This window comes from Ornithodoros turicata, chromosome 1, assembly GCF_037126465.1.
Source record: "Ornithodoros turicata isolate Travis chromosome 1, ASM3712646v1, whole genome shotgun sequence".
Taxonomy (NCBI): domain Eukaryota; kingdom Metazoa; phylum Arthropoda; class Arachnida; order Ixodida; family Argasidae; genus Ornithodoros; species Ornithodoros turicata.
In genome coordinates, this window is record NC_088201.1 from 210,011,918 (window position 1) to 210,148,118 (window position 136,201).

Consider the following 136,201-nt stretch of genomic DNA (forward strand, 5'->3'; position numbering starts at 1 on the left):
TTCGTCGTCGTCCGTCTATAAAGAGGCCGGGAGTCCGCTCCTCTTCGCGAATTAAAATCTGGAGGGTACTGACCATCTGTTTCTTCTCTTGCTTGGTCCTAGAACTCAATAGTTTGCCAGCCTTAATCGCAGCTGCCTTAAGGCGGCACTTGAGAAACTCCCAGGAAACGGCGTCAACTTTCTTTTGTGCGACATATTCGTTCAGCATATTGGCGATCTGCATGCGAAACTCTTCTGTATCCAAAAGGGCTTCATTGAATCTCCAGGGTGTATCTCTCTTAAAGACTTGTTGTTTCCAGCTGTCCAGGCACACGTAAAGATCACCAGAGCGTGGTCCGAGAAGCTACTTGGCGCGACCACATATCGGCCCCTTGAGGTGTCGATCTCAGCAGAAACATACAGGGTGTCCCAGAAAACGTGTCATTGAATTATAATAAAAAAACTACATCACCTAGGGTCATGCGGCCAATGGTATTTGTTCTTACTGGGTTTTTGCCACCTCGTCATGTGAATGTCGTGTAACGTAAGTTTAATTATGTAAATTTTTGCGAGCTTAAGTCGGAAATTTGCCTAGTAAAGGTCGCTTTTTTACCCCATCAATGTGAAGAGCGTGTCTAATTTAGTCAAATTAATGATAATTGACAGGGATATTCAGGAGCTATCCCATCGGAAAAAATAGCCGAACATCATGCTCTACGGAGGTCGCACAGAATAGCGCACGATGAATTTTTCAGCGCAATCTTTGTCAGTCCGACGAAAGGAGGTTGAAAACCCAGCCCACCCCGGCATCGCAGAAAGAGATAACGCAGGCATGGCTTATCACGTCCGACTTTCGCTGGGATAACGCGTTCCCTCTCCCAATTTTAGGAACTGTTACTTTTTCCACTATCAATCTGTGGGCTGGCTTCGGAACCTCCCTTCGTCGGACTGCGAGCGATTGCGCTCAAAAAGACATCGCGCGTTATGGTCCGGTGCTCCGAAAAGCATGATATTCGGCTATTTTTTCGATGGGATAGCTCGTGAATATCACTGTCAATTATCATGAATTTGAGTGAATTCGGCACGCTCTTCATATTGGTGGGGTAAAAAAGTGACCTTCCCTGGGCAAATTTCTTAGTTCAGTTCGCAAATATTTGCATAATTAAACTTGGGGTACATGACATTAACGTTACAAGGTGGCAAAAACCTAATAAGAACAAATGCCGTTGACCGTATGATTCTAGGTGGCGTAGTTTTTTTATTATAATTCAATGACACGTTTTCTGGGACACCCTGTATATACGATCTAGCCGAGCATGAGTGCTACTGCCGTGCTACTGCTACTGCCGAGCATGAGTGCATGTTTGCTCTCTCTAAAGAACCCAAGTCTCGTAACTAGTTGCTTAATAAACAAGTGGCGCAAACTCAATCCTCCATCTTCAACTCGACGAAACAAGTTTTCTCTGCGCATAGATTCGAACGTCGAGTTCCATACAAAGACAGCGAATATTCTATGGAAAACCTGAATATTCTTGCGTGAGCATTGCAGCACATGTAGCATGTATATCAGTTTTGCGGCGAGAAAGGTGTTGCACACAGCCGCCCTGTGAAAAATTGACATTCTTGCCTCCTTCATAATATTCGCATGCCGTTTTACTTTTGTTGCCTGTTGCCGCCACACACTATTTGTGTTTTTGCTGCAGTCTAGAGGAATACCGAAGTATGTGGCCGGTGTACTTTGCCATGTTATACCCTCGAATTCAGCTGGCATTGTACCCCACATTCCAGACCATACACCTAAGGGTTTTTACTTATTTATCTCTGCCCCCGACACTTTACAATATTCGTCGATCTCATACATCACGGCGCTAACGCTCCTCTTATCTTCCGTTAAGAATACTAGATCATCAGCGTATGCTAAGACTTTCACTTCAATATCAGATAGTTTGTACCCTGTTATACAGGGTGTTACCCTATAAAAGTCTACCCGTGCCGCCATGCCGTATTCGCCAATTACTCAATGCAGGTGGCACATTGTGCGATCTTTATATAAAGCTCATAAGGACAATTAATCTTGGTAAATTTCAAAGTGATTGAGTGCCGCAGCACGAAGTTATAACTCAAAACGTGCAATTCCCATAGTCAAAACAAACAAGATGGCGGCGTTGAGAAGAGCACTTGACATGCTGCTCCCCACACGACAACGTGTCGCATATCCTGCCAGCCGGATGGAACTGCAGTTTTCATTTCGCTTTCGTGTAACTGTCGTATTTTGCTCAGAACTAAGCAACGTGAGGAACGAAAAATGCCGACGCTTACTCAGCAGACGACACCCAAAAGGGATGTCGTCTGCTAACTGAGAGGCGCCATCTTGGCTGTTTTCAGTACGGGAACCTCACGTTTGGCGCTATAACTTTCCTTTACGGTGCTCAATCACTTCGATATTTACCATGATGGAATGTCCTTATGAGTTTTATACGTAGGCAACACATTGTACCGCCTGCATTGAGTAATTGGCGAGCACGGCATGCCGGCGCGGGTAGACTTTTATAGGGTAACACCCTGTACAATCATTCAATATCACACTCCGGCACAAGGGTTCTAAATAAATGTCAAACAATAGCGGGGATAAGGGGCATCCTTGGCGAACTGAAGAGTGTAGCTGCACTGGTTTGCTGCACTGATTGTTCACAATGAGTCTGGTCGCTACACTTGTGTAACACAGTCTGATGCGTTGTATAAAAATTGGTCCGAAATTCATCGCTTTCAATACTGTAAACAAAAAGGAATGACAGACCCTATCGAAAGTCTTTTTCAAGTCCGCCTGCACCACAGCTACCTGATGTCCTTCCAATCGACTAATGTCAAATATAGTCCGTAGCACGTGGATGTTTGTTTGTATTGTTCTCCCTTTAATTGCACAGGTTTGATGATCTCCAATTAGATTTGCCACACAGCCCTGTAATCTCGCTGCTAACACCTTTGAATACACCTTGTAGTCCACATCACAGAGTGTTATTGGTCTATAGTCGGTCACTTTTGGCACTGTTCCATCCGGCACTTTCTTTGGTATTAGCACTGTATGTGATCTTCTAAAGGATGGTGGGAGCATCTCTTCTTCTTCAGCTTCACGAAACACTTGTAGTAGTATCCATGCGATGTGATCCGCATACTTTATGTAGAGATCGGCACCAATGCCATCCGGTCCAGGTGCTCGGTTTTTCTTTAGTGTCCGTATTGCTTCTTTTACCTCGGAAAGGCTTATCGGCTTTTCCAGGTTATCCTGTTCTTCTTTAGACAGTCTCGATAAGATATTTTCTAATTTTCCCTTCAATGCTGGGTTTGTTGTGCTTCTTGATTGGCCTATCAGGTTATTGTAGTATGTTTCGAAGCCAGCTCGTATCTGATCCGGGTCGTATATTATTCTTCCTTGTTCTTCAATTTCAGTGATTTGTTTCTTGGCGGTATACACTTTTTCTTTGCACACGTACCTCTTACTAGGCGTTTCATCGGGCAAGTAATATTGCGTCCTTGATCTGATTTTTGCGCCTTCATATATGTGCTCTGCTATCAGGTTCATCTCTAGCTTTATCCTGGCCATGTCTTCCGAAAATTCTCCTGGCTGTCTTGCTTCCATATGCATTACATTCACTAGTGCCTTTTCAAGCTCTTTCTGACAGTGGTTCCTTTGGAAGGCCAAAATGTTGCTCCGCTGTATTGCAAATGCTCGCAATTTCAGTTTAAACTCTTCCCACGCCACTATCCAGCTGCCTTTTCCTGTGATTATTTCGATGATCCCGTTCTTCACGAAGTCGTCAAATTCCTGATCGTCGAGCAAAGCCGTGTTAAGTTTCCACAGCTGCCACCCAGTACGATCCCATTTTTCTGCAAGAGCCTGGCCCAACGATGCCATAACCAGACAATGATCACTGAAATACGTTGGATGTACCTTATATTGCGTGACTCTTGGTGAGCTTGTAGTTGCACAGTAAATTCTATCCAGTCTAGCGTGTGCAGTACCTTGAAAATGTGTATAAAGGACACGTCTTTGAGGTATTTCTTCCGCTACATCAAACATCCCGTATTCTTCGAGTATCCCCTTAAATACTTCAATACTCAGGTCGTTGCCTATTTGTTGGTTACTTCGGTCGCATTTGTTTAGCGTACAGTTGAAATCTCCCAATAGCACCGTTTTATATACATCACTCATGTAGCTTCTTAGACTTAAAAAGAACGCTGTTCTCTCTTGCGGTTCATTGTGGACATAGACGTTTATAAATCGCCAAATTTCGTTGTTAATCAGAACATCTAGCATTGCAATTCGGCCTTTGTCATCCACCGCATGTGATATTGGTACAAACAGTCTAGCTTTCTCAGCATCAGCAGACAACCCGCTGATAATCCCTCGGCGTGACTTACGACAACATCGTAAGACTTGATAAAGCAGCTAGATACGAGAGAATCTGCTTCTTTCTGTGTGCTGATCTTCGTTTCTTGCACTGCAAGTACGTCTATTTAAGGAAAATTTTCAAGATAGCGTTTCAACTGATATTGTTTCTTCCGTGAGTTCAGTCCCCTTATATTTAGTGTTGCGACAGTTATGGCTCTCTCCATGGTGTTGTTACGGCGCCGTTGAGAGACTTTACGCTATGTTGACTATGTTGCTAGAAAGCCCATATCGTCTAGTTGCGATGAGTCCACTTGTGTTGGCAGTGGCCTGAACATGTCGTTAGCAGTGGAATTTCCTTTTTTTTCCTTTTCACCGTCTTCCACTGCCGCTCTGTGTTCGTTGCGTCTGTTACAGGCGATTCTTTATTTTCGCCTTTCCTTTTAAATGCTATGTCCCCTTCATACATTTCTTCATCCCTTTCTGTTTCCTCGTTTCTGTCAAGCTGTTGTTCTACTTGACTCTCTTTTTCTACTTCACAGTCCTCCCGGCTTTGATCTTCTGCTCTATTTGTTTCGCTGACTTCTTCACCTTCCACAATATACAGTTCTGCCCCAACTTCGTTCGCTTTCCTTGCCCGCGACGCATATGTTTTGACACATTCCTCCTCCTGATGTCCAAATGCACGACAGGTTCTACACCATGGAGTGTGGCACTGTTTTCTGATATGCCCGATTTGCTTACACCTCAAGCACATTGGCGGTCTTCCTGGTACAGCTACGAGGACCCGGCACCCTGCGATGTACATTTGATGCGGTAGGTTATCGGCTGATGAATCATCTTTTAGGCAGATAGTTGCTTGCCGCGTAGTTGAATCAACGCCTTCAAAAAACGAAGCTTTCCACTTCTCTCGTCGTATATCGGTAACCTTTCCATATGTCTCGAAGGCTTTATGCACTTCCTCGTCTGGCACGTTACCAGGAAGCCAATGTATTTTCACGTCAATTTTTTTCCGGTTAGGGTCTATGATAACACACCGTTGTCCCTTTACAGTCAGTTCTTTTCGAGCAAACAGTTTTTCTTTCTCAGCAACGCTATGAAACGTGATTGCCCACACGTGATTGTACTGAAATACGCCGAATGTAGCAACGTCTTCTCTTTTCACTAAGCCTTGCAGCGTTTGGCCAAAATGATTAACGTTGTACGGTCTTCCTTCGGGTTTCGCGTGCAAAAAAAGCGTATTGCGTGAAACGGTACCTGTAGGCACAGCTGGCATGATGATCCTGTATTCCATGTTGTCTTTCAAAACACGTTTTCCTTCTTCAACCCGGCTAGGCTTAGCCATACTGCCTACTACGGCGGAGGCCGGAACACCTGCGTCCGCACTCATCGACAGCCGGATGTAGACTGATTAGGCCACGCGGAGATATGTCACTTTGAACGGACCCAATATTTACCCTCTGTATACATGACATATGTTCTTTAGCGGGCACATGTGCATCTGGAGGGATATATACCAGTATAAGGCAGATGTGAGGAAAAAGGATTCTGGCAGCGGTCGTCCGCGACAGGACTCGAACCCGCAGTCTTCTGATCCGAAGTCAGACGCCTTATCCATTAGGCCACGCGGACATTTGTCACTCTAAACGGACCCAATATTTACCCTCTGTATACATAACATATGTTATTTAGCGACCACATGTGCATCTGAAGGGATATATACCCAGGCAGAAATCTGGAATGGGACCATTTCAAAATGGTTTAACGAACTGGTCCCACTCTGGTAATGGTCCCACTCTGGTCCCACCCTAGTAATGGTCCCACTCTGGTCCCACTTGCCAAGTGGTCCCATGGGGGACCAGTTCGTTAAACCACTTCAGAATGGGACCACTCTGGAGTGGGACCACTTCAAAGTGGTTTATTGGACAGGTCCCACTTTGAGTGTGTCCCACTTACTGACTGGGACCAGTTGAAAGTGGAACCAGCTTCACGATGGTCCCACTTGAACTGGAACCAGTGGAATTGATCCAGTGGTCCCCTCTGCCAAGTGGTCCGGGATCCGACCACTTAGCAGCTGGGGCCACTGAATGCATGACTGAAAATAATGCGTAGAAATGTACATATTGCTCAATTAAATACCGTTTATTCTGCTAAAAGCATACACTGAGCAGAAAGAAATAATCAATACATCTCTACATGTACATACCGCGTAGTATAAGTCTGATCACTCACTGTGTCTTGACAAAGCATATGCCTGACTGTGCGATGCACTCACGGACCACAGGGAGCTTTCGTTCGTTGGCCACCTCACATCTTGTATTTTCTTAGAGAAGATGACACATGACACTCCTGTTTTCCATGCAGGTCGCGACACCCCCTTCCTCTTCACCGTGCGTTCGGAATCTTCTTATCCTGTTTCTCTTCCAAGTTCCACCTAAGTTTCTAAAATGAAACATGTATTTAATAGCAATCAAAACATCACGGTCATCACTCATACCTGCAAACATTCGCGACGTGCAGTCCGATTGGCGTTTCACAGTGCGTTTTGCCCCTACGCCGTTTAGGTCTTCTTGGCGTCAAAACTCTTCCGGGAAATCGACAATGTGTTGCACACGAACCATTGTCATCGCATTGTCTTACAAAGCCCACTAAAACACACGTAAATACTGCACAGGAGATACACCATCCTTGCGACGGCAACTGAAGACCAAACCAACTTGCTGCGACGCGTTCAAGCGTTCAAGCTCTCCAACTGCCATGCCTGGCCATGCCACCTGCCACTCTCGCCTCTCTCGCCCTCTCCTCTCCCTCTCGGCTCTCGCTGTTTGAAGTTTGAATTTGTAGCCGCCGTAGCGTCTCCACATTGCATCAGCCTCTGCAGTTACCTTTTCTTTTTTTTTCGTTGTCTTTCTTCTAGTTATTTAGCTTAATTTTTGTTGTTGTTGAGATGTATTTTTTACCTTTTTCTGGTACTTAATGTGTTATGATATGCACCTTCAGATGAGAATATGTGCTCGAATTGGAGTTACAGGGATACAGCATATATTTGATCGCAGAAGCACGCACCTGGATAAACAGCAATAAAAAGAGATCATGCATGTGCTAAAATAGATCAGAGTAATAGACCAAACAAAACCAGAAGGATATATGGCGAGTGTGGACAAGATGAAATCTCAAAGGGGAAAGCTGGGAAGCTGCCCAACTTGGAGTCTCAAGTGACCATTCTGGGAACAAAATGGTACCTGTGAGGCTCCAGCTGGAAGTGCTGGAACCATCTGAGCCCAAAATGGAACCCGCTTAAAGCCAGAGTGGGAACCACACACCACTTTGGCACCCATCTGGGCCCAGATGGAACCCGCTTAAAGCCAGAGTGGGAACACTGCACCACTTTGGGACCCATCTGGGCCCAGAATGGAACCCGGTTAAAGCCAGAATGGGACCACTAACACCACTTGGGGACCCATCTGGGACCAGAATGGAACCCGCTTAAAGCCAGAGTGGGACCATTAATACCACTTGGGGACCTATCTGGGACCATTCAACTGCAAATGGAACCACTTGGGGACCATTTGGGAACCAGTCCTGATTTCTGCCTGGGTACCAGTATAAGGCAGACTTGAGGAAAAGGATTCTGGCAGCGGTCGTCCGCGACAAGACTCGAACCTGCAGTCTTCTGATCCGAAGTCAGACGCCTTATGCATTAGGCCACTTTTTTTCCTTTTTTTTTTTTTTTGCGGGCAAGGGGGTAAGCCTTGAGTCTGGCGCCTTAGACCACTCGGCCTTTTTTTTTATTATTATTTCAGCTTTTTTTATTATTATTGTGTTAAAAGTTGATTATTTACAGATCACGTCACGACAACGCTTTGCTGGCGCCTACTTTGGCACCAAGTCATCCTTGAGTGTAAACCTTCACGAGATGTACCAAAGCAAGGTGTCACCGGCACAGACTGGGTGTATGGAGAAGTATACAGGATGTACGGCAACTTCAGCAGGACATGCAGGGCACATGTAACATCTACAAAAGTCACACGGCTTGTGACTAAAACAAGGAAGAATAACAAACATATACGATAAACTGTCACGTCTGACACTGGATGTGGGCCCACATCAGAAAATCGTTACTAGCTGTTGAAGCAATCTAAACTGAACACAAAGACAGCATGATTTCACTCCTCGCATCACCTTGATCTAGGTGTCCTCGTACAGAGACCAAGTTAGACCGCGTAGTTGACTATGCAAGAGCCATCACTACCTCAGGAAGGATTGTTGCATGCACTCTCAAAGAACATTGTCCAAAACACCTCTTACGGTACTGGCAGCATGTTGTGCAGCGCATACGAAGCACTTTGGTGAAACGACACTGGCTCTAGATATTTTTCTAGCTCCTTGGGGAAAGCGTTTCTCAATGTATCCTGCGTATTCGTTGTTCTTCGCAACAGCTCACCGTCTGGCGCGCCTTGCTCTTTGAGGGCACTGACCGACCAATCCAATTTCGCAGGAAGTAAGACTAGAGGAATCCGTGGTGGTGTCTTGCAGTCGGCAACATCCATCCTGTGTTGCCACAGAGCATGTAGCCCACAGATATAGAGGAGCCTCAAGGAAGGACCCTTGTCCTCACGGACGTCCAAGAACTTCAAGCGGATCCAAGTTATGTCTTCTTCGATGTCAAACACTGCCCTGAGAAATCCCCAAAACTGTATTGCATTTCTGCATCCGATGAAGGTGTGAATCAAGGTTTCTTGCCCTGCGAAGCACATGTCACAGGTACTGCCGCGTGGTACCGGGAAGCCTTTACCTGCGAGCCAGGTTTTCACTGGTAGTGTCTCCGTATGAAACAACGTGAAGAACCTTTGCGTACCAGTAGGAACAGGTAGTGTCTTCATCACTTTCAGAACCTTGTCATTCCCTCGTCCTGGGTATAGACTTCGATATAATGGCACCGGAAATAAGATGCTGATAAGGTCCCGGTACAGTGTGCGCCTCTTAACTGTGATTAGGTAGTCCCAGGAGAACCTGCTCGTCAGGAATGTCACGGATTCAGCCACTTCCTTGTAGAATGTAAGGGTCCTCTTGCGCATAGGTGACATCCCTGTCGTTACTGTGAAGGCTGGCATGAAAACGGGACCCAGCACTTGTAGGGCCCATTCCAAGACATTGTGCTTTCTCTGGCGAAAGTAGAAAAAACGGTGAACGACTACTTTGACTGCCACGTTGATCAGTCCGAATTCACCGTTCTCAACACTATGAAAGATGTTCGTTCTTCTCATTCTTTCCAATGGCGAGTTCCAGATAAAAGTAGCAAAAATCCTATGTACTCGGTGCGCGCTGGAAGCAAGGGGTAACCTGTGCACGGTAGAAGAAAATGGGGTACACAGAAGTATTACAAACGTATGCTCTCGTTAAGTAAGATATGTTCCTGCCGGACCACTTGAAGATCGGGCCTCGAAGATGATCCACATGAAGGCGCCACTGCTCGGTGATTGGCTTATCTGACGCGAAGGCAATGCCGAGGTATCTGCTCACCATCTTGTCCCACTTGATCCCGAGAAACCACTCTGGCGTGACATCCCAAGGCCCCAACCAGGAACCAGACGTCTTATCTAAGTTAATGGAGGCACCAGATTCTTTGCAGAACATTTCGACGTGTTTCAGTATGACAGGCACTTGCTCTATTGCAGAGAAGATGATCGCAATATCGTCCGCGTAGGCCAGTACACCCAGATTCCCGTTAGGCGTTTCGAGCCCTGTTAGCCGTCCATCAGCGATGAGGTTCTTGCACAGAGGTTCCAAATACAATGCAAAAAGTATAGGAGAGAGAGGACACCCTTGCCTGACTGAGCTTAGCACGGGAATAGGTTCACTTGGGCTACCATTTACCAGAAGCGTAGCTGTTAAGTCCCGGTAGCATAGCCTAACCCAGCCTTCCAGGTAATCGCCGACATCACACCAATGTAGAAGTGCAAACAGGAAGTCGTGTCGAACCTTGTCAAAAGCGCGCCTTAGGTCTATTTGAAGTACTCCCAAATGTTTCTGCAAAGCCTCAGCCACTTCGTACACGGTACGCATCAGGTGTAGGTTGTTTACAAGCGATCGGCCCTTGAATCCGTAAGGCTGATGCACACCGACTACCGAACTTAGAGCCAGCTCAAGTATTCGCGCCAATATCTTTGCAAGGATCTTATAGTCGGTGCACAAAAGACTAATCGGTCGGAAATCGCCGATTTCGTAAACGCCGCCGTTCTTTGCCTTTTTCCTGATGAAGATCACGTGTGCTCGTCTCATCGAAGGAGGAAGGAGCTCCCTTTCATGGATGTCCTTGAAGACAAGTTGTAGAATGGGCGCGAGGCGTTCAGAGAAAACCTTGTAAAAGGCGGTGCCGAAGCCATCTGGCCCCGGAGACTTCCTCGGTTGCAGCTTTTTAATGGCTCAAGCCACTTCTTCTACAGTGATTTCTTCTTGCATCATCTCCTTTAACTGCACAGGAACTTTGGGTATATGTTCGAACACAGTTGTAGACGAGACGCTCATCGATCGCCCAGATGGCGCAAAAAGCGCCTTATACTCTTGTACAAAAGACTCGTCTGTCCTTTTCCTACTACGTATTATGCTGTCTCCAATGTTTATAACAGTGATGGCATTATCCGCAACGTGCTTCCTTTCCAGTGCAGCAAACACTTTTGCTGGACGTTCTTCTGTCTGGATAACTTTTACTCTACTCCGTATCATAGCACCAGCGTATTCTCTGTTCAACAAGGCTTGCAGTTGTTCCTTGCATCGTCGAATATCGTCTATATATATATATAAAGAAAATTTATTACATTAACCTGATGATATGTACAGTGCAAGCAGTAAATAACAGTGGTATATACAGTCAAGCCGGTTAATAACATGCAACGGATGACAGTGGTATATACAGAGAAACCAGTTGATAACATAGAATGAATAACAGCAGTATATACAGAGTAACCAGTTAATAACATACAATGAATAAACAGTGGTCGATAAAAAGAGACAGCGAAGAACAGCGCATACAATGAACCAGTGAAGAACATTACATTACATTACATACATTATATACATTACATTACATTACATGCAATGAACCACTGAAACTATGAGGAAGAAATCCTATACAGTGCTAAATTAGTGAAGAGAGAGGACTAAGAAGGAAAGATAAGACCAGCTTTCATTTGATGTTTTAACACTGTATGAAGGAGAGTGGTAAGACGACTCAACAGTGCGTGAAAAATATTAAGGAATTTTTCACGGTGAAAACGTTCGTGGCTAGCCACGTCAATGAGAAAGCAGAGAGGTCCAAGTGGTGCAACTCATGGGTCAGAAAGTTTCGCACCTCACCACGAAGGGATGCTACAGCTGCCAGGACCGGAAGGAACCTCGCACGTCTCACCACCGCCCTGTTACGGGCCCTCCAGAGAACATGAAACCCTAAAAAAGTAACCAAGCGGCATAGCCGATGCGTTACCGATCGTGGTGCAACACGGAGGGCACCCCACTCTAACGGGCACCGCAACGAGAAACAACGCGCAGTTCGCGACCAGAAACACCTTGAAACCCGGCATTCGTAAAATATGTGGTGTAAGGTTTCTTCTTCATTACAGAAGCAACAAGAGGAGTTTCTTGTTACACCCATCCGAGAGAGGCGCCCGAGGGTAGGCAGAGCATCCCACCAGGCTTGCCACATGAAGTCACGTGACGCACCGGAAGGGAAGACGTAGGTTACGAAGGCGGGCACGAGCCTCGTCCGCCGTCAGTGCCAGGCGCTCAGAAATCCGGACAGTAGGCACTTCCAAGACATCCCTGTCCCGCAAGTGGTGCTGTATCCGACAGAAGAAATCCACCAACGAGCCATGCAGCTGAAGAGGTGCTTCAGCGCTTACTAGACTGTCCAGTGGAGGAAGACCTGGCAGAAAGCGCGTCTGTTCAGAACAAAAGTACACTGCCAGTGGGCGCGCTGCACACGTGACATCACGAAGTACCCTTAACAGAACCTTAAGCGCCAGACATTGACAGATAACCGAGATGTTTGGTATACTCCAGCCGCCCAAAGAAACTGAAAGCATCAACGTTGGGCGGTTAACCACTGCTTGTCTTCTAGACCAAAAGAACGAAAACAAGATGGCATTCAAGCGAATGACAGTTCGAGGAGGAGGAGGCAAAATCTGCCCCAAGTGCCACAAACGAGCGCCAAAGGACAGAGCGAATAAAATAACTCCGCTCAGCGAAGCTGAAAGAGAAGCATTGCGCCGATCGCACTTTCGCACTGACAGCGGTAATGGCGGAGTCCCAGTTTGCAGTTTGGATCCCTCGCCTGTCAAAAAGGATCCCCAGGACCCGCAGCACCGTACACTGAGCGAACGGAACCACGGCTCGCACAGAGAATGAACCCAATACCATGATCTTGCTCTTAGATGAGTTCAGCTGAGCGCCTGAAAGGAGAGCGTACCGGTGAAAAACGTTACAGACGTTATGTATAGACTCCAAATCCCGCAGAAAGAGGGTGACATCGTCTGCATACGCAGATACCCTAATGACCCCACCGCCCGGTATTGGGAGACCCCGAATGCCTGGATGGGCGAGAACGTGTCGGACAAAAATGTCCAACGTGAGAACAAAAAGCAACGGTGACATAGGGCACCCTTGTCGGACGCCGCAGGCTACTCTGAAAGGAGGGCCTTCTCGTCCATTGAAGAACAGGCTGCTGGTGTGGGACTCGTAAATACTTTGTATTACAGAGCAAAACTCACGGGGAAAACCATATTTGTGAAGGACGCAAAATAGGAATGAATGCAGAACCCTGTCGAAGGCCTTACTCTGGTCTAACGAGAGAACACAACCGCTGCCATTGCTCCGACCAGTATACTCCAGCAAATCGCGAGTGCCTGACAAGGCTGGATACATTCCCCGGCCTGGGACTGCACAGCCTTGAGCTTCATGAATAATGCTCGTGGAAACGGCACAAAGGCGCCGGTTCAACACCGACATGAAGAGCTTGTAGTCGGTGTTCAGCAAGGTGATCGGACGCCACGAGCCCGGGTTCGACAAATCAACACCTTTCTTGGGAACAAGGATAATACGACCGAACGTGAAGAACGTCGGAATTCTCGTACTAGTCATCATGGAAGAGAATAACTCATAGAGAAAAGGTCGCAAATCTCTCCAGAAGGTTCGATAAAACTCGACTGGCAAACCGTCAGGACCTGGGGCTGTACCGCGACGCATATGGTTTAGAGTTTCGTCAAGTTCCTCTGCTGATAGAGGAGCGCGAAGAATCTCCTGGTCCACGCTGTCTAAACGAGGAAGGATGTCAAAAAAGGGATCGTTACTATTGAATTGAGGACAGCCTGCAGAAAGGTCACGTGAGTAGAACTCGTTAAATGTCTGGAAGACCGTTGAAGGGTTAGTGGTAACAGAACCGTTCGGTAACAGGCAAGAGGTAAGAACACTCGTCTTATGCATTTTCCGTTCCTGCAGGAAGCGGTACATTTGAACTCCTGACACTGAGCGGCTGCGTACCCGTTCCAACTGAGCAGCAGTCGAGGTGGATCTCAACAGAAGATCGCGTTTAGCAATCAGGCGATCGAGATAATCCTGAGACTGCATGGTGAGAGGAACACCCCTCCGAACGACCAGTATTTTGTTGCACACTCGGTTAAACTCCCGCGTTCGCTCTCTTGCACGACGCTTTCCCCGCTCAGCAAAAAGGGTACGCAGATCGCGTTTACGTCTTTGCCAGTGACGCAAAAGGGGTGAGACGGGAACAGACAGTAATGTGCGGGCCGCACTCACTACATCATTATCAGACAGCAGTGTTCTATCTAAACGCCAAAAGGGACGATGCAGAGCGGGCGGATGGTCCAGGTCAAGGGCCAGGAGGACTGCCGAGTGGTCAAACTTGTATCTAGCAGTCGAAGGAATGCTATGATGGTCACAAGATATTATCTTGTCGCGTAAACTATCAGGAATATAAATGCGGTCTAAGCGCGAGCCAGACATGCCACGCCGCCAAGTGGCGCTCACAAGTTGTGGCCCATGAACCACTCTCCAGGTGTCAACAAGTTGAAACTGTTCCACAAGCCGAACTAATTCCCGAGCATTCCATACAGGTCGCCCCTGACCTTGGCCTATGACATCTACCTGCGAGTCGATAACACAATTAAAGTCGCCCGCAAGAATGACGTTTCTTGTGGACAAGAAGGTCGCGTCGAGCGAAGAAAAAAACTGTTAGTATGAGTAGCCCGCGCAGGGGCATACAGGTTAACAATCCGATACTTTACATCTCCTACATAAAAATCAAAACACAATAGCCGACCTTCGCCATCGTACGTACAGAAAAACCGATTCAACAAAACCCTATCCAAGATCACCACAGCAACACCGCACGCGTTTGCCGACCCTAAGCTGGCATAAACAGGAACACTGAATCGAGTTTTAAATTGCGTGACGTCTCGCGTAGAATAGAAATGAGTTTCTTGCAACAGCAAAATATGCGCTCTTAAACGTCGTCCAAAGCTAACAACGTCCGCTTGTTTGTCGACATTGCGTAGACCGTTAACATTTAGAGTGACAACTTTGACGCGCATGATAGGAATGGAATACAGGAAAAGAGCTACCAGAGCAACACTAACACTAAGGAATTCCATCATACAAGAGTAAGTGCAGAACCTACGAACTTTCTGATTCCGAGTCAAACAGCTCGCGAACGAGTGGTGGCTGCGTTTTCCGTTTCTTCCTCCGATGGGCTACTCCATTGTTGACTGTTTTCATACTGCTTTCACCTGAAGTTGAGTTGTCGGACATGGACTGGTCACCCACGTCGCCTCTCGGTGCCGTTGATTCCGGGGCAACGGAAACAATGGTGGCCTCACTGTCCGAACTACCTCTGATGTCTGGGACAACACCACCCAGAATGAGGGACGAGACGGATGGAGCAGCTTCAGTAACAAGCGGGTCAACAGGAGATGCCAAAGTCGGCGCCATCAGCTGCGCCTCAGCTTCATTTCGATCCCCTGGGATTGTCGCTGGCTCCTCATGCTTGTTCCCAATCCCCGTTGCAGAAACAACCGCCGTCACCGGAGTAGGGTTGGCCCGCCGCTGCACAGGAGGTAGCTGCGGAAAATCTGTGTTGGCCATGGTGGCGTAAGAAGCCGGAGCAGGGCAAGGGCCCTGGGAGTGCCTACTGCGGCACCGACGGCAACGGGACCCACACTCATCCGTCGTATGACCAAAGCTGGAACACCGCTCACAGAAGGGCACCTTACAGGCGGACCGAAAGTGGCCCTCTTGCTTGCACCGACGGCACACACGCTTAACACCCGGGTAATCGCAGCGGACTCTTCTGACTCATTTCCATTAGGACCTTCTTATTGCCCGTACGCAGAGTTCCTCTTCCCTTCCTGTCCTGGAAGGTCACATCTTCCATCTTCAGGACCTTACCGTACTTGTTCTAGACCCGGATCAGGTTTTCATCCCGCATGTACAACGGGACCATCTTACACACCACGCTCACCAAGCGTGGACCGAAGAGATCAATGGAGCACGGCTGCTCCGCGACAATCAGGCCGCATTCCAGGACACGGTCCAAAGCAGACCGCGTTGCGAGACCCACCTCATACAGGTTTCCACCACGGTGGGAGATCCCGTAAAAGTTGCCGGGACCAACGGCATCGAAGACTGCGTCGACGAGGTCGTCCATCATCGCGACGTCCGGGATCCGAACGCCGAAACACCACTCACGGAGAGGCGGGTTGCTGTCCATCGTGAAAAGTTGGGAAAACCGCGATTAACGCGGCTCCCACGCAAAAAAGCACCAGAAATTCGAAGAGCACTCGAAATTACACCTCTACTTAGTAGCTTCGTCGTCGTCCGTCTATAAAGAGGCCGGGAGTCCGCTCCTCTTCGCGAATTAAAATCTGGAGGGTACTGACCATCTGTTTCTTCTCTTGCTTGGTCCTAGAACTCAATAGTTTGCCAGCCTTAATCGCAGCTGCCTTAAGGCGGCACTTGAGAAACTCCCAGGAAACGGCGTCAACTTTCTTTTGTGCGACATATTCGTTCAGCATATTGGCGATCTGCATGCGAAACTCTTCTGTATCCAAAAGGGCTTCATTGAATCTCCAGGGTGTATCTCTACTTGTTGTTTCCAGCTGTCCAGGCACACGTAAAGATCACCAGAGCGTGGTCCGAGAAGCTACTTGGCGCGACCACATATCGGCCCCTTGAGGTGTCGATCTCAGCAGAAACATACAGGGTGTCCCAGAAAACGTGTCATTGAATTATAATAAAAAAACTACATCACCTAGGGTCATGCGGCCAATGGTATTTGTTCTTACTGGGTTTTTGCCACCTCGTCATGTGAATGTCGTGTAACGTAAGTTTAATTATGTAAATTTTTGCGAGCTTAAGTCGGAAATTTGCCTAGTAAAGGTCGCTTTTTTACCCCATCAATGTGAAGAGCGTGTCTAATTTAGTCAAATTAATGATAATTGACAGGGATATTCAGGAGCTATCCCATCGGAAAAAATAGCCGAACATCATGCTCTACGGAGGTCGCACAGAATAGCGCACGATGAATTTTTCAGCGCAATCTTTGTCAGTCCGACGAAAGGAGGTTGAAAACCCAGCCCACCCCGGCATCGCAGAAAGAGATAACGCAGGCATGGCTTATCACGTCCGACTTTCGCTGGGATAACGCGTTCCCTCTCCCAATTTTAGGAACTGTTACTTTTTCCACTATCAATCTGTGGGCTGGCTTCGGAACCTCCCTTCGTCGGACTGCGAGCGATTGCGCTCAAAAAGACATCGCGCGTTATGGTCCGGTGCTCCGAAAAGCATGATATTCGGCTATTTTTTCCGATGGGATAGCTCGTGAATATCACTGTCAATTATCATGAATTTGAGTGAATTCGGCACGCTCTTCATATTGGTGGGGTAAAAAAGTGACCTTCCCTGGGCAAATTTCTTAGTTCAGTTCGCAAATATTTGCATAATTAAACTTGGGGTACATGACATTAACGTTACAAGGTGGCAAAAACCTAATAAGAACAAATGCCGTTGACCGTATGATTCTAGGTGGCGTAGTTTTTTTATTATAATTCAATGACACGTTTTCTGGGACACCCTGTATATACGATCTAGCCGAGCATGAGTGCTACCCTGCCAGTGCGTATATCGAAAACTCTCATATTGCGCTCCGTGGGTCACGTCGACCAAGTTGTTTTCGTATAGCAATTTGCACAACTCTGTTGTGCTTGCATCGTTCCAACTTGTACACGACGATTTATCAGTTGGAGACAGCACACAGTTAAAATCTCCTGCTAACACAATATTGTACCCGGCACTTGTAGAAATTCACGCATGCACTTAAAAAAGTCTTTTCTTTCGGTCGGTCCATTCGGAGCATAAACCGAGATTGCGCGTAGCAACTTTCCTTCTATTAAGCAATCCACGATGCTGCCGCGTCCTTCGCGATCGTGTCCGATATCAGGGATTATCTTGATCCTGTTGCAGCGTTTAATAAATACTGCGGTTCCTGCACTGCCTTGAACGGCTTGTGAGTGGAAAACTTGATACTGGTTCTTAAAAAACAGAAACAACTCCTTTTCCTGCTCAGGATTATCAATTTTCGTTTCCTGCACGAATAAGATGTCGATGTTCTTGACCAGCAATATGTCAAGTAACCATTGTTTTCTCTTCCTGCTAACTAAGCTTCGGGCGTTGAAAGTTGCTATTGTAATTGCCATTATCAAGTGGTTTTGGGTTCTTTCAGAAAGTGACAACCTTTATCACGGGGGTCATACGGGATATTAGGGGTTGCCCACTTTCTACGTTTCATAGTGAGTCCAGGACGATGGGACTTCTAGGAGTCTGATAGCATCTTGCTAGTCTCACCATCCGCGTCACACATCTCTTGCTCTGTAATATCCGTTGCCACGACTGATGACTGCTCCCGCACCTCGTCACGTGTCTCTGTTTCTTGATGCTGTGGTACCATGAATTTATCATCAGCCTGCTGTCTAAAATCCGTTGCTAGTGTTGCTGAGCTTTGTTGCACGGGGAGAATCGCTGCTCAGTCGGAATCGTGAGACAGAACTCCGTCATTCTCGATGGCTTGTTCCGGTACGTTAGTTATAGCAACGTCTGTCTCATGTTGGTCCATGACATTCTCGTATTCCTCCCTGACTGGACGCGTCAATTGAGCATAGGACCTGATACATTCCTCTGCTGGGTGCCCGAAACGACGACAAGTTGTACACCTCGGTGTTTTGCAGTGCTGCCTTATGTGCCCCACTTCTCGACAACGGAGACACAATCGAGGCCTGCCGGGAACCGATACCAATACTTGACTTCCTCCTACCTTCATGAGGTGCGGAATACTTTCTGCCGTCACGTCCTCGTGTAATGTAAGCTTGACGACCCTGGTTGTGGTCTCTACATGTTCGAAAAAATCATCTCTCCACTTCTCTCGTTCTACGTGCTTTACTTTACCAAACCCTCCCAACGCGAGCTGAACTTGCTGGTTGCTGACATTATGCGGCAACCAAAACACTTTCAGTGTCACCTCTCTTTGTGAAGCATCGAGCACCAGGCATTTTTTCCCTTTTACAATGCATTCCTTCTGACTGAGTAATTTTTCCTTCGCTTCCTGCGTGCAAGTTGTTATCAGCCATACATGATTCATCTGATATGCCCCAAATTGGGCGATGTCTTCTGGGTTCACCATCAACTTCAAGGCAGGTTTAAAATCTTGAATTCGGTAAGGCCTACCCGTTATGTCGGCGTGAAGAATAACTGCATTGCAGCCCAGAGATTCCTTGGGTAGCAGGGGAAGCACAATTCTGTAGTCCTGTTTCAAATTGACATCCGCTGTATCGTCCTTATCCAGGCTAGGGTTAGCCTTGTTTACCGCTCCGTGAGAGCTCATGATGCCACGTCCGCACTCTTTGACAGCCGGAAGTAGAATCCGCCGCATGCATTAGGCCACGCGGACATTTGTCACTCTGAACGGACCCAATATTTACCCTCTGTATACATAACATATGTTCTTTAGCGGGCACATGTGCATCTGAAGGGATATATACCAGTATAAGGCAGACGTGAGGTTAAAAGGAGTCTCGTAGCGGTCGTCCGCGACAGGACTCGAACCTGCAGTCTTCTGATCCGAAGTCAGACGCCTTATGCATTATGCCACGCCGACATTTCTCACATTGAGCGGACCCAATATTTACCCTCTGTATACATAACATATGTTCTTTAGCGGGCACATGTGCATCTGAAGGGATATATACCAGTATAAGGCAGACGTGAGGCTAAAAGGAGTCTCGCAGCGGTCGTCCGCGACAGGACTCGAACCTGCAGTCTTCTGATCCGAAGTCAGACGCCTTATGCATTATACCACGCGGACATTTCTCACATTGAACGGACCCAATATTTACCCTCTGTATACATAACATATGTTCTTTAGCGGGCACATGTGCATCTGGAGGGATATATACCAGTATAAGGCAGACGTGAGGTTAAAAGGAGTCTCGCAGCGGTCGTCCGCGACAGGACTCGAACCTGCAGTCTTCTGAGCCGAAGTCAGACGCCTTATGCATTAGGCCACGCGGACATTTGTCACTCTGAACGGACCCCATATTTACCCTCTGTATACATAGCATATGTTCTTTAGCGACCACATGCGCATCTGAAGGGATATATACCAGTATAAGGCAGACGTGAGGAAAAAGGATACTGGCAGCGGTCGTCCGCGACAGGACTCGAACCTGCAGTCTTCTGATCCGAAGTCAGACGCCTTATCCATTAGGCCACGCAGACGTTTGTCACTCTGAACGGACCCAATATTTACCCTCTGTATACATAACATATGTTCTTTAGCGACCACATGTGCATCTGAAGGGATATATACCAGTATAAGGTACACGTGAGGAAAAAGGATTCTCGCAGCGGTCGTCCGCGACAGGACTCGAACCCGCAGTCTTCTGATCCGAAGTCAGGCGCCTTATGCATTAGGCCACGCGGACATTTGTCACTCTGAACGGACCCAATATTTACCCTCTGTATACATAATATATGTTCTTTAGCGACCACATGTGCATCTGAAGGGATATATACCAGTCTAAGGCAGACGTGAGGAACAAGGATTCTGGCAGCGGTCGTCCGCGACAGGACTCGAACCTGCAGTCTTCTGATCCGAAGTCAGACGCCTTATCCATTAGGCCACGCGGACATTTGTCACGCTGAACGGACGCAATATTTACCCTCTGTATACATAACATATGTTCTTTAGCGACCACATGTGCATCTGAAGGGATATATACCAGTATAAGGTAGACGTGAGGAAAAAGGATTCTGGCAGCGGTCGTCCGCGACAGGACTCGAACCTGCAGTCTTCTGATCCGAAGTCAGACGCCTCATCCATTAGGCCACGCGGACATTTGTAACTCTGAACGGATCCAATATTTACCCTCTGTATACATAACATATGTTCTTTTGCGGGCACATGTGCATCTGAAGGGATATATACCAGTATAAGGCAGACGTGAGGAAAAAGGATTCTGGCAGCGGTCGTCCGCGACAGGACTCGAACCTGCAGTCTTCTGATCCGAAGTCAGACGCCTTATCCATTAGGCCACGCGGACATTTGTCACTCTGAACGGACCCAATATTTACCCTCTGTATACATAATATATGTTCTTTAGCGACCACATGTGCATCTGAAGGGATATATACCAGTCTAAGGCAGACGTGAGGAAAAAGGATTCTGGCAGCGGTCGTCCGCGGCAGGACTCGAACCTGCAGTCTTCTGATCCGAAGTCAGACGCCTTATCCATTAGGCCACGCGGACATTTGTCACTCTGAACGGACGCAATATTTACCCTCTGTATACATAATATATGTTCTTTAGCGACCACATGTGCATCTGAAGGGATATATACCAGTCTAAGGCAGACGTGAGGAAAAATGATTCTGGCAGCGGTCGCCCGCGACAGGACTCGAACCTGCAGTCTTCTGATCCGAAGTCAGACGCCTTATCCATTAGGCCACGCGGACATTTGTCACTCTGAACGGACCCAATATTTACCCTCTGTATACATAATATATGTTCTTTAGCGACCACATGTGCATCTGAAGGGATATATACCAGTCTAAGGCAGACGTGAGGAAAAAGGATTCTGGCAGCGGTCGTCCGCGGCAGGACTCGAACCTGCAGTCTTCTGATCCGAAGTCAGACGCCTTATCCATTAGGCCACGCGGACATTTGTCACTCTGAACGGACCCAATATTTACCCTCTGTATACATAATATATGTTCTTTAGCGACCACATGTGCATCTGAAGGGATATATACCAGTCTAAGGCAGACGTGAGGAAAAATGATTCTGGCAGCGGTCGCCCGCGACAGGACTCGAACCTGCAGTCTTCTGATCCGAAGTCAGACGCCTTATGCATTATGCCACGCGGACATTTCTCACATTGAACGAACCCAATATTTACCCTCTGTATACATAACATATGTTCTTTAGCGACCACATGTGCATCTGAAGGGATATATACCAGTATAAGGCAGACGTGAGGAAAAAGGATTCTGGCAGCGGTCGCCCGCGACAGGACTCGAACCTGCAGTCTTCTGATCCGAAGTCAAACGCCTTATGCATTATGCCACGCGGACATTTCTCACATTGAACGAACCCAATATTTACCCTCCGTATACATAACATATGTTCTTTAGCGACCACATGTGCATCTGAAGGGATATATACCAGTATAAGGCAGACGTGAGGTTAAAAGGAGTCTCGCAGCGGTCGTCCGCGACAGGACTCGAACCTGCAGTCTTCTGATCCGAAGTCAGACGCCTTATGCATTATGCCACGCGGACATTTCTCACTTTTTTTTTCTTTTCTTTTACTTTTTTTTCTTTTATTTCCGTAAAAACCGTGATACAGGAGTCATACACTACCTGTGTACCTCCCAATTAAAATCATCTTTGCTTATTTAGCATGCCGCGTTCTAGGAAGTCCTAGCCACTTTTTGGATGATGTGCCGAAGGTCTTCGGGTTCAAGCGGGGAATTGCGGGTGCCAGCCGCTCCCAGTCCTCCTCGTTGTGGAGTTTGCCACTTCCCCTCAAAGATAGAGTCCACATTAGCTTCTCCCTCAGGTAGGTGACCGCGGATTGCGCCCGGACATCACATTCCACCCGAGCTGTTCTTTCCTTCCAGAGAGCATGTAGTCCAGCCATCACTAGGACGCTGAGCAGTTCTGCACGGCTGTTGTCCCCAAAGGTGAGAAACTTTAGAGCCTCGTAGTCTATTTCCTTGTTGAGGTGAAAGGAAGCTCTCAGGTCACTCCAAAAGAGTACAGCCCTTCTGCATTCATAGAAAGTGTGGCGTATAGTTTCCGCTTCCCCGCATATGTCACAGTCTGCTGCTCGTGGAGCGAAAAAGCCTTTGCCCTCTAGCCATTGCTTGGTGGGCAGTACTTCAATGTGGAAGCGGACGTAGAAGTCTTTGGTTGCGGTGGGAACGGGCACCTTCCGGATCCTCTTCAGCACGTCCTGTTGCTTTACACTTGCGAACTGCTGCCGATATAATGGCGGCGGAAATACACTGGTCACTGTGTCCCAATAGAGAGCCTTCTTTTTTACGGTCTCCAGGTAGTCCCACGAAAAGCGTTCCTGAAAAAACTTTATGCTGCGTCCTGTGCTCTTGTAGAAGGATAGGATGCCTGAATCTACGACGCAGTGCGCAGTGGAGACAATCCACTCCCCGAGGTGTTGTGTTCCCAGCCATTGTATAGCCGCTCGCAGCTCTGGCGTTCGTTGGTCCCGGAAATATAGAAAACGTTGCACCATTATTTTCAGTTCCAAGTTGACGACGCTCAGCCCTCCCGATTCCAGTGGCCAGTAGATGTTGGCTCTGCGCATGCGCTCAAATTTTGACTTCCACAGATAGGTGGCACATATTCTGTGAAAGCGTTGCACTGCAATGTTGTCTATGTGGACTGCTTGTGCGGCATAGAGCACTGCCGGGTAGAGTACCGTGTTGCATATTAGGCTGCGATGTAACAGCGATAGCTCTCTTCCTTGATAAGGTTGAAGCCTTCCTTGCAGGGCATTTATCTTTCGCTTCCATACCTCCGTGTCCGTTGTTTCTGGATCCGGATTGATTCCCAAATATTTATCAAGTTCTTGTGACCACTCGATGCCCATGAAATTGGACGGCTTGCTTCCCCACTCGCCCAGCCAAGATCCCTTCGACTTACTCTTGTTTATTTCGGCTCCTGAAACCTCACAAAAGGTCTGGACGTCTGCCAGCGCCGCTTTCACCTGTGCTTTGCTCTTGCAGATAAGGGTTACATCGTCGGCAAACGCCATGATTTTCATTTCCTCTCCTGACATCTTCAAACCGCTGATCTGGTTATCGTTTGCGATGAGACGACATAGCGGCTCCAGATATAGTGAGAACAATGCGGGGGAGAGTGGGCACCCTTGACGCACCGATTTGGTAACTGGATATTTTGGGCCGACCCTTCCGTTCACAATAAGCTGTGCAGATATGTCTCTGTAGCATATTCCGATCCAATTTTCTAGTTCTTCGCCTGCGTTGATCCAGTGTAACAGCTCGAATAAGTATCCGTGTGATACTCTATCAAAAGCTTGCCTCAGATCTACTTGGAGAATGGCTAGTTGTTCTCCTGTTGCTCTAGCCAGTTCGCACACTGTCCGCATTATATGAAGATTTATAGCGATGGATCTTCCTCTAATGCCGTAAGTCTGGTGCCTGCCGATTATTTTCCATAACACACTTTCCAGTCGTCGAGTGAGCACCTTTGCCAGTATTTTATAATCAGTACATAGCAGACTTATCGGTCTCAGATCTGACACTGGTGGTATTTCTTCCAGGGTCGACTTCTTCGGAATTAGCACTGTGAAGCATTTCCGCATTGATGGTGGCAACAGTCCTCGTCTTCGGATGTCCTCAAAGACCGCTTCAAGCACCGGGCTCAATTCTGACTGAAACGTTTTGAAGAAAGCTGCACCTAGACCGTCCGGTCCTGGGGCCTTGTTCCTTTTTAACTTTCTGATGACATATTCAATATCCTTCTCGCTTATCTTTCCTTGCACTTTTTCCCTCTCTTCTTCGTTGACCCTCGGCATGTGCTTAAATATTTCAGCACTCCTCGGTGGCAGGTCCTCAGCACTGTCGAACAAAGTCCTAAAGTGCTGATGCAGCGCGCCTTCCACAGCTTCGGTTCCTTCAACTACCACACCACTTATCCTTAGCTTCGAGATGTTGTTTCTCTGCACATTCTCTCTTTCCTTCGTTAGGAACACCTTACTTGGAGTCTCGTCCCTTTCAACGCCCTGTACGCGGCTGCGTACTTGTGCCCCCACGTACGCTTCACGCATGCTTTCCAGTAGCTGTTTCTTAATCCCTTTTATGTCTTCAGTGAAATAGCCTGGCGTCGCTTCCTCTTCTTTCAGTATTTTCATCAAGCTTTCCTTCAACGCTTTCGTTTTTTCCTTCCTCGATCGTGCTCTTGCTTCGGAGTACTCGATGGCTCTCTCACGGACTTGGTGTTTAAAAGCTTCCCAGGCAGGAGCATCAGGCCCTTTCTCGCTTAAAGAAGCAATCATACTTTTGATCTCTTCTCTGAAGTCTTCCTCTTCGAGAATCTTATCATTCATTTTCCAATAGAGATTTCTTCTCGGATTGCTTTCATTGCTGGGTTTATTTAGTTCTCCCGTAACTAAACCGTGATCCGTAAAAGCCAATGGAGTGACTTTATAGTTCGCTGTGTTTGTATAGAATTCTGCGGAGACATAAATTCGATCCAGTCTTGCATGTGAGCTTCCCTGCCAATGAGTGAACATCATTGTCGATACTTCTCTACCTATGGCCATGTCCTGTAGGTTGTGCTTCTGCAAGAGTGTTTTTAACTGTGCTACGCTGCTATCCTTCCTCGGTTTTTTTGTATGTTCCGTCTTCTTTACGGCAGACGCAATTGAAATCCCCCGCCACTATCAGTTTGCTTTCAGTGTCTATGAAGTGAGCCAGGCTCGTCTCAAAAAACAGTCTACGATCTGCGTCTTCATTCGGGGCGTATACACTTAGCACTCTGATTATCTCTCCGTTCCACATACAGTCAGCGCATACCACTCTTCCATTCTGCTCCAGATCACAATCTATCATTCTTATCTGTTTGCTTTTCCGAACCAGGATCGCTGTCCCCGCGCTTCCGTTGATACCTGTCGCATGCAGCACGATGAAACATTTTTTGAAGGCTTCCACAAAGTCACTCTCTTGTTCTTTTGTCGATATCTTTGTGTCTTGTATGCATATAATATCTAACTTTACCTGTAGAATGACGGTTTTTAGCCACGTTTTCCTTTCCTTGCGCACGAGACTATTGACGTTCAGTGTTGCAATCTTTAGATGGGTTTTCATATTGGGGGGGGCTTCAAAAAAGTTACTTTTTTTCCCTCAGTAACCTTTGCCGCCTCTCTTCCGGTGTCATTGTAGGCGTCGGCGAAAACCTGGACTTTTTCAGGTTCGAACCTATTTCTTTCCATTTTAAGTCGTTCCTTCCTCCTTCATGCTTGCTGCTTCCTTCTTTGCTTCCTACTATCGTTTCTGCCGCACATTGGCTGTTTTCTTCCACTTTTTCCTTTTCTGATGAGAGCATGACCCTATCACCCTGGTCGCATTTTCGTTGAGATCCCCTCAGTTCGTCGGCCTGTGAATATGCAGTAGTTTCCTGACATTTTGCACCTTCCGTTATTTCTGGGAGTTGCTGAGGCGGTCTTGCTTGTTCTGGTAGGACTTCAGCGCGGTCGTCTTCGTCTGTCTCCCTTCTTAGCTTCCCCTGCTTCTCCGAACCGTTGTCATCCTCGACATTCGCCACACTGATGACTACGGCTCCGATGCTCATAGGTTCCTGCCTGCTGGACGAGTGGTGAAAGCTATCTTCCTCGACTTGCTTTAACGTCGATTCCCCATCCTCCGTCATTCCGACGCTCTGCTCACCTTGCTTTCCTGCACCATCCCTGTTCCTCGCTGACTCACTCTCCTCAACATCCATAAGGTCCGCCATCATCGCATGTTCCACTGCTGCTCTTGTTTTGGACGCGTATGTGCTTACACAATCGTCTGCCTCGTGACCGAAGCTTTTGCATGTTCCACACCACGGCGATCTGCACGTTCTGCGGACGTGGCCCACTCTCTTACATCGTAGACACAAGGGTGGCCTCCCAGGGATGTCGATTAAAACTTGTCCTCCCAGAATCCTCATGAGATGGGGAATACTTTCTACGCTAACGCCTTCCCGCAGGACTAGTGACACTTTCCGCGTCGTAGTTTCTGCTCCAGCAAAGGCAGTTGATCGCCATCTTTCTCTCTCAATTCTGTCAACTTTGCCATAAGCTTGCAGGGCATTTATCACCGCGGTGTCGGAAACATGCATGGGGGGCCAATGGACCGATACACTTACTTCCTTCTGGTTTGGATACAGAATGATGCATCTCTTCCCTTTCACCTTGATTTCTTTTTTCGCAGCTAGACGTTCTTTCGAAAGTCTCGAATGAAGCGTCAATGCCCACACATGGTTATATAGATAGACACCAAACTGGGCCACATCGTCCTTTTCGATTACACTGAGCACGCCCTCGCCGAAATCATCTGCTCGATATGGTCTTCCCGAAGGGTCCGCGTGAAGAAATAAAGTGTTCAGCGAGATGTTTCCCGTTGGCAGAGTTGGCAACAAAAGCCTGTAGTTAACTGGAGTCGATGCTGTCAAAGCTGTCGTGGAATCCCGGCTAGGCCTAGCCGTAACAGGCGCCGCTCCCTCGGAGCTCATGTTTCACACGTCCGTATGCTTTCGCAGCCGGAAGTAGAATGCGGACATTTCTCACATTGAACGGACCCAATATTTACCCTCTGTATACATAACATATGTTCTTTAGCGGGCACATGTGCATCTGAAGGGATATATACCAGTATAAGGCAGACGTGAGGTTAGAAGGAGTCTCGCAGCGGTCGTCCGCGACAGGACTCGAACCTGCAGTCTTCTGATCCGAAGTCAGACGCCTTATGCATTATGCCACGCGGACATTTCTCACATTGAACGGACCCAATATTTACCCTCTGTATACATAACATATGTTCTTTAGCGGGCACATGTGCATCTGAAGGGATATATACCAGTATAAGGCAGACGTGAGGTTAGAAGGAGTCTCGCAGCGGTCGTCCGCGACAGGACTCGAACCTGCAGTCTTCTGATTCGAAGTCAGACGCCTTATGCATTATGCCACGCGGACATTTCTCACATTGAACGGACCCAATATTTACCCTCTGTATACATAACATATGTTCTTTAGCGGGCACATGTGCATCTGAAGGGATATATACCAGTATAAGGCAGACGTGAGGTTAAAAGGAGTCTCGCAGCGGTCGCCCGCGACAGGACTCGAACCTGCAGTCTTCTGATGCGAAGTCAGACGCCTTATGCATTATGCCACGCGGACATTTCTCACATTGAACGGACCCAATATTTACCCTCTGTATACATAACATATGTTATTTAGAGGGCACATGTGCATCTGAAGGGATATATACCAGTATAAGGCAGACGTGAGGTTAAAAGGAGTCTCGCAGCGGTCGCCCGCGACAGGACTCGAACCTGCAGTTTTCTGATCCGAAGTCAGACGCCTTATGCATCACGCCACGCGGACATTTCTCACATTGAACGGACCCAATATTTACCCTCTGTATACATAACATATGTTCTTTAGCGGGCACATGTGCATCTGAAGGGATATATACCAGTATAAGGCAGACGTGAGGAAAAAGGATTCTGGCAGCGGTCGTCCGCGACAGGACTCGAACCTACAGTCTTCTAGTCCGAAGTCAGACGCCTTATCCATTTGGCCACGCGGACATTTGTCACTCTGAACGGACGCAATATTTACCCTCTGTATACATAACATATGTTCTTCAGCGACCACATGTGCATCTGAAGGGATATATACCAGTATAAGGTAGACGTGAGGAAAAAGGATTCTGGCAGCGGTCGTCCGCGACAGGACTCGAACCTGCAGTCTTCTGATCCGAAGTCAGACGCCTTATCCATTAGGCCACGCGGACACTTGTTACTCTGAACGGACCCAATATTTACCCTCTGTATACATAATATATGTTCTTTAGCGGCCACATGTGCATCTGAAGGGATATATACCAGTATAAGGCAGACGTGAGGAAAAAGGATTCTGGCAGCAGTCGTCCGCGACAGGACTCGAACCTGCAGTCTTCTGATCCGAAGTCAGACGCCTTATCCATTAGGCCACGCGGACATTTGTCACCCTGAACGGATCCAATATTTACCCTCTGTATACATAACATATGTTCTTTTGCGGGCACATGTGCATCTGAAGGGATATATACCAGTATAAGGCAGACGTGAGGAAAAAGGATTCTGGCAGCGGTCGTCCGCGACAGGACTCGAACCTGCAGTCTTCTGATCCGAAGTCAGACGCCTTATCCATTAGGCCACGCGGACATTTGTCACTGTGAACGGACCCAATATTTACCCTCTGTATACATAATATATGTTCTTTACCGACCACATGTGCATCTGAAGGGATATATACCAGTCTAAGCCAGACGTGAGGAAAAAGGATTCTGGCAGCGGTCGTCCGCGACAGGACTCGAACCTGCAGTCTTCTGATCCGAAGTCAGACGCCTTATCCATTAGGCCACGCGGACATTTGTCACTCTGAACGGACGCAATATTTACCCTCTGTATACATAACATATGTTCTTTAGCGACCACATGTGCATCTGAAGGGATATATACCAGTCTAAGGCAGACGTGAGGAAAAAGGATTCTGGCAGCGGTCGCCCGCGACAGGACTCGAACCTGCAGTCTTCTGATCCGAAGTCAGACGCGCCTTATGCATTATGCCACACGGACATTTCTCACATTGAACGGACCCAATATTTACCCTCTGTATACATAACATATGTTCTTTAGCGGGCACATGTGCATCTGAAGGGATATATACCAGTATAAGGCAGACGTGAGGTTAGAAGGAGTCTCGCAGCGGTCGTCCGCGACAGGACTCGAACCTGCAGTCTTCTGATCCGAAGTCAGACGCCTTATCCATTAGGCCACGCGGACATTTGTCACTCTGAACGGACGCAATATTTACCCTCTGTATACATAACATATGTTCTTTAGCGACCACATGTGCATCTGAAGGGATATATACCAGTCTAAGGCAGACGTGAGGAAAAAGGATTCTGGCAGCGGTCGCCCGCGACAGGACTCGAACCTGCAGTCTTCTGATCCGAAGTCAGACGCCTTATGCATTATGCCACGCGGACATTTCTCACATTGAACGAACCCAATATTTACCCTCTGTATACATAACATATGTTCTTTAGCGACCACATGTGCATCTGAAGGGATATATATCAGTATAAGGCAGACTTGAGGAAAAAGGATTCTGGCAGCGGTCGCCCGCGACAGGACTCGAACCTGCAGTCTTCTGATGCGAAGTCAGACGCCTTATGCATTATGCCACGCGGACATTTCTCACTTTGAACGAACCCAATATTTACCCTCCGTATACATAACATATGTTCTTTAGCGACCACATGTGCATCTGAAGGGATATATACCAGTATAAAGCAGACGTGAGGTTAAAAGGAGTCTCGCAGCGGTCGTCCGCGACAGGACTCGAACCTGCAGTCTTCTGATCCGAAGTCAGACGCCTTATCCATTAGGCCACGCGGACATCTGTCACTCTGAACGGATCCAATATTTACCCTCTGTATACATAATATATGTTCTTTAGCGACCACATGTGCATCTGAAGGGATATATACCAGTCTAAGGCAGACGTGAGGAAAAAGGATTCTGGCAGCGGTCGTCCGCGACAGGACTCGAACCTGCAGTCTTCTGATCCGAAGTCAGACGCCTTATCCATTAGGCCACGCGGACATTTGTCACTATGAACGGACGCAATATTTACCCTCTGTATACATAACATATGTTCTTTAGCGGGCACATGTGCATCTGAAGGGATATATACCAGTATAAGGCAGAGGTGAGGTTAGAAGGACTCTCGCAGCGGTCGTCCGCGACAGGACTCGAACCTGCAGTCTTCTGATCCGAAGTCAGACGCCTTATGCATTATGCCACGCGGACATTTCTCACATTGAACGGACCCAATATTTACCCTCTGTATACATAACATATGTTCTTTAGCGGGCACATGTGCATCTGAAGGGATATATACCAGTATAAGGCAGACGTGAGGTTAGAAGGAGTCTCGCAGCGGTCGTCCGCGACAGGACTCGAACCTGCAGTCTTCTGATGCGAAGTCAGACGCCTTACGCATTATGCCACGCGGACATTTCTCACATTGAACGGACCCAATATTTACCCTCTGTATACATAACATATGTTCTTTAGCGGGCACATGTGCATCTGAAGGGATATATACCAGTATAAGGCAGACGTGAGGTTAGAAGGAGTCTCGCAGCGGTCGTCCGCGACAGGACTCGAACCTGCAGTCTTCTGATGCGAAGTCAGACGCCTTACGCATTATGCCACGCGGACATTTCTCACAGTGAACGGACCCAATATTTACCCTCTGTATACGTAACATATGTTCTTTAGAGGGCACATGTGCATCTGAAGGGATATATACCCGTATAAGGCAGACGTGAGGTTAAAAGGAGTCTCGCAGCGGTCGCCCGCGACAGGACTCGAACCTGCAGTCTTCTGATCCGAAGTCAGACGCCTTATGCATTATGCCACGCGGACATTTCTCACATTGAACGGACCCAATATTTACCCTCTGTATACATAACATATGTTCTTTAGCGGCCACATGTGCATCTGAAGGGATATATACCAGTATAAGGCAGACGTGAGGAAAAAGGATTCTGGCAGCGGTCGTCCGCGACAGGACTCGAACCTACAGTCTTCTAGTCCGAAGTCAGACGCCTTATCCATTTGGCCACGCGGACATTTGTCACTCTGAACGGACGCAATATTTACCCTCTGTATACATAACATATGTTCTTCAGCGACCACATGTGCATCTGAAGGGATATATACCAGTATAAGGTAGACGTGAGGAAAAAGGATTCTGGCAGCGGTCGTCCGCGACAGGACTCGAACCTGCAGTCTTCTGATCAGAAGTCAGACGCCTTATCCATTAGGCCACGCGGACATTTGTCACTCTGAACGGATCCAATATTTACCCTCTGTATACATAACATATGTTCTTTTGCGGGCACATGTGCATCTGAAGGGATATATACCAGTATAAGGCAGACGTGAGGAAAAAGGATTCTGGCAGCGGTCGTCCGCGACAGGACTCGAACCTGCAGTCTTCTGATCCAAAGTCAGACGCCTTATCCATTAGGCCACGCGGACATTTGTCACTCTGAACGGACCCAATATTTACCCTCTGTATACATAACATATGTTCTTTAGCGACCACATGTGCATCTGAAGGGATATATACCAGTCTAAGGCAGACGTGAGGAAAAAGGATTCTGGCAGCGGTCGCCCGCGACAGGACTCGAACTTGCAGTCTTCTGATCCGAAGTCAGACGCCTTATGCATTATGCCACGCGGACATTTCTCACATTGAACGGACGCAATATTTACCCTCTGTATACATAACATATGTTCTTTAGCGACCACATGTGCATCTGAAGGGATACATACCAGTCTAAGGCAGACGTGAGGAAAAAGGATTCTGGCAGCGGTCGCCCGCGACAGGACTCGAACCTGCAGTCTTCTGATCCGAAGTCAGACGCCTTATGCATTATGCCTTTTTTTTTTTTTTTTCCCTTTTTTATTTTGATACATTTTAACTTGACATCACATTAAAAACACTTGCATTTAAAAGAGTGGACTCCGACTTGGAGCAACACAGCCGCAGAATTGTTCAAGCCATTCCGGTACTTCTCCTCTGTATTCAGCATATCGTTTCATTTGTCTTAGTTGTTCTCTTAAATATACCATCGGTGGTCTCATGGGCTCCTCGTTTCTGCCAGCAATGATGACTTTCCATAATGAGTACAATGCGACTACACACAAGACGTCATATCGTGGCCCTTTCTTCTCTGCTAAGGGTAAGTAGCGCATCGTGTGGGGGTTAAGTCGCAAACTTTTCCCAATTAAAATACTTAGGTCTTGCCACAGGAACTGGGCCTCTGTACAATAAAGAAAAATGTGTTCAATAGTTTCAGGTTCTCTGCAGTAACGACAGTTAACTGACCATGGTACGAATATTCCTTTCGCTGCCAGCCACGATTTCACGGGCAACGTGTTTGTATGTATCTTGAAGAAAAATGTTTTTAGCGCTGGCTTAATCGGCATTTTCCTAACACGGCAAAGTACATCAGTACCTGGCCAGTCACTCGGAATTTGTCTGTATATTGGAGTTGGAAAGAGGCATTCAATGAGATCCGCTCTTAGCTTGCTTCTTGACACACTGAACACATAGTCTCTTGTAAACCTAGTCAGTAGGAACCTTATACTTTCCACCACATCATTGTAGAAACCAGACAACACAAACGTACGTTTCACAGTCCCTACCACAATCTGCGGTAGATATACTTGTCCAACACTCTGCAGCATTTCACACAAAACAGGGTGCCTGCATTTGCGAAAGAAAAAGAGCCTCATAAGTAGTTTTTGGACAAACAGATGCTGTAGCCCTACTCCCCCATCACGTATTGCTTTGAACAAGTTGTTCCTTCGCATTGCCTCGAAGTTTGATTTCCATATCAGTGTTGCAAACACACGGTGAAATTGTTGAATTTTGCTCCTCGAACACTGCATCACTTGTAACAGGTAGACAACTTTTGCCACAAGGAACACATTGCAGACACTTGCCCTTTGGAAGATGGACAGCTCTCTCCCTTTGCACATGTTTGCACGAATTTGCACCTTTTTACACAGTTCTGTCCACATCCCATTAGTGTTTCTGGTTTCCTGCAGGGGGACACCTAAGTATACAGTCGGATTACACTGCCACCTTATACCCTCATACATCGCTGGTGTAGAGCCCCATTGTCCGGCCCATATACCAACTGATTTTTCCTTATTAAGCCTGGCACCCGACAACTTACAGAATTCTTCAATTTCCTTCAGCACTCCCGCAACACTCTTTTTGTCCGCAACCACAAACGTCAGGTCATCAGCGTAAGCCAAGACCTTCACTATGCTGTCACCCAGGTGATAGCCTCTTATATCCATGTTGCTTAAAACACTTTGGCACAGTGGTTCTATATAGAGGTCGAAGAGTAGTGGGGATAATGGGCACCCCTGTCGTACCGATGATTTCAGTTGGATTGCACGTGTGCACTTATTATTAATTACTAGTTTCGTCGTCACCGCGTTGTAACAGAGACGAAGACGTTCCGTGAACACCTTTCCGACATTCATCTGCTGGAGAGTGGAAAATAAGAAATCATGACTCACACGGTCAAAGGCGTTCGATAAGTCGGCCTCAATGACTGCCGCCTGATCACCTTCTTGCCTGCATACATCAATTACAGTACGGAGCACATGAATGTTCGTTTGGATGCTTCTACCCCTGATGGCACAGGTCTGATGATTTGCGACGAGGGTTCCCATGACTTTCTGCAGCCTAGCTGCGAGGACTTTGGCATACAGTTTATAATCTACATTGCTGAGTGTGATAGGCCTGTAGTCTGCGACACATGGTATTCTTCCTTCTGCCTTTTTCTTCAGTATTAGGACGGTGTGTGATCGTCGAAACGATCCAGGTAGCAATCCTTCTCTTTCGGCTTCCCGATATACTTCTAATAACACCGGTGATAACAAATCGGCAAACTTTTGATAGAACTCGGCCCCTAGTCCGTCAGGTCCCGGTGTCTTGTTCTTTCCCACTGATGTCATTGCCGCTCTTATCTCTTGTAGTTGTAATGGCTGGTCTAACATTTCTTGGTCTTCCATTGTTAGCTGCGTCAGCTTCCATTGGTTTTCACAGTCCGTCAGTTTCGATTTTCTTTCTTTACCTATTAATTCTTCATAATATTCTTCGAAGCATCTGTGTATTTCTGTCTGTTCACTGATTATTTTTCCTTCATGCTGGATTTCTTGTATAACTTTCTTCTTCGCATATTGCATTTCTTGAGTGAAATGCCGTTTACCAGGTAGCTCATCTGGAAGAAATTGCTGTGATCTTGCCCTAATTTTTGCGCCTTCATATTTGGAGTTATTTATCAATTCAAGCTCGTATTTTATATCTTCCATTTCTTTATAGTATCTTCCTGGACTTTCCGATTCCAGTAACGTGACACTGTGCAGTTTTTTCTTTAATTCGTCTTCACGCCATCTTGCTTGGTACGCTATGATGCTGCTTCTCTCGATAGCAAGGAATCGTATTCGCTGCTTGAATTGTTCCCAGAATAAAATCTGGGTTCCATTGCCTGGTATGATCTTTGCGATTTCCTTCTTGACATCATCCACGAATTTCTGGTCTTCCAACAATTTCACATTAAATTTCCAAAGCACCCATCCTTGCTTGTATGATTCTAAAGGCTCGGATTTTCCCAATGTGACTTCCACTAGACTATGATCACTGAAGTACACTGGTTCCACCCGGTATTTGTAGACTTTCTTCGTACTTGACGCCGTAACATACACACGATCTAACCTGGCATGGGCATTCTTTTGGAAATGAGTAAATCTCTGTGTCTTTGGCGCTGCATATTCAAGTGCGTCTATCATGCCTGAGTTTCGTATTATGCTTCGCAAAGCTTCTGTACCTTTATCAGTTGTCCCTTTTACATTACTTCTGTCGTTATCTTTCAAGGTGCAGTTAAAGTCACCCAGGAGCACTGTGTTATCAACTTCTGTTATAATCTTTGTCAGCGATTCGAAGAAAGAGTCTCTTTCTTGAGCTTCATTAGGTGCGTACACAGCAATAAACCGCCACAGGTCGTTATCTATGAGGACATCGAGACGAGCTGCCCTGCCTTGATCATCAGTTGCATATTGCAGCGGTATCATATCTTCTCTTTTTTGTAAACATAATATTGTTCCCGCCGAGTAGCCATTTGCATGGCTGACGACAACATCATAACTCTGTTGAAACACGTTAGTGATTAAATCTTCAGTGGCTTCTTGAGAACTTATTTTTGTCTCCTGTATCGCTATCACATCTAGGCTTGGGAAATTTTCCAGATAACGCTTCAGCTGATATTGCTTTTTCCGTGAATTCAGACCTCTTATGTTTAAAGTAGCCACAGTAATAGTTTTTTCTTTCATGCAATGGTGTGTCTGCAAAAATTGAAGTGGTGCATACTTAACGTGTTTTCAGCTGTTATGAGGTTGAAGTGGGAACGCACCGCTGCTATATATTTCCAAAAGGCACGTTATCCAAACACGACGCTCCGATTTCTTGGGGTGTAAGAGATGAAGTTACGTTGAAATCGGTCTGCTTGAGTCGTTTCGCACAGGACGTAGATCCACGTTGTTCATTTTCATTGCCGGCAGAAACACTGCTTGCTTGTAATAGTCCACTAACCCATCTTCTCGTTGGTTGCTGGTCGTCACGCTGCAATTCAGCGCCTTGCTTCTCATTCTCTACTTCCATGTTTGTCGCTATATCTCCGCTTCCATTGGATTCATTTCTTTGTTCATTCTTCTCTTCTTTTTCATCTATCTGGATGTCGCTGTCCGTGTCCTCCACATGCATTTCTCTTGCAGGATCTTCCCTCTGTTTGGTTCGCGATGCATACGTAGACACACATTCTTCATCCTGATGCCCATATTTCCTACATTTTTTACACCATGGTGTATTGCAAGCCTTTCTAATGTGGCCTACCTGCTTGCATCTCAAACATAGCGGGGCACGTCCCTGTATGTCTAATAGCACTTGGCATCCCGCTACGTAGGTTAAGTGGGGCATGTCGTCAACAGAAACATTTTCCTTCAATTCCACGATCACTTCCCGCGTTGTTGATTCCACCCCTTCAAAGAATGAAGTCCTCCACTTTTGTCGGTTCACTTCTTTCACCTTTCCGAAGGCTGATAAGGTTCGAATCACTGCTTCATCCGGAATGTTTCTCGGTATCCAGTGCACTTTAACGGTGGCATCTTTCACATTAGGATCAATTATTTTGCATTTTCTTCCTTTCACTTCTATTTCGCCGATTGCCAATAATTTGTCCTTCGCTACACCATGGTGAAAACATATGGTCCAAACGTGATTGTACTGGTACACTCCGAAGTTCGCCACATCTTCCTTAGTCACTTTTCCTTCAAGGGCTTCACCAAAATGGTGCACATTATAAGGTCTTCCACTCGGGTCTGCGTGCAAAAAAAGCGTATTCCGAGCAAACTTGCCTGTAGGTAATGGTGGCATGATGAGACGATATCCAGGTTTATCCTTCGTTTCTACCTGTACTGTATTAGCCCGGCTAGGCCTAGCCGTTGAAACCGCTCCTGAGGAGCTCATGATAACCACGACCGTTTGCCTTCGCAGCCGGAAGTAGAATCCCTTATGCATTATGCCACGCGGACATTTCACACATTGAACGAACCCAATATTTACCCTCTGTATACATAACATATGTTCTTTAGCGACCACATGTGCATCTGAAGGGATATATACCAGTATAAGGCAGACGTGAGGAAAAAGGATTCTGGCAGCGGTCGCCCGCGACAGGACTCGAACCTGCAGTCTTCTGATCCCAAGTCAGACGCCTTATGCATTACGCCACGCGGACATTTCTCACATTGAACGAACCCAATATTTACCCTCTGTATACATAACATATGTTCTTTAGCGACCACATGTGCATCTGAAGGGATATATACCAGTATAAGGCAGACGTGAGGAAAAAGGATTCTGGCAGCGGTCGCCCGCGACAGGACTCGAACCTGCAGTCTTCTGATCCGAAGTCAGACGCCTTATGCATTATGCCACGCGGACATTTCTCACATTGAACGAACCCAATATTTACCCTCTGTATACATAACATATGTTCTTTAGCGACCACATGTGCATCTGAAGGGATATATACCAGTATAAGGCAGACGTGAGGAAAAAGGATTCTGGCAGCGGTCGCCCGCGACAGGACTCGAACCTGCAGTCTTCTGATCCGAAGTCAGACGCCTTATGCATTATGCCACGCGGACATTTCTCACATTGAACGAACCCAATATTTACCCTCTGTATACATAACATATGTTCTTTAGCGACCACATGTGCATCTGAAGGGATATATACCAGTATAAGGCAGACGTGAGGAAAAAGGATTCTGGCAGCGGTCGCCCGCGACAGGACTCGAACCTGCAGTCTTCTGATCCGAAGTCAGACGCCTTATGCATTATGCCACGCGGACATTTCTCACATTGAACGAACCCAATATTTACCCTCTGTATACATAACATATGTTCTTTAGCGACCACATGTGCATCTGAAGGGATATATACCAGTATAAGGCAGACGTGAGGAAAAAGGATTCTGGCAGCGGTCGCCCGCGACAGGACTCGAACCTGCAGTCTTCTGATCCCAAGTCAGACGCCTTATGCATTACGCCACGCGGACATTTCTCACATTGAACGAACCCAATATTTACCCTCTGTATACATAACATATGTTCTTTAGCGACCACATGTGCATCTGAAGGGATATATACCAGTATAAGGCAGACGTGAGGAAAAAGGATTCTGGCAGCGGTCGCCCGCGACAGGACTCGAACCTGCAGTCTTCTGATCCGAAGTCAGACGCCTTATGCATTATGCCACGCGGACATTTCTCACATTGAACGAACCCAATATTTACCCTCTGTATACATAACATATGTTCTTTAGCGACCACATGTGCATCTGAAGGGATATATACCAGTATAAGGCAGACGTGAGGAAAAAGGATTCTGGCAGCGGTCGCCCGCGACAGGACTCGAACCTGCAGTCTTCTGATCCGAAGTCAGACGCCTTATGCATTATGCCACGCGGACATTTCTCACATTGAACGAACCCAATATTTACCCTCTGTATACATAACATATGTTCTTTAGCGACCACCTGTGCATCTGAAGGGATATATACCAGTATAAGGCAGACGTGAGGAAAAAGGATTCTGGCAGCGGTCGCCCGCGACAGGACTCGAACCTGCAGTCTTCTGATCCGAAGTCAGACGCCTTATGCATTATGCCACGCGGACATTTCTCACATTGAACGAACCCAATATTTACCCTCTGTATAAATAACATATGTTCTTTAGCGACCACATGTGCATCTGAAGGGATATATACCAGTATAAGGCAGACGTGAGGAAAAAGGATTCTGGCAGCGGTCGCCCGCGACAGGACTCGAACCTGCAGTCTTCTGATCCGAAGTCAGACGCCTTATGCATTATGCCACGCGGACATTTCTCACATTGAACGAACCCAATATTTACCCTCCGTATACATAACATATGTTCTTTAGCGACCACATGTGCATCTGAAGGGATATATACCAGTATAAGGCAGACGTGAGGTTAAAAGGAGTCTCGCAGCGGTCGTCCGCGACAGGACTCGAACCTGCTGTCTTCTGATCTGAAGTCAGACGCCTTATGCATTATGCCACGCGGACGTTTCTCACATTGAACGGACCCAATATTTACCCTCTGTATACATAACATATGTTCTTTAGCGGGCACATGTGCATCTGAAGGGATATATACCAGTATAAGGCAGAGGTGAGGTTAGAAGGAGTCTCGCAGCGGTCGTCCGCGACAGGACTCGAACCTGCAGTCTTCAGATCCGAAGTCAGACGCCTTATGCATTATGCCACGCGGACATTTCTCACATTGAACGGACCCAATATTTACCCTCTGTATACATAACATATGTTCTTTAGCGACCACATGTGCATCTGAAGGGATATATACCAGTATAAGGCAGACGTGAGGTTAGAAGGAGTCTCGCAGCGGTCGTCCGCGACAGGACTCGAACCTGCAGTCTTCTGATGCGAAGTCAGACGCCTTACGCATTATGCCACGCGGACATTTCTCACAGTGAACGGACCCAATATTTACCCTCTGTATACGTAACATATGTTCTTTAGAGGGCACATGTGCATCTGAAGGGATATATACCCGTATAAGGCAGACGTGAGGTTAAAAGGAGTCTCGCAGCGGTCGCCCGCGACAGGACTCGAACCTGCAGTCTTCTGATCCGAAGTCAGACGCCTTATGCATTATGCCACGCAGACATTTCTCACATTGAACGGACCCAATATTTACCCTCTGTATACATAACATATGTTCTTTAGCGGCCACATGTGCATCTGAAGGGATATATACCAGTATAAGGCAGACGTGAGGAAAAAGGATTCTGGCAGCGGTCGTCCGCGACAGGACTCGAACCTACAGTCTTCTGGTCCGAAGTCAGACGCCTTATCCATTTGGCCACGCGGACATTTGTCACTCTGAACGGACGCAATATTTACCCTCTGTATACATAACATATGTTCTTCAGCGACCACATGTGCATCTGAAGGGATATATACCAGTATAAGGTAGACGTGAGGAAAAAGGATTCTGGCAGCGGTCGTCCGCGACAGGACTCGAACCTGCAGTCTTCTGATCAGAAGTCAGACGCCTTATCCATTAGGCCACGCGGACATTTGTCACTCTGAACGGATCCAATATTTACCCTCTGTATACATAACATATGTTCTTTTGCGGGCACATGTGCATCTGAAGGGATATATACCAGTATAAGGCAGACGTGAGGAAAAAGGATTCTGGCAGCGGTCGTCCGCGACAGGACTCGAACCTGCAGTCTTCTGATCAGAAGTCAGACGCCTTATCCATTAGGCCACGCGGACATTTGTCACTCTGAACGGATCCAATATTTACCCTCTGTATACATAACATATGTTCTTTTGCGGGCACATGTGCATCTGAAGGGATATATACCAGTATAAGGCAGACGTGAGGAAAAAGGATTCTGGCAGCGGTCGTCCGCGACAGGACTCGAACCTGCAGTCTTCTGATCCAAAGTCAGACGCCTTATCCATTAGGCCACGCGGACATTTGTCACTCTGAACGGACCCAATATTTACCCTCTGTATACATAACATATGTTCTTTAGCGACCACATGTGCATCTGAAGGGATATATACCAGTCTAAGGCAGACGTGAGGAAAAAGGATTCTGGCAGCGGTCGCCCGCGACAGGACTCGAACTTGCAGTCTTCTGATCCGAAGTCAGACGCCTTATGCATTATGCCACGCGGACATTTCTCACATTGAACGGACGCAATATTTACCCTCTGTATACATAACATATGTTCTTTAGCGACCACATGTGCATCTGAAGGGATACATACCAGTCTAAGGCAGACGTGAGGAAAAAGGATTCTGGCAGCGGTCGCCCGCGACAGGACTCGAACCTGCAGTCTTCTGATCCGAAGTCAGACGCCTTATGCATTATGCCACGCGGACATTTCACACATTGAACGAACCCAATATTTACCCTCTGTATACATAACATATGTTCTTTAGCGACCACATGTGCATCTGAAGGGATATATACCAGTATAAGGCAGACGTGAGGAAAAAGGATTCTGGCAGCGGTCGCCCGCGACAGGACTCGAACCTGCAGTCTTCTGATCCGAAGTCAGACGCCTTATGCATTATGCCACGCGGACATTTCTCACATTGAACGAACCCAATATTTACCCTCTGTATACCTAACATATGTTCTTTAGCGACCACATGTGCATCTGAAGGGATATATACCAGTATAAGGCAGACGTGAGGAAAAAGGATTCTGGCAGCGGTCGCCCGCGACAGGACTCGAACCTGCAGTCTTCTGATCCGAAGTCAGACGCCTTATGCATTATGCCACGCGGACATTTCTCACATTGAACGAACCCAATATTTACCCTCTGTATACATAACATATGTTCTTTAGCGACCACCTGTGCATCTGAAGGGATATATACCAGTATAAGGCAGACGTGAGGAAAAAGGATTCTGGCAGCGGTCGCCCGCGACAGGACTCGAACCTGCAGTCTTCTGATCCGAAGTCAGACGCCTTATGCATTATGCCACGCGGACATTTCTCACATTGAACGAACCCAATATTTACCCTCTGTATAAATAACATATGTTCTTTAGCGACCACATGTGCATCTGAAGGGATATATACCAGTATAAGGCAGACGTGAGGAAAAAGGATTCTGGCAGCGGTCGTCCGCGACAGGACTCGAACCTACAGTCTTCTGGTCCGAAGTCAGACGCCTTATCCATTTGGCTTTTTTTTTTTTTTTGAACTTTTATTTCATTCATTTCAAAATAACACTTCTATGATGATGACAATGTGAATTTATACAAGGCGTGGGATATGAACACAGGGAAGAAGCTTTTCACAGAAAAGCGTGAGCCACGGTGGAGTGTATCCGCGATACTTCGCGGCCAGTTTCATGTTCGACAGTTCTTTTCGGAGAAAGACCATCGGTGGACTTAGCGGCTCTTCGTGCCTGTCCAACATGCGCACCTTCCACAAAGAGTACATTGCTATAACACAGAGGACATCAAACCTAGGACCGTTACGGTCAATTAATGGCAGGAACCGAATGGTGTGTGGGTTCAGTGTGAAGGTAACGCCCAATGCTTGACTTATGTCATCCCACAGGAATGCCGCCTCATTGCAGTCAATAAAAATATGATCAATAGTTTCTGCCACCTTGCAAAACCTGCAACTGGTACTCCAAGGTACAAAGAAACCTTTTCTTTCAAGCCATGTTTTGACAGGCAGCGTACCTGTATGCAGTTTAAAGAAGAAGGTTTTAAGATTGGGTCTGATGGGCATTCTCTTAACTCTACATAAAATATCTTTTCCGGGCCATTCCTGCGATAAGACTCGATAAATTGGAACAGGGAACAAAGTGTCAATAAGGTCCCAATATAAGCGTGATCTATGCACTGAATATACATAATCGATTGAGAATCGAACTAAGCAAAACTTAACACTCTCGACAACCTCTCTGTAAAAACCATTCAATGAAACATGTCTGGTTTTTGTTGCCACTGTTATGTATGGTAAGTGTTCTAATGCTATGCATTGCTTTACATGCTCCAGTAACGCGTGCGTTTTTGTTCTGTAGAATACGATTCTCATGACAAGCTGCTTCACAAACATATGTGGTAGCCCTAACCCACCATCCTGCACCGCTTTAAACAAGTTGTCACGCGTCATCGATTCAAAAGAAGAATTCCACACAAACGTTGCAAAAATCCTGTGGATTCTTTGAATATTGGCACGCGAACACTGCATTACATGCAAGAGGTACACAATCCGTGCCAACATGAAAACACTGCATATACTACTACGCTGGAAGACAGAAAACACACTTTGCTTCAACACAGAGGTTTGCTTGCGGAGCTTGCCGGCAACTTGAGACCACATAGAATTCGTATTTTTACTGTCTCCCAGTGGAGCTCCGAGGTACATTCCTGGCACAGTATCCCACGATATGCCTGCGTACGTAGTTGGGGTGCTGCCCCATTGACCTCCCCATATCCCAAGGGATTTTTTCCTATTGATACGCGCACCAGATATGCGACAGAAGTCCTCAATAATGCTAAACAATGCATTAACACTTTGCTTGTTCTCCACCACAACAGCAATATCGTCCGCGTACGCTAGCACTTTTACTTCTGCATTGTCCATTGTAAATCCTCTAATATTTTTACAACCCTCAATAGCCTTGCAAAGGGGTTCTAGGTATACGGCAAACAGTAATGGAGATAGGGGGCATCCCTGCCTTACCGAGGATCTCAAGAGTATTGGGCCTGAACAATGACCATTTAAAATTAGCTTAGTTGACACGTTCTGATAACATAATTTTAGTCTTCTCATAAACATTTCACCAAACCCTACTTCTTTCAATGTACAAAACAGATAAGTATGATCCACTCTGTCGAACGCTTGAGATAAGTCTATTTGAACTACACCTACTTGATCCCCATCTGTCCTTGCAATATCTAGGATAGTGCGTAGCACGTGAATGTTCGTTTGGATGTTCCGGCCCTTTATCGCACACACCTGATGCTCTCCAACAACGGTCTTTATCACTGTTTGAATCCTTGCAGCAAGTACTTTCGCGTACACTTTGTAATCAACATTACAAAGTGTTATTGGGCGGTAGTCTGTTACTCCCGGTGTCTTCCCTGCCGTTATCTTCTTGGGAATTAACACAGTGTGAGTTCGATGAAAGGAAGGCGAAAAGGTTCCATTTTCTTCGGCTTCCAGGAACACATTCCAAAGAATAGACGCCATATGTTCGCTGAACTTGTGATAAAATTCGCCACTGATGCCATCTGGTCCTGGTGTCTTATTCTTGGATAGTGATCGAATGGCGCTGAGTACTTCGTCCCTGGTGATGGGTCCTTCAAGTGATTGACGTTGGCCCTCAGTGAGGGCAGGCAGTTGAAGAGTTTTTAATTTGTCCTCCGCATTTATTTGCGTTGCGTGTGCCGTGCCTATGAGATCCTTATAGTGGCGTACAAAAATTCGTTCTATTTCACTTTCGCCTGTTATTATATTTCCTTCATGTTCTATAGCCTCTATCTTCTTAAGTTTTCCTTGTTGCCTCTCTTTATAAACATACGTCTTGCGGGGGATTTCGTCCGGTGCAAACAGGCGCATTCTCGACCTGATCCGAGCACCTTCATATTTCCTTTCGTTAAGGAGATTTAGTTCCAATTTAATTTCTTCCATCTCTTGTTGAAATTCTCCTGGCTTTAGAGATTCCAACTTAACCACTTCATTCATCCGCTTCTTCAATTCTTCCTCGCGCCCTTTACGTGCATATGAGATTACATTGGATCTTTCCACAGCGAAAGCTCGCAGTTTCAGCTTGAAGGCTTCCCACGCTGAAGACCAAGAAGTCCCTGCAGTCACAATGTCCACAATTCCGTCCTTTACGAAATTTACGAATCCGTCGTCTTCCAAAAGTCTGCAATTCAGCTTCCACAATTGCCATCGGTTACTACCTGTCCCGGAGGGGTTCCGTACTTCCCCTAAAGTGGCTAGAACCATGCAGTGGTCACTAAAGTAAACCGGGTGTGTTTCATATCTGGTTACGGTCGTTCTTCGTTCCCACTTCATATATATTCGGTCCAATCTAGAATGTGAGCCATTCTGGAAGTGCGTAAAGAGGGTGTCCTTATTTTCAACGTCATCGAAAACATCTCTCATGTTATGGCTCTCCAAAATGCCCGCTAGCGTGAGAGTGCTTGCGTCGACTTGGATGCGATTACCACTTCTGTCAGAGTCCTTTAGCGTACAGTTAAAATCTCCTAATAACATGATATTTTCGGTACTGTTGAGGAGTTGCGCCATCTCTTCGAAGAACACTTTCCTTTCGCGCACTTCATTAGGTGCATAAAGGCATACAATCCTCCAAGCACACCGGTCGATTTGAATATCGAGACAAGCTATTCTCCCTGCATTATCAGTAATGTACGATACCGGGATAAGACGTTCGCTTTTCTTCAACAATAGGATGCACCCGGCTGAATGTCCCACGGCGTGGCTGACTACTACGTCGTAGTCTTTATGAAACAAGTAATTGACCAATCTTGTGGTTTCTTCTTCTGTGCTTATTTTAGTTTCTTGAATAGCAAGGACATCAATATATGAATATTGTTCCAAGAAACGCTTCAGTTGGTACTGTTTTTTCCTTGCATTCAACCCCCTTACATTTAGTGTAGCCACGGTTATATTTTTTGCACTCATCTAATTGTGAAGAAAGCAACCGACTTACTCGTTCCACACTTGCATCACATTTTACCCGTCGGCTATTTAGCAGTCAAAAAGTCCATATCCTCAAGTCTCGATGCTCCCACTTCGTCCAGCTGCGGCATACTGGCGCCTTGACCTTCTGTTTTTCTTTTCTTCCTTTCTTTCACAGCCACCATACCCATGTTTTCTGTTTCTTGAGAACCACCAGCTAGCATACCCTTCGACCCTTCTGGTGAACCAGAAGAGATAACCTTGGGGCTGTACACATCGGTCGAACCTTCGTTCGATTTTTTCTGCGGTGTTTCAGCGCTTCCGACGCCTGATTGTTGCTGCTCGCCCTTTTTATCTGTCTCCGTCAATTGACTTGTTCTTTCTGTTTCTTCCACGTCCATTATGTGCTCTTCAATCTGCTCTGGTTGCGGTTGCCTCACTCTCGATGCATATGTGGCTACGCATTCCTCATCTTCGTGCCCGTACTTCCTGCACGTCCTACACCAAGGAGTGTGACACTGCCTTCGGATGTGTCCTAGCTGCTTGCATTTCAAGCACAAGGGTGGTCTGCCACTGACAGCCAGCAACACTCGGGATCCGGCAATTTGCATCAGGTGGGGCAATCCATCTACGGTTCCACCGTCTTTCAGTCGGAGCGTTATCAATCTCGTTGTTGATTCTACTCCTTCAAAAAACGAACTCTTCCACTTCTCTCTTATTATTTCCGTTACGTGTCCATATGTTGTCATTGCTTTGCGAATTTCTTCATCGCTGGTATTACCAGAGACCCAGTGCAACTTGATACATACATCCCTTTTGTTCGGGTCGATGATGACACAGCGCTTTTCTTTCACTACCAGTTCTTTTCTCGACAGCAGTCTCTCCTTCTCCGCTCCGTTGTGAAACCGTATCATCCAAACATGGTTATACTGAAACACGCCGAACGTAGCCACGTCTTCTTTCCTTACTATGTCTTTCAGTGCTTCACCAAAATGATCCACGTTGTACGGCCTTGCTTTTGGATCAGCGTGTAGAAATAATGTATTCAAAGAGGAGATACCTGTTGGTAAGGTAGGTAGTATAGTCAAGTATCCTGATGAAGTTCCTTTGTTCTCTGTCACCCGGCTAGGCCTAGCCGTTAGCCCTACTCCAGCAGAGCTCATGTTTACGCGTCCGACACTGTTGAAGTCCGGAAGCAGAATTCCTTATCCATTTGGCCACGCGGACATTTGTCACTCTGAACGGACGCAATATTTACCCTCTGTATACATAACATATGTTCTTCAGCGACCACATGTGCATCTGAAGGGATATATACCAGTATAAGGTAGACGTGAGGAAAAAGGATTCTGGCAGCGGTCGTCCGCGACAGGACTCGAACCTGCAGTCTTCTGATCAGAAGTCAGACGCCTTATCCATTAGGCCACGCGGACATTTGTCACTCTGAACGGATCCAATATTTACCCTCTGTATACATAACATATGTTCTTTTGCGGGCACATGTGCATCTGAAGGGATATATACCAGTATAAGGCAGACGTGAGGAAAAAGGATTCTGGCAGCGGTCGTCCGCGACAGGACTCGAACCTGCAGTCTTCTGATCCAAAGTCAGACGCCTTATCCATTAGGCCACGCGGACATTTGTCACTCTGAACGGACCCAATATTTACCCTCTGTATACATAACATATGTTCTTTAGCGACCACATGTGCATCTGAAGGGATATATACCAGTCTAAGGCAGACGTGAGGAAAAAGGAATCTGGCAGCGGTCGCCCGCGACAGGACTCGAACTTGCAGTCTTCTGATCCGAAGTCAGACGCCTTATGCATTATGCCACGCGGACATTTCTCACATTGAACGGACGCAATATTTACCCTCTGTATACATAACATATGTTCTTTAGCGACCACATGTGCATCTGAAGGGATACATACCAGTCTAAGGCAGACGTGAGGAAAAAGGATTCTGGCAGCGGTCGCCCGCGACAGGACTCGAACCTGCAGTCTTCTGATCCGAAGTCAGACGCCTTATGCATTATGCCACGCGGACATTTCTCACATTGAACGAACCCAATATTTACCCTCTATATACATAACATATGTTCTTTAGCGACCACATGTGCATCTGAAGGGATATATACCAGTATAAGGCAGACGTGAGGAAAAAGGATTCTGGCAGCGGTCGCCCGCGACAGGACTCGAACCTGCAGTCTTCTGATCCCAAGTCAGACGCCTTATGCATTATGCCACGCGGACATTTCTCACATTGAACGAACCCAATATTTACCCTCTGTATACATAACATATGTTCTTTAGCGACCACATGTGCATCTGAAGGGATATATACCAGTATAAGGCAGACGTGAGGAAAAAGGATTCTGGCAGCGGTCGCCCGCGACAGGACTCGAACCTGCAGTCTTCTGATCCGAAGTCAGACGCCTTATGCATTATGCCACGCGGACATTTCTCACATTGAACGAACCCAATATTTACCCTCTGTATACATAACATATGTTCTTTAGCGACCACATGTGCATCTGAAGGGATATATACCAGTATAAGGCAGACGTGAGGAAAAAGGATTCTGGCAGCGGTCGCCCGCGACAGGACTCGAACCTGCAGTCTTCTGATCCGAAGTCAGACGCCTTATGCATTATGCCACGCAGACATTTCTCACATTGAACGAACCCAATATTTACCCTCTGTATACATAACATATGTTCTTTAGCGGGCACATGTGCATCTGAAGGGATATATACCAGTATAAGGCAGACGTGAGGTTAAAAGGAGTCTCGCAGCGGTCGTCCGCGTCAGAACTCGAACCTGCAGTCTTCTGATCCGAAGTCAGACGCCTTATGCATTAGGCCACGCGGACATTTGCCACATTGAACGGACCCAATATTTACCCTCTGTATACATAACATATGGTCTTTAGCGACCACATGTGCATCTGAAGGGCTATATACCAGTATAAGGCAGACGTGAGGAAAAAGGATTCTGGCAGCGGTCGTCCGCGACAGGACCCGAACCTGCAGTCTTCTGAGCCGAAGTCAGACGCCTTATACATTAGGCCACGCGGACATTTGTCACATTGAACGGACCCAATATTTACCCTCTGTATACATAACATATGTTCTTTAGCGACCACATGTGCATCTGAAGGGATATATACCAGTATAAGGCAGACGTGAGGAAAAAGGATTCTGGCAGCGGTCGTCCGCGACAGGACTCGAACCTGCAGTCTTCTGAGCCGAAGTCAGACGCCTTATACATTAGGCCACGCGGACATTTGTCACATTGAACGGACCCAATATTTACCCTCTGTATACATAACATATGTTCTTTAGCGACCACATGTGCATCTGAAGGGATATATACCAGTATAAGGCAGACGTGAGGAAAAAGGATTCTGGCAGCGGTCATCCGCGACAGGACTCGAACCTGCAGTCTTCTGAGCCGAAGTCAGACGCCTTATCCATTAGGCCACGCGGACATTTGTCACATTGAACGGACCCAATATTTACCCTCTGTATACATAACATATGTTCTTTAGCGACCACATGTGCATCTGAAGGGATATATACCAGTATAAGGCAGACGTGAGGAAAAATGATTCTGGCAGCGGTCGTCCGCGACAGGACTCGAACCTGCAGTCTTCTGAGCCGAAGTCAGACGCCTTATACATTAGGCCACGCGGACATTTGTCACATTGAACGGACCCAATATTTACACTCTGTATACATAACATATGTTCTTTAGCGACCACATGTGCATCTGAAGGGATATATACCAGTATAAGGCAGACGTGAGGAAAAAGGATTCTGGCAGCGGTCGTCCGCGACAGGACTCGAACCTGCAGTCTTCTGAGCCGAAGTCAGACGCCTTATACATTAGGCCACGCGGACATTTGTCACATTGAACGGACCCAATATTTACCCTCTGTATACATAACATATGTTCTTCAGCGACCACATGTGCATCTGAAGGGATATATACCAGTATGAGGCAGACGTGAGGAAAAAGGATACTGGCAGCGGTCGTCTGCGACAGGACTCGAACCTGCAGTCTTCTGATCCGAAGTCAGACGCCTTATGCATTAGGCCACGCGGACATTTGTCACTCTGAACGGACCCAATATTTACCCTCTGTATACATAACATATGTTCTTTAGCGACCACATGTGCATCTGAAGGGATATATACCAGTATAAGGCAGACGTGAGGAAAAAGGATTCTGGCAGCGGTCGTCCGCGACAGGACTCGAACCTGCAGTCTTCTGAGCCGAAGTCAGACGCCTTATACATTAGGCCACGCGGACATTTGTCACATTGAACGGACCCAATATTTACCCTCTGTATACATTACATATGTTCTTTAGCGGGCACATGTGCATCTGAAGGGACATATACCAGTATAAGGCAGACGTGAGGTTAAAAGGAGTCTCGCAGCGGTCGTCCGCGTCAGAACTCGAACCTGCAGTCTTCTGATCCGAAGTCAGACGCCTGATGCATTATGCCACGCGGACATTTCACACATTCAACGGACCCAATATTTAACCTCTGTATACATAACATATGTTCTTTAGAGGGCACATGTGCATCTGAAGGGACATATACCAGTATAAGGCAGACGTGGGGTTAAAAGGAGTCTCGCAGCGGTCGTCCGCGTCAGAACTCGAACCTGCAGTCTTCTGATCCGAAGTCAGACGCCTTATGCATTATGCCACGCGGACATTTCTCACATTGAACGGACCCAATATTTACCCTCTGTATACATAACATATGTTCTTTAGAGGGCACATGTGCATCTGAAGGGATATATACCAGTATAAGGCAGACGTGAGGAAAAAGGATACTGGCAGCGGTCGTCCGCGACAGGACTCGAACCTGCAGTCTTCTGATCCGAAGTCAGACGCCTTATGCATTAGGCCACGCGGACATTTCTCACATTGAACGGACCCAATATTTACCCTCTGTATACATTACATATGTTCTTTAGCGGGCACATGTGCATCTGAAGGGATATATACCAGTATAAGGCAGACGTGAGGTTAAAAGGAGTCTCGCAGCGGTCGTCCGCGTCAGAACTCGAACCTGCAGTCTTCTGATCCGAAGTCAGACGCCTTATGCATTATGCCACGCGGACATTTCACACATTCAACGGACCCAATATTTACCCTCTGTATACATAACATATGTTCTTTAGAGGGCACATGTGCATCTGAAGGGACATATACCAGTATAAGGCAGACGTGAGGTTAAAAGGAGTCACGCAGCGGTCGTTCGCGTCAGAACTCGAACCTGCAGTCTTCTGATCCGAAGTCAGACGCCTTATGCATTATGCCACGCGGACATTTCTCACATTGAACGGACCCAATATTTACCCTCTGTATACATAACATATGTTCTTTAGAGGGCACATGTGCATCTGAAGGGATATATACCAGTATAAGGCAGACGTGAGGAAAAAGGATACTGGCAGCGGTCGTCCGCGACAGGACTCGAACCTGCAGTCTTCTGATCCGAAGTCAGACGCCTTATGCATTATGCCACGCGGACATTTCTCACATTGAACGGACGCAATATTTACCCTCTGTATACATAACATATGTTCTTTAGCGACCACATGTGCATCTGAAGGGATACATACCAGTCTAAGGCAGACGTGAGGAAAAAGGATACTGGCAGCGGTCGTCCGCGACAGGACTCGAACCTGCAGTCTTCTGATCCGAAGTCAGACGCCTTATGCATTAGGCCACGCGGACATTTCTCACACTGAACGGACCCAATATTTACCCTCTGTATACATTACATATGTTCTTTAGCGGGCACATGTGCATCTGAAGGGATATATACCAGTATAAGGCAGACGTGAGGTTAAAAGGAGTCTCGCAGCGGTCGTCCGCGTCAGAACTCGAACCTGCTGTCTTCTGATCCGAAGTCAGACGCCTTATCCATTATGCCACGCGGACATTTCACACATTCAACGGACCCAATATTTACCCTCTGTATACATAACATATGTTCTTTAGAGGGCACATGTGCATCTGAAGGGACATATACCAGTATAAGGCAGACGTGAGGTTAAAAGGAGTCACGCAGCGGTCGTTCGCGTCAGAACTCGAACCTGCAGTCTTCTGATCCGAAGTCAGACGCCTTATGCATTATGCCACGCGGACATTTCTCACATTGAACGGACCCAATATTTACCCTCTGTATACATAACATATGTTCTTTAGAGGGCACATGTGCATCTGAAGGGATATATACCAGTATAAGGCAGACGTGAGGAAAAAGGATACTGGCAGCGGTCGTCCGCGACAGGACTCGAACCTGCAGTCTTCTGATCCGAAGTCAGACGCCTTATGTATTAGGCCACGCGGACATTTCTCACATTGAACGGACCCAATATTTACCCTCTGTATACATTACATGTGCATCTGAAGGGACATATACCAGTATAAGGCAGACGTGAGGTTAAAATGAGTCTCGCAGCGGTCGTCCGCGTCAGAACTCGAACCTGCAGTCTTCTGATCCGAAGTCAGACGCCTTATGCATTATGCCACGCGGACATTTCACACATTCAACGGACCCAATATTTACCCTCTGTATACATAACATATGTTCTTTAGAGGGCACATGTGCATCTGAAGGGACATATACCAGTATAAGGCAGACGTGAGGTTAAAAGGAGTCTCGCAGCGGTCGTCCGCGTCAGAACTCGAACCTGCAGTCTTCTGATCCGAAGTCAGACGCCTTATGCATTATGCCACGCGGACATTTCTCACATTCAACGGACCCAATATTTACCCTCTGTATACATAACATATGTTCTTTAGCGGGCACATGTGCATCTGAAGGGATATATACCAGTATAAGGCAGACGTGAGGTTAAAAGGAGTCTCGCAGCGATCGTCCGCGTCAGGACTCGAAGCTGCAGTCTTCTGATTCGAAGTCAGACGCCTTATGCATTATGCCACGCGGACATTTCTCACATTGAACGGACCCAATATTTACCCTCTGTATACATAACATATGTTCTTTAGAGGGCACATGTGCATCTGAAGGGATATATACCAGTATAAGGCAGACGTGAGGAAAAAGGATACTGGCAGCGGTCGTCCGCGACAGGACTCGAACCTGCAGTCTTCTGATCCGAAGTCAGACGCCTTATGCATTAGGCCACGCGGACATTTCTCACATTGAACGGACCCAATATTTACCCTCTGTATACATTACATATGTTCTTTAGCGGGCACATGTGCATCTGAAGGGACATATACCAGTATAAGGCAGACGTGAGGTTAAAAGGAGTCTCGCAGCGGTCGTCCGCGTCAGAACTCGAACCTGCAGTCTTCTGATCCGAAGTCAGACGCATTATGCATTATGCCACGCGGACATTTCACACATTCAACGGACCCAATATTTACCCTCTGTATACATAACATATGTTCTTTAGAGGGCACATGTGCATCTGAAGGGACATATACCAGTATAAGGCAGACGTGAGGTTAAAAGGAGTCTCGCAGCGGTCGTCCGCGTCAGAACTCGAACCTGCAGTCTTCTGATCCGAAGTCAGACGCCTTATGCATTATGCCACGCGGACATTTCTCACATTCAACGGACCCAATATTTACCCTCTGTATACATAACATATGTTCTTTAGCGGGCACATGTGCATCTGAAGGGATATATACCAGTATAAGGCAGACGTGAGGTTAAAAGGAGTCTCGCAGCGATCGTCCGCGTCAGGACTCGAAGCTGCAGTCTTCTGATTCGAAGTCAGACGCCTTATGCATTATGCCACGCGGACATTTCTCACATTGAACGGACCCAATATTTACCCTCTGTATACATAACATATGTTCTTTAGAGGGCACATGTGCATCTGAAGGGATATATACCAGTATAAGGCAGACGTGAGGAAAAAGGATACTGGCAGCGGTCGTCCGCGACAGGACTCGAACCTGCAGTCTTCTGATCCGAAGTCAGACGCCTTATGTATTAGGCCACGCGGACATTTCTCACATTGAACGGACCCAATATTTACCCTCTGTATACATTACATGTGCATCTGAAGGGACATATACCAGTATAAGGCAGACGTGAGGTTAAAATGAGTCTCGCAGCGGTCGTCCGCGTCAGAACTCGAACCTGCAGTCTTCTGATCCGAAGTCAGACGCCTTATGCATTATGCCACGCGGACATTTCACACATTCAACGGACCCAATATTTACCCTCTGTATACATAACATATGTTCTTTAGAGGGCACATGTGCATCTGAAGGGACATATACCAGTATAAGGCAGACGTGAGGTTAAAAGGAGTCTCGCAGCGGTCGTCCGCGTCAGAACTCGAACCTGCAGTCTTCTGATCCGAAGTCAGACGCCTTATGCATTATGCCACGCGGACATTTCTCACATTCAACGGACCCAATATTTACCCTCTGTATACATAACATATGTTCTTTAGCGGGCACATGTGCATCTGAAGGGATATATACCAGTATAAGGCAGACGTGAGGTTAAAAGGAGTCTCGCAGCGATCGTCCGCGTCAGGACTCGAAGCTGCAGTCTTCTGATTCGAAGTCAGACGCCTTATGCATTATGCCACGCGGACATTTCTCACATTGAACGGACCCAATATTTACCCTCTGTATACATAACATATGTTCTTTAGAGGGCACATGTGCATCTGAAGGGATATATACCAGTATAAGGCAGACGTGAGGAAAAAGGATACTGGCAGCGGTCGTCCGCGACAGGACTCGAACCTGCAGTCTTCTGATCCGAAGTCAGACGCCTTATGCATTAGGCCACGCGGACATTTCTCACATTGAACGGACCCAATATTTACCCTCTGTATACATTACATATGTTCTTTAGCGGGCACATGTGCATCTGAAGGGACATATACCAGTATAAGGCAGACGTGAGGTTAAAAGGAGTCTCGCAGCGGTCGTCCGCGTCAGAACTCGAACCTGCAGTCTTCTGATCCGAAGTCAGACGCATTATGCATTATGCCACGCGGACATTTCACACATTCAACGGACCCAATATTTACCCTCTGTATACATAACATATGTTCTTTAGAGGGCACATGTGCATCTGAAGGGACATATACCAGTATAAGGCAGACGTGAGGTTAAAAGGAGTCTCGCAGCGGTCGTCCGCGTCAGAACTCGAACCTGCAGTCTTCTGATCCGAAGTCAGATGCCTTATGCATTATGCCACGCGGACATTTCACACATTCAACGGACCCAATATTTACCCTCTGTATACATAACATATGTTCTTTAGAGGGCACATGTGCATCTGAAGGGACATATACCAGTATAAGGCAGACGTGAGGTTAAAAGGAGTCTCGCAGCGGTCGTCCGCGTCAGAACTCGAACCTGCAGTCTTCTGATCCGAAGTCAGACGCCTTATGCATTATGCCACGCGGACATTTCTCACATTGAACGGACCCAATATTTACCCTCTGTATACATAACATATGTTCTTTAGAGGGCACATGTGCATCTGAAGGGATATATACCAGTATAAGGCAGACGTGAGGTTAAAAGGAGTCTCGCAGCGGTCGTCCGCGTCAGAACTCGAACCTGCAGTCTTCTGATCCGAAGTCAGACGCCTTATGCATTTTTTTTTTAATCTTTATTCCATGCTAAAACGTACATAAAACCTCAATGGCTACTTCGCCATTCTGTAAGTTAATAGGGTGTGCCGTTTCCTAATTTTGTTCGTCTTCAGCCTGCTCTGTGGCGTCTTCACTGTGGTACTCTTCCGTACCCTCTTGTTGCTCGTAGCAGGTGCCTTTACAACGCTGTCTTTCACCAGCTGGCGTACTTGTTCCTTGCTGTGATGGTCTGCAGCTGGCTCCTAAGTCCGCTGCAAGTGATATCGTCTTCCCGTGCTGTCACCACTGTGAGCACCCATTCAAGGCTGGTGAGGAAGTGGTTCCATGGTGTCTTCGGCTTGGCTTTGCCTTCAGAAATGGCCATCCTGTACCGCCATAAGGAGTGGAGACCGATGACCACCAGAGCGGCCGACGTGTTGTTGTCTTCGCAGCCGTCGAACACGAGGAATTTTAGCGAAAACCAGTCAATGTTGATGTCCAGACCGGTGCACGCTCTGAACTGCTCCCAAAAATCTCGAGCTCGTTTGCAGTTGACAAACACATGAAACAGGTCTTCTTCAGCGCTGCACAGGTCACACCTCACTGACCACGGGACAAATAAACCTTTCCTCTGCAGCCAGACTTTGACCGGCAACACTTCGCAGTGGAACCTTGTGAAGAGGTCCTTCGCGCCGGATGGTACGCAGAGCTTGCGTAGCCTTTTGAAGACGTTCTGGGCTTCTGTTGTGAGAAGGTACTTCCGATAGAGCGGTTCTGGTGTCACGCTTTCTACAGTATCCCAGTAGAGCTTTCTCCGTTTAACCTTGCTGAGGTAGTCCCAAGAGAACCGCATTTCAAAGAAGGCAATAGCCGCTCCGATCTCCCTGTAGAACGCCCTAGTCTCCTTTGCCCTTGCCGGATTTTCTAGTGGCACTGTCCACCTAAGGAGGTGGTGTGCTCCAAGTGTCTGTGTGCAGCTTCTGAGGAATGGATCGTCGTGGTCCCTGAAGTAGAGGAACCTCTGTACTTTAAGCTTAATGTCGAGGTTCACAAGTCCAAATCCACCTTTGCTTGGGCTCAAGAAGAGGTTCGATCGTCGCATCTTTTCCATTGGAGAATTCCACACAAAGGTGGCACACAGTCGGTGGAACTTGTTGACCACTGCATTGTTGTATTTCGTGCATTGGGCAGTATACAGCACTGCTGGGTACAAGCAGGAATTGCATACGTACGCCTTGTTGAAGAGCGTGAGGAACCGTCCGTGCCAGGGAGTCAGCGAGTGCCTGAGCCGGTTCAATTTGGGGTTCCATACGTGTGCTGCTTGCTTTCTTAAGTCGAACTCGACTCCGAGGTACTTGTCAACCTTGTCTGTCCACTGCAAGCCAAGAAGATTGGTTGGAGTTTCTTCCCACGGTCCAAGCCAGCTGCCTAATGTCTTGTTGAGGTTGAGCTCTGCTCCGGAGTGCTTCGAGAACTCCTGAATGGTGTCTAGTGCTTGTTGGACTCCCTCAACAGTGGTGCACACTACGGTTACGTCATCGGCATACGCGAGAAGCTTGATGCTTTCCGTGCCTATCTTGAGCCCTTGAATACTTTCGTTGGAACTGATCATGCCACATAGCGGTTCCAGGTATGCAGCGAACAGAAGCGGTGAAAGTGGACACCCCTGCCTCACTGATGAATGAATCGGTATGGGTTTGCTTAACCTCCCGTTCACTACTAATCTGGTGCTGATGTCTTCGTAGCAGAGCTTTATCCAGGCCATTAGGGAGCTCCCGACCTTCAGTTTTTCAAGAACCGCCCAGAGGTACTGGTGACTGACTCTATCGAACGCTTGCCGCAGGTCAACCTGGAGAACGCACAGCCTGGCAGGTAGTGTTTCGGCAGCCTCGCACACCGCCCGCATCACGTGTAAGTTTCGTGCGATCGACCTGCCCTTGACTCCATAGACTTGATGCTGACCAATGGCAGTCCGCAGGCAACCCTCTAATCTGTTATTGAGAACCTTGGCAAATATCTTGTAATCAGCGCAGAGAAGGCTGATTGGTCGAAAATCGTTAACTGTTGGAGCTTCGCTGTTCTTGGGGTTCTTTTTAGGGATAAGGACGGTGAAGGATTGACGCATTGATGGCGGAAGCAACTTTCTCGAAGCGATGTCGTCGAACACCAACTTCAAGATTGGGGAGAGCAAGGTAGCGAACCTTTTATAGAATGCTGATCCAATTCCATCCGGGCCCGGAGCTTTGTTTCTTCCCAGCTTTCGGATAACTCTCTCTATCTCCCCCGTTGTTATTTCGCCGTTCGCTGCTTCTTCTACTTCTGTCTTTACTGCCGGCAAGTCGAGGCCGCTTATAGCATCGGTAACGTTTGTCCCAGTTGATAACGAGAACAGACAGCGGAACCTCTCGTAGAACAGTCCTTCGATTTCCTCTTGCGATGTCGCAGTGCCGTCTGGACTGTTCAAACATGTAATGGCGTTGAACGATCCCCTTTCTCTTTCCCGTAGGAGGAATACTTTGCTGGGCGTTTCCTCACGCGACACCGTGTTTAGCCGGCTCCGAATTGCTGCACCCTTGTATCGTTTTTCCAAAATTTCAAGAAGCTGCTTTTTCACTTCTCCAATTTCCTGTGTATACCGTCCGGGGGTGTGGTCTTCCTCTGCGACTAACACACGGAGGTCTTTGGTAAGTGACCGGGCCTGTTCCCTCTCCTTGAAGCTTCTTGACTGACTATAGGATATTGCTCTGTTTTTGAAGTTTGTCTTGAAGATCTCCCACGTAACGGCGTTGATACTGTTACCGCTCTTGTATTCTGTGATCATGTTTTCCACTTCCTGACAGAAAGTCTCTTCTTCAAGGATGCTTTCGTTGAGCTTCCACGAATAAGACCTTGCCTTGCTGATGCAACTTGTGGCCTGAGCGCTGAGATCGATGTCGACGCTGACGAGTCCGTGGTCCGAGAAAGGTACCGGCGTGACGGTGTAGTTGCAGGCCGTCTTGTCCCAGTCAGCGGAGAAATACATTCTGTCGAGTCTTGCATGGGACGCACCTTGCCAGTGAGTGTACCGCTGACTGGGTTCCGTTCCTACCGCAGCAACGTCGACCAAACTGAAATCTGTCACCAGCTTCTTGAATTCCGTCACACTAGCGTCCCTCCTGAAGGGGTAGCTGCAGTCATACTTGCTGGTTACCATATTGAAGTCGCCACAGAATACAACTTTTGCCGGTGTGTTCACGAAAGCTCTCAGCTCAGAGAAGAAGATTTTCCTGTCGTCCCTTATATTTGGAGCGTAGACACAAATTACTCGCGCTAACTGGTTGGCGATGAGCAGATCGACACAGGTAAATCGGCCGGTTTGGTCAAGGATGGTGTCGACGACGGTGACGATACTGTCCTTCTTCACAAATATCGCTGTCCCCGCACTGTGACCAGTGCCTGCGGAGTGGTAGCAGTAGAATTTACGTTTAAAGAAATTAACAAGGTCCTTCTCTTGTTCCGCGGTAGAGATCTTCGTTTCCTGAAGGCAGATAATGTCTAGTTTGTGTTCCTTCATTCATTGTTATCATTTCCATGAGCCAGTGCTTTCTGTTTTGCCGAATCAGACTGAACGTGTTAAAAGTTGCCACTCTTATTTTTTTTCTTGACATGGAACGAGTTTGGAAAGCGACCGCTGGTTACTGGGTGACCGTGAAGTGAAGGTCGTTCAGCTGCGATGCACCAGCTTCCTCCATCGGGACCACCGGCATCGGGGCATCCCCTTTCTTCCATCTACTTTCAAACCTTGCGTCCTTTCTCTGGTCTCTTAGATAGTCCTTTACAGTGGTGGCATGCCTCTCTGACTCTCTTTTCCTTTTCATTGAATTTTCCTCTACTTCGGCCATATCTGCGTCGCTATCTACTGTGTCTTTGTTATCACATTCCTCATTTGGTATCTGTGTTCGCTTCTTGCTCGTGCCCTCTTCTTGGGACGGAACTTTTTCAACGTCCTTGTTTTCCTGGGTACTATCTTCAGTTTTATCCGCTTCTTCCTGGTCCATTAGATTTTCTGTAATCGTGTCGCTACCTTGCCCCCGAGTCTTGCTGGCGTAGGTTTGCACACAGTCTTCTAGGTCATGACCAAACGATTTACATTTCTTGCACCATGTCGCCGTACACTGATTGCGTATGTGCCCTACCTGTTTGCACCGCAGGCACAATGGCGGCTTCCCCGGCACCGAAACAAGTAACGGGTCGCCCCTGATATGGATCATGTATGGAATTTGGTCGACGGTGGATCCTTCGCGTAGCCGCAGCTTGACTATCCGAGTCGTCGTTTCTATGCCAGCAAATGCAGCGCACTTCCACGTCTCTCTTGCCGTATCCAGGACGTCACCATACTCTGTCATAGCGTTGCGGATTACGTCATCAGCTAAAATCGTGGAGACCCAGTGAAGCTTCACAGTAATTTCTTTTGCGTTTGGGTCGATTACGATGCACCGTTTGTCTTTCACAAGCATCTCCTTTTGCTTCAGCAGCTTCTCCTTCTCTGTCTCGCTCCTGAACGTTATGGCCCACACGTGGTTATAGCGGTAAGCCCCGAAAGCACAAATCTCTCGTCTATCAACAACGTCTCTCAGTCGGGCATCAAAGTCCAGCACTTTGTACGGTTTAGCGGAGGGATCCGCATGCATGATGACTGTGTTAGGCGATAAGTTACCTGGCGTAATAGTAGGTAGGATGGTCTTGTACTCTGTCTGGGAAGCACTAGGCCTAACTTCATCCCGGCTCGGAGCCGTTGCCGCCGCTCGCAGGGAGCTCATTCCGCGTCCGTTCACCTCGGTGCCAGGAACTGGAATCCAGACGCCTTATGCATTATGCCACGCGGACATTTCACACATTCAACGGACCCAATATTTACCCTCTGTATACATAACATATGTTCTTTAGAGGGCACATGTGCATCTGAAGGGGTATATACCAGTATAAGGCAGACGTGAGGTTAAAAGGAGTCTCGCAGCGGTCGTCCGCGTCAGGACTCGAACCTGCAGTCTTCTGATCCTAAGTCAGACGCCTTATGCATTATGCCACGCGGACATTTCTCACATTGAACGGACCCAATATTTACCCTCTGTATACATAACATATGTTCTTTAGAGGGCACATGTGCATCTGAAGGGATATATACCAGTATAAGGCAGACGTGAGGTTAAAAGGAGTCTCGCAGCGGTCGCCCGCGACAGGACTCGAACCTGCAGTCTTCTGATCCGAAGTCAGATGCCTTATGCATTATGCCACGCGGACATTTCTCACATTGAACGGACCCAATATTTACCCTCTGTATACATAACATATGTTCTTTAGCGGGCACATGTGCATCTGAAGGGATATATACCAGTATAAGGCAGACGTGAGGTTAAAAGGAGTCTCGCAGCGGTCGTCCGCGTCAGGACTCGAACCTGCAGTCTTCTGATCCGAAGTCAGACGCCTTATGCATTATGCCACGCGGACATTTCTCACATTGAACGGACCCAATATTTACCCTCTGTATACATAACATATGTTCTTTAGAGGGCACATGTGCATCTGAAGGGATATATACCAGTATAAGGCAGACGTGAGGTTAAAAGGAGTCTCGCAGCGGTCGTCCGCGTCAGAACTCGAACCTGCAGTCTTCTGATCCGAAGTCAGACGCCTTATGCATTATGCCACGCGGACATTTCTCACATTGAACGGACCCAATATTTACCCTCTGTATACATAACATATGTTCTTTAGAGGGCACATGTGCATCTGAAGGGATATATACCAGTATAAGGCAGACGTGAGGTTAAAAGGAGTCTCGCAGCGGTCGTCCGCGTCAGGACTCGAACCTGCAGTCTTCTGATCCGAAGTCAGACGCCTTATGCATTATGCCACGCCGACATTTCTCACATTGAACGGACCCAATATTTACCCTCTGTATACATAACATATGTTCTTTAGAGGGCACATGTGCATCTGAAGGGATATATACCAGTATAAGGCAGACGTGAGGTTAAAAGGAGTCTCGCAGCGGTCGTCCGCGTCAGGACTCGAACCTGCAGTCTTCTGATCCGAAGTCCCCCCATTTTATTGTTCATAAAAACGTCTCATACACAACTTGTGTATTGGATATTTAAAACCCCATAGTGGCGTTCTGACGCCCACTTTCTTTCCTACCACTTGCTGTTCCTGCTTATCCCACGGTTTCTACGACACCTAAAGCGTTGTCCAAAGGATTCGGGTTGCAGCGCCTTGATCACAGGGGCTAGGTCTTTCCACTTTTCTTCATCCCTGAGCCTTCCGGTGCCTATCAGGGACAGTGTCCACCCGAGCTTGTTCTTCATGTAAACTACTGGCGACTTGGCATTAACATCACACTCAACTCTTGCCGTACGTGCTCTCCACAGGGCATGCAGTCCCACTGCGACGATGACGCTCCTCATTTCTTCGTGAACTTGTCCTCTGAAGTCTAACAGCTTGAGAGTCTCAAATGAAAAATCGTCAGTTAGTTCCAGCGAGGCTCGAAGGTCACCCCAAAACAGTACAGCGTTTCTGCAATCCCAGAATACATGTCGAAGGGTCTCCGTTTCTCCACAAATATGACATCTTGGTTCCTGTGGCATAAAGAATCCCTTTCCTTGGAGCCAGACCTTAACAGCGAGTACTTCAATATGAAACCGTACGAAGAAGTCCCTTGTTCCCACGGGTACCGGTAGGCTTCTCACGCGCTTAAGCACGTCATTTGCAGCTGAAGCAGCAAAGTCCTGTCTGTACATCGGCGGAGGGAACAGACTGGTCACTGTGTCCCAGTACAGCGTTTTTTTCTTCACCTTTGCCAGATATTCCCACGAGAACTTCGTAAGGAAAAAGGTTATGCTCTGCTCGATTTCTTTGTAGAAACGTAGCGTTTTTGTGTCCGCCGCTGGTGTCGCAGTGGTCACAATCCACTGTATCAGGTGTTTGGCTCCTAGGCTTTGCATTGCCGCGCGTAACTCAGGCCGTGCCTCATCTCTAAAGAAAATGAAACGATGTACTTTGATCTTTATCTCCAGGTTGACGACGTTCAGTCCTCCTGCCTGCAGAGGCCAGTACGTGTTCGTCCTTCGCATTCTTTCGAACTTCGACTCCCACACGAAAGTAGCACATGTAATCTGAAAAAGCTGCGCAACATCAGAGTTCAGTGGTATCACTTGCGCCCAGTAATATAGCGATGGGTATAGTACTGTATTGCATATATAGCTCCTGTTGAGCAGAGAGAGCTGACGTCCTCTATAGGGCTGCAACTTGTCGTGCATAGCATTCAGCTTAGGTTTCCATCTACCAGTGTCCCCTGCCTCCTCATCAATGTTGACGCCGAGATATTTCCCTACTGCTTCCGTACATTCAATGCCGAGAAAGCTGTTGCTCTTCACTTCCCAATCACCGAGCCAGGTTCCTTTTGACTTGCTGAGGTTGATCTTGGCCCCCGACGCCTCGCAGAAGGTCTTGATTATTCCGAAGGCAGCTTCCACTTGTCCTGCACTTGCGCAAATGAGCGCCACGTCGTCTGCAAAAGCCAGTAACTTGACTTCTCGCTGCCCTACATTTAGGCCGCTGACTGATTGGCTCTTCACGACTGCACGGCATAGAGGCTCCAGGTATAGCGAGAAGAGTGTGGGGGACATTGGGCATCCCTGCCGTACAGAGTTAGTGATGGGAAATCTCTCTCCTGTATTTCCATTAACCACAAGCTGTGCCGAGATATCTCGATAGCAGATTTGGATCCATCCGCGGAGGTCTTGTCCTACTTCGACGTAACGCAGTAGATCAAATAAAAAAGCATGAGACACTCGATCGAATGCCTGACTGAGATCTGCCTGAAAAACCGCGATCTTGGAGCTGGTTGCCGCTGCTGTTTCTATTACCACTCGCATCATGTGCAGATTAGTTGCTATAGACCTTTTCCTTATGCCATATGACTGATGCTCCCCTATGATTTTGTCCAGGATACTTTCCAACCGTCGTGACAACACCTTTGCGAGTATTTTATAGTCTGTGTTTTATAGCTTATTGGACGAAAATCGGACACTGTCTGTATTCTCTCCTGCAGGCACTTTCTTTTTGGCACTAAAACCGTAAGGCTCTTCCTCATCGATGGCGTCATTAGACCTCTTATTATCATGTCCTCGAAGACGGTTTCTAAGATGGGACCTATTTCCACAGCGAACTTCTTATAAAACGCAGAGCCAATACCATCCGGCCCCGGTGCTTTGTTTCTTGGGAGCTTTTTCACTACAGCTTGAATTTCTTTCTCTGTTATCTTCCCTTCTCCTTTTTCTTTTCCCTCTTCTGTCACTTTGGGCACGTGCCTGAAAAGATCCTCTTCCGATGCATACGCCGCCACCTTCTTACTGAATATGTTCTTGTAGTGCTCCAGAAAAGTAGCTTGCACCATGTCTGCGCCTTCCCGAACTGTGCCGTCCACCATGAGTCTAGTGATTTCATTTCTTTTTGCTTTCTCCCTTTCTCGGACAAGAAAGACCTTGCTCGGCGTTTCATCCCTTTCAATGGTTTGCAGCCGACTTCTTATTTGTGCTCCTATGAACCTTTGTTTCATCTCCTCTAGGATTTGCCTCTTTATTTCTTTTACATCTTCCATGAAACTTCCGGGATTCATTTCTTCTTCCTTTAAAGCAGTGCATAAGCTTTCTGTGAGCACACTCATTTTCATCTTCCTTTCTGCCGCTCTCATAACTGTGTATTCGATGGCCTTGACCCGAACCTGTTCCTTGAATCTCTCCCAGGAAGGTGCATCCACTCCCTTTTCCTTTAAGTTGGAGATCATTCTTTGAATTTCCTCTACAAACCTGATGTCTTCAAGAACTTCCTCGTTCATCTTCCATGTTGTGTTCCGCGAATGGTTGGGTCCACTTTTATCGGCTTTCAGTTTAACGCTTACACAGGCATGATCTGTGAAAGCCATTGGTATGACATTGTATTCGCTCAACTGGAAACTGATTTCGCCCGACACATACACTCTGTCTAATCTAGCATGGGAGTCTCCTTGCCAGTGGGTAAATCTTATCTGTCCATTGCCTTTTACGATTCCGCTGTCCTGCAGGTCGTGTTCGTGCAGCAACCTTTTTATCACAGTCACACTGCTATCTCGCTTTTCTGTTTTGTAAGTGCAGTCTTCTTTCCTCAACACACAATTAAAGTCCCCTGCCAGAATCACTTTGCATGCTGTGTCCAAAAAATGCCTCACACTGGTTTCAAAGAACAACTTTCGTTCCGCACATTCGTTGGGAGCGTAAACGCTAATAATTCGAATGATTTCACCCCTCCAAAGACAGTCTGCGCAGACAACCCGGCCATTCTGTTCTAGTTCATAGTCGATAACCGCAATTTTGTTGCACCTTTTGACGAAGATTGCAGTTCCCGAACTCCCTTTCGTTCCCGCGGCATGCAGCACGACGAACCCGCGTTGGAAGGCTTTGACTAACTCGGTTTCTTGTTCTTTTGACGAAATCTTGGTTTCTTGCACGCAGAGAACATCTGTGTTGCTTTTCAGTACGGCGTCCATTAACCAGGCTTTCCTTTCTTTGCTTATCAGACTGTTGGCGTTAATAGTAGCTATTTTCAGACAATCGCTTCTGCTCATATTTGTGGGCTTGTCCGACTTACTTCTTCTGTTCTTTCAGTAGCCGTCGTCTCTCCTCTGGGGTAATAATCGGCGTTGGTGTGTACCTTGTTCGTTTTAGGCCTGTTCCGACTTCTTTCCACTTACGGTCACTTTTCCCTCCTTCTAATATTCCCTCGTTCAGAGCGTTGCCTGACCCCTGCAATGATTCAACCTCATTACAGCTTGCAGCTTCGTCCTTGTTGCGACTTGATTCTAGTTCGTCCTTGTAGCCTGGTAGCTCCCGCTCTTGGTTGCTGCTCGGTTTCCCTGCATCGCATTGGGGCGTCCCCTGTATTAGATTCGATATATTGTCACGCTCTGTCGAACGGTCAGCCTTGGAAACCGATTCTTCTCCATCGATGGGGGCCGCAGTCTGGCTTTGACCGGGGTTATGCGCATTAGTGCTGACTTGGATATCGGTGGGTGGCTGGCTCACACGTTGAGGATCCGTATTTGCCTCTTTTGCGCCAAAAGGGCTTTCTTGCTCCTTGTTTCCTGCTTTTGTTGACTCCTCAACATCCATCAATTCCACTGTCGCACCATCTTCGTCGACTACTGTTGCTTTAGAAGCATAGGTGTCCACGCAGTCCTCCGTCTCATGGCCAAATCTTCGGCATGACTTGCACCACGGCACTTTGCAATGCTTTCTCAAATGGCCCACTCTCTTACATCTGAGACAGAGTGGCGGTCTGCCTGGAATGTCGAGGAGCACTTGTCCCCCCAAGATCTTCATAATATGCGGGATGCTGTCAACTGAGACTCCTTCCCGCAGGACAATCTTGACCTTTCGCGTCGTGGTTTCTACACCCGCAAATGCAGTTGACCGCCATTTTTCACGCTGTATGTCCTCCACCTTACCAAACGCATTAAGGGCACTTATGACTGCACTATCTGGCACGTGCATCGGGAGCCAGTGGATTGACACTTGCGTATCCTTCTGATTTGGATCAATAATTAAGCACTTCTTGCCTTTCGCAGTGATTTCCTTCCTTGCTGCCAGCTTCTCCTTCGGTAGCCCAGAATGCAACGTCAGAGCCCAAACGTGGTTGAACAAGTATGCCCCGAACTGTGCAACATCGCCCCTGTTTATCACCGCAAACACACCATCCGCAAAATCGTCAGCCCTATATGGCCTCGCTGACGGGTCGGCGTGGAGGAAAACCGTATTCCTGGAAATGTTTCCTGTAGGCAGAGTAGGTAGCAGAAGCCGGTAATTATCGGTCGAGGTAGAAGACGATGAAACATTGGTGTTTTCCCGGCTAGGCTTAGCCGTGTTCGCTGCTCCGTCGGAGCTCATTTTTCCCACGTCCTTACGCTTCCGCTGCCGGAAGTGGAATCTCCGTCTTCTGATCCGAAGTCAGACGCCTTATGCATTATGCCACGCGGACATTTCTCACATTGAACGGACCCAATATTTACCCTCTGTATACGTAACATATGTTCTTTAGAGGGCACATGTGCATCTGAAGGGGTATATACCAGTATAAGGCAGACGTGAGGTTAAAAGGAGTCTCGCAGCGGTCGTCCGCGTCAGGACTCGAACCTGCAGTCTTCTGATCCTAAGTCAGACGCCTTATGCATTATGCCACGCGGACATTTCTCACATTGAACGGACCCAATATTTACCCTCTGTATACATAACATATGTTCTTTAGAGGGCACATGTGCATCTGAAGGGATATATACCAGTATAAGGCAGACGTGAGGTTAAAAGGAGTCTCGCAGCGGTCGTCCGCGTCAGAACTCGAACCTGCAGTCTTCTGATCCGAAGTCAGACGCCTTATGCATTATGCCACGCGGACATTTCTCACATTGAACGGACCCAATATTTACCCTCTGTATACATAACATATGTTCTTTAGAGGGCACATGTGCATCTGAAGGGATATATACCAGTATAAGGCAGACGTGAGGTTAAAAGGAGTCTCGCAGCGGTCGTCCGCGTCAGGACTCGAACCTGCAGTCTTCTGATCCGAAGTCAGACGCCTTATGCATTATGCCACGCCGACATTTCTCACATTGAACGGACCCAATATTTACCCTCTGTATACATAACATATGTTCTTTAGAGGGCACATGTGCATCTGAAGGGATATATACCAGTATAAGGCAGACGTGAGGTTAAAAGGAGTCTCGCAGCGGTCGTCCGCGTCAGGACTCGAACCTGCAGTCTTCTGATCCGAAGTCCCCCCATTTTATTGTTCATAAAAACGTCTCATACACAACTTGTGTATTGGATATTTAAAACCCCATAGTGGCGTTCTGACGCCCACTTTCTTTCCTACCACTTGCTGTTCCTGCTTATCCCACGGTTTCTACGACACCTAAAGCGTTGTCCAAAGGATTCGGGTTGCAGCGCCTTGATCACAGGGGCTAGGTCTTTCCACTTTTCTTCATCCCTGAGCCTTCCGGTGCCTATCAGGGACAGTGTCCACCCGAGCTTGTTCTTCATGTAAACTACTGGCGACTTGGCATTAACATCACACTCAACTCTTGCCGTACGTGCTCTCCACAGGGCATGCAGTCCCACTGCGACGATGACGCTCCTCATTTCTTCGTGAACTTGTCCTCTGAAGTCTAACAGCTTGAGAGTCTCAAATGAAAAATCGTCAGTTAGTTCCAGCGAGGCTCGAAGGTCACCCCAAAACAGTACAGCGTTTCTGCAATCCCAGAATACATGTCGAAGGGTCTCCGTTTCTCCACAAATATGACATCTTGGTTCCTGTGGCATAAAGAATCCCTTTCCTTGGAGCCAGACCTTAACAGCGAGTACTTCAATATGAAACCGTACGAAGAAGTCCCTTGTTCCCACGGGTACCGGTAGGCTTCTCACGCGCTTAAGCACGTCATTTGCAGCTGAAGCAGCAAAGTCCTGTCTGTACATCGGCGGAGGGAACAGACTGGTCACTGTGTCCCAGTACAGCGTTTTTTTCTTCACCTTTGCCAGATATTCCCACGAGAACTTCGTAAGGAAAAAGGTTATGCTCTGCTCGATTTCTTTGTAGAAACGTAGCGTTTTTGTGTCCGCCGCTGGTGTCGCAGTGGTCACAATCCACTGTATCAGGTGTTTGGCTCCTAGGCTTTGCATTGCCGCGCGTAACTCAGGCCGTGCCTCATCTCTAAAGAAAATGAAACGATGTACTTTGATCTTTATCTCCAGGTTGACGACGTTCAGTCCTCCTGCCTGCAGAGGCCAGTACGTGTTCGTCCTTCGCATTCTTTCGAACTTCGACTCCCACACGAAAGTAGCACATGTAATCTGAAAAAGCTGCGCAACATCAGAGTTCAGTGGTATCACTTGCGCCCAGTAATATAGCGATGGGTATAGTACTGTATTGCATATATAGCTCCTGTTGAGCAGAGAGAGCTGACGTCCTCTATAGGGCTGCAACTTGTCGTGCATAGCATTCAGCTTAGGTTTCCATCTACCAGTGTCCCCTGCCTCCTCATCAATGTTGACGCCGAGATATTTCCCTACTGCTTCCGTACATTCAATGCCGAGAAAGCTGTTGCTCTTCACTTCCCAATCACCGAGCCAGGTTCCTTTTGACTTGCTGAGGTTGATCTTGGCCCCCGACGCCTCGCAGAAGGTCTTGATTATTCCGAAGGCAGCTTCCACTTGTCCTGCACTTGCGCAAATGAGCGCCACGTCGTCTGCAAAAGCCAGTAACTTGACTTCTCGCTGCCCTACATTTAGGCCGCTGACTGATTGGCTCTTCACGACTGCACGGCATAGAGGCTCCAGGTATAGCGAGAAGAGTGTGGGGGACATTGGGCATCCCTGCCGTACAGAGTTAGTGATGGGAAATCTCTCTCCTGTATTTCCATTAACCACAAGCTGTGCCGAGATATCTCGATAGCAGATTTGGATCCATCCGCGGAGGTCTTGTCCTACTTCGACGTAACGCAGTAGATCAAATAAAAAAGCATGAGACACTCGATCGAATGCCTGACTGAGATCTGCCTGAAAAACCGCGATCTTGGAGCTGGTTGCCGCTGCTGTTTCTATTACCACTCGCATCATGTGCAGATTAGTTGCTATAGACCTTTTCCTTATGCCATATGACTGATGCTCCCCTATGATTTTGTCCAGGATACTTTCCAACCGTCGTGACAACACCTTTGCGAGTATTTTATAGTCTGTGTTTTATAGCTTATTGGACGAAAATCGGACACTGTCTGTATTCTCTCCTGCAGGCACTTTCTTTTTGGCACTAAAACCGTAAGGCTCTTCCTCATCGATGGCGTCATTAGACCTCTTATTATCATGTCCTCGAAGACGGTTTCTAAGATGGGACCTATTTCCACAGCGAACTTCTTATAAAACGCAGAGCCAATACCATCCGGCCCCGGTGCTTTGTTTCTTGGGAGCTTTTTCACTACAGCTTGAATTTCTTTCTCTGTTATCTTCCCTTCTCCTTTTTCTTTTCCCTCTTCTGTCACTTTGGGCACGTGCCTGAAAAGATCCTCTTCCGATGCATACGCCGCCACCTTCTTACTGAATATGTTCTTGTAGTGCTCCAGAAAAGTAGCTTGCACCATGTCTGCGCCTTCCCGAACTGTGCCGTCCACCATGAGTCTAGTGATTTCATTTCTTTTTGCTTTCTCCCTTTCTCGGACAAGAAAGACCTTGCTCGGCGTTTCATCCCTTTCAATGGTTTGCAGCCGACTTCTTATTTGTGCTCCTATGAACCTTTGTTTCATCTCCTCTAGGATTTGCCTCTTTATTTCTTTTACATCTTCCATGAAACTTCCGGGATTCATTTCTTCTTCCTTTAAAGCAGTGCATAAGCTTTCTGTGAGCACACTCATTTTCATCTTCCTTTCTGCCGCTCTCATAACTGTGTATTCGATGGCCTTGACCCGAACCTGTTCCTTGAATCTCTCCCAGGAAGGTGCATCCACTCCCTTTTCCTTTAAGTTGGAGATCATTCTTTGAATTTCCTCTACAAACCTGATGTCTTCAAGAACTTCCTCGTTCATCTTCCATGTTGTGTTCCGCGAATGGTTGGGTCCACTTTTATCGGCTTTCAGTTTAACGCTTACACAGGCATGATCTGTGAAAGCCATTGGTATGACATTGTATTCGCTCAACTGGAAACTGATTTCGCCCGACACATACACTCTGTCTAATCTAGCATGGGAGTCTCCTTGCCAGTGGGTAAATCTTATCTGTCCATTGCCTTTTACGATTCCGCTGTCCTGCAGGTCGTGTTCGTGCAGCAACCTTTTTATCACAGTCACACTGCTATCTCGCTTTTCTGTTTTGTAAGTGCAGTCTTCTTTCCTCAACACACAATTAAAGTCCCCTGCCAGAATCACTTTGCATGCTGTGTCCAAAAAATGCCTCACACTGGTTTCAAAGAACAACTTTCGTTCCGCACATTCGTTGGGAGCGTAAACGCTAATAATTCGAATGATTTCACCCCTCCAAAGACAGTCTGCGCAGACAACCCGGCCATTCTGTTCTAGTTCATAGTCGATAACCGCAATTTTGTTGCACCTTTTGACGAAGATTGCAGTTCCCGAACTCCCTTTCGTTCCCGCGGCATGCAGCACGACGAACCCGCGTTGGAAGGCTTTGACTAACTCGGTTTCTTGTTCTTTTGACGAAATCTTGGTTTCTTGCACGCAGAGAACATCTGTGTTGCTTTTCAGTACGGCGTCCATTAACCAGGCTTTCCTTTCTTTGCTTATCAGACTGTTGGCGTTAATAGTAGCTATTTTCAGACAATCGCTTCTGCTCATATTTGTGGGCTTGTCCGACTTACTTCTTCTGTTCTTTCAGTAGCCGTCGTCTCTCCTCTGGGGTAATAATCGGCGTTGGTGTGTACCTTGTTCGTTTTAGGCCTGTTCCGACTTCTTTCCACTTACGGTCACTTTTCCCTCCTTCTAATATTCCCTCGTTCAGAGCGTTGCCTGACCCCTGCAATGATTCAACCTCATTACAGCTTGCAGCTTCGTCCTTGTTGCGACTTGATTCTAGTTCGTCCTTGTAGCCTGGTAGCTCCCGCTCTTGGTTGCTGCTCGGTTTCCCTGCATCGCATTGGGGCGTCCCCTGTATTAGATTCGATATATTGTCACGCTCTGTCGAACGGTCAGCCTTGGAAACCGATTCTTCTCCATCGATGGGGGCCGCAGTCTGGCTTTGACCGGGGTTATGCGCATTAGTGCTGACTTGGATATCGGTGGGTGGCTGGCTCACACGTTGAGGATCCGTATTTGCCTCTTTTGCGCCAAAAGGGCTTTCTTGCTCCTTGTTTCCTGCTTTTGTTGACTCCTCAACATCCATCAATTCCACTGTCGCACCATCTTCGTCGACTACTGTTGCTTTAGAAGCATAGGTGTCCACGCAGTCCTCCGTCTCATGGCCAAATCTTCGGCATGACTTGCACCACGGCACTTTGCAATGCTTTCTCAAATGGCCCACTCTCTTACATCTGAGACAGAGTGGCGGTCTGCCTGGAATGTCGAGGAGCACTTGTCCCCCCAAGATCTTCATAATATGCGGGATGCTGTCAACTGAGACTCCTTCCCGCAGGACAATCTTGACCTTTCGCGTCGTGGTTTCTACACCCGCAAATGCAGTTGACCGCCATTTTTCACGCTGTATGTCCTCCACCTTACCAAACGCATTAAGGGCACTTATGACTGCACTATCTGGCACGTGCATCGGGAGCCAGTGGATTGACACTTGCGTATCCTTCTGATTTGGATCAATAATTAAGCACTTCTTGCCTTTCGCAGTGATTTCCTTCCTTGCTGCCAGCTTCTCCTTCGGTAGCCCAGAATGCAACGTCAGAGCCCAAACGTGGTTGAACAAGTATGCCCCGAACTGTGCAACATCGTCCCTGTTTATCACCGCAAACACACCATCCGCAAAATCGTCAGCCCTATATGGCCTCGCTGACGGGTCGGCGTGGAGGAAAACCGTATTCCTGGAAATGTTTCCTGTAGGCAGAGTAGGTAGCAGAAGCCGGTAATTATCGGTCGAGGTAGAAGACGATGAAACATTGGTGTTTTCCCGGCTAGGCTTAGCCGTGTTCGCTGCTCCGTCGGAGCTCATTTTTCCCACGTCCTTACGCTTCCGCTGCCGGAAGTGGAATCTCCGTCTTCTGATCCGAAGTCAGACGCCTTATGCATTATGCCACGCGGACATTTCTCACATTGAACGGACCCAATATTTACCCTCTGTATACGTAACATATGTTCTTTAGAGGGCACATGTGCATCTGAAGGGGTATATACCAGTATAAGGCAGACGTGAGGTTAAAAGGAGTCTCGCAGCGGTCGTCCGCGTCAGGACTCGAACCTGCAGTCTTCTGATCCTAAGTCAGACGCCTTATGCATTATGCCACGCGGACATTTCTCACATTGAACGGACCCAATATTTACCCTCTGTATACATAACATATGTTCTTTAGAGGGCACATGTGCATCTGAAGGGATATATACCAGTATAAGGCAGACGTGAGGTTAAAAGGAGTCTCGCAGCGGTCGCCCGCGACAGGACTCGAACCTGCAGTCTTCTGATCCGAAGTCAGATGCCTTATGCATTATGCCACGCGGACATTTCTCACATTGAACGGACCCAATATTTACCCTCTGTATACATAACATATGTTCTTTAGCGGGCACATGTGCATCTGAAGGGATATATACCAGTATAAGGCAGACGTGAGGTTAAAAGGAGTCTCGCAGCGGTCGTCCGCGTCAGGACTCGAACCTGCAGTCTTCTAATCCGAAGTCAGACGCCTTATGCATTATGCCACGCGGACATTTCTCACATTGAACGGACCCAATATTTACCCTCTGTATACATAACATATGTTCTTTAGAGGGCACATGTGCATCTGAAGGGATATATACCAGTATAAGGCAGACGTGAGGTTAAAAGGAGTCTCGCAGCGGTCGTCCGCGTCAGGACTCGAACCTGCAGTCTTCTGATCCGAAGTCAGACGCCTTATGCATTATGCCACGCGGACATTTCTCACATTGAACGGACCCAATATTTACCCTCTGTATACATAACATATGTTCTTTAGAGGGCACATGTGCATCTGAAGGGATATATACCAGTATAAGGCAGACGTGAGGTTAAAAGGAGTCTCGCAGCGGTCGTCCGCGTCAGGACTCGAACCTGCAGTCTTCTGATCCGAAGTCAGACGCCTAATGCATTATGCCACGCGGACATTTCTCACACTGAACGGACCCAATATTTACCCTCTGTATACATAACATATGTTCTTTAGAGGGCACATGTGCATCTGAAGGGATATATACCAGTATAAGGCAGACGTGAGGTTAAAAGGAGTCTCGCAGCGGTCGTCCGCGTCAGTACTCGAACCTGCAGTCTTCTGATCCGAAGTCAGACGCCTTATACATTATGCCACGCGGACATTTCTCACATTGAACGGACCCAATATTTACCCTCTGTATACATAACATATGTTCTTTAGAGGGCACATGTGCATCTGAAGGGATATATACCAGTATAAGGCAGACGTGAGGTTAAAAGGAGTCTCGCAGCGGTCGTCCGCGTCAGGACTCGAACCTGCACTCTTCTGATCCGAAGTCAGACGCCTTATGCATTATGCCACACGGACATTTCTCACATTGAACGGACCCAATATTTACCCTCTGTATACATAACATATGTTCTTTAGAGGGCACATGTGCATCTGAAGGGATATATACCAGTATAAGGCAGACGTGAGGTTAAAAGGAGTCTCGCAGCGGTCGTCCGCGTCAGGACTCGAACCTGCAGTCTTCTGATCCGAAGTCAGACGCCTTATGCATTATGCCACGCGGACATCTCTCACATTGAACGGACCCAATATTTACCCTCTGTATACATAACATATGTTCTTTAGAGGGCACATGTGCATCTGAAGGGATATATACCAGTATAAGGCAGACGTGAGGTTAAAAGGAGTCTCGCAGCGGTCGTCCACGTCAGGACTCGAACCTGCAGCCTTCTGATCCGAAGTCAGACGCCTTATGCATTATGCCACGCGGACATTTCTCACATTGAACGGACCCAATATTTACCCTCTGTATACATAACATATGTTCTTTAGAGGGCACATGTGCATCTGAAGGGATATATACCAGTATAAGGTACACGTGAGGTTAAAAGGAGTCTCGCAGCGGTCACCCGCGACAGGACTCGAACATGCAGTCTTCTGATCCGAAGTCAGACGCCTTATGCATTATGCCACGCGGACATTTCTCACATTCAACGGACCCAATATTTACTCTCTGTATACATAACATATGTTCTTTAGCGGGCACATGTGTATCTGAAGGGATATATACCAGTATAAGGCAGACGTGAGGTTAAAAGGAGTCTCGCAGCGGTCGTCCGCGTCAGGACTCGAACCTGCAGTCTTCTGATCCGAAGTCAGACGCCTTATGCATTATGCCACGCGGACATTTCTCACATTGAACGGACCCAATATTTACCCTCTGTATACATAACATATGTTCTTTAGAGGGCACATGTGCATCTGAAGGGGTATATACCAGTATAAGGCAGACGTGAGGTTAAAAGGAGTCTCGCAGCGGTCGCCCGCGACAGGACTCGAACCTGCAGTCTTCTGATCCGAAGTCAGACGCCTTATGCATTATGCCACGCGGACATTTCTCACATTGAACGGACCCAATATTTACCCTCTGATACATAACATATGTTCTTTAGCGGCCACATGTGCATCTGAAGGGATATATGTGGCGGCCCGTGTGTGATGACGAAGACGTGCCTCTGCTGCCACGCGCTACGGCTCTGGCACGGCAGTTCTACCGGCACCGTCCTAGCGTGAGGCCACGCACATCTGCCCGCTGGGACATTCCATCATCGCCGGTCAGGACTCATGTAGAGGAACACCACCTCCTCTACATTTGGTGACCCATGTCGGAGAAAGAGGTAGACTAGACACAGGTTGCCGTGAGAGCCAGGCCAGTCGAACTAGAGCCCGAGCTGGCCGAGGCAAAGGTTTTTATTACCCGCGCGCCTAGGTTATTGGTGCGCGGGAATGGTAATGGCGATGCCGCTACAGGGCTCCCCCCCTAGTCAGGCGTCGGAAGATGTCGAGCGATACATAGCTGTGGGGCCCAGGTGACGTGTCGGCGGCGGGGGGGAGGCGATGAAGTCGAGGGTGGAGAGTGAAGTGCGGACGAAGTGGCAGGAAGAATTGGCGTCGGCCCTGTGTGGGAGTTAACGGCGCTGGGGGACGTCGCAGGAACGTCGAGGAGGGCGGGCTTGAATCGCTGCAGGGCGACAGTCTCCTCTCGGTTCTTTACCAGGATGGTGTAATGCGTAGGAGATCTTCGCACGACAGCGTACGGGCCGGAGTATGGGTGCTGAAGGGGCCTCTTGACTGCGTCGCACCTGAGGAAGACGTGTGAAACCACGTTTCGATTTCGGGGTTCTGGTACGTCGCAGCAGAGCGTGGCACACGCGGGGGGATCGGGTGGAGGGCGGCCATTGTTTGGCGAAGGCGGGACACGTAGTCGGCTGGTGATGGAGACGGGAAGTCGGGAGGTGGGTCGATGATATCGCCAGGCAAGCGAAGAGACGTCCCGAAAACTAATTCCGCCGATGTGCAGCCTAAGTCTGGCTTATAAGCCGACCGAACTCCCAGCAGAGCTAGGGGCAGGACTTCTGTCCAAGGAAGGTCAGATGAGGTCCGGAGCGCGGCTTTCAGCTGCCGGTGAAAGCGCTCAACGAGGCCGTTGGAAGCCGGGTGGTAGGCGGTTGTTCGAATACGTTTGGTGCCAAGGGCTTGCGTGAGGTTGGAAAACAGGTTGGACTCGAACTGCGCGCCCCGGTCTGTGGTGATGATTGACGGAACACCGAACCGCGATACCCAGGTGGAGATGAAGGCTGAGGCGACGGTGGCGGCGGTAGCGTCGTGAATGGGAACGGCTTCGGGCCACCGGGTGAAGCGATCGACGATGGTCAGAATATACCGGTGGCCAGCACATACCGGAAGCGGTCCAACCAGATCAATGTGGAGATGCGCGAAACGGTCGTCGGGGGGCAAGAACCTTTCTGGTGCTCTGCGGACGTGCCGTTGCACTTTGCTGCGCTGACAGGGAAGGCAAACGCGCACCCAGTTCTTGACGTCCTTGTTCATGTGCGGCCAGACATACCGTTGGGAAATCAAGCGCAGAGAAGCGCGGGCGCCGGGGTGAGAGAGCGCATGGTACGTCTCGAAGATGCGACGTCGCAGGGAAGAGGGGACGAAAGGTCGGGGCCGTCCCTGAGAAGTGTCGCAGGCAACCAGAGTGGAGGAACCGGGTAAGGCGACATCTTCGATGGTCAAAGAAGCCGCGCCAGAACGGTACTGAGCCAGCTCGGCGTCGGAAGACTGTGCTTGGGCCAGGGCGTCGAGAGAGAGTGCAGGCAGCGATCCGAGAGCGTTCACGCGACTGAGAGCATCCGCCGCTACATTGTCAGCACCGCTGACGTGTTGAATGTCGGTGGTGAATTCCGCGACGAACGCAAGGTGACGGGTTTCGCGAGGACTGTATTTGGTACCTGATGCAGAGAAGGCATATACAAGGGGCTTGTGGTCAGTAAGCACTGTAAATGCACGGCCTTCCAAGAAAGGTCGGAAGTGCTTTATCGTGAGGTAGATGGCTAAAAGTTCTCGTCCAAAGGTGCTGTACCTCGTCTCTGGCGGTTTGAGCTTGCGAGAGAAGAACGCCAAGGGGCGCCACGCTCCTCTGATACGCTGTTGAAGCACGGCGCCGACGGCTGTGCTGGAGGCGTCAACCATAATGGACGTTTCGGCGTCATGGCAGGGGTGGAAAAGGAGCGATGCGCTCGCAAGTTCTTCCTTAATGGCCTTGAACGCGGCAGTGGCTTCTTCGGTCCATGATAGAGGCGGTGGGGACATAGTACGTTTAGAAGTAAGCATGGCTTCGAGTGGAATAAGCTTGGCCACGCACGACGGAATGAAGCGCCGGAAAAAGTTGATTAACCCAAGGAACTGGCGCAGCTTGGTCAAGGAAGTGGGAAGCGGGAAGTCCTGGATGGCCGCAACTCTGGAAGGCAAAGGCAGGATTCCCTGGCTGTTGACACGGTGCCCGAGGAAATCGAGTTCCGGAACGCCGAACTCGCTCTTCGCTGCGTTAATGATGATTCCATAGTCGTGAAGACGGGAGAACAGCGCACGAAGGTGTTGCTCGTGTTCGGCTGGCGAACGACTTGCGACGAGGATATCATCAATATACGCATAGACGAAGGGGAAGCCGCTGATGATGTTGTCCACAAACCGCTGGAACGTCTGAGCGGCGTTCTGCAACCCGAAGGGCATCCGCAGAAACTCGAATAATCCGAAAGGTGTTGTGATCGCGGTTTTGGCTATGTCCTCTTCGGCCATCGGGATCTGGTGGTACGCAAGGACAAGATCTATTTTGGAGAATACTGTGGCGCCCTCCAGCTGCGCAGCAAAATCCAAGATGTGCGGTATGGGGTATCTGTCCGGGATAGTGGCTTGATTCAAAGCGCGGTAGTCGCCGCACGGTCTCCAATCTCCGGTCTTTTGGGGCACCATGTGCAATGGCGACGACCAGGTGCTTGATGACGGCCGGACGATTCCGAGCTCAAGCATGTGGTCGAATTCTGCTTTGGCTACCCGGAACTTCTCGGGTGCCAGACGACGCGGGCGAAAGTGGACCGGTGGGCCACGGGTGGTGATGTGGTGGACCACGTCGTGCTGCACAGGCCTGGTCCAGTCAGGTGGCTGGGTGAGTGCCGGGAATTCCTTCAGTATGGCGGCGAAGGGTGATTCAGCTGGTGATTCAGGCACGGCACAGGCCAAGACACGCAACGGTGGAGTCGATAGACGTAGTCCGTGCACTGACAAGGAAGTAGTCCTGTCGATCAGATGTAGCCCTGTCGTCCTAGCGTGAGGCCACGCACATCTGCCCGCTGGGACATTCCATCATCGCCGGTCAGGACTCATGTAGAGGAACTCCACCTCCTCTACATATATACCAGTATAAGGCAGACGTGAGGTTAAAAGGAGTCTCGCAGCGGTCGTCCGCGACAGGACTCGAACCTGCAGTCTTCTGATCCGAAGTCAGACGCCTTATGCATTATGCCACGCGGACATTTCTCACATTGAACGGACCCAATATTTACCCTCTGTATACATAACATATGTTCTTTAGAGGGCACATGTGCATCTGAAGGGATATATACCAGTATAAGGCAGACGTGAGGTTAAAAGGAGTCTCGCAGCGGTCGTCCGCGTCAGAACTCGAACCTGCAGTCTTCTGATCCGAAGTCAGACGCCTTATGCATTATGCCACGCGGACATTTCTCACATTCAACGGACCCAATATTTACCCTCTGTATACATAACATATGTTCTTTAGCGGGCACATGTGCATCTGAAGGGATATATACCAGTATAAGGCAGACGTGAGGTTAAAAGGAGTCTCGCAGCGATCGTCCGCGTCAGGACTCGAACCTGCAGTCTTCTGATTCGAAGTCAGACGCCTTATGCATTATGCCACGCGGACATTTCTCACATTGAACGGACCCAATATTTACCCTCTGTATACATAACATATGTTCTTTAGAGGGCACATGTGCATCTAAAGGGATATATACCAGTATAAGGCAGACGTGAGGTTAAAAGGAGTCGGAGCTCATTTTTCCCACGTCCTTACGCTTCCGCTGCCGGAAGTGGAATCTCGTCTTAATCTCCGTCTTCGCAGGCGTCTTAACACATCCTGCCCATGCTCTCCGCGTGTTTCATTGTAGCTGCGGCGATAAAGGGGAGGAGGAAAGGAGCTGGATACCGTATCCCAGTATAACTTCTTCTTCTTCACCTTGGACAGGTAGTCCCAGGAAAACTTCTCGCAGAAAAAGGTGATACTTTTCTGAATCTCCCTGTAGAAGCCAAGCACCCTGGTGTTGGGCACGCCGCCTTTCGTGCTGACGATCCACTGCAGAAGATGGTGGGTTCCTAGGGTCTGAATAGCAGTTCGAAGCTGGGGTCTTGCTTCGTCTCGGAAATATATAAAGCGTAACACTTTTATTTTGATCTCAAGGTTGACGACACCGAGCCCTCCCGCTTGTAGTGGCCAAAAGATGTCGGTTCGCCGCATTCTTTCGAATTTGGACTGCCACAGGAATACGGCACATGTCCTTTCAAAGCGATGTACTGTCGCTGCGTCAATGGGCGTTGCCTGGGCCGGGTACAAGATTACTGGGAAGAGCACCGTGTTGCATACGTAGCTCCGGCTTATCAGTGACAGTTTTCTGCCTTGGTACGGTTTTAGCTTCGCCTGAAGTGCGTTGATTTTTGGCTCCCATTTTGCAGTGTCGGCAGTTTCCCAGTCTAGGCTTACTCCCAGGTACCTTCCAACTTCTGAGGTCCACTGTGTCTCGAGATATTGCGTAGGCTTCTCTTCCCAGTCTCCTATCCACGCTCCTTTCGATTTGTTAATGTTGAGGCGGGCTCCAGACGCATCACAGAAAGCTTCCACAATCGCAAGGGCGACCTTCACTTGTTCCTTACTTGAACAGATTACTGTGACGTCGTCCGCATACGCTACAAGTTTAACCTCTTGATGAGGCGCCCTCAGCCCACTTATTAGGACGTTGTCAATTATCGCACGGCACAGCGGCTCCAGGTAGAGTGCGAACAAAATTGGCGACAGGGGACATCCTTGCCGCACTGACCTCGTAACTGAGAAGCGTGGACTCAGACAGCCGTTAACCACGAGCTGCGCCGAGATTTCCTTGTAACATATTTCCACCCATTCTACCATGTCCTCCCCGACTTCGATCCATCGCAGAAGGTCGAAAAGGAAGCCGTGGGATACCCTGTCGAAGGCCTGGTTCAGATCCGCTTGAAATACTGCTAGTGGAGGGCCAACTGTTTTTGCCACCTCGCATACTGTCCTTATCAGGTGAATATTACTTGAGATTTTCCTCCCTTTGATTCCATAGGTCTGATGGGTGCCAATGATTTTCCAGAGCACGCTGTCCAGTCGTCGTGCTAGTATCTTTGCAAGTATTTTATAATCACTGCAGAGGAGGCTTATTGGGCGGAAATCAGACACGGTTGGGACTCCCTTCTGCTTCATCTTCTTCGGAATGAGAACTGTGTTGCATTTCCTCATTGTCGGAGTCATTAGTCCACGATTTCTAATATCCTCAAAAACCACTTCTAGAACGGGAGACAAATCGTCCACAAAGGTTTTGTAGAAAGCTGAACCGAGGACGTCGGGTCCAGGTGCCTTGTTCCTGGATAGCTTCTTGATTGCCGCCCGAATTTCTTGCTGAGTGATTCTTACACGGCCTTGTTGCCTGTCTTCGGGGTTCACCTTTGGCACTCCTTCGCAAATATCCGCGCATTTCGCACTTGTGTTTTCTTCCGCGCTGAAATGTGTTTTGTAGTGCTTGTAAAGCTCTTCCTCTACAGCCTCCGTCCCCTCCATGTCGGTGGCGTCACTTCGTATCCTTGATATGAATTTCTGTTCCTTTCTTTCTCTTTCCCGCACCAGGAAAACTTTCACCATGGTCTCGTCTCTCTCAATGGCTTCTACCCTGCTGCGCACTTGTGCGCCACGGTACCTCTCTCGCATATTTTCCAGTATCTTCTTCTTTATTCCTTTTATGTCTTGTGTGAAACACCTGGGCGTTTTCTCCTCTGCCATAATTATGGTACTCAAGCTTCCCATTAGCACCTTCATCTCTTTCTTTTTTTCCGCTGCCATTTTCAGCCCGTACTCGATTGCACTGGCTCGTACTTCCTCTTTGAAACGTTCCCACGCTGGGGCGTCTATTCCTTCCTTATTAAGCTCCGCAAGCATCTTTTTTATCAGTGACACGAAGGCTTCGTCGTTCAAAAAGCTCTCGTTCATCTTCCATGGGACCACCCCTTTTTGCTTCTGTGGCACCTTCGACGCCTTAAACTGCGCAATTAGAAGTGCGTGATCAGTGAAAGCCACAGGCTTAACTTGGTATTCTGCTCTGCTAGGGCTCAACTCCCCCGAAACGTAAATCCGATCTAATCTGGCATGTGACGTGCCCTGCCAGTGCGTAAACGTGACCGGCAAATCGTCGTTGCCTGTTGAAACATCTTCTAAGTCATTTCCCACCAGTATATGTTTTAGTGCTGTTACACTGCTGTCTTTGCTTTGTTTCTTATATGTGCAATCACGTTGGTGTTCCACACAGTTAAAATCGCCGGCCACTATCACCTTGCTATCTGTACTCACGAAGTGCGCTAAGCTGCTTTCAAAAAACAATTTACGTTCTGAAGACTCGTTCGGGGCGTACACGCTTATCACCCTCACGATTTCGCCTTGCTATATCATATCAACACTGGCAATGCGGCCGTTTTGTTCCAAATCACAGTCAATAACTTTCATCTTGCTGCTCTTTCTTATCATGACGGCAGTTCCTGCGCTTCTGTTCACCCCGGATGCGTGATACACGAAAAACCATTTGCTGAAAGCATTAACCAGTTCAATTTCATCTTCAACAGATGAAATCTTCGTTTCCTGTATGCAGATTACGTCAATGTGTTCATCAAGAAGTATAGTCAGGAGCCAATCTTTCCTTTCTCGTCGAAGTAAACTGTTTGCGTTCAATGTAGCGACTTTTAAGTGAATTCTTCTCATTGTGATGTATCAGTACCGCACTTACGATTTGTGATCTTTCTTGAGGCGCCGTCTTCGTTCTTCAGGTGTTATGAAAGGCGCTGGGGTATAACGGGACTTTTTGTGACCTGGGCCAACTTCTTTTCATTTGCCTCCGTCAGAAATGTTTCCAATTCCATCGGTGGCAGCAGTAGGTGGCATCCCCACTATATCTTCGCTGGTGCTCATCCTGGTTTTGTCGTTGTCTTCGTTGTCAACGTTCCTTTCAGAAACGCTGCTGGTGGTAGCCGTGGCTGGATCCACAGTATAGGCAGCTTCTGAAACGGAGTGGTGGTGCCCTTCTGCCTGTAGGTCCGTCGCTTCGTTGGCTTGAGGTTGTTTGGCCTGAGCTTCGTTGCTCCCTCCGGACCTCTCCTCCCCAGTCGCTCCTTGTTTCAATGCTTCCCCCTCAGCACCAGAGCTCAGCTGGGCTGGGGCTGTATCAACGCTTCCAGGCACTTCGCTCATCGCCTTTGACATCTCGGCCACGTCCATGAGTTCGTCAACCACTGTTTGTTCCATTCTGGCTTTGGTCCTAGACGCGTATATGCTGATGCAATCTTCGGTTTCATGACCGAAGCTTCTGCACGACCGGCACCATGGGGACCTGCACTGTTTCCTGATGTGCCCCACTTTTTTACACCGCAGGCACAATGGTGGCCTTCCGGGTATGTCAACGAGCACTTGCCCGCCCAGGACGTTTATGATGTGCGGAATGCCGTCCACCGTTACTCCCCCATGGAGTTCTATGGTTACTTTCCGAGTCGTCGTCTCAACGCCTGCGAAAGCCGTTGCCTTCCACTTCTCTCTTTGAACGTCTTTGACCTTTCCGAACGTACTCAGCACGTTTATCAGGGCAAGGTCAGGAACATGCATCGGCAACCAGTGCACCGATAATTCCACCTCCTTCTTATTGGGATCCAAAATGACGCATTTTTTCCCCTTCACCAGAAATTCTTTCTTTTTCACGAGTTTCTCTTTCGCTAGCCTCGTGTGTAGTGTCAAGGCCCATACGTGGTTGTACAAATAGGTTCCTAGCTGAGCCACATCTTCCTTTTCGATGACTGATAGCACTCCTTAAAGACGCCTTATGCATTAGGCCACGCGGACATTTGTCACATTGAACGGACCCAATATTTACCCTCTGTATACATAACATATGTTCTTTAGCGACCACATGTGCATCTGAAGGGATATATACCAGTATAAGGCAGACGTGAGGTTAAAAGGAGTCTCGCAGCGGTCGTCCGCGACAGGACTCGAACGTGCAGTCTTCTGAGCCGAAGTCAGACGCCTTATGCATTAGGCCACGCGGACATTTGTCACATTGAACGGACCCAATATTTACCCTCTGTATACATAACATATGTTCTTTAGCGACCACATGTGCATCTAAAGGGATATATACCAGTATAAGGCAGACGTGAGGTTAAAAGGAGTCTCCCAGCGGTCGTCCGCGACAGGACTCGAACCTGCAGTCTTCTGAGCCGAAGTCAGACGCCTTATGCATTAGGCCACGCGGACATTTCTCACATTGAACGGACCCAATATTTACCCTCTGTATACATAACATATGTTCTTTAGCGGGCACATGTGCATCTGAAGGGATATATACCAGTATAAGCCAGACGTGAGGAAAAATGATTCTAGCAGCGGTCGTCCGCGACAGGACTCGAACGTGCAGTCTTCTGAGCCGAAGTCAGACGCCTTATGCATTAGGCCACGCGGACATTTCTCACATTGAACGGACCCAATATTTACCCTCTGTATACATAACATATGTTCTTTTGCGGGCACATGTGCATCTGAAGGGATATATACCAGTACAAGCCAGACGTGAGGTTAAAAGGAGTCTCGCAGCGGTCGTCCGCGACAGGACTCGAACCTGCAGTCTTCTGATCCGAAGTCAGACCCCTTATCCATTAGGCCACGCGGACATTTGTCCCTCTGAACGGACCCAATATTTACCCTCTGTATACATAACATATGTTCTTTTGCGGGCACATGTGCATCTGAAGGGATATATACCAGTACAAGCCAGACGTGAGGTTAAAAGGAGTCTCGCAGCGGTCGTCCGCGACAGGACTCGAACGTGCAGTCTTCTGAGCCGAAGTCAGACGCCGTATACAATTTTTTTTTTTGAACTTTTATTTCATGCTAAAACGTACATAAAACCTCAATGACTACTTCGCCATTCTGTAAGTTAATAGGGTGTGCCGTTTCCTAATTTTGTTCGTGTTCAGCTTGGTCTGCGGCGTCTTCACTGTGGTACTCTTCCGTACCCTCTTGTTGCTCGAAGCAGGTGCCTTCACATCGCTGTCTTTCACCAGCTGGCGTTCTTGTTCCTTGCTGTGATGGTGTGCAGCAGGCTCCTAAGTCCGCTGCAAGTGATATCGTCTTCCCGTGCTGTCACCACCGTGAGCACCCATTCAAGGCTGGTGAGGAAGTGGTTCCATGGTGTCTTCGGCTTGACTTTGCCTTCAGAAATGGCCATCCTGTACCGCCATAAGGAGTGGAGACCGATAACCACCAGAGCGGCCGACGTGTTGTTGTCTTCGCAGCCGTCGAACACGAGGAATTTTAGCGAAAACCAGTCAATGTTGATGTCCAGACCGGTGCACGCTCTGAACTGCTCCCAAAAATCTCGAGCTCGTTTGCAGTTTACAAACACATGAAACAGGTCTTCTTCAGCGCTGCACAGGTCACACCTCACTGACCACGGGACAAAGAATCCTTTTCTCTGCAGCCAGACTTTGACCGGCAACACTTCGCAGTGGAACCTTGTGAAGAGGTCCTTCGCGCCGGATGGTACGCAGAGCTTGCGTAGCCTTTTGAAGACGTTCTGGGCTTCTGTTGTGAGAAGGAACTTCCGATAGAGCGGTTCTGGTGTCACGCTGTCTACAGTATCCCAGTAGAGCTTTCTCCGTTTAACCTTGCTGAGGTAGTCCCAAGAGAACCTCATTTCAAAGAAGGCAATAGCCGCTCCGATCTCCCTGTAGAACGCCCTGGTCTCCTTTGCCCTTGCCGGATTTTCTAGTGGCACTGTCCACCTATGGAGGTGGTGTGCTCCAAGTGTCTGTATGCAGCTTCTGAGGAATGGATCGTCCTGGTCCCTGAAGTAGAGGAACCTCTGTACTTTGAGCTTAATGTCGAGGTTCACAAGTCCAAATCCACCTTTGCTTGGGCTCAAGAAGAGGTTCGATCGTCGCATCTTTTCCATTGGAGAATTCCACACAAAGGTGGCACACAGTCGGTGGAACTTGTTGACCACTGCATTGTTGTATTTCGTGCATTGGGCAGTATACAGCACTGCTGGGTACAAGCAGGAATTGCATACGTACGCCTTGTTGAAGAGCGTGAGGAACCGTCCGTGCCAGGGAGTCAGCGAGTGCCTGAGCCGGTTCAATTTGGGGTTCCATACTTGTGCTGCTTGCTTTCTTAAGTCGAACTCGACTCCGAGATACTTGTCAACCTTGTTTGTCCACTGCAAGCCAAGAACATTGGTTGGAGTTTCTTCCCACGGTCCAAGCCAGCTGCCTAATGTCTTGCTGAGGTTGAGCTCTGCTCCGGAGTGCTTCGAGAACTCCTGAATGGTGTCTAGTGCTTGTTGGACTGCCTCAACAGTGGTGCACACTACGGTAACGTCATCGGCATACGCGAGAAGCTTGATGCTTTCCGTGCCTATCTTGAGCCCTTGAATACTTTCGTTGGAACTGATCATGCGACATAGCGGTTCCAGGTATGCAGCGAACAGAAGCGGTGAAAGTGGACACCCCTGCCTCACTGATGAATGAATCGGTATGGGTTTGCTTAACCTCCCGTTCACTACTAATCTGGTGCTGATGTCTTCGTAGCAGAGCTTTATCCAGGCCATTAGGGAGCTCCCGACCTTCAGTTTTTCAAGAACCGCCCAGAGATACTGGTGACTGACTCTATCGAACGCCTGCCGCAGGTCAACCTGGAGAACGCACAGCCGGGCAGGTAGTGTTTCGGCAGCCTCGCACACTGCCCGCATCACGTGTAAGTTTCGTGCGATCGACCTGCCCTTGACTCCGTAGACTTGATGCTGACCAATGGCAGTCCGCAGGCAACCCTCTAATCTGTTATTGAGAACCTTGGCAAATATCTTGTAATCTGCGCAGAGAAGGCTGATTGGTCGAAAATCGTTAACTGTTGGAGCTTCGCTGTTCTTGGGGTTCTTTTTAGGGATAAGGACGGTGAAGGATTGACGCATTGATGGCGGAAGCAGCTTTCTCGAAGCGATGTCGTCGAACACCAACTTCAAGATTGGGGAGAGTAAGGTAGCGAACCTTTTATAGAATGCTGATCCAATTCCATCCGGGCCCGGAGCTTTGTTTCTTCCCAGCTTTCGGATAACTCTCTCTATCTCCCCCGTTGTTATTTCGCCGTTCGCTGCTTCTGCTACTTCTGTCTTTACTGCCGGCAAGTCGAGGCCGCTTATAGCTTCGGTAACGTTTGTCCCAGTTGATGACGAGAACAGACCGCGGAACTTCTCGTAGAACAGTCCTTCGATTTCCTCTTGCGATGTCGCAGTGCCGTCTGGACTGTTCAAACCTGTAATGGCGTTGAACGATCCCCTTTCTCTTTCCCGTAGGAGGAATACTTTGCTGGGCGTTTCCTCACGCGACACCGTGTTTAGCCGGCTCCGAATTGCTGCACCCTTGTATCGTTTTTCCAAAATTTCAAGAAGTGCTTTTTCACTTCTCCAATTTCCTGTGTATACCGTCCGGGGGTTTGGTCTTCCTCTGCGACTAACACACGGAGGTCTTTGGTAAGTGACCGGGCCTGTTCCCTCTCCTTGAAGCTTCTTGACTGACTATAGGATATTGCTTTGTTTTTGAAGTTTGTCTTGAAGATCTCCCACGTAACGGCGTTGATACTGCTTCCGCTCTTGTATTCTGTGATCATGTTTTCCACTTCCTGACAGAAAGTCTCTTCTTCCAGGATGCTTTCGTTGAGCTTCCACGAATAAGACCTTGCCTTGCTGATGCAACTTGTGGCCTGAGCGCTGAGATCGATGTCGACGCTGACGAGTCCGTGGTCCGAGAAAGGTACCGGCGTGACGGTGTAGTTGCAGGCCGTCTTGTCCCAGTCAGCGGAGAAATAGATTCTGTCGAGTCTTGCATGGGACGCACCTTGCCAGTGAGTGTACCGCTGACTGGGTTCCGTTCCTACCACAGCAACGTCGACCAAACTGAAATCTGTCACCAGCTTCTTGAATTCCGTCACACTAGCGTCCCTCCTGAAGGGGTAGCTGCAGTCATACTTGCTGGTTACCATATTGAAGTCGCCACAGAATACAACTTTTGCCGGTGTGTCCACGAAAGCTCTCAGCTCAGAGAAGAAGATTTTCCTGTCGTCCCTTATATTTGGCGCGTAGACACAAATTACTCGCGCTAACTGGTTGGCGATGAGCAGATCGACACAGGTAAATCGGCCGGTTTGGTCAAGGATGGTGTCGACGACGGTGACGATACTGTCCTTCTTCACAAATATCGCTGTCCCCGCACTGTGACCAGTGCCTGCGGAGTGGTAGCAGTAGTAGTTACGTTTAAAGAAATTAACAAGGTCCTTCTCTTGTTCCGCGGTAGAGATCTTCGTTTCCTGGAGGCAGATAATGTCTAGTTTGTGTTCCTTTATCATTTCCATGAGCCTTATACATTAGGCCACGCGGACATTTGTCACTCTGAACGCACCCAATATTTACCCTATTTATAGATAACACATGTTCTTTAGCGGCCACATGTGCATCTGGAGGGATATATACCAGTATAAGGCAGACGTTAGGAAAAAGGATTCGGGCAGCGGTCGTCCGCGACATGACTCGAACCTGCAGTCTTCTGATCCGAAGTCAGACGCCTTATCCATTAGGCCACGCGGACATTTGTCTCTCCGAACGCACCCAATATTTACCCTATTTATAGATAACACATGTTCTTTAGCGGCCACATGTGCATGTGGAGGGATATATGTATACCAGTATAAGGCAGACGTTAGGAAAAAGGATTCTGGCAGCGGTCGTCCGCGACACGACTCGAACCTGCAGTCTTCTGATCCGAAGTCAGACGCCTTATCCATTAGGCCACGCGGACATTTGTCACTCTGAACGCACCCAATATTTACCCTATTTATAGATAACACATGTTCTTTAGCGGCCACATGTGCATCTGGAGGGATATATACCAGTATAAGGCAGACGTTAGGAAAAAGGATTCTGGCAGCGGTCGTCCGCGACACGACTCGAACCTGCAGTCTTCTGATCCGAAGTCAGACGCCTTATCCATTAGGCCACGCGGACATTTGTCACTCTGAACGCACCCAATATTTACCCTATTTATAGATAACACATGTTCTTTAGCGACCACATGTGCATCTGGAGGGATATATACCAGTATAAGGCAGACGTGAGGAAAAAGGATTCTGGCAGCGGTCGTCCGCGACAGGACTCGAACCTGCAGTCTTCTGATCCGAAGTCAGACGCCTTATCCATTAGGCCACGCGGACATTTGTCACTCCGAACGCACCCAATATTTACCCTATTTATAGATAACACATGTTCTTTAGCGGCCACATGTGCATCTGGAGGGATATATACCAGTATAAGGCAGACGTTAGGAAAAAGGATTCTGACAGCGGTCGTCCGCGACAGGACTCGAACCTGCAGTCTCCTGATCCGAAGTCAGACGCCTTATCCGTTAGGCCACGCGGACATTTGTCAGTCTGTACGGACCCAATATTTACCCTCTGTATACATAACATATGTTCTTTAGCGACCACATGTGCATCTGAAGGGATATATACCAGTATAAGGCAGACGTTAGGAAAAAGGATTCTGACAGCGGTCGTCCGCGACAGGACTCGAACCTGCAGTCTCCTGATCCGAAGTCAGACGCCTTATCCGTTAGGCCACGCGGACATTTGTCAGTCTGTATACGGACCAAATATTTACCCTCTGTATACATAACATATGTTCTTTAGCGACCACATGTGCATCTGAAGGGATATATACCAGTATAAGGCAGACGTTAGGAAAAAGGATTCTGACAGCGGTCGTCCGCGACAGGACTCGAACCTGCAGTCTCCTGATCCGAAGTCAGACGCCTTATCCGTTAGGCCACGCGGACATTTGTCAGTCTGTACGGACCCAATATTTACCCTCTGTATACATAACATATGTTCTTTAGCGACCACATGTGCATCTGAAGGGATATATACCAGTATAAGGCAGACGTTAGGAAAAAGGATTCTGACAGCGGTCGTCCGCGACAGGACTCGAACCTGCAGTCTCCTGATCCGAAGTCAGACGCCTTATCCGTTAGGCCACGCGGACATTTGTCAGTCTGTACGGACCCAATATTTACCCTCTGTATACATAACATATGTTCTTTAGCGACCACATGTGCATCTGAAGGGATATATACCAGTATAAGGCAGACGTTAGGAAAAAGGATTCTGACAGCGGTCGTCCGCGACAGGACTCGAACCTGCAGTCTCCTGATCCGAAGTCAGACGCCTTATCCGTTAGGCCACGCGGACATTTGTCAGTCTGTACGGACCCAATATTTACCCTCTGTATACATAACATATGTTCTTTAGCGACCACATGTGCATCTGAAGGGATATATACCAGTATAAGGCAGACGTTAGGAAAAAGGATTCTGACAGCGGTCGTCCGCGACAGGACTCGAACCTGCAGTCTCCTGATCCGAAGTCAGACGCCTTATCCGTTAGGCCACGCGGACATTTGTCAGTCTGTACGGACCCAATATTTACCCTCTGTATACATAACATATGTTCTTTAGCGACCACATGTGCATCTGAAGGGATATATACCAGTATAAGGCAGACGTTAGGAAAAAGGATTCTGACAGCGGTCGTCCGCGACAGGACTCGAACCTGCAGTCTCCTGATCCGAAGTCAGACGCCTTATCCGTTAGGCCACGCGGACATTTGTCAGTCTGTACGGACCCAATATTTACCCTCTGTATACATAACATATGTTCTTTAGCGACCACATGTGCATCTGAAGGGATATATACCAGTATAAGGCAGACGTTAGGAAAAAGGATTCTGACAGCGGTCGTCCGCGACAGGACTCGAACCTGCAGTCTCCTGATCCGAAGTCAGACGCCTTATCCGTTAGGCCACGCGGACATTTGTCAGTCTGTACGGACCCAATATTTACCCTCTGTATACATAACATATGTTCTTTAGCGACCACATGTGCATCTGAAGGGATATATACCAGTATAAGGCAGACGTTAGGAAAAAGGATTCTGACAGCGGTCGTCCGCGACAGGACTCGAACCTGCAGTCTCCTGATCCGAAGTCAGACGCCTTATCCGTTAGGCCACGCGGACATTTGTCAGTCTGTACGGACCCAATATTTACCCTCTGTATACATAACATATGTTCTTTAGCGACCACATGTGCATCTGAAGGGATATATACCAGTATAAGGCAGACGTTAGGAAAAAGGATTCTGACAGCGGTCGTCCGCGACAGGACTCGAACCTGCAGTCTCCTGATCCGAAGTCAGACGCCTTATCCGTTAGGCCACGCGGACATTTGTCAGTCTGTACGGACCCAATATTTACCCTCTGTATACATAACATATGTTCTTTAGCGACCACATGTGCATCTGAAGGGATATATACCAGTATAAGGCAGACGTTAGGAAAAAGGATTCTGACAGCGGTCGTCCGCGACAGGACTCGAACCTGCAGTCTCCTGATCCGAAGTCAGACGCCTTATCCGTTAGGCCACGCGGACATTTGTCAGTCTGTACGGACCCAATATTTACCCTCTGTATACATAACATATGTTCTTTAGCGACCACATGTGCATCTGAAGGGATATATACCAGTATAAGGCAGACGTTAGGAAAAAGGATTCTGACAGCGGTCGTCCGCGACAGGACTCGAACCTGCAGTCTCCTGATCCGAAGTCAGACGCCTTATCCATTAGGCCACGCGGACATTTGTCAGTCTGTACGGACCCAATATTTACCCTCTGTATACATAACATATGTTCTTTAGCGGCCACATGTGCATCTGAAGGGATATATACCAGTATAAGGCAGACGTTAGGAAAAAGGATTCTGACAGCGGTCGTCCGCGACATGACTCGAACCTGCAGTCTTCTGATCCGAAGTCAGACGCCTTATCCATTAGGCCACGCGGACATTTGTCTCTCCGAACGCACCCAATATTTACCCTATTTATAGATAACACATGTTCTTTAGCGGCCACATGTGCATGTGGAGGGATATATGTATACCAGTATAAGGCAGACGTTAGGAAAAAGGATTCTGGCAGCGGTCGTCCGCGACACGACTCGAACCTGCAGTCTTCTGATCCGAAGTCAGACGCCTTATCCATTAGGCCACGCGGACATTTGTCACTCTGAACGCACCCAATATTTACCCTATTTATAGATAACACATGTTCTTTAGCGGCCACATGTGCATCTGGAGGGATATATACCAGTATAAGGCAGACGTTAGGAAAAAGGATTCTGGCAGCGGTCGTCCGCGACACGACTCGAACCTGCAGTCTTCTGATCCGAAGTCAGACGCCTTATCCATTAGGCCACGCGGACATTTGTCACTCTGAACGCACCCAATATTTACCCTATTTATAGATAACACATGTTCTTTAGCGGCCACATGTGCATGTGGAGGGATATATGTATACCAGTATAAGGCAGACGTTAGGAAAAAGGATTCTGGCAGCGGTCGTCCGCGACACGACTCGAACCTGCAGTCTTCTGATCCGAAGTCAGACGCCTTATCCATTAGGCCACGCGGACATTTGTCACTCTGAACGCACCCAATATTTACCCTATTTATAGATAACACATGTTCTTTAGCGGCCACATGTGCATCTGGAGGGATATATACCAGTATAAGGCAGACGTTAGGAAAAAGGATTCTGGCAGCGGTCGTCCGCGACACGACTCGAACCTGCAGTCTTCTGATCCGAAGTCAGACGCCTTATCCATTAGGCCACGCGGACATTTGTCACTCCGAACGCACCCAATATTTACCCTATTTATAGATAACACATGTTCTTTAGCGGCCACATGTGCATCTGGAGGGATATATACCAGTATAAGGCAGACGTTAGGAAAAAGGATTCTGACAGCGGTCGTCCGCGACAGGACTCGAACCTGCAGTCTCCTGATCCGAAGTCAGGCGCCTTATCCGTTAGGCCACGCGGACATTTGTCAGTCTGTATACGGACCAAATATTTACCCTCTGTATACATAACATATGTTCTTTAGCGACCACATGTGCATCTGAAGGGATATATACCAGTATAAGGCAGACGTTAGGAAAAAGGATTCTGACAGCGGTCGTCCGCGACAGGACTCGAACCTGCAGTCTCCTGATCCGAAGTCAGACGCCTTATCCGTTAGGCCACGCGGACATTTGTCAGTCTGTACGGACCCAATATTTACCCTCTGTATACATAACATATGTTCTTTAGCGACCACATGTGCATCTGAAGGGATATATACCAGTATAAGGCAGACGTTAGGAAAAAGGATTCTGACAGCGGTCGTCCGCGACAGGACTCGAACCTGCAGTCTCCTGATCCGAAGTCAGACGCCTTATCCATTAGGCCACGCGGACATTTGTCAGTCTGTACGGACCCAATATTTACCCTCTGTATACATAACATATGTTCTTTAGCGACCACATGTGCATCTGAAGGGATATATACCAGTATAAGGCAGACGTTAGGAAAAAGGATTCTGACAGCGGTCGTCCGCGACAGGACTCGAACCTGCAGTCTCCTGATCCGAAGTCAGACGCCTTATCCATTAGGCCACGCGGACATTTGTCAGTCTGTACGGACCCAATATTTACCCTCTGTATACATAACATATGTTCTTTAGCGACCACATGTGCATCTGAAGGGATATATACCAGTATAAGGCAGACGTTAGGAAAAAGGATTCTGACAGCGGTCGTCCGCGACAGGACTCGAACCTGCAGTCTCCTGATCCGAAGTCAGACGCCTTATCCGTTAGGCCACGCGGACATTTGTCAGTCTGTACGGACCCAATATTTACCCTCTGTATACATAACATATGTTCTTTAGCGACCACATGTGCATCTGAAGGGATATATACCAGTATAAGGCAGACGTTAGGAAAAAGGATTCTGACAGCGGTCGTCCGCGACAGGACTCGAACCTGCAGTCTCCTGATCCGAAGTCAGACGCCTTATCCATTAGGCCACGCGGACATTTGTCAGTCTGTACGGACCCAATATTTACCCTCTGTATACATAACATATGTTCTTTAGCGACCACATGTGCATCTGAAGGGATATATACCAGTATAAGGCAGACGTTAGGAAAAAGGATTCTGACAGCGGTCGTCCGCGACAGGACTCGAACCTGCAGTCTCCTGATCCGAAGTCAGACGCCTTATCCGTTAGGCCACGCGGACATTTGTCAGTCTGTACGGACCCAATATTTACCCTCTGTATACATAACATATGTTCTTTAGCGACCACATGTGCATCTGAAGGGATATATACCAGTATAAGGCAGACGTTAGGAAAAAGGATTCTGACAGCGGTCGTCCGCGACAGGACTCGAACCTGCAGTCTCCTGATCCGAAGTCAGACGCCTTATCCATTAGGCCACGCGGACATTTGTCAGTCTGTACGGACCCAATATTTACCCTCTGTATACATAACATATGTTCTTTAGCGACCACATGTGCATCTGAAGGGATATATACCAGTATAAGGCAGACGTTAGGAAAAAGGATTCTGACAGCGGTCGTCCGCGACAGGACTCGAACCTGCAGTCTTCTGATCCGAAGTCAGACGCCTTATCCATTAGGCCACGCGGACATTTGTCAGTCTGTACGGACCCAATATTTACCCTCTGTATACATAACATATGTTCTTTAGCGACCACATGTGCATCTGAAGGGATATATACCAGTATAAGGCAGACGTTAGGAAAAAGGATTCTGACAGCGGTCGTCCGCGACAGGACTCGAACCTGCAGTCTCCTGATCCGAAGTCAGACGCCTTATCCATTAGGCCACGCGGACATTTGTCAGTCTGTACGGACCCAATATTTACCCTCTGTATACATAACATATGTTCTTTAGCGACCACATGTGCATCTGAAGGGATATATACCAGTATAAGGCAGACGTTAGGAAAAAGGATTCTGACAGCGGTCGTCCGCGACAGGACTCGAACCTGCAGTCTCCTGATCCGAAGTCAGACGCCTTATCCGTTAGGCCACGCGGACATTTGTCAGTCTGTACGGACCCAATATTTACCCTCTGTATACATAACATATGTTCTTTAGCGACCACATGTGCATCTGAAGGGATATATACCAGTATAAGGCAGACGTTAGGAAAAAGGATTCTGACAGCGGTCGTCCGCGACAGGACTCGAACCTGCAGTCTCCTGATCCGAAGTCAGACGCCTTATCCATTAGGCCACGCGGACATTTGTCAGTCTGTACGGACCCAATATTTACCCTCTGTATACATAACATATGTTCTTTAGCGACCACATGTGCATCTGAAGGGATATATACCAGTATAAGGCAGACGTTAGGAAAAAGGATTCTGACAGCGGTCGTCCGCGACAGGACTCGAACCTGCAGTCTTCTGATCCGAAGTCAGACGCCTTATCCATTAGGCCACGCGGACATTTGTCAGTCTGTACGGACCCAATATTTACCCTCTGTATACATAACATATGTTCTTTAGCGACCACATGTGCATCTGAAGGGATATATACCAGTATAAGGCAGACGTTAGGAAAAAGGATTCTGACAGCGGTCGTCCGCGACAGGACTCGAACCTGACGTCTTCTGATCCGAAGTCAGACGACTTATCCATTAGGCCACGCGGACATTTGTCTTTTTTTTTTTTTCCTTTTATTTCACAAGTCTTATACATTCGTACACGTCACATAATGGAAAATTATGTTGAACACTGTATGTGACTCCCAGTCACATCCAGGGAATACGCTCCCGGTCACTTATTTTGCGCAAAACATCTCGTAACCACTCGGGTACGTCATCTCTGTATCGTGCTACTTTGAAGGTTTCCAGCATTTCTTGCTGGAAATACTCAAAAGGGGGTCTTAAGGGTTCCTCATTCCGGTCCAGCATCTTGAGCTTCCACAGTGCGTGCAGGCCGATTATAATGATCATATCATATCTGGTATCTATCCCCCTAGCCAATGGCAAAAACCTAATTGTATGCTCATTTAAATACAGTGTCTTTTTCAGCTTTTGTTGTAAGTCGTCCCAAAAAAACATAGCCTCATTGCAGTACAGAAATACGTGGTCAATCGTCTCAGGCACATTACAGAAGCGACAATTAACAGTCCACGGTACAAAAATCCCTTTTGATGCAAGCCACGCCTTAACAGGAAGAATACCTGCATGAAGTCGGAAGAAGAAAGTCTTCAAATCCGCTCTAATTGGCATCTTGGTTACACGGCACAAAACATCTTTCCCTTTCCCTTCTTGCGATACCGCGCGATACAGAGGTGTTGGAAATAAGGAATCGATAAGATCACTTGCCAGTCGTTTTCTGTCGACTTCAAAAACATATTGCACAGAATATCTACAAAGCAAAAACTTAACACATCCTACAACCTCACTATAAAATCCACGAAGTTTAGTCTTCAGTTTCACTACAGAAACCGCTATGCATGGCAGGTGCTCTCCAATCACACACTGTAACATGGTTCTCAAGACAGGATGGGAAGCGTTCCTGAGAAAGAACAGTCTCATAATAATCTGTTTTACAAACAAATGATGTAGTCCGAGTCCACCGTCTATAACACTTTTGAACAGGTTTTCTCGTCGCGTTGGCTCAAATTTGGAGCACCATATCAAAGTTGCAAAAATCCTGTGAAGCACATGAATGTTCTTGCGAGCACACGGGAGAACATGCAGTAAATACACAACCCTGGCAACCAGAAAGATATTGCAGACTTTTGCTCGCTGAAATATAGACAATTCGCTTGGTTTCCACGTGAAAGCCTGCTTACGCACCTTGTCCGCTACAGTCTTCCACACATGGTTCGTATTGATACTATCCTCCAAAGGCACCCCCAAATACTTTGGTAGGCTTGTCTGCCATGTCATGCCCTCATATTCCTTCGGCTTGGATCCCCACTCGCCTGCCCATACACCGACAGATTTATCCTTGTTTAGTTGTGCCCCTGATGCTTCACAGTACCCTTCGACAATTTCCATGACTTTGGCAACGCTTTTCTTATCGACGACGAACACGGCCAGGTCATCAGCATACGCAAGCGTCTTTATCTCTGTGCTGCCAAGTGTATAACCGTGCACGTCAGTACACTTGTTTATGTTTCGGCACAGGGGTTCTAAGTATAAGTCAAACAGAAGTGGGGACATGGGGCAGCCTTGACGTACTGAATTCTGCAGTGCAATGGGTTTGCTCACGATTTTGTTGATGACCAGGCGAGTCTCAGCCATTGCGTAAGACAAGCGTATCCTGTTTATGAAGATAGGGCCCATATTCACTGCTTCAAGGATGGAAAACAGAAATGAGTGATTCACCCGATCGAACGCTTTGGACAGGTCGAACTGCATCATAGCTGCCTGGTCTCCTTCTAGTCTGCATCTGTCCAGTACCGTCCTTGCCACATGTATATTGCTTTGAATACTACGTCCCTGTATAGCACAGGTTTGATGTTCGCCCACTAGTTTTGGCATTACTTTCTGCATCCTTGCTGCAATGACTTTGGCGAATATTTTGTAGTCGACGTTGGTGAGGGCTATCGGTCTGAAATCTGTCACTTTTGGAACGGATCCGTCAGGGATTTCCTTTGGGATAAGCACTGTACTTGAACGTACCATTGAGTACGGTAGAATGTTGTTAGTCTCAGCCTCACTAAATACCTTCACTAGCACCGCACTCAGCAAGTCAACATGTTTCTTGTAGAACTCAGCGCTGATACCATCGGGCCCGGGTGAACATGCCAATATGTCTGTGTGTATCACGGCGTGCATTATGCGCACTGTTTCTCCTGCTCATGGCCACAATTACCTGGTTGCAGTGAGAAGTACTGGGTGTAAAAAAGAAAAACTGGTCAGGTGAAAAGCTCACTAGATTCTTTGTCGTAGTACGCAGAGCTGGCTTACCACAGCTGGATGAGTGTGGAACCATCTGTAGAATACGATTGAGTACGATGAGGATAGGAGCGGCGAAAGGGCACCGCCAGACGACTACCGTGGAGAGCCATTGACCCACAGCGCAATTCCAAACTATTTTCAGAACCAAATAATGAATATCGCAGACCATTAAAGGTGTTGTGACAGTTGGTTTCCAGCTTTCCCAGATAAATGCGAAAAACTATTCTATCACCCGACATCATCCCATATTCAAGTTTTCAGGTTCATGATGTGAGCAGGTACGGAGAAAAACGGCCCCCAAGAAGCCACATCGTTGACGTCACACGGGAGCAGCGAGGGAAGACACGCGTCTCCCAAGCCAAATGGGGGAAAGGGGTCCGTGAGGTCACACCGTGGGTCGTCGCTTTGTGGCTGCGCCTATTTTCCCAACCAATCTAGCGACAAGAAAAATTCTTTTTTCCACTATGTTCTCATAATGAGTACGATGCATATGTATTATGCTTCAACAGATCAGAGAAAGTGCCGCAACACCTTTAAGCAAATGAGGTTGTAAAATGTTACAACGGAGTTCCCGTCATTCTAAGACGCGACTCATAAATCGAGGGTTGACTGTATGTACTTGTACAGGACGTGTGCAAAACGAAAAAACAAAAACCGTAACCCGCATTTAGGCACTTAGCTTGTTGTCTACCTAACTGACGAACTTCCGGTGGTGCACGACGGCGCATTTATGCGTGAGAAATCAGCAGAAAAATCGTGGAAGCCATACTTACTTTTAAAAAAATAAACGGAGAAACGAAAACGTCGGCCCCCGTGCATCAGAATAGGGCAACATGGCCGACGCAGGAGTGTTGTGTTCGGGCACCGCTAGGTGAGCTGTCTGTGCAGAAATCGAAACGATGTCCCACGTGGATGTTCATCGGTAGTGCCCCTAGCGGTACCTCCACATAGCTCTCCTGAGACCATTCACTGTCACGACCACCCTATTTTAATGGAAGGAAGCCGATGTTTTTGCGCTCGTTTTATTTCTTTACGTTGAGTACGGCTTCCAGGATTTTTTTATAGCTTTCGCGCGTATAAATACGGCATCGCATGCCCCCCGAAGTTCGTGGGGTAAGTAGACAACGAGTTACATATAAAAATGTGGGATACGTTTTTGTGCACACACCACGTATTTTATGTATGTATATAAAAAACAAAAAATATCTCCCGTTGTGGCTCCAAGGAATGCAGTGGGAGGGCAGGGATGGCTACTTAGCCGCGCAAGGCTTACACGGCACGAGCAATAAAAAAAAAACACCCTACATTGTATGTAACTGCGTAACATGCGACTTAGGCATGGTGTACCTGTAACTGCCAAGTCACGGGATAGCGACGCCAGACGAATACATTCTGCATACGAGAAGTACTCAACCGATCTCTTGCAATGTTTTTATTTCACGATCAAGGTGTAAGAGCCACTGGTATCGGTGACCCCTTGAAGACCGTCGTCCAGGTGCCATCAGCAGTCGTAGGGCAAGGTAGCGTGACCCAGTTGGTGTTTGCAGATGTCCCTACGGAAGAGGCCACCGCCAGAGGTCCCTGGCAACCAAGGCCCGTAGGCTGACAGGGAAACAAAGCGGAGTTACTCCAGATAGGTTTCGCATACGTGCATTCGCCTTCTGTTCTAATTTCAGCGGTCGTTTTCAACTTAAAAATGGAGACAAATCTAGTCCTTCACCTATCAATATATTAGTGCGCCGTAGATATGACGACTGTACACGGAGAGGTCACGTTCCCTCCTGCGCCAGATAAGGTAATCCGGAGTACTCAATCTCCTTACGTATTGGTTGTTAACACTTTGCCTTGGGGACTGTTGGCGCATGGCGCGGCGCTGCAGTAGTCTTCTGGCGCGCTATGGCATCTCCTTATCTCCAAGGGCGTACGTAGTTGACGAGCTTTAGTCGTGCTCAACTTAAAATGGGAGGTAAATCTAGTCCGTCAGCTCTCAAAATATTACTGCGCCGCCCACAGAGCCCATAGTTTGAGATAACTCACACAACATTGGGCACACGACCAATGAGAGTGCAATTGTGTTCTGTCGCTCGAGCGTCACTTTCGTATTACAGAGAGTTAACAGAAGAAGCAAAATAGCGGACCGTTTCGGCGTTCCATAACTCCGGTTCCCGTTGGTCCGCAGAGCTAAATGAAGGCGATGGTTAAAGGAAGACTTCGGAAAGATTCGAAAAAAAAAAAAAATAGGTGAGCATCATACCGAACACGGACCGCTCTCTCGGTACCGAATACAACATTCACATTCATTCTGTGCGAATAATTAATTCATAAATGATGACAATACCAAGCCCAAAAACCAACATGCAAAGCGCACAGGGGTTCGCCCGGACGAAGATACTGTGACGTCACCCGGCATTGTCATCCGCTACGAAGCTTGCATTCTTCCATGGAAGATGACGCCGGCAGTGTTGCGTTCAGCGCCCCCTTTGCTCCAGAGGGGCGAAGCCCTCACTTCGTATTAACTGGTTCGAATAAAATCTGCGCACTTTCCGAGCGCGATATTTTGTATGTATGTTCCTGGCGCCGCAAGAATCACTGCTATGTTGACCAAAGGGAGGAAGACGGGGACTTGGTGATAGTACATGTCGCTAAAATGCAGCACTGCTATGTCGCAACCGTTGTGGTGATTTTGTTGCGGAGTCCCACTATGACTGTCTCTCGTCACCTTCGAATTGCTACTGTCCTCAGAAATGCATGCCATATATTCCGGACGATTAATTTATTTCGCTAGCAGATCGTATAAACGGCTGCTTCAACGCGTCATAGGCTGGAAACAGGTTCATCCGTGCCGCTGGCAAATAAAGGGTTGGCTGCGCCGAGGACGATCTCACTTATAATCACTATCTCACTAGTTCGTGACACCGATAGCAATACTAAGCCTACGCGCACCCCGAACGGCTGCACGTACCGAACACTGTGTACAAGGCTTGCCTGGCTTTCTTCACTGACCATCATTTCCGCCATCCATACCCCCCTCGACGCGTTCCGCTATTCTATTGTGACACGTGACTTGGCAGGGTTGCTCGCAAACGGAGCAGCTTCGCTGTAGTCTAGCCTGAAACTGAAACTCGTCGACTAACACTGTCCATGACCAACCGATGACTGCTCCCGGAGGGTCACGTGCGGGGATACACTCTTAGCCCGGTTACTTCTAGTAAAGGTAAAAAAAAATGCAATATTGTTACCTGTACACTAGATGGGTACAGCGTTACCTCTGCCGGGGTTACCTCTCTAAAAGTAGAGAGGTAACCTCTCATATGCATCGTGTATTTAGAAGTAACACCGTTCCCGGGGCTCCGGGGCTGCACCCGCCCGTTCCTCGCGTCCGTGCATGCATGCAGCAAATTGCATGCAGGCACACACGAAACACGACACGGGTGACATACCAAAATACAATGACCATGGGCTTTCCTGGGCACGTATTTTATTGTGAATATCAGGAAAACACAACCCAGCATTGGCAACGTAAGATAACGAAGATATCGTTTCTCAATGTGGTGGCATATGCGAGACTATGTAGAATGAACACAGCTCCAAAGGGGCTTTGATGTGTTCACAGAATCGCGTGAAATATTGTGTTGTAAAATTGCAGGGGCGGCATGCATGCATACGGACCTTGGCCTCATTCTTGGTTGTTGCTGTGGGGACGGTGACGCTTTCACCACCATAAATATCTAAAATGGAATGGACACTCCTTATTTATCGTTCTCACGTTGTTTGGGTACATCATTAATAGCAAAAGCAGATCTTAATTACACTTGTGCAAGCACGAGTAATGAATGCAAAAAATTTAAATACCTGATATGTTGGAAGACTCGGTGTTCGGTATCGTAGCGTCGTTTGCCGAAAACGGGGGATTTTCCAATTCACGAGCTTCCATATTTGTACATGTAGTGGCAGGGATGAAACCAGCCACAGTATGGAGTTCACATTGAACTTCCTCAAGGCAAGGTGTAATGCAGCATAATTGTGAGGCCAGCGGTACATGCACATAAAAAGAAGAGAGTACTGAAATGTTAACTTCCAACAAACACAGATGGCAAAATATTTTGTGGATGGCAGGTCGTTATATGTAAGAAAATAAATACCATGGAAAACGTCACAGCTATGCCCTGTTTCCTCCTGTGGCTGCAAGTTCACGTCCTGAACATGTTCTTCACCACCTGAGGGAAATCAGTCGACATTAGTTTGCAGGCCTTTTACATATTAATTACCACCAGCCCACCCGCTCCTCCACTGCCTGACTCATCGAGATGGGGATTTAGGTTGCCTGGTAGATAAATTCATCTGAATGTAATTCAGTAGCAGCAGCGATCGATTTCTTATTTTTTAACAGTTTACTGACTAGTCGGGGTTATTGACTGACTGATTGTCTTGACTTTCTTCATTGGTATAATTCGCGAGATGCTATCTAGTGGTCAGTTGTACTAGCAAACCACTGATAACAACCAATTAAGGCATCAATGTGGGCAACCATTCCGGTCAATTAACCACATCGACCAATCACAGTGGCTCAAGTCATCAGTCGACCCATTCACCACGAAGTCAGTGAAATTTAGGAAGGCAATCAGCCAGAAAATGACTGAGTTAATTCATCAACCAGCCAGTAAGACGACGAAATAACCTGTCATTGACAATACGACCCTGAACAAATCAAAATCAAGCCGTATCAAGAAGTAAAGAAAATACTAATCGCCCACACACACACACCTGGGCATAAAGAAACGCAATCATAAAATTACTGTAGTGGTCAATCAGGTGCCTATTCATGAGGAATTCCATATCGCGCATGGTTTCATTAGTGAGTCGACTATAGGCTTTAGTTTTTTAGCAATTAGCCCATACACCAAAATCGATTAAGTCCGTCAGAAAAAAAAACGAAATGAAACATATAACCCCACGATAACTAAATACTTCTCAGAACAATGTACTACGAAAAATTCAGTTTCTCTTCGTTGTAATTGCTACGACACACAGACTATAGCGCTTATCACTCTTCTTCAACGCTGAATCGAAACAATTTGCTCGTAGTTAAATTTCATTACACAAAACCCAAGGTCAAAATGGATCTATAGGTGTCATATACCTTTCAGCGTATGAAGGATGCTGGGACAAGAAGGCGACACGGAGAGATACAAAGTAAAGTCGATGTAGAGAGCAAAGCTGGCAAGAGAAAGCAGAATACGCTAAGGCCGAGCGTTGACACTGCGACCAACAGCTTATATATGCGCAGACAGCATATCATGTATGACTTACCATACGACAGGAACCAACAGCGAATCTACTTAGAACGATCATGATGAAATACGCACTTACCTATTTCACGTATCCTGTTATGTGAAACCGGGCTGTGCGCACAGTATTCATATTTTAGATGACGACTGCCGGACTCCACTGTGTATTTCTTGCAGTCCTCGCACTCTTTGCATCTGCCTCTCGGCACTCCCCAGAAGTCCTTGTTTGTAAACGTCATTTGAAAGCAGTTCACAACACATCTACAACCACGAGCGTGATTTAACTTGTCAGCCAGAGAGGCGTCACATTTCAAAAGATGCAACCGACAAAACACGAGGACGCGATGTTGTGTCCCTTCTCGTGTGATACTGTAATCTGTTGCCAGATAAGCGACCAAAAGCGATCAAAAGCGGCTGTGATTGTTTGCGAACGCATTACGACGTAGAAGTAACGGACTCCCACTAGAAGTAACACGTACAAGTAACCAGGAGAAGACAGGGGTTTTCCCCACAGGTTACCTCTGCCCCAGCTCTTCGAGACCCAATTTACTTCTAAAATTCGCAATTTCCTGTGTTACCTCTTCCTTTGAGCCGATGTTACTTCTAAATATACGTAACAACGGTCTAAAAGTAACAATAGAAGTAACTCAGGTAAGAGTGCAGGGGGATCGCAATGGCGGTTAGACAAGTCCGTTCTCCAGAGTGTTCTTTACTGCAAGCGTGGAAGGTTTACTGAGACTTTTGTTTCCTTAAATACAACGTAAATTTTGGGAAGGACCAAAGTACGACTCTTTTTTTAAGAAACGTATTTATCGTGCGCACCAAGCTACTGACGTCATCGCGGTGCCAACTCTTTGATGCTTCTGGCGACGAAAGACATGGCTTCTATCACAGCCACTGCAGGATATCGTTCCGGATTGCTTTAGCTGCGGCGGAACGTCTCTCCCCCAAGGTGCAATTTAAAGAGCTCAAACGAACCATAATCGCTCGGGGCTGAATGTGGAATGTAAGAGTCACGGATCAATATATCTCAGCGCATTGCGACCAGGGTTGCTCCTGTCAAATTCGCCTTCTGAGGGCGCGCATTGTCATGAAGAAGACGGGCCCTTGTGGACACCGTCGCGGGCTTTTCCTTGCGAACTGCGTTCCGAACGGCGCCCTTGGACAAGTACTGTGCGAAATAGTAGTACTGGGGATTAATCGTAACCCCCTTTGCCTCAAGGAGTCTACATGGATGATACCCCACATGTCCTAGAAAGCAGTTTACATGGGCTTCCCCTGGAGGATTTTATTCTTCCTTGGCGGTGCATGAACTTGCCCAATCGAGGATGCCTATATTATCTTTCTCTGGAGTGAAATGATATTATTCCCCTTCCCATCGTTTGTACTTCAAACTTGCAGCCTGCGATTCTGTTTTATTTTGCTGCTGTCGCTATTTTCGGTATACTAGCTGTAACTGGCTGTATACTCGCGGTATCTGAACATGCCAATATGTCTGTGTGTATCACGGCGTGCATTATGCGCACTGTTTCTCCTGTTCATTGCCACAATTACCTGGTTGCAGTAAGAAGTACTGGATGTAAAAAAAAGAAAAACTGGTTAGGTGAAAAGCTCACTAGATTCTTTGTCGTAGTACGCAGAGCAGGCTTACCACAGCTGGATCAGAGTGGAACCATCTGTAGAATACGATTGAGTACGATGAGGATAGGAGCGGCGAAAGGGCACCGCCAGACGACTACCGTGGAAAGCCATTGACCCACAGCGCAATTCCAAACTATTTTCGGAACCAAATAATGAATACCGCAGACCATTAAAGGTGTTGTGACAGCAGGTTTCCAGCTTTCCCAGATAAATGTGAAAAGCTATTCTATCACCTGACGTCATCCCATATTCAAGTTTTCAGGTCCATGATGTGAGCAGGTATGGAAAGTGCATACTGTGGCTGCAATCTTTCCAAATTCTCAGCTATTTTTTTCTCGCTCTCCTTCACAAGGAACTTCAGTACGCACTGAGGTCCCACAGCCATACAGACACACACTACACGCCGCCACGATAGCTTCCTGCTGCTGCGCGTGCTTCACTTGACCCGAGGAGGACTGCCCATCGCCCTCAGAAAGTTGTATTCAATCACAGGCACTCATTGATTTTCCTCGCACAAAACTGCCGCTAAATGTTGAATGACACTCGGTATCTCTCTGGTTAAACCCAACCCACTGACACACTGATTCAGCATGCCGCCTGGATGCCATTATACACACACGAGAGACCGGTGCCCTCTTTTCGACGGGGTTCCTTATTTTCGCGAATAGCATATTCAAACAGCATAAAATTGTGCACTATAGGTACCTTAGCGGTGTTCATGTTGATTTTGCGGTCAACTAGATATTTGAGTCCCAGGCCATCCAACCACCGCAGTAGAGGATATCCCTTCTGGCCGAGGGAATTTCTAAATATTTTATTTAGGCCGAGGAACGCCTTGTACACGTTGAAACCATATCCCGTTTTTTTAACCACTGTGATTCCACTCTCCCGCTTGGACAAAGGAACAGCTATCCCCTCTCTCCTCAAAGCGAAGACATCCCCTCTGGCGCTCGTGGAGGGTGCGAATTCAATGATACTTTTAATATCTAGCCTTTTGTGATGGAGAGTCTCAGTACCCATCTCAATTTTGTAAACCCAATCATTTTCATACTCTTTGATGTGTCTCTAGGGCCTTACCTGGGGCAGAAGCCCTGATTGAACGCTTTAAGGTACGATGATGCAACGCTTCCACCTCGATAATGGCGCCTGCGCATAGGGTCTTTAGACAGTGCAGCTCATCGAGCACGAAGGCTGACACGAACACTCACACCAAGCGACCAGAACGAACAGAATAATGATGGCTGTCTTTATGATGACTGTCTTCAGAGCCTGCTGTGAGAGGTGGAAAGTGATAATATTGCAATCTTTCCCATTCTTCCTTTTTCCGATCATCCAAGTTTCTGGGGCAACGAACAACACTTTCTTTCGAACGACATCGTTTCTTCGAGCATATGTATTTTTTTTTCGTTTGTTTCTGTGTTAGCACCGCGAAGTAACAGTGGCTATGAGCGGCGTACAGATTTGGGCACATGGAGAGACGACGATGGGGGAGGGGGACAGAGGGTGTTTGTATGAGTCCTGGACCGACTTCAGTGTGCATCCTTGAGGTTGAAGAGGTAATGCGGACAGAGGCAGTAGACCGTGAGACGAAAAGACTGGGATGTCTGTGTCCCTACGACACTCTTCGACATCAAGGAACTCGTACAGCCCTAGTCCGTACACCAGCCTGCTTGCGTTTTTATGTTCGGCTCATCACGTTCTTCAGCGTAACGAGCTTCTTGGGAAAGCTTCTTAGTTCAGCGTGCTGTTCGCTATTAATACCGTGTGTTATTATGGTAAGTACAGTTCTCTAAGTGCATGCCATCGATGCACGTTTATCCCGTAGTGGTCATTCCCGGATATGATGCCTCGATAATAGTGGAACATCCAGAATACACGAAACTCAATACCGGAGATGAGCCATCCGTTATCGACAACAACTCGGTCTATTTGAGAGAAGATGGGAAACATAGGTGTGATCGTGATCTGCATAATTATTACTGAGGACCAGTTGAGATACCGTATAGTGTGTCTAAAAGTGTGGGAACTTCAAATAAAAGGACGACAACAAACTATATGTCCTTAGCCACATGATGCCCCCCCCCCCCCCCCCCGACTGTTCTGGGTGTCCAGGAAGCTCGTGGTAGCGGACTCCGAGGTATACACAAAACACATTAACCTTTAGTGAATACAGCAACGCCAAATCCTGCTGCCATGCGAGCATGTGTTGTCCGGCTTGTTCACTCTGACCATGTACAGCGTGAAACCAAATTTCAGCGCCAATTTCGCGTATTACCGTTCAGGTATTCAAGTCGAATAGCTTGTGGTGTCGCGAAAAGCATGGGGGGGAGGCGCAAGACACGATATCTTATATCTTTGATGGGGCGCGAGATAGCAGAATTTCGGACGCCTTGGCTGTGGAGAGTCAGCTCCCGTAAACACCCATATGTGACGTTGACCCGAAAAGCTTGGTCTTCTGTTCGAATAATGCAGATGGCGCTCTCATTGCCAGAGAGTCAAAACGCGGGGTTCATCACGTGGACGGTATCTCATTTATTTTGGCGTATCCCCCTGCTACGTTGACGACAATCATCATAATCATAAAATATGTTCCATAAAAGCCTCAAACTACTGAGCTGGTCAACGTAGTGTATATGGGTCAGATAGGAAAGGGGAAATTTTTCTAAAATGGGGGAGGGGGGCTGAAGTTTCGTTAAAAAATGCCCTTCCCTTGGCAGGTACCCTAATTCATCCATCGGGGTAAGTGAGACTGTTCTTGGGGTTCCAGGAAATTCATGTGCGAATCCAGGAACCGAAGCCCAGATCAGCGAAAGCAGATTTCATGCAATGAAACCGTTGTCTGAAATGAAATTGTTTTTCTCGGGATAGCGCGGGATTCCGATCAGTGAACCCCGGATGTAAACTCTATTCGATGGTGACGTCAGTTTGTCGCTCACACTGTTCAAGGATCTAGGGAATTATGAAACGTTCCTCTTTTCTTTTCTTTGTTTCACATTTTCAATAAAACATTGCAGGACTCTCAAGGAAGCATGCTGACTTGCTAAGAGGCTTAATTTTGTGCTGACTCAGTAAATAAAACGGTGACGCCAGTACGGTTACAGTTTTAGTTTTTGAGTCTCTTCGTACACACTCCTGGGAAGGAAGGGTGAAACGGTTGCTCCTGTAAGGAGGTAATGGTTGTCGCATATGTTGTGCCTAAAAGGTTGCAAAGTTCTACCTGCCACATCGCTCTCAAAAGAGAAATTCACCGCACAGCACCTTGTCCGCTAACCACGAGTGATATGGTCGCCGGTTCAGGTTCGGCGCGTAAGGGGGGTGGGGGGGGCGTACGCCTTTTTGGAGAAATTTAGATATGCGATAATTGCTTTACCACACTTTTACACCCTTTATCCAACGCTATGTCGACCTAGGTGGTAACCATAGAAGTTCACACCTTTTCACACCTCTTTTTTTGGGGGGAGTGGCACGGATTGTTATCGTGCGGGAATAATAATAATAACTTTAGTTTTGTTTAGTTGCCCAAAAGCAACAGCTAGGGTATTCTTATTGTTGCACCATAAAAAGTTATACATGTTTAAGTAGGTTGTGAAAAACAAAGACATTCAAATACACGAAATGGCAACAAAGTTAACAGTGAAACCAGTGAAAACAGTTGTACTAATACTTGTAAGAAACTCGCGAGCAGGAGCGAAAGCGACAATGCCTCGATGTCGTGAGGTGGAGTTCAAGATTAGTTGTAAAGGGTTGGTCGGATGAAGCTAGCCAAAGAATGAGGATAAAAAAAAATAATCAAGGTGAGACCTCAGAATACGCGAGGGCAATCGGAAGTTGATGCCCGATAGTAATTGGGGGCAGTCAATGGCAGCATGCATGAGCTTATATAGGAAGTGACAGTCGCGAATCGTTCTGCCATGAGATAATGTTGGGGACAGCTTGACATAATGTTGAGGCTTTGTATGTATTTGTCCCTTCTATGTTGTTCCAGCCTCAGAACATCAGTTCTCTCATGTTCAACAGCTAGTTTGTTCAGAATATGATCGTACCGTAATTTCACTCACATTAGCCGCGGCTTATGCGCGATATATATGCGCGTCTTTTTGCTGATAACTGCGTGTTGTATCGACACATAGGTACCCTGTCAGATTCCATTTCTCTTCAGCAAGATCTCGACATCACTAGCGCATGGTACCCTTCGTGGAAACTTCCTTTTAATGTATCGAAATGTGTGCATATGTCCTTTTCCCGCTCCAAACAAGCCTACAATTTCAAATATGAACTCAACGGATCTCTCATACCTACTGCAACTGCATATAAGTATTTAGGATTGCATCTCACTTCCAACCTCTCGTGGTCCACTCACGTCAATAAACGACACTAATAGGAAACTTGGCTTTTTAAAGTGAAACCTAACATTAGCACCTCCTAGCGTAAGGTTACTTGCGTACACAACCTTAATACGACCAAAATTGGAATATTGTTGCAGTATTTGGAGCTCACATACAGCCAACCTAATCGACGTCCTCGAAAGCGTCCAAAACCGTGCCGCGCGTTTTATCACTAATACTTACCATTACCCTTCCAATATCTCTTATATTAAGCGTTGTATTGACCTTCCCGACCTTCACCTCCGCAGAAGATACGCTCGCGTTTGCTTGTTTCATGAGTTCCTGGTTGGTGTCCATATTCTACCTCAGTTTCTTTCGCCTGCTTCATATGTGTCCCCACGATTAGATCCCTCATTGAAACTAGAACCCATCAATGGACGTACGTCTCAGTATCTATCTTCCTTTTTCCCACGCCCAGTCGTTGAATGGAATGGCCTTCCCCAGTCCTGGGTCACAATCACAGATCATGCCACATTCAAACGCTCACTGTCCATGTACATTGGCGTCTAATATGCATACCACAGCTGTGTAGCCATGGTTAACTGTTCAATACGATATTTTTCGTATGTCCTGTTTCATGTTCTTGGTTATTTGGTCATTGTTGATTACCTTTCTTATGTTATGATCAATGTTACTATGTCAAGATATGTTATGTCATCGTTTTTGCTCCCCCTCATGTAACGCCCTTGTAGGGCCCTTGAGGAATGTACATAAAAAATAAATAAATAAATACATAAATAAATATACAGGGTGGGTGCACATAGAGTAGCCCCACATTTTTGCACGTATGACGTTCCCTGCTTACCGCATGAACTTCCGGTGGCGCGTGATTACGCATTTATCCGGTACAAACGCACAAACAAATCGTAGGAACCCATGTCCACGTAACAAAAAAGTTATCCACGCAAACGTTGCTGTCCATGCATCCCGATTTTCCTATGTAGAAGTCAATATGGCGGCCACGGCACAGTTGCATCTAGCTACCGCCAGGCGCACCAGATCTCGTTTTGTTTCCGTATAGGTGGCACCCCTAGCGTTGGGATGATGCAACTGTGCTACACAGCCTACACTGCAATGTCCCATTGGAAATACACGGGGCGAAGTTCACGTTGCTAACGATTTTATTGCGCAGAGCCTGGTTACCACGATTTTTTTTCTTCATTTGTACCGTATAAATGCACCGTCTAAAAAACACGCAACTAGGGCACAACAGGTAAAAAGGAGCTTCGTACATTTTTTTGCTAACCAGTCATTTGTAGTGGTATTATCATCTAACAGAGTATTCTGATTTGCATGGATAATCATTGTTAGCATACTTCATTAAGTGACATTCCAGCTATTGTTTTAGACATTTGTTAAACTTTTTCCACTCTTTGTTTCCATTGTCTGAAATGCTGCTTCCGATTTCGGTAAATTGAATAAATTGAAAAAAAGAAGAAATTGAAATTGAAACCCGATCTGGGTAGACTACTAGAACTGAACCCCTTCTTGCCTTCTTGTACAGCATGCCGACTCCGGAGCATGGATTTCAGGGTTTATGGCCTTCTCAATGGTCTCCCTTGCCGCTCAAATCAGTCGCGTCTTAAAACATTCCTCAAAGCGAGTCCTTCGGCTCATTTGCGGTGCGGCTTATACGCTTGAAATTACGCGTAGTTGTAGTAAGTGCTGCCACCAAGATGGCGAAGATGAAAAACAGAGATGAAGCGTCGCTGAACGTTTTCTAATTCAGCGGTTCGAATGATATCTAGGCAGGTCCAGGCCACTGATGCCAATTCAAGAAGTGGGACTACAGTATACACAGAAGAATAAGCGGGAAAAAAAACGAGATGGATCTCGAAAGTTTTTAGTGATTCGCGAGATATGATACCGAGTTCAAGCATCGTAGAAGTGCACAAGTCAGTTCCGTGCGTGTGAAAAGTTAAAGAACTGTCAAGACGAAGGCCCGAGTCTTTAATTGACAATTTACGTCTAATATTAACAGAGTCGAGGGAGTACGACATTCTAGTGAAAGAGATGACGGCTGTTTTGGAAATGTTTAGGTTGAGCAAATTGTTTGAGCACGAGCGAAGGTGTCAGTGATATATCATCTTGCCGAGCGATACAGTCGCGACTCTTATCAATGACTGGAAATGACTTAATGTCATCGGCCTGCTGCAGGACGTGGCGGTTACGTACACAGGTTGGCAAGTCGTTAACAAACACGTTAAGTAGTAATGGTCCCAGGGTGGATCCCTAGGGCACAGCAGATGTCATGTAGTAGGGATGAGAATATGCATCTTTGTATCGAACAATGTTATACCGGCTGCAAAGACAGGCAGAAAACTACAGGGTGCGACACTCTAGTGCCACTTCGTAAGAGAAGGTAAAGTCCAACTCGCCTGAAATTTTGCACAATGAGAGCCATTTTCCAGCCAGTTTTTTTTTAACATTCCTTTCACACATCGTCTGTTCGCACAAACACGAGATAAATTTTTTTCGAGCTTTTCACCCCATGCATTTTCTGTGGCCTATTCCCGGTTATTTTGGGGGACACTTGGTTGAAGAACCGCATTTCACTGCGAGGTTTCCCGCATCTCACACGGGTGGCGGAAGGCGCCAAGCGAAACCGAAACCCATTCTTATCGTCTGCTACGCCTCAGTGCCGTGTATGCCGAAGGGAGTCTGGCCATTAGGAGGCGCCTAAAAAAAAGGCTCGACCTGTCAATCAAATTGAGCGTTTTTCGTTGGCTGCTGTTTTCTATGCGGGCCGCCATGACACCAAAATTTTCCCGAAAATGGCGGCGTAGCTTGGAACGGCGAAGCGAGGATTTCATGACCATTTTTTTTACAAATTACGTCAATGTTATTCCGTAAGTGTATATTTCGTTGCAATTATCTTGCAACTCACCTTTAAATTACGCTCCAGTGTCGATGTTTACCTAAAAATAACATGTTTCTCGTCCTTGTTAGGCCTAGTAACGACAACAATCACAGGCAAATAGCAAGAAAAACGCTACGGATTGCAAAAGTTTTCATTTGATGACATACTTTTATTCACGTAGACACTTTTGCCCATTCTTGATTCAATCATGTTATGTTTTATAGTTAAAATACGTATAATACCGGGAGTCTGTTCCAACTAGCGGTTCTACCGGCCAATGAGTTCTTCTAGCATACACTTCTGCTTCTGATACTTCTGCCCTTCTGCTATTCTGCGTCTTCCCGACATGCCCCTCTCCATCCAGATGGCGCCGTTAGAAGTAGACGAAAAATCCATTATATTGCTTGGTCGTCAGGGAATATCCTATTCAGTCCAATCCAATCCGGTTTCCCGAAAATGTCGGCACCCAGTAAATGCAGATGATTTATAGCTTGGATAGCCTGGGAATAATAGCGAACTGTATTTTGCCTCGTGATTGGCCAGAGAGCTCAAAATGTGGGTGGAGCTTCAGGTATAGGCAGGTCCCATTAATGACCAAACTCCCTTTGGCATACACGGCACTGCTACGCCTTGGCGCCTTGCACCACCTGTGTGCGATGCGGTGAAACTCGCAGTGCAATGCGGTTCTTCAACGAAGTGTCCCCAAAATAACCGTGAATAGGCCATAGGGAATGCATGGGGTCAAAAGTTTGAATTTTTTAATCTCGTGCTTGTGCGAAGAGACGACGTTTTCAAGTAACGCTAAAAAAAACTTCAGCAAGGCGGCTCTCACTGTGCAACGTTTCAGGCGAGTTGGACTTTATCTTCTTTTCTTGAGAAGTGACGGAAATGTGGCACACAGTTCAAATGAGACACCAAATAGTGACAACCTTGAACTGGAATAGAATCGAAAAAGGTTATCCGCTGTCAAAAAAAAATAATAATTAACCGAAAGATCCGCGTTCTTACAAGCAGTCGCGGAGTCAGAGAAACCACATTTAGCCGCAGAGGACTGTGATGAAATAGTACGTGTTTATCTTTCGACGGTGCAGCTTGAAAATCCGTGAATCTTACGAAAAATGTCCAGTTATCGGGAAAGAAGGGAGTCGAAGAAAGTGCATCTCCAAGAACGTCACGCTAATAGAATCCTTACTATAGTGGTAGACAGTTGGCTTTTGTTTCGAAAAAGCAGCTCGTCTCAGGCATAATGAAAACAGGAACATGAACTTACCAGACGTCGGTGCTGAAAAATTAACATCAAACGGCGTTCGTGGCGTTATTTAAGGACGTTAGTCGTGACTTCCGTCCGCCACGCGCACGACACGCGCGTCGTCCTGATTGGCTGCTCAACTGCAAGGCGGAAAAGACGCGATAATGTAGTGAGGGTCACGACGAAGAGAGAGAATGGGATCTCAGGACTGGGAATCAACTCTGAGGCGACATAGAGAGGAGAAGCGATGACTGAACAGATTGCTGAAAACAGAGACACAGAGAGAGAGAGAGAGAGAGAGTTAAGCAACACACACTTTTGTACATCGGAATGTATAGTTTGTCCACTAACGGTAAACGATGGTTGCTTGAAGGAAAACGTATAAGAAGTAGTCCTGGTCAGTGCGAAGAATACGTTTAAGACAACGCTAACCGTCATGTAAGAAAAAATAAAAAACAAACGGAAAAGAAAAAAAGATGGTCGCACGGTGGGTTTGCTGAACGAACGCGGATACACTAGCAAATTCCGAAAGAACAAATACTAAACGAATACTGCTTCAATGGAACACACTACATACGCACCAAGGCACGAAATGAAGAGACGTTCCTTCCAACCCATAAGATGCATGCGGACACAAACATTTAGAGAAAGGTGTCATTCGAATGGTATGGAGCGGGTCTCTCTCTTTGAAGTTGTTCAAATTATTCGCGCAGTGATTACACTACAACAGCAATACGAAGGCCGGCCATGAAGATTCTTAAATGGACAACCCCATCTCGAAACGCGTGTATGAGAACGAGACAGAATGGAGGGGATAGAGTATGATGGTTGTGGTCACAAGTAGGCGAAGAAGGAGTTCGGGGGGAAAGCGTGCGAAGAAAGTGCCATGTGGAACATCGTGTGCACGGGCGATTGGGTTCTGAGAGAGAGAGAACAAGGCCTTCTGGCTGACAGTCTGCATCGCCATCGAGTTCTACACCGCCAGTCTCTTGGTTCTGACTCATCTCTGGTTCTGGGTTCTTGGTTCCGGCCGCTGATCTTCCCACCAGATTCCTGCCTCTGGCTCGGAGTATTGCTTGGATGCTGCTGTTTCGTTGTCTGCGCCGCGCGTCTGCGTGCGAGGCGCTCCCAGTGCAAGCGACAGGCCCAGGGTATCGACCTGTGCTCACAGTAAAGTTTCTGCTTACTACCTCGTTTGACGCTCTGGCGTCCGCGTGCAGTGTAGCCACTGTGAACTGGCCCGCTGTCACGTAGGTTGACTCATAACCTGCAGACTCACAGTGTCGGCCAAGTTTCTCTTCCGAAAAGACCTAACATATTAAGTTGACAAGTTTCAAAGTGTCGCACTCCCTCTTCAGCTAAGGAAGCCCCAGCGCCAGTAACATCACGCCGACGTAATTCGAGCACACCAATGGGGATGCAGCGCAAGCGAATGGCTTCGAGATTGTCTTCTTCGTATGCCCCCCGCAATATACCGAGCGAAAAGGCAACCGTAAATACGCCAACTTTCGAATACCAGGGTGAGCCCTAACGAGACCATACCGCGAGGAACACAGTGCTATATTCCTCTGGCCCTATGAACACGTCCGAAGCTAACTTAGAAGTGACATCCTAGAAGCCGATCGCAGTCTCTCCGCGATTTGCACACGCCGTCCCACCCGCCCGATGGTTACCAAAGGCACCCCAGCCGCTTCCTGATTGGGCTTGCCCTCACCAAAAGGTCTACCTGATTGGCCGTGTCCCGGTGACGTTTTCCCGAATTACCGGAGGGGCAAATCCAGAATGCTTTGAAAGCTCTTGCAATGCATCACAGCAAATTGCATCGAAACTACTCCACTAATTCACGGCTGATATCCGGCGTTATTGTCGCTGATGAAGGAGGACTAAGACGGCATTCATAGCTTCGGAATCGACGAAGACGGGCACGGCATTCCCTTTAAACGTCTCCAAAACCATATACAGTGAACCGTCGTTATTATGACCATGGTCGTTCCCGAAAATTTTGGTCATAATGCGGAATTGTCATATTAACGGGGGGGATTTGCAGAGGTTTCACTAAATTGTTCCCCAGCAGTATGGTCGTAAAGCGCGTATGTCAGATTATCGGGGGTCATATTAACGAGGGTTCACTGTAATGCCAAATGGCCCTGTCGCAAGCCATGTACATTACCAAGATTCAGGTCTCTATACTAGAGACCTGAACACCCGCAAAGCTTTCAGCACAGGGGTAGAAGTTCTGGCAATCGCCTCTTCGCTCTCGGATTTGGCGCTAGCTTGCGCTATATTTGTTACCACATGATTTGCCGAAACCACAGCAGTGTATTGTGGGCTGTGTCGACAACCATGTCACTTTGACACTGGGTAGATACCCGGGTTTCCAATCGCGGAGCCGGCTGTTATTTTTTGTTTGTTTGTTTGTTTGTTTTCTTTCTTTCTTTCTTTTTTTTTTGGGGGGGGGGGGGTTCCTCAGACGCTTTCAGGCATATGTGGGCACAGTTCCCGTAGAAGTTGACCCAGGAAGTCAGTCGTGACGTTGCCCACCTCTGTGAAGCCGGCAACGGCGAGATTATTTCATTTTCCACTAGTGAAAACAGGCGAAAGAAGGACAGAACAGGGGAACAGAGGGAAAGAAGAGGAATGCGCCACTTCATATTTCTTTCCAACGATATATTGATAAACTTGTACATACGTACTGCTCGGGTTATAAGTACCCTTCTTAAACAAACATCAACATGTCGGAAAGCACAAAGAGGCTTGTGATATGTATGGTCCCGTATTCTCCCATCTCATCTCCGATTGGTGATACGCGGGGCAATTTTGGATGTTTGTAGCGCACAAACGCGCTTTCAGACATATGTCGGCACAGTTCCCTTAGAAGTCGGCCCAGGACGCACATTCCCCCAGGGCGTGAGTCGTGACGTTGCCTACATACGTGAGGCCGACAACGGCAAGCTCTATCACCACCACCACCTTGTAGCGCACAAACTTCATTTTCCTCTACGGCAGATCGTTTGTGTTCGGGCCGGTTACATGCTCTTCAAGGTACTGTAAAGCAGCAGAGGTCGAATTTCATTTAGCGTGGCTATTCGATAGTCCTCAGTCATCAGTATGAAAACGGCGTAAATTTCGGGGGTGCAGTTAATTAGAAAATTAAAATGAAAAATTACAGGCAACACTGTAATAGTATTCAGAAGAGATCCGCACTCTCTGCCGAGTACGGCGGCAACCACATTGCATACGTATAACACTGGGCCCGGCCTAACTATCCGCCCCTTCAATCCACACAACGAGCCACATCTACGGATAAACAAACTTCTTGTTGTCTGTCCCTTCGTGTTCCTTAGTCTCGGAGTTTTACGAATACTGAACAGTTGAAGTGTCGAAGTCGTTAAGAAGGCCAGACAGTGTAGGATTTGTTTGTGCACTGTGTGTGTCACCCTCAGAACCATTGCTTTCCGTTATGTCAATCATTTTGTGATTTCTCGCCACTTGGTTCAGGTAGCGCTTCCCTCGAACAGCGCTGCGTTTCTTTTTGATTTTATTAAAAAAAACACACACTAAGCAGGGGTTTCTGCACTCCTACGGAAATATGATACGAAATAATATAGCCACCAAAAGAACAAAATCGTGACAAAATGATGCTGGACACATAATACGTATTCGACAGTGTTGCCCGCTACAAACGGGGTTGTTCGACACCAGGCGTCGCGCCGCTGTACTACGCCGGATTTTTCGTGACAAATTAAAAATATTCAGACACACGTTCGAAACAACATTCGAGACACGTCGCCAGCATATCATGCTTTTCTGCTGCTTTGCAGTACCTTTAGCATAATGAAGTTTCTTTCAGTAAGCGTAGCCTGAACAGGAACTGAAAATTGTGCACGCAGCCTCCATGGACACCGAAACAGGATCCAACGTTTTCAGTTGCGGGTTCACATTTGAAGTGCACGTTAAGGAACCGTTAAGTGGTCAAAATTATTCCACAGACGGACCAGTACTATGTCGCAAACTACTAGAGCTCCGATTTTTCGTGCAATGCGTGTTTAGTTCATCTCTCTCTCTCAATATGGCTTCGTGCCTGGACGACGAAAAATTCGACTCAACCGGTTTGGCCCATTTCCTAGGACTGTATGTATATGAACGTCAGAACTAAATCTGTTAGTTGAGAGCAGCGGCTGTGTCTCGTTGTACCCGTGTATCCTCCGTGTTTGTTCCCTTAGGATGCATTTGAACTCCGCTCAGATTTTGCCTGAACGACTAATACGACAGATATCTCTAGCGGACGAAGGCCGTTTCATTCGCGTCTCGATATCGATCCGTTGGCGGGACGAAAAAAATAAACGAATAAACGCGAAGACAGGTAGAATTCGCTTTTATCGCACCGTTCATTTTCCCGAAGTTTGCCCGCTCCTGGCGTAGACGCGACGCCAGGAAGAAACCTTTGCAGTTTTATTCTTGTCGTCCACGTAAAGTGGTGGTGTACAAAAATGATCTACGAAATGTCATCTATGTGTAAAAAAAAAAATGTCAAGCTTGGCCAGTCGTTCGGTGTACCGTCGTATTGAAGTCCATTATGCGTAGCCTCCGCGGAAAAGGTTGTGATGATCAATATGCCACTTTCCCGTGTTATTAGCTTGGTGCTTCTAGGTGCAGTGAGTCACACACTGCAACCGGTCAAATATGGGACAAATAGGAAAGTACAGTTCGGACCTCCGTATTTTGATGAAAAGCAGAGGGTAATAGCCGCAGGCAATATCGCAATTCTACATAGACAGTCCCACGGTGTCCCATTACAGCGGAGAAACCCGCATCTTTAATGAAAAGCATGGGCATCATGGGTGGACGTGCCAATTTCTGAAAAGCCACATCATATATCGCCTCGGCGTTGTTCTCGTGGCCGTGGTGTTTTCGCGGGTCGTCCCTTATAAAATGCTGAGGTTTGGGCTTGGTGCTCAATGGCTTTCTATTAAAAAAAGAATAAATAAAAACATTCCTCATAACGTTCCGGTGAATGAGGCAGTTACGCATACAAAAAAAAAAGTGTACCTTAAGTCCGTTCCTTTCCACATATACAGGGTGTTACCCTATAAAAGTATACCCGTGCCGCCATCCGGTACTCGCCAATTACTTAGTGCAGGTGGCACATTGTGCGATCTTCATATAGAGCTCATAACATTTAATCTCGGTAAATTTCGAAGTGATTGAGCGCCGCAGCATGAAGTTATAACCCAAAACGTGCAATTCCCGTAGTGAAAACAATCAAGATGGCGACGTCGAGAAGAGCACTTGACATGCTCCCCCCAGACGACGACGTGTCGCATATCCTGCCAGCCGGATGGAACTGTAGTTTTCATTTCGCTTTCGTGTAACAGTCGTATTTTCCTCAGAAGTAAGCAACGTGAGCAACGAAAAATGTCGACGCACTCGGCAGACAACACCCAGAAGGGATGTCGTCTGCTTACTGAGAGGCGCCATCTTGGCTGTTTTGCCTACGGGAACCTCACGTTTTGCGCTATAACTTTGCGTTACGGTGCTCAACTACTTCGATATTTACCATGATGGCACGTCCTTATGAGTTTTACACGTATGCAGCACATTGTACCGCCTGCATTGAGTAATTGGCGAGCACGGCATGCCGGCGCGGGTAGACTGTTATAAGGTAAGGGTAACACCCTGTATAACTCCCTTTTGGAGAGTACAATTACCCTAAAAAATGGAGCAGCATAACACCTTTCTCCCTGCAGGAGAGTAATATTGCTCTCCAGTAGGGAGAAAGGTGTTATGCTACTCCCTTGAGGGAGTGAGGAGACACCCTTTTTGAGAGTAGTTGTACTCTCCAAAAGGGAGTTATACATGTGACAAGGAAAGAAGTTAAAGTACACCCTTTTTTTTAAGAGCGAGAAGGACAAACACAAGAGATGCCTCACACCGTCCAAGTGCCATCGACAATCAGAGGGTGCGAGTTCGAATCCCCACTACAGGTGTCTTTTCTTAAACATCACGCTATTGAAAATTCCGGCATACGAGGCCCATCCGCACCCCTAGTCACAGATGTGTTAATGGCTTACCGCACTATCTACGCAGCAGGCCACAGGCTAGTTCTCCAGTGGGTTCCAGCCCACTGTGGTGTCGTGGGGAACGAGCAGGCCCTTGTTTTCTCGTTATTGTTTTCTTAAACACTCACCATTCAATATTGCATATATCCGTACGGATATTCGGGTTTTTCACTGCATATTTTGAATGTGGTCAGTGCGCAGTTGCGTGTATATTTCAGGAGTCTTTACTGCGTATTTATCTGCCTCTATACCTTATGGTCAAGGCTGTGTCGCGACATCAAGGCCTCGAATCTATCAAGTACTGGTGTCGACGAACGCTATGCGAAACTAAGGGAGCTCGCCGGCGAAAGCAGGATGCACAGAACTAGAGTCACTAAATAAGCTACGCTTCAGAGTATCGACACTGAGCCGCCATGTTGTTTCGGATGACCTCCAGCGCCATCCATTTAGCGCTCTTCGAAGTGTTGTCTTCTTCCACTGCTGAACTTCACCTTCATCTATTTCTACTGCCAAAATAGAGGTGGGGCTGGAGGTCATCCGAAACAACATGGCGGCTCTTTTTGCCTCAGTGTCGATACTCTGAAGCGTAGCTTATTTAGTGACTCTACACAGAACGTGCCCAGACATCCGCACTTTTGGTATCAAATGCGCTCGAACGTTTGCTCGTTATTTCACGGAAGTCGCAGCATATTTTAGGACCGATCATTCTCATGCATTGCATTGAGTGCTCGTCGAAAGAGCCGGAAAGTTGTAGTCATCTTCGTTATGCGCGGCTACTGTACATCCTGCTTCTGAGGTCGGAGAATGGAAATGGTGCCCAATTAGCGGTTGCTGTCGAGGCCCCAGTAACAAGGGCAGGATATGTTAGGATCAGTACGAGCGCAATGCATGAAGCCGCCAGTAGTACGGGGTAAAAGGGGGGTGATATGTTTATTAAAAAAGAAAAGAAAAGAAAGTTTTAGCCAGACAAAGAGTCGTCTCTGAAGTGGGCCCAGGACGCATGCTTATCCCCCGATGTCCCCTACCACTCCTTCTTGCTGTCCTCTCTCCATCTGCACGCCGCTCATAGCCACAGTTGCTTCGCGGCGCTAATACGAAATTGAAAAAGAGAAAAGAAAAGAGTCGTCTTGCTCTTCCAAAGAAAGAAAGAAAACAAAAAAGAAAGACAGAAAGGAACGAGAGACACCATGACAAGGTGAATAAGCCGCGCGTAATTCATTAGTCCTGAGGCTCAGATTAGACGAAGGAGAGTACGTGACAGTAGCAGAGAGTTGGAAGAAGGCGTCCTTACAACATAAGAGCATGGCCCCTTTGGATTAGAGGTCCAACATGCTCTTCTCCACGACACAGACTTTTTTTTTTTTTTTCGGTACACTGTCTGAAACTTGCACTGCTGGTATACTATGTGCCTCATTGTACAAAACCTGCGTTGGCATCAAAGTAATAGTTTGAGCTCATCTCTGGACAGGTATTTCTAATCCAGGGACACGCGTCCTTAGCTTTCCCCTGCTTTGCGCCCGCTAACATACCCAAGATGAAACTTTCCCTGCTGGGATTGGAAACCGCCGCCTTTGAATTGGAGGTTCAACGCGCAACACGGGGTGCTGTGCAGGGATCAGAACCGGAAGGGAACCCGAACAGTAAACAAAAAAAAACGTTATTTTTCTGACGAAACCGAGCCAGAACATTTTTGTCCTGAACCGAACCGGGACTGAAATACCGAAATACGGTTACCAGTTCGGGAATCGGTTCAGATGTGAAATAGTTGTACTACTGACCGACTTTTTTTCTTTTTTTTCACTCACCTGAAACGGTTATCTCATACCTTTCTCTTACAACCGTGTATGATGAGCGTAAGTTCGCTTTCATGTAGCAAAATTACTGCCCATGAACCGGTTAAACCGCTACCGAAAGGAGCAACTTTTCCACTCCCTGTAAATGTCCCGACCGCTGACCGATATTTTTTGTCTTTGTGTGTGTGCGGGGTGGGGGGGGGGGGGGGTGATCTTCCTGAGCCGAACCCGAACCGAACCGATATACCTGAACCTGTTCAAGCTGATAATTTCGGCTCAGTGGAGCTAAACCTGAACCGAACCAATATGCCCGAACCCGAACCGGACCGAAAAAAATACCGGTTCCAATCCCTGGTACTGTGTGCTTCACTGTATCAAGCTTGCATAGACATAAAAAGAATGCTTTCAACTCGTGTGCACAGGTGTTTCTAATCTAGGTAGTGTATCCTTAGCTTGCCAACACTGCACGCGCCCTTTCGTATTTTTTTTTAATTTGCTGTTTTACTCCCGTCAATGATTTACATCGATGTAAATGTTGATACAATGAATGGGCGACCAATCACTATGACAATGAGTTGTGCCTTGCTGTGCCTTTATCAGATAAGAATGAAAGAAGAGTCATAGTCAGAGAGATAGAGTCAGAGTCAGAGAGAGAATAAGAAGAGAAGAAGAATGAAGAGTGGAGTCTATTTTCCGTGCCTTGAGGTCGTCTTCATATTTGAAAGTTTTTTTTTTTTGCGCAGGAGCAAGAAGGTTCCTGGTTTGGATCCAACATGCGCAACTTCCATAAGGAAACCATAACAACGACACAAGAGCTATCTCCTTGCAGGATTCCAAACCGCGGAAAAGGAAAAATACCAAACCAGACCCATCGGCAAAGCCACCAATGAGAGGCGCGAACGATCCTCGGGGGGTGGATCGTAAACAGAAAAAAACTTTACGGGCATGGCTTGTGTGTTTACTAATAGGTTATGCATAATGTAGAAGAAAAAAAAACGTTCTATTGCCCCACTTGTGCACATATACGAAATCATCTACCACCCGAGTACATTTCCGTGTCCTGCTCCCTTTGCGCGTGTGTCACAGTGGGCGTGTTTATCCGTGCATCTCTGCATCCGTGTCGTGTGTCGACCAGCTCCGATGGCGCAGCGGTAACGCGGTGCGCTTGGAGACTGGGAGGTCCGCGGTTCGAATCCGCGGGCCGGCTGTGCCGTCTGGGGTTTTTCCTGGGTTTCCCTCAGATGTGTAATAGGCGTATGCCGGCACAGTTCCCCTGAAGTCGGCCCATGGACGCAGCTATCCTCCCCCCGAGCGGATAGCTCGCCCTTCCACTTCACCCTTTCCTCTCCTCCTCTCCACCACCTTTCCCTTCCCGAGCAACATGCCGCCTATTCAGGCAGGCAGGCCTCTCGGGTTCCTCCCAACGACACTCCTCCTCGTGTCGTGTGTCCGTGCATTGTAATACGGAGTTCGTACACTTTTTGGGTTAAACAGGAAGCGTAGTTCACATCTCGAAGCTGTAAACCAAGATTAACACCTGTGAACAGATGAATACAATGCATTCCCTGCTGCTGGCCCCGCGAAAAAATAAAAAAGAAATCGTCATGGGACGAGCGGCCATGATAGCGCGAGTGTTAGCAGGAATCAGCTGTGCACCAACGGTGTTTTGTTTTTGTTTTTTTGCAATGGAGCTAATGGCCACTCATTGAATAAATGCAAACGTCTAATCACTACGTGGACGTATAGCTCGAGAAATGGACCTTAAGTGAACATTCCTAATTTCTGAGGTCATCATGATGCCCTTCTGATTGAAGTTGTCCAAGTCTGTGATAACTGTATGTATTCCGAATTGATCTGTTTCAGTAAACCTGATACGATTTATTTTTCTGTGTTCTCGTCTGGTGTTGTTGCCTGGCTGAGGAAAAGGCAATACAACGTAAACGAAGTGCGGGAATGTAAATGTGCCATGGCTGATTATGCGCTACTTATTATTCACACTGTTTACGTCATCTCTGACGTCATTTACTTATAATCATAGCAGTCCGCGCAACAGATGGATGGCGCTGACCGTCTCTATCATGACGTCATTCTGAAGACACAGGAGCCTATGAGAGTTGCGCTATCTGTTTAGATATACCTTGGTTCAGCGCTCTCCCTTCTACGATAAAAAATAAATTTTCACATATATTTCTAATCTATGAAGTGTGTTACTGTCCCCTCCCCCACACGCACACACACAAGCAGCACAATGTACTGAAAGTCAGGTGCAATAGGGGAGGACGGCATGTGTCTTCAGTTTCAGGAGTCTGTTCAAGGCCTTCCACCTACTCGTCCACCCCTATTGCACTCGACTTTCAGTATATTGTGCTGCTTGTGCACACCTTGCACTTGCTGCAACATCCAAAATTTAACTAGACCTGGCGGGATTTCAGCACGCGACGTTTGGATTCGCGATTCAACGTGCTCTCTCCGTTTCTTTTCGTTTTTTTTGTGTGTGTGTGTAAACTCAATTTATTTACGCATTTATTATGCCGGTTGCACTGTCGCCATTCAGGCTATCTCAGCCTTGGTGCTTCATGACATAACTGTGTTGCGCCCTGATACGTCTTCACAGTGTCGAAGGCGCGCGTGTTGGCAAGAGCTTCTTCCTTCTTCAGCCTCTCGTCTGTTTGTGGTTGTGTGTGGAGGGTGCAATACCTCAGTCAGACGAACTACTTTAGTGTCACTTTCAGCGGGTGACACTTGCACTTAGTTTCATTCCTATGCTGTCACACGACATCTTTTAGTGACACTCGGCAGAAAGTGCACTAACGATTTAGTGAGTTCCCCAAACTCACTTCACTTGTCTTCGGCGGACAAAGTGTGCAGCCTCGAAGGCAGGCTTTGTGGCACCGGTAAAAATATTGAGAAAATGTCCCGACACCACAATATTTTTAAACGAGTATTTTCATCAGCGGGTTTATTTCATTTAAGTACTGTGTGAGATGGTGTCAAAAAAAATAACAAAAAAAACATGCTATTACTCTCCCGTTACAGCCTGTGACAACTCCGGAGTCTCAGCAATCGAGCGGCGGCAATGTTGTGACACGTGTTTCAGGCCAGTTTGTTTACTGTTGGAAGAAAATTAACACGAAGTGTTTCTAAATCAAAGAAAACATTCTGAGGAAGGTACAATGGCGCACGCCTGGAAATTTTGTCGCCGTTTATTCTGATCTGTCGTAATAGCCATCACTACATAAGTTACACTTACTTAAGCCGTGTAGCTAGGACGTAGTGAGTGTGCATTCGCTGGTTGGTGTTTACTACGCGACATTGACACTAAATCGTCCCGTGTGACTGGGGTATAAGTTTATTAAGAAGAAAAGAAAGTGTGCGATAACTTATAAAGCGGTAGAGCAGAGACAACGTTTATTCTGAGTTCCAGCCGCTGTGCGGTAGAGCTTCAAATAACAACAACTTTATTTTGACTTTGGAGAGTGGGGATGATTTTTTTTTTTTTTTGCTATAAATCTGCAGTTTACACAAAGAGGCATGCATCATAACACAATAGTACGCACACGTCTTTCAACAACAACAACAACAACAACTTTATTTTGACTTTGGAGAGTGGGGAGGTTCATCGCCAGAGGTGATACTCTACCCCATTGCTGGTGGGGATGTGGGAAATAAAATAACGAGCCCCTTCACAATAACGATCGAAGTCAAATGGTGTCCAGAAATGTCAAAAGAGCTTTGAGCGCAGATCGTTGCTGGGCTGGATCCGCTCCTTGCAGTAAAGTTTCTCCAGCAGCTGGAGCGCCCTCTACCAGCCACGTGTTAACATTTGGGTAGTAACTTTGGGGTGGCTCTCCTACTTTCCTTCGGTTAGACTTGTATTGCTACATGGTATCCACTAAAGCAAAGCTTATTACAATCGCTCAGTACAACGCACCTTTATTTAGTGGCTCTAGGTTAGACAATGTTACACTGCGCGTTCGTCATTTTTTGTAATGAAACATGTATCAGACGCGACAGGCTTGCCAGGCAAACCTGACCGAAATAAAGGAGGAGTCGAATACTACTTCCAATTTCTCCCGTGGATTCAATATTTTTACAGTTGCTGCTTCTTTTTATTTATTCATCTATTTATTTTGTTTTGTTTTTTGCGGTTTTGCGGTGGGTTCTATTTTTTCTGGTTTCTGATGGATGGGTTTGATGTTCTCTTTTGATACATTCTTCGTGGAATTCGAGCGTGAGGTGAAATTGCGGTGCTACATGGTCATCCTTATAGGAAGGGGCCATAATAAATAATATAGTGAGTTTTAGCATACCGTACGCTGTCGCCTTTGCGTAAGGGACAGCATCTTGGTTCTGCGCAATGCGCAAAGCCCTGCTTATGTCTTGTGCGTGCCATGAACCACCAACGCTGTCCCTTTTGGGCGCAAAGGCGACAGCATACGTTATACTAAAACTCGCTATTAAGTGTGCAGAAAAATACGCGGAAATCCACCCCTCTCATTACAGGGCTTTCTAAATGACAAGCTACAAAGACCTTACATAATATTAAGGTAAAGGTGTCGTCATATCTACTGTTCAATCAAAGGCCTAAAAATTGCTGTGTAGTTCTGAATTTTCGAAATTTCAGTTTCGTTTCGAACGTTTCTGCAGAGTGTACTATTAAAGTTGTGCAATGACCTCTCACAAACATAATTTCGTTGATGTCAGACAGCCACCAGGCCAACGAAACGCCAGCTCAGTATCCAAGGTAATTTTAATGGGAATTTATTATCACCTGTACCGTATGTGAATAGTTTATGTAAACCCAGTGACCAACGTAGCTGTGACCTACCTCTCCGCGTGTTTTAACTCTGCATATCCCCCCCCCCCCCCCCCCGCGTAACCATAATACCATAACCGTTCAACCGTAACATAACAATTCAACAAACCGACAACTACTGAGATTACGTGCGTGCGGAAATCGAATTTCGCAAAAGTCGACTATTTTGGCATGGTTCCAAGCCTGTACACATTGCGACAATGCACTGGGACGTCTTCAGCACTAGTCGAGTGATGTGCATTCACGGGTCATTGACCCTTTGACAGCCCTACTTTGTCAAAAACATTGTCCAGGAAGTTCATGGGCCAGAAACCGTATCATAACAATCAACAACTTTAGCTATTTCTAAGGCCAAGTATAGAGCAGGAACAGCCGCAACACAGCCAAATCGCGTAGTCAAAGCAAGCGAGGATACGCACCCTTCACTACCCAACATTTTGCACAGCGCCGGTAGGGGACATACGACGCTGACTCCACCTGCGTGGTGCAAGCAGCGGATTGGGCCAGGGACCAAGCAATTTCGACAGGGAGAAGGGGCGAGAGTCCAGCGGACGAAGAGACCCGGAGAGTGCGGTTCGGGAAGGTTGGTAGTGGGGGCAATGAAGAATATGCTCCAGATCTTCCACCACAGTGGCAGCAGGTGGGAGAGTCAACTTGTCTCAAGCGGTAACGTCACTGAGCTGTAAAGGCCACATCGAGGCGCATTCGGTGGATTAATGCAGCATCTTGACGAGAGGTGTTTCGTGGCATGCGGAAAGCGAGCGTTGGATCAACTCTACTCAACATAGAAACTTCCAGCACCCCTTTTTATCCCTCTCGGTTCTCGAGTTAGGGACCGCATGGCAACAACAGCTGCTGATACATGGGGCCGTTGGCATTTTTGTCTATATCGGTTGTTTTTTGTTTTGTTTTGTTTTTTTTTTGCGTAGGAAGGTGACTGACGCCTTGTTTTGACGGGGAAAGCTTCCTCATTCCTTTGGTCCAGTTGGTTATCTTTGGTTACCCGGTTGGTTGCATTTGACACCTTTGGTTTTCGTTCTCGATACATAGCGCCAGGAGCGCTGTTACAGGTGCCGCTCTCGGAGTATTTCTCGCTTCTCGCTCCGATCTCTCGACGTCGTCTCCCCGTGTTGGGTAGACGTCTTCTGCGGCGCGGCTCCGCTGAGGATTCGTTTTTCTTCGTTGTTTGGCGCACAGGCGTGGCCGCCTGTGACTGTACTTTTGCGCCTTCTTATAGCGACACCTGAACCTGTTTCTGTGGGAATACCTTTGAATATACGTCCACAAGCCTTTAGATTGGGTGAATTGAAGGTGAGCTTGTGCTCTTCGTGCCATGTTTCGTGGCCGTTTCTTTGGTGTCCTTCCTAACATGTGGGATCCTATTACCCCATTGTCTGTCAGCTCAGTGTGCTTCTCAGCATATTAGTACGTTCAGCACAGTGCAGTACGTTCACTTGGACCTCGTGGAATTCATGTCGCACGGCTGACTACTGTAGTGGAAGCTTCTGTAGTTCCAGCTCTGAATTTTTCAGACTGGGATCAAACTGCCAGAGTTCTGCTTTATCTACATAGCTCACTGAATGCTAAATATGTTTACTTTTCCTATTACCGCAGGTGCCTTCAAGGACTACGTATGGAAGAAAGCGAGTACAGGGTCGGCCACACTTAAGAGCATCGCGGGAGCAACAGCAGGTGGGTCTCCCCGCCCGCCAGTGTTACGAGAGCAATGACGAGCCCAACCGGGAGGTGGCGAACGTTCGCCAGGCGCGAGGCGAGGCGAGGCGCGAGGCGGTCTCAAACCCAAGAGCATCCGTTACGCGGCGCTGACATACTTGCAAGTCATGCGTTCCCGCGATACTCTTAAGTGTGGACGACCCTGTACGGAAGAGGAGACCACACGGCTGGGAAAGATAAACGCCTTACTAACCTCCTCTACGAACTAAAACGAGGCAGAACCACAAATAAAGCCGAGTACAGTGCCCGTGTGTGCTTCTTTAATTTTGCACGACTTCTGCTCTTCCTTAATACCTCTTTTAACTTTGTTAACATTGTTAATTGTGCATACATTCGTATCAGTGTGGGTGTACCTGCCAACGTATGATGGAGCTGCAGTGATATCAGTATGAATGTTCGTATATCTACAGGTCTGGTATGATCTTACATCCATATCAGCCATGTATCCCTACAGCTCTAGTATGGCAGATATATGTATCAGGCATTCCAACTTGCTGGTACCACTGATATGCATATCTGCCGAGATACAGTATGACAGATATGATGCATGCCGGTTCGATATCAGAAATTTCCAGTAAGGACAATGGTACTGTGATGTTATAAGTAAGATTTTGTTTTAATGTTTGTGTTTCCAGTAGGGTGTCATTTTTCTATGTGTGACATGTGTTTCTTGCAGCACATGTATTGCAGCACGGGAGTTGCCTCAGGACAGAAGCCGCCGATATTTCGAACAGAGACTGTTCTTCTTCTGGGCACCGTCCTCATCATTGGAATGATATTTAAAGGGTTAGGTGTGACGTGTTTAAAGGTTCATGCGAATTGTGGGTCAACAGCCGGGAGGGAAGAAAGGGTCCGTACGGGTTTTTACGGCCGGAGTGAATGGCCGCTTTGTTAGAGTGTGCAGGGGATTATGTGAACGAAGTCATCTAGGCTCCTGACCGGTTACAGAAAAATGGGGGTTCACGAACACGTGGACGAAATGGGACAATAGGCAAGAATTGGCAATCATAGCGAAAGATAAGGAGGTTAGTGGTTACGTGGGGAAAATTCCAGAACGAGCAAAGGTTTTTTTTTTTTTTAATATTTCTAATACAAAGTTGTGGCATGCAATAAAGAAAGCAGAAGGCAGTGGCCATGCAGAACATAACTGATGATAATGGAGATAGAAGGGAAAAGCATATTTTATTTGTGAAGTGTTTCAAGGGTGCCTTGTGATTTGTTGATACCGACGGGTGAAGAGCGTTGAACTTGTATATGAGATAAGACTCCCTATCACGTCTGTCACGTGTGGATCTAAACCCGGTTTCTAGAATATATAGTTTAATGTTGTCAAAATTGTGACCAGGAACGTTAAAGTGTTCGGCGACTGCTTTGGGGAGTTTGTTGGACGTGTCGGTTCTGTGTCCGGTAAGGCGGTTGTTCATTTGTTGGCCGGTTTCACCGATGTATTGCATAGAGCAGTCGCCGCATTCAATGCAGTATATGACATTGGAGCTTGTGCATGTGAATGCGTGGTTAACGGCGTGGGTGTAATTGCTCGCAGTGCTTTTGATGGAGTTAGCGTGTTGAACGTGCTTGCACGTTTTGCAGCGCGGGAGGTTGCAGGGTCGTGTTCCCGTGTACGGGGCGCTCGTTTCGCTGATTTTGGCATTGACCAAGGAGTCTGCTAGGTTTTTTGCGCGTCGGTATGTCACCTGTATGGGATGGGTGAATATATCGCTAAGTCGGTCACTGCTTTGGAGGAGGGGCTCGTGCTTCTGTAGAATGGCTTTGATGTTTGGAAGTGCGTTAGAATATCTTGTGATGAAGCTTATTTGGCACGCGTCAGGATTTTTTCGGTTTTCCAGAACCTGGTTTCGATCGAGTGTGAGTGCCTTGCGACGGAATTCGGTTAGGAGGGAGTCTGGATAGTCCCTTTGGGCAAGTGTACTGCAGAGTTCGTCAAGCTTCTCAGCGTAATCTGCGTCGTTTGAACAAATTCTGCGTAGTCTTACACTCTGCCCATTAGGAATTCCAACCTTACAGTGACGCGGGTGGTGACTCTTGAAGTGAAGGTATTGTTGTTTGTCAGTTGGCTTTTTGTATAGTGTTGTGGTGAGGTTGCCGTTGTCCAGTGATATTGTGGTGTCGAGGAAGTTAATGAAGTGAGTTGACTGTTGTGATGTGAACGGAGCCTAGGAGCCTAGATGACTTCGTTCACATAATCCCCTGCACACTCTAACAAAGCGGCCATTCACTCCGGCCGTAAAATCCCCCGTACGGACCCTTTCTTCCCTCCCGGCTGTTGACCCACAATTCGCATGAACCTTTAAACACGTCACACCTAACCCTTTAAATACCATGCCAATGATGAGGACGGTGCCCAGAAGAGGAACAGTCTCTGTTCGAAATATCGGCGGCTTCTGTCCTGAGGCAACTCCCTTCCTACATTCTACCGGTTCGCTGGATTTCTACCCATCTATGTATTGCAGCACGTTTTCTTTAAAGATGTATTACCGTTTCTCGAAAAAGCACGAGTTAGTTCAAACATTTCAACGTGGGTTTCCTAAGCGGTTATCCTCAGTTACACAGGTCCCAGAGACTGTATGACCAATGGGCTACATTGAATAACAAAGGACAAGCTGATGTTATATGTTTTGATTTGGAAAAGACATTTGATAAAGTTCCACACTATAAACTGCCTAAAATGTGTCCTTACGTCTTGAGTCCCTCTTGTACAGTGTTGAATTCATACGTGCTGTTCTAATAATTTGTTACGGGGTCGCGGAATGGGGTCACCCATTCCATTCCAATTCCATTCCGAGGAATGGAGATATGTGAAAATTATATTCCTATCAATTCCTCGGAATGGAAAGCTGTGATCAATTCTCACTCCTGGAATGGCTTGGCAACCCAATTCCATTCCATTAATTCCATCAATAAAAGAAAAAGAACAGGAAGAAGGACCGGTAACTGTACTGGATAGCCCAGCAGAGTTAGAGGAGATTGGCATTACCCAGCACGGAAAAAGCACAAAGATGACGTGCGGAGAGGTTCCTAACATCACAACAACATCGATGCACTAGTAATTATGATGACAAAAACTTTTTTTTAATTAGGACAGATAAGCAATCTTGCTGATCAATGATATCGTGTGTTCCGGTTCACGAACATGAGGGTGAGGTGCTAGAAAGATGTGCCTGACACCCAATTTCGCTGTGCAGTTATAATATGCCAAAACTATGGAAAATACTCGTTCTACGTCTCTGTATCAGCCGCACCTTCCGTGCTTAGATGAGGGACTGTGAGTAAGTTTACACAAACTTAGGGGGAAAGTGGTTATAAAAAAGTTTGCAGGGCAGCATCACAGATAAGAGGTTTGCTGCATGATGATCTGCATGAAATATGCAGAGTGTCCCAGCTAACTGCGAACATATATTTAATATATATATATATAACAATCTTTCCAAGATGAAATCAATTACATTGTAGCTTATGCTGAAGGGCACCCTTTGGGGGGGGGGGGGGGTTAGCAATGTCCTAAGGCAATGTCTTAATTAACTTTTCAATTATAAAAGCTACGAAGTTGTCCCAATGAGAACATCTATTCCTTTCGGTCACCTGATATCTTAGCTGTTTGGAGAACAAAAATCCGTTGTATATATCGCACGCAAAAAAATCGTGAAGGAAAACTTTTTTTTTTTTTCATTTCGCTTCTGAGAAGACGCGTCTTTCCTTCGCTCCTAATGAGAGAGGAAAAAAGAGCACACTATCGCCTCTCGCGTCCTGGAAAAAGATTAAAAGGAAACAGAAAATGCAACCCAAGATAAGGCCAGTTCCGATACAGTCACCCGATACATTTGTTTTTGTTTTGTTTCCGCAAGTTAAAGCTCATCTTCGACGCATGAGGCGGCACTGTGCTCCTTCACCCTCTCACGTTGGGGATGAAAGCAATACGCCTCTCCGAAGATGCGCAGTGAACAATATAAAGAAAAAAAATGGCGTTCCTTCAGGAATTTTTTGCGGGCGATTTGCTCTGAAAACGGCTAAGATATAAGGTGACCGAAAGGAACAGATGTTCCCATTGGGACAACTTCGTAGCTTTTATAATGAAAAAGTTAATTAATGAAAGTTAATTAAGACATTGCCTTTGGACTTTGCCAATGCCTTCCTAAGGAGTGCCGTTTAGCATATGCTCTATTGCTATTGATTTCATTTTGGAAAAAGTGTCATATATATATTTTTTTAAATATGTTCGCAGTTCGCTGGGACACCCTGTATATGTTGCCAATTACACCCCTTATCTTCCCCTCTCTCCCCTTTACATTTGTTGCTGCTGTTGTTCTTCGCTTCTGCGGTTGCTTTGGCTCAGGTTGCGATCCTCCCCTTGACTCATGGGAAGCGAAAGCATGCTCAATACTTCAGACGGGGAACATGTAGCTTTTCAGTCATTTTGTTATATGCCTAGCTTCTGATGATCGATATGCCTGAGTCAACGTCGAGTAATTTCATCACGATTTCTCTTTGGAGCCGTGGCACAGGGCCTTAAGTGGCATTGACTGGGTAACTTACTAATAAGCTGCGTGCTCAAAGATCGTCATGATAAAGCTCAAAAGAAATGAAGATTCGTCGAGTCATAATGGTGCGCATACTATTGGCCGCATGCCTTTGTTAGAAATCTTTGACATAGGTACTGGGACATCCTCTGTGTAGCTGCAGCAGCTTCTTCACGTTTGTGCTGAGACAGTTCTTCCTACCTCATGCAATCCCCTATCTTTTAAAATACGTAACAATCGCATTAATGTTTATATAACTTGTTGCCATGCCATGCTGTATATCACAAAAGTGGTAGTACGATATAGTGCACGCAGCTTATCAGCATGGCGAACGAGTGGAACGATGATGCTGTTGTGGCGGAGGCCAGATCCAGGATAGCAGAGTACGTCTCAACGTCTGTTCCTTCTCCAGCGGCTGGGGAGGCCTTCAAGGGTTGGGCACGTACCCTTTTCCAATCGTTAGGTCAACAGCGTGCTCGGGACCGAAGTGCGCAGCTGAAGCGGCTTTCTGTAAAGATTAACATTGTGCGTAGGGGGGCTCATTTGACGCCGCTAATACAGGAATACCTGGAGTCCCTTCGTGAGCGCTATCGTCTCCTCCTTCGGTCGCCTCCAGGCGCCGCGCGAAGAGCTCACCTCAGAGCGCAAGGTCTTGCTGGGCCCGGCGTAGTGCAGTATCTCCAAAGTACTCGCCACTCCCAGAGCAGCCAGTGTCCTCCGCACTCCTTACGCCGTCGTGATGGATCCTTAGCAGAAGATCCGGATGAAGTCATACGTGGCTTTGAAGAGTTCTTTCGAAATCTCTACACAAGCTGTCCAGTGGACGTTGCCGGTACAGATTCCTTCCTTGATGGACTGCTGACGCTTTCCGATGTGGACCGGGTCTCTCTCGAGCTGCCGTTGACTATTGAGGAGCTCGACCCCGCGGTGACCACTGCAGCTTCTGGAACAAGTCCCGGCCCTGATGGCCTGCCGGTCGAGTTTTACGTTACGTTCTGGCCTCTTCTCAGACGGTTCTTTCTTGGCGTTCTTCAGACGAGCCTAAGCGGAGAGTCCTTCCCAGAGTCGTTTGGTTTTAGACACATAATTGTTTTGCCCAAGAATAGTGGTGACCATGCTGACCCAGAAAATAGGCGGCCCATTACTCTCCTGAACTGTGACTATAAGTTCCTGACCGCGATATTGGCCAAGCGAATCCAGAGTGTCTTGCCATCCGTCATACATCCTTCACAAACGTGCTGTGCCAGGTAGGAGTATGTATGACACTCTTTCTGGTTTGCGCGACATTCTGCGTTATGCTACGGCTACGTCTGTGTCATCGCGGGGCTGCTTGTTATCACTCGACCAGGCGAAAGCTTTTGATCGTGTCGAGCATGCGTACATGCTCGCTGTGTTTCAGGCGTACGGGTTTCCGTCATGGATCTGTGGTGTCATTAGACGACTGTACAACCACCACCGTAGCCGCATCTTCATGCTGCACCGCTTCTCTGATGAGTTCACCGTAACCAGAGGTGTCCGACAGGGCTGTCCTCTTTCTCCCGCCTTGTTTACACTGGTTATTGACCCTCTTCTATGGGCCATCGATACAGACGCGCACATTCACGGCATCCCGCTTCCAATCTCTGGAACGTGGAAGGTTGCTGCTTACGCAGATGACGTTACGGTCCTACTGCGTGATGCTGGTTCAGTTGATGAGGTCCTACGCGTCTATGATGCATATGCAGTCATCTCGGGAGGGTTACTCAACTATCGGAAGACCAAGCTGATGCCTCTCGGAGATTGGGCTTCCTATTCGTTACTGCCCTTCTCATGCGCTACATCCCTTAAAATATTAGGTGTTGTGTTCGATCGTCACGGTCCCACGACCTCAAACTGGACGACTGCACTGCAAGATCTCTGCTCCAGGTGTAAAGCTTCTGATGCATACGCGCTGTCCTATCTAGAGCGTGCATATCTGGCTCGGAGTGTCTTCTGTGGCCGGTTGTGGCATCTGAGCCACGTTATAGTTGCTCCTCATTCCGTAGTCATACCTGCTCATACTGCCCTTCTGTCCTTCCTTTGGAGGAAGCGGCGAGGTAGGCCACTAGCTCGTACTCTGCTATGTTTTCCTCTGTCTCAGGGTGGACTGGCCCTACCTGACATAAGCCTGAGGCAAAGGGATTGCCCTGAACACCGTCCTGCGGATACTTCGTGGGGAGCCATCGCCAACGCAAGTGCTCCTAAAGTACTGGATGGGTCCATTAGCGCGAGACCTTTTGCCAGAGGCATATGATCCATCATTCCCAGCGGCGCGATCTCCGCAGCGTTTCCATGCTACTGTTCATGCTTATCATCGCAAACTGGAGTCTCTGTCTGTGTCCGTGAGTGCCCCATCACGAATGTCCCAAGCAGTTTTATGGAGCGAAGTGCAGGTCAGCGCAAACTGGATTGGACGCCTTCAGCAGGTTAGAACAGTTCCATGGGCGTCAGCCATAGGTTCATGGCTCCCTGCTCCCTTGCGTGACATGGTATGGAACTTTGCATGGGGCATCCATCCCACGCGGGACCGCCTTCAGACATGGAACTTGACCCCGACGGAGAATTGCCCGTACTGCAATTGTGTCGAGACGAACTACCACGTGCTTTTTGACTGTCGGATTGCAAGAATTTTTTGGCAATTGGCTCGGCGGCATACGAACATCATATGCCCAGTGCCCTTACATCGTCGACAGTCCTGCCACCGGATTAGCGCACTTTTAACGGCTTGCGGGGCACAGGTTCTGTGGGCAGCGCGCTGCAAAGCTGTGGCACAACGTCTGCGCAACATCCCTGTTTTCCTATTGGTGCGGAAATTGAGAGTTAGCGTAATCGCCATCCTGCAGCAGGACCTCTTCGCGCTGGAGGAGGAAGGCTTCCGGCGTCGATGGCGAGATCACCCTTCCGTTGTCATTCAGGATGCGTATGTTAGCATCGTTGGTGCACCCCCATAAATGTATAAAGGCCACCTCATATGTACATAGCCACAGTGACGAATATGGTCGTCATGTGTACATAGTCACAGTTGTGTAGTCATATATGTACAGTCCCATAGTCATGCAACCATATATACATTGTATCTTGTGCATTATAACTCATTCCAACTAGTGTATTAGTGTGTATTAATATTAATAGCATTGTATTGTAGTAGTAGTGTGTAATTAATAATAATAGTATTAGTACTCGTAGTGTGCTCTATAGTATGAGTCGTCTAATAAATTTTCTCAAACAACAATGACGTTTTCTTCGTTGTAACACACATGAACACGCACTTTTTCACATTGAGCTCCATCTGCCACATTTCACACCACGTAACAATAGATTGCAGACAGTTGTTTAATTTGACTTGGTCGTTAGTAGTGTTTATACTAGAATACAAAATGCAATCATCAGCAAAGAAACGACACTGGATTCCCGGAATGGCGATGCAGAGGTCATTTATAAAAATTAGAAACAACAACGGTCCAAGCACGGACCCCTGTGGTACTCCGGAGAGAACTGCCAAGGAATGCGAATGGGCTCCACCAACACTCACGAACTGCTTACGATTAGTAAGATAGGAGTGAAACCATTGCAGTATACGATCATTACTTATTATGTTTTTCAATTTATACAACAGCTTAGTGTGCGAAACTCTGTCGAATGCCTTTGATAAATCTAAAGACACAACGTCCGTTTGACCATCTTTGTCTACAACAGAGGCAAAGTCATGAACTATGTGTACAAGTTGCGTAGCAGTTGAGTAACCTCGTCTAAAGCCGTGCTGCTCTTTCACCAAGAAATCACTTTCTTCCAAAACGCTAATTTTGTGTTTAAAGACAATATGTTCCAGAACTTTGCTACTAGTACTTAGTAGTGATACCGGCTTGTAGTTAGTAATGTTTGATTTATCACCGCTTTTAAATATTGGTACCACTTTGGCTACCTTCCAGTCAGACGGGATTTCACCCGATCTTAAACTGGACTGGTAAATGATACAAAGAAACTTTGAACACCACTCTGCATACCGCTGTAAAAAAGCATTGGGTATCCCGTCTGGACCACACGCCTTCTTCGTGTCCAGCCGGAGGAGCCTATCTAAGACACCCTCTGTGAACACTTCGACATCGCTCAGACCAAAGCAGATAGAAGTGAAAGATGGTTCTGTACAGTCGTCGTTGGTGTACACAGAGGCAAACCACCCGTTGAATTCATCCGCGATTCTCGCGCCGTCGACAACTGCCACCCCATTGAGTTTAATCTCTTTAATCTTATTGTCCTTTTTAACCAGATGACTCCAGAACCGTCTTGGATTATGTTTAAGAAAGTTGTGCATATAGTAACATTAAAGAAGTGGAAACGAGAACGGCGTGCTAGTGAACGCAATTTTTGACGCAGTACCGGGAGTGAGCCTTTGTGCCCTGGATGGAACCTTTCTATCCATTTATTTTACGTTTCAACTGTAAAATCTCACGCGATACCCAAGGATTACGCTTCTTCCGCTTCACTGTGCGCAAAGGCACAAACTTTTCGATGCAGTCCAGGGCCAAATCCTTAAAGAAAAGCCACCTTTTGTCAACAGAGACTGCGGTACCCTCACAAAGCACAACAAATCGGTCAAAAGATTCTTCCAGCATGTCCACAACATCAGTATCACTTGCCCTGCTGAAATCACGATATTTGTTGGTCTCAATATTTGTCCCCCAGTTAATTGACATGTTCAATGTGCAAACAACTGCATCGTGGTCAGATATTCCGTCTGCGATCGACACATCAATTAGCGTATTTGCTGCAGCGTGAGATAAGAAAACGAGGTCAATCAACGACTCGCCATCATTGGTCCTACGCGTGGGAGCATCTACCACCTGCGATAAGTTGTTATCAAAAGCGATATCAGTTAAGAGTCGAGAGTGTTCACATCCGGCTGCAGGCAACATGTTTTTCCAGTCTATTAGCGGGAGGTTGAAGTCACCAGCCAAAATCACAGATTTGAACGATATAAGGCCGTATAACTCAGACAACGTAGCAATTTTCCAGCCACACAAAGTAAGAAACAGTAAGAGCATCTTTCTTCGCAAACTGTGCCCTATGTATGGCGCAAGATTTTATATCACTCGATATATCACGGTCGACGGTTTGCTTCAAGGTTTTCATGCATGCACACGAATTAGGTACCTGAGACTCTTACAACAGCGCGTAAAATGCAGTCTCCACTCTGTGACATTCATTTACTCCCGAAAGCGACTATTTTTAGTGGCAACGCATTTAGTCCACAAAAGGAGTAAAAGTACTCCCTTTTTTTCTTGGAGTGTAGGATAAACGCTTCGCTACATATATTATGGTGTTTCCCCAGATATGTCGCTGTGGAAGCAATGTCCTCTGACGCCTGGCGCACCGCACTGAGGTGCATAGCCGTAAGGAGACCATTCCCATTCGAGGCTTCCAGGAAGCTTCTATTTCCTTACGCATCGGAGGGTGCGCATAATGCTTGTTCGCACGCTGGTGGAGGGAGCTGCCTGACTGCTACATCACT

The 136,201-nt window shown here is 47.4% G+C and overlaps 1 protein-coding gene and 81 non-coding genes across 82 annotated transcripts; all 82 read right to left on the reverse strand.

Moving 5' to 3' along the window:
• Positions 1–5,925: 5,925 nt before the first annotated feature.
• On the reverse strand, positions 5,926–5,998 carry Trnar-ucg (transfer RNA arginine (anticodon UCG)). Its single transcript has one exon. It is a non-coding gene; the product is annotated as a tRNA-Arg (tRNA).
• A 12,454-nt stretch (positions 5,999–18,452) lies between these two features.
• LOC135394154 (uncharacterized) lies at positions 18,453–19,355 on the reverse strand. The gene has a single exon (XM_064624716.1). The coding sequence runs from the start codon at positions 19,353–19,355 to the stop codon at positions 18,453–18,455; it is 903 nt and encodes a 300-aa protein (XP_064480786.1).
• A 566-nt stretch (positions 19,356–19,921) lies between these two features.
• On the reverse strand, positions 19,922–19,994 carry Trnar-ucg (transfer RNA arginine (anticodon UCG)). Its single transcript has one exon. It is a non-coding gene; the product is annotated as a tRNA-Arg (tRNA).
• A 133-nt stretch (positions 19,995–20,127) lies between these two features.
• Positions 20,128–20,200, reverse strand: Trnar-ucg (transfer RNA arginine (anticodon UCG)). The gene has a single exon. It is a non-coding gene; the product is annotated as a tRNA-Arg (tRNA).
• A 339-nt stretch (positions 20,201–20,539) lies between these two features.
• Trnar-ucg (transfer RNA arginine (anticodon UCG)) lies at positions 20,540–20,612 on the reverse strand. Its single transcript has one exon. It is a non-coding gene; the product is annotated as a tRNA-Arg (tRNA).
• Positions 20,613–20,745: 133 nt separating this feature from the next.
• Positions 20,746–20,818, reverse strand: Trnar-ucg (transfer RNA arginine (anticodon UCG)). Its single transcript has one exon. It is a non-coding gene; the product is annotated as a tRNA-Arg (tRNA).
• A 133-nt stretch (positions 20,819–20,951) lies between these two features.
• Trnar-ucg (transfer RNA arginine (anticodon UCG)) lies at positions 20,952–21,024 on the reverse strand. Its single transcript has one exon. It is a non-coding gene; the product is annotated as a tRNA-Arg (tRNA).
• A 133-nt stretch (positions 21,025–21,157) lies between these two features.
• On the reverse strand, positions 21,158–21,230 carry Trnar-ucg (transfer RNA arginine (anticodon UCG)). The gene has a single exon. It is a non-coding gene; the product is annotated as a tRNA-Arg (tRNA).
• Positions 21,231–21,363: 133 nt separating this feature from the next.
• On the reverse strand, positions 21,364–21,436 carry Trnar-ucg (transfer RNA arginine (anticodon UCG)). Its single transcript has one exon. It is a non-coding gene; the product is annotated as a tRNA-Arg (tRNA).
• A 133-nt stretch (positions 21,437–21,569) lies between these two features.
• Positions 21,570–21,642, reverse strand: Trnar-ucg (transfer RNA arginine (anticodon UCG)). The gene has a single exon. It is a non-coding gene; the product is annotated as a tRNA-Arg (tRNA).
• Positions 21,643–22,188: 546 nt separating this feature from the next.
• On the reverse strand, positions 22,189–22,261 carry Trnar-ucg (transfer RNA arginine (anticodon UCG)). The gene has a single exon. It is a non-coding gene; the product is annotated as a tRNA-Arg (tRNA).
• A 5,157-nt stretch (positions 22,262–27,418) lies between these two features.
• On the reverse strand, positions 27,419–27,491 carry Trnar-ucg (transfer RNA arginine (anticodon UCG)). Its single transcript has one exon. It is a non-coding gene; the product is annotated as a tRNA-Arg (tRNA).
• A 134-nt stretch (positions 27,492–27,625) lies between these two features.
• Positions 27,626–27,698, reverse strand: Trnar-ucg (transfer RNA arginine (anticodon UCG)). Its single transcript has one exon. It is a non-coding gene; the product is annotated as a tRNA-Arg (tRNA).
• Positions 27,699–28,245: 547 nt separating this feature from the next.
• Trnar-ucg (transfer RNA arginine (anticodon UCG)) lies at positions 28,246–28,318 on the reverse strand. Its single transcript has one exon. It is a non-coding gene; the product is annotated as a tRNA-Arg (tRNA).
• A 133-nt stretch (positions 28,319–28,451) lies between these two features.
• On the reverse strand, positions 28,452–28,524 carry Trnar-ucg (transfer RNA arginine (anticodon UCG)). Its single transcript has one exon. It is a non-coding gene; the product is annotated as a tRNA-Arg (tRNA).
• A 133-nt stretch (positions 28,525–28,657) lies between these two features.
• Trnar-ucg (transfer RNA arginine (anticodon UCG)) lies at positions 28,658–28,730 on the reverse strand. Its single transcript has one exon. It is a non-coding gene; the product is annotated as a tRNA-Arg (tRNA).
• Positions 28,731–28,863: 133 nt separating this feature from the next.
• Positions 28,864–28,936, reverse strand: Trnar-ucg (transfer RNA arginine (anticodon UCG)). Its single transcript has one exon. It is a non-coding gene; the product is annotated as a tRNA-Arg (tRNA).
• A 133-nt stretch (positions 28,937–29,069) lies between these two features.
• On the reverse strand, positions 29,070–29,142 carry Trnar-ucg (transfer RNA arginine (anticodon UCG)). The gene has a single exon. It is a non-coding gene; the product is annotated as a tRNA-Arg (tRNA).
• Positions 29,143–29,484: 342 nt separating this feature from the next.
• Positions 29,485–29,557, reverse strand: Trnar-ucg (transfer RNA arginine (anticodon UCG)). Its single transcript has one exon. It is a non-coding gene; the product is annotated as a tRNA-Arg (tRNA).
• A 546-nt stretch (positions 29,558–30,103) lies between these two features.
• Positions 30,104–30,176, reverse strand: Trnar-ucg (transfer RNA arginine (anticodon UCG)). The gene has a single exon. It is a non-coding gene; the product is annotated as a tRNA-Arg (tRNA).
• Positions 30,177–30,309: 133 nt separating this feature from the next.
• Trnar-ucg (transfer RNA arginine (anticodon UCG)) lies at positions 30,310–30,382 on the reverse strand. Its single transcript has one exon. It is a non-coding gene; the product is annotated as a tRNA-Arg (tRNA).
• Positions 30,383–30,516: 134 nt separating this feature from the next.
• Positions 30,517–30,589, reverse strand: Trnar-ucg (transfer RNA arginine (anticodon UCG)). The gene has a single exon. It is a non-coding gene; the product is annotated as a tRNA-Arg (tRNA).
• A 754-nt stretch (positions 30,590–31,343) lies between these two features.
• On the reverse strand, positions 31,344–31,416 carry Trnar-ucg (transfer RNA arginine (anticodon UCG)). Its single transcript has one exon. It is a non-coding gene; the product is annotated as a tRNA-Arg (tRNA).
• Positions 31,417–31,549: 133 nt separating this feature from the next.
• Trnar-ucu (transfer RNA arginine (anticodon UCU)) lies at positions 31,550–31,622 on the reverse strand. The gene has a single exon. It is a non-coding gene; the product is annotated as a tRNA-Arg (tRNA).
• A 133-nt stretch (positions 31,623–31,755) lies between these two features.
• On the reverse strand, positions 31,756–31,828 carry Trnaq-uug (transfer RNA glutamine (anticodon UUG)). The gene has a single exon. It is a non-coding gene; the product is annotated as a tRNA-Gln (tRNA).
• A 7,948-nt stretch (positions 31,829–39,776) lies between these two features.
• Positions 39,777–39,849, reverse strand: Trnar-ucg (transfer RNA arginine (anticodon UCG)). Its single transcript has one exon. It is a non-coding gene; the product is annotated as a tRNA-Arg (tRNA).
• Positions 39,850–39,982: 133 nt separating this feature from the next.
• On the reverse strand, positions 39,983–40,055 carry Trnar-ucu (transfer RNA arginine (anticodon UCU)). The gene has a single exon. It is a non-coding gene; the product is annotated as a tRNA-Arg (tRNA).
• Positions 40,056–40,188: 133 nt separating this feature from the next.
• On the reverse strand, positions 40,189–40,261 carry Trnar-ucu (transfer RNA arginine (anticodon UCU)). Its single transcript has one exon. It is a non-coding gene; the product is annotated as a tRNA-Arg (tRNA).
• Positions 40,262–40,394: 133 nt separating this feature from the next.
• On the reverse strand, positions 40,395–40,467 carry Trnaq-uug (transfer RNA glutamine (anticodon UUG)). Its single transcript has one exon. It is a non-coding gene; the product is annotated as a tRNA-Gln (tRNA).
• A 6,072-nt stretch (positions 40,468–46,539) lies between these two features.
• Positions 46,540–46,612, reverse strand: Trnar-ucu (transfer RNA arginine (anticodon UCU)). Its single transcript has one exon. It is a non-coding gene; the product is annotated as a tRNA-Arg (tRNA).
• A 133-nt stretch (positions 46,613–46,745) lies between these two features.
• On the reverse strand, positions 46,746–46,818 carry Trnaq-uug (transfer RNA glutamine (anticodon UUG)). The gene has a single exon. It is a non-coding gene; the product is annotated as a tRNA-Gln (tRNA).
• A 1,576-nt stretch (positions 46,819–48,394) lies between these two features.
• Trnar-ucg (transfer RNA arginine (anticodon UCG)) lies at positions 48,395–48,467 on the reverse strand. Its single transcript has one exon. It is a non-coding gene; the product is annotated as a tRNA-Arg (tRNA).
• Positions 48,468–48,600: 133 nt separating this feature from the next.
• On the reverse strand, positions 48,601–48,673 carry Trnar-ucg (transfer RNA arginine (anticodon UCG)). The gene has a single exon. It is a non-coding gene; the product is annotated as a tRNA-Arg (tRNA).
• A 133-nt stretch (positions 48,674–48,806) lies between these two features.
• Trnar-ucg (transfer RNA arginine (anticodon UCG)) lies at positions 48,807–48,879 on the reverse strand. The gene has a single exon. It is a non-coding gene; the product is annotated as a tRNA-Arg (tRNA).
• A 133-nt stretch (positions 48,880–49,012) lies between these two features.
• On the reverse strand, positions 49,013–49,085 carry Trnar-ucg (transfer RNA arginine (anticodon UCG)). Its single transcript has one exon. It is a non-coding gene; the product is annotated as a tRNA-Arg (tRNA).
• A 133-nt stretch (positions 49,086–49,218) lies between these two features.
• On the reverse strand, positions 49,219–49,291 carry Trnar-ucg (transfer RNA arginine (anticodon UCG)). Its single transcript has one exon. It is a non-coding gene; the product is annotated as a tRNA-Arg (tRNA).
• Positions 49,292–49,424: 133 nt separating this feature from the next.
• On the reverse strand, positions 49,425–49,497 carry Trnar-ucg (transfer RNA arginine (anticodon UCG)). Its single transcript has one exon. It is a non-coding gene; the product is annotated as a tRNA-Arg (tRNA).
• A 547-nt stretch (positions 49,498–50,044) lies between these two features.
• On the reverse strand, positions 50,045–50,117 carry Trnar-ucg (transfer RNA arginine (anticodon UCG)). Its single transcript has one exon. It is a non-coding gene; the product is annotated as a tRNA-Arg (tRNA).
• A 547-nt stretch (positions 50,118–50,664) lies between these two features.
• On the reverse strand, positions 50,665–50,737 carry Trnar-ucg (transfer RNA arginine (anticodon UCG)). Its single transcript has one exon. It is a non-coding gene; the product is annotated as a tRNA-Arg (tRNA).
• A 133-nt stretch (positions 50,738–50,870) lies between these two features.
• On the reverse strand, positions 50,871–50,943 carry Trnar-ucg (transfer RNA arginine (anticodon UCG)). The gene has a single exon. It is a non-coding gene; the product is annotated as a tRNA-Arg (tRNA).
• Positions 50,944–51,490: 547 nt separating this feature from the next.
• Positions 51,491–51,563, reverse strand: Trnar-ucg (transfer RNA arginine (anticodon UCG)). The gene has a single exon. It is a non-coding gene; the product is annotated as a tRNA-Arg (tRNA).
• Positions 51,564–52,297: 734 nt separating this feature from the next.
• On the reverse strand, positions 52,298–52,370 carry Trnar-ucg (transfer RNA arginine (anticodon UCG)). Its single transcript has one exon. It is a non-coding gene; the product is annotated as a tRNA-Arg (tRNA).
• A 754-nt stretch (positions 52,371–53,124) lies between these two features.
• Positions 53,125–53,197, reverse strand: Trnar-ucg (transfer RNA arginine (anticodon UCG)). The gene has a single exon. It is a non-coding gene; the product is annotated as a tRNA-Arg (tRNA).
• A 734-nt stretch (positions 53,198–53,931) lies between these two features.
• On the reverse strand, positions 53,932–54,004 carry Trnar-ucg (transfer RNA arginine (anticodon UCG)). The gene has a single exon. It is a non-coding gene; the product is annotated as a tRNA-Arg (tRNA).
• Positions 54,005–77,504: 23,500 nt separating this feature from the next.
• On the reverse strand, positions 77,505–77,577 carry Trnar-ucg (transfer RNA arginine (anticodon UCG)). The gene has a single exon. It is a non-coding gene; the product is annotated as a tRNA-Arg (tRNA).
• A 5,000-nt stretch (positions 77,578–82,577) lies between these two features.
• Positions 82,578–82,650, reverse strand: Trnar-ucg (transfer RNA arginine (anticodon UCG)). The gene has a single exon. It is a non-coding gene; the product is annotated as a tRNA-Arg (tRNA).
• Positions 82,651–82,990: 340 nt separating this feature from the next.
• Positions 82,991–83,063, reverse strand: Trnar-ucg (transfer RNA arginine (anticodon UCG)). The gene has a single exon. It is a non-coding gene; the product is annotated as a tRNA-Arg (tRNA).
• A 3,893-nt stretch (positions 83,064–86,956) lies between these two features.
• On the reverse strand, positions 86,957–87,029 carry Trnar-ucg (transfer RNA arginine (anticodon UCG)). The gene has a single exon. It is a non-coding gene; the product is annotated as a tRNA-Arg (tRNA).
• Positions 87,030–87,166: 137 nt separating this feature from the next.
• Trnar-ucg (transfer RNA arginine (anticodon UCG)) lies at positions 87,167–87,239 on the reverse strand. The gene has a single exon. It is a non-coding gene; the product is annotated as a tRNA-Arg (tRNA).
• Positions 87,240–87,372: 133 nt separating this feature from the next.
• Trnar-ucg (transfer RNA arginine (anticodon UCG)) lies at positions 87,373–87,445 on the reverse strand. The gene has a single exon. It is a non-coding gene; the product is annotated as a tRNA-Arg (tRNA).
• Positions 87,446–87,578: 133 nt separating this feature from the next.
• On the reverse strand, positions 87,579–87,651 carry Trnar-ucg (transfer RNA arginine (anticodon UCG)). Its single transcript has one exon. It is a non-coding gene; the product is annotated as a tRNA-Arg (tRNA).
• A 133-nt stretch (positions 87,652–87,784) lies between these two features.
• Trnar-ucg (transfer RNA arginine (anticodon UCG)) lies at positions 87,785–87,857 on the reverse strand. The gene has a single exon. It is a non-coding gene; the product is annotated as a tRNA-Arg (tRNA).
• A 133-nt stretch (positions 87,858–87,990) lies between these two features.
• Positions 87,991–88,063, reverse strand: Trnar-ucg (transfer RNA arginine (anticodon UCG)). Its single transcript has one exon. It is a non-coding gene; the product is annotated as a tRNA-Arg (tRNA).
• Positions 88,064–88,198: 135 nt separating this feature from the next.
• Trnar-ucg (transfer RNA arginine (anticodon UCG)) lies at positions 88,199–88,271 on the reverse strand. The gene has a single exon. It is a non-coding gene; the product is annotated as a tRNA-Arg (tRNA).
• Positions 88,272–88,404: 133 nt separating this feature from the next.
• Positions 88,405–88,477, reverse strand: Trnar-ucg (transfer RNA arginine (anticodon UCG)). The gene has a single exon. It is a non-coding gene; the product is annotated as a tRNA-Arg (tRNA).
• A 133-nt stretch (positions 88,478–88,610) lies between these two features.
• Trnar-ucg (transfer RNA arginine (anticodon UCG)) lies at positions 88,611–88,683 on the reverse strand. The gene has a single exon. It is a non-coding gene; the product is annotated as a tRNA-Arg (tRNA).
• Positions 88,684–88,816: 133 nt separating this feature from the next.
• On the reverse strand, positions 88,817–88,889 carry Trnar-ucg (transfer RNA arginine (anticodon UCG)). Its single transcript has one exon. It is a non-coding gene; the product is annotated as a tRNA-Arg (tRNA).
• A 133-nt stretch (positions 88,890–89,022) lies between these two features.
• On the reverse strand, positions 89,023–89,095 carry Trnar-ucg (transfer RNA arginine (anticodon UCG)). The gene has a single exon. It is a non-coding gene; the product is annotated as a tRNA-Arg (tRNA).
• A 133-nt stretch (positions 89,096–89,228) lies between these two features.
• On the reverse strand, positions 89,229–89,301 carry Trnar-ucg (transfer RNA arginine (anticodon UCG)). Its single transcript has one exon. It is a non-coding gene; the product is annotated as a tRNA-Arg (tRNA).
• A 133-nt stretch (positions 89,302–89,434) lies between these two features.
• Trnar-ucg (transfer RNA arginine (anticodon UCG)) lies at positions 89,435–89,507 on the reverse strand. Its single transcript has one exon. It is a non-coding gene; the product is annotated as a tRNA-Arg (tRNA).
• Positions 89,508–89,640: 133 nt separating this feature from the next.
• Positions 89,641–89,713, reverse strand: Trnar-ucg (transfer RNA arginine (anticodon UCG)). The gene has a single exon. It is a non-coding gene; the product is annotated as a tRNA-Arg (tRNA).
• Positions 89,714–89,846: 133 nt separating this feature from the next.
• Trnar-ucg (transfer RNA arginine (anticodon UCG)) lies at positions 89,847–89,919 on the reverse strand. The gene has a single exon. It is a non-coding gene; the product is annotated as a tRNA-Arg (tRNA).
• Positions 89,920–90,052: 133 nt separating this feature from the next.
• Trnar-ucg (transfer RNA arginine (anticodon UCG)) lies at positions 90,053–90,125 on the reverse strand. Its single transcript has one exon. It is a non-coding gene; the product is annotated as a tRNA-Arg (tRNA).
• Positions 90,126–90,258: 133 nt separating this feature from the next.
• On the reverse strand, positions 90,259–90,331 carry Trnar-ucg (transfer RNA arginine (anticodon UCG)). Its single transcript has one exon. It is a non-coding gene; the product is annotated as a tRNA-Arg (tRNA).
• Positions 90,332–90,468: 137 nt separating this feature from the next.
• Positions 90,469–90,541, reverse strand: Trnar-ucg (transfer RNA arginine (anticodon UCG)). Its single transcript has one exon. It is a non-coding gene; the product is annotated as a tRNA-Arg (tRNA).
• A 133-nt stretch (positions 90,542–90,674) lies between these two features.
• Trnar-ucg (transfer RNA arginine (anticodon UCG)) lies at positions 90,675–90,747 on the reverse strand. The gene has a single exon. It is a non-coding gene; the product is annotated as a tRNA-Arg (tRNA).
• Positions 90,748–90,884: 137 nt separating this feature from the next.
• Trnar-ucg (transfer RNA arginine (anticodon UCG)) lies at positions 90,885–90,957 on the reverse strand. Its single transcript has one exon. It is a non-coding gene; the product is annotated as a tRNA-Arg (tRNA).
• A 133-nt stretch (positions 90,958–91,090) lies between these two features.
• Trnar-ucg (transfer RNA arginine (anticodon UCG)) lies at positions 91,091–91,163 on the reverse strand. Its single transcript has one exon. It is a non-coding gene; the product is annotated as a tRNA-Arg (tRNA).
• Positions 91,164–91,296: 133 nt separating this feature from the next.
• On the reverse strand, positions 91,297–91,369 carry Trnar-ucg (transfer RNA arginine (anticodon UCG)). The gene has a single exon. It is a non-coding gene; the product is annotated as a tRNA-Arg (tRNA).
• A 135-nt stretch (positions 91,370–91,504) lies between these two features.
• On the reverse strand, positions 91,505–91,577 carry Trnar-ucg (transfer RNA arginine (anticodon UCG)). The gene has a single exon. It is a non-coding gene; the product is annotated as a tRNA-Arg (tRNA).
• A 133-nt stretch (positions 91,578–91,710) lies between these two features.
• Trnar-ucg (transfer RNA arginine (anticodon UCG)) lies at positions 91,711–91,783 on the reverse strand. The gene has a single exon. It is a non-coding gene; the product is annotated as a tRNA-Arg (tRNA).
• A 133-nt stretch (positions 91,784–91,916) lies between these two features.
• Trnar-ucg (transfer RNA arginine (anticodon UCG)) lies at positions 91,917–91,989 on the reverse strand. The gene has a single exon. It is a non-coding gene; the product is annotated as a tRNA-Arg (tRNA).
• Positions 91,990–92,122: 133 nt separating this feature from the next.
• Trnar-ucg (transfer RNA arginine (anticodon UCG)) lies at positions 92,123–92,195 on the reverse strand. The gene has a single exon. It is a non-coding gene; the product is annotated as a tRNA-Arg (tRNA).
• A 133-nt stretch (positions 92,196–92,328) lies between these two features.
• Trnar-ucg (transfer RNA arginine (anticodon UCG)) lies at positions 92,329–92,401 on the reverse strand. The gene has a single exon. It is a non-coding gene; the product is annotated as a tRNA-Arg (tRNA).
• Positions 92,402–92,534: 133 nt separating this feature from the next.
• Trnar-ucg (transfer RNA arginine (anticodon UCG)) lies at positions 92,535–92,607 on the reverse strand. The gene has a single exon. It is a non-coding gene; the product is annotated as a tRNA-Arg (tRNA).
• Positions 92,608–92,740: 133 nt separating this feature from the next.
• Positions 92,741–92,813, reverse strand: Trnar-ucg (transfer RNA arginine (anticodon UCG)). The gene has a single exon. It is a non-coding gene; the product is annotated as a tRNA-Arg (tRNA).
• A 133-nt stretch (positions 92,814–92,946) lies between these two features.
• On the reverse strand, positions 92,947–93,019 carry Trnar-ucg (transfer RNA arginine (anticodon UCG)). The gene has a single exon. It is a non-coding gene; the product is annotated as a tRNA-Arg (tRNA).
• A 133-nt stretch (positions 93,020–93,152) lies between these two features.
• On the reverse strand, positions 93,153–93,225 carry Trnar-ucg (transfer RNA arginine (anticodon UCG)). The gene has a single exon. It is a non-coding gene; the product is annotated as a tRNA-Arg (tRNA).
• Positions 93,226–93,358: 133 nt separating this feature from the next.
• Positions 93,359–93,431, reverse strand: Trnar-ucg (transfer RNA arginine (anticodon UCG)). The gene has a single exon. It is a non-coding gene; the product is annotated as a tRNA-Arg (tRNA).
• Positions 93,432–93,564: 133 nt separating this feature from the next.
• Positions 93,565–93,637, reverse strand: Trnar-ucg (transfer RNA arginine (anticodon UCG)). Its single transcript has one exon. It is a non-coding gene; the product is annotated as a tRNA-Arg (tRNA).
• A 133-nt stretch (positions 93,638–93,770) lies between these two features.
• Positions 93,771–93,843, reverse strand: Trnar-ucg (transfer RNA arginine (anticodon UCG)). The gene has a single exon. It is a non-coding gene; the product is annotated as a tRNA-Arg (tRNA).
• Positions 93,844–93,976: 133 nt separating this feature from the next.
• On the reverse strand, positions 93,977–94,049 carry Trnar-ucg (transfer RNA arginine (anticodon UCG)). Its single transcript has one exon. It is a non-coding gene; the product is annotated as a tRNA-Arg (tRNA).
• Positions 94,050–136,201: the final 42,152 nt, after the last annotated feature.

What these genes read in the sequence shown, in the direction of transcription:
- LOC135394154 (XM_064624716.1), bottom strand. Translation starts at nt 19,355, where the DNA reads ATGCGGCGGATTCTACTTCCGGCTGTCAAAGAGTGCGGACGTGGCATC.